Here is a 127,164-nt window from a genome sequence, read left to right as displayed (position 1 = left end):
AATGCAATTAGCGTGGCACCGAAATATTAATTGATTTGGTTTTACTAAAAATTGCAAGGGTGACATTTTTTTTCATTTACTATAGAACTACACAGCTAAACAATGTAAGGAAATTGCTCATTCCATTACATAAATGGAAATATGACAAGTCTCAATTACTCATTATTTTGCGATCATCCGAGGTCAATCTTCATTGTAAGTTTGTGGTTACTCAGAACTTGTAGAATATCTAACTGTTTGATTGTAAACAAACAATTAATTATTAACTCACCTGTCTCTCAAATGCCTTCAAGGTATTCTTTACATAAAGCCCTAATTATTTAATAGAACTAAAATTAAAGATCTGATGGTTTTCCATAATCTTGTAAGATAATATATGTAGGTCTTTCTACAATTCTTTCTTTATATTATTATTCTTTATTTCTGCCTTCTTCTTCGTTTAATCCATAATGGTCTGTTTCACTTATTCTGAAACAAAAGAGCAACATTTCGATCAAGAAATTGAAGGTACTACGATTTAACCAATTTGAGGTTTTCTATCGTACCTTTTACTTAGTAAGTGGAATTTATTTATATGTATATGTCAAGAACCTTTTTAAATGTTTCACCTTTATTTGATGAAAAATACAACAATAGATAATGAATCATGAAAACTATATTCATTCACCCTGACTCATTTTAATACTGAAAAACTATATTGAAGGAATTCCGAAAATTACACGCACGTAATTATACTTATCAGCTTGTGTTATGGGTGCTTGTATAATCAATAAACTACATACTTATAATTTAAATATAATATACTTATTAATACATATTAATAGCAAACAGACGTTTATATATCGTCGGTGAACTTGTACCCAAACATAACAATAGTCGGAGCTCGCGACAACTGTCGGGTTTATCGCACGATCGACAAAACAGTCGCATAGTTATTGTAATTACGTGAACGTACGACATGTTGCGATGTTATTAACTTCGTTTTGTCGCACGAGTCGGAACTTTGTGTTATTCGTTATTATTGTGAGATCAAAGATATGATGAAAGATGTTTATTGTTAGGACATTATTGTAATTGTAGGAAAACTACGCTTAAATGGACACAAATATAATAATATGAGAAACAGCCGAAATTGTTATTGTATGGAAAGATAAATGTTTCGGTTTCAGTCACTTCTTCAAGGAACTAAATTAAACACCAGGATAAAGATCAACTTATAACTATCAGTGCCCAGTGTCTAGAGCCTAGTTTCGCCCTGTGACCACCCAAAACGGTATTTGTATTCCACGAAAACTGTCCCAATACATTTTCATTTTAAAGTTTACTAAATCCGAAAAAAACTCAGCAGAACAAACCAATGATGCAACGAAAATCCGCAAACCAATAAAACATAATACTTAATAGGTTTTACCTAACACACAAAGTTATGATAGCTATTGCTTATGTTCCGCGAATATATGAAACTAAACTTTTACTCATAGCCATAACTCATAGTATGAGGAAAAGCTATTTCGCGGTCAGGTCACTGACCTCAAGTCATGAAGAATTTCAGACTAATGTTTGTAAATCTGAAAGTATAATACAAACAAATTAATAACAACTTAAGTGGAATACGATGTAGCCCGCGGCGGGGCAATGAGTAGATGAATAATAAAAAATATGACCTGTGTCACTTGTAAGAAATACGTATTCATTTTATAAAATATTAGTCGGTTTCCCGCGATTTTACCTGCGTCCTGTAGGAACCACTGCCTGTACTGGGATTAAAACAGAAACATAGCCTATGTTACTCTACTAAGAAAGTGTGCCTTTCCAACCACGAAATGATTTTTCAAATCAATTCAGAGGTTTTGGAGCCTTCAGAGTACAAACAAACATGTAAACGCTGTTCATTATATTAGTTTAGATGACCTGTCTCACTTGTGAAATAGTAATAATCTTATAAAAGTATTTTTCCATCGTTTGAATATATTACAAGTTCATAGCTACTAATCTTAATTTGCATATCAAAAGATTGCAAAATTGCGGAGATTTTTGCGAAACCCTCGCGGGGGATTGAAGGCTTTATTAAATTCCGTAACAGAACTATGCATCGGGTATAATATGCAATTAATAAAATCATAACCAATATTAAGGTTGTTTGTTTGTAAAGGTTTCGTGATATAACTGCTGAAATTAATTACATATAGTTTTTGTACGAAAACAGATGGGTTCTAAGTGACTCGTCACTAAAGGAAAACTGGGAGCAGAATCTGGTATGTCCTAATATATAAAGCTAAGACATCATTAGAAACATGTGTATTGATTAATTAACGACTACCTATAATTAGAAATCCCTCAACTGTACACTTTACGTAGATATCCAGGAAGGAAAACTTTCCACCCACGATAACAGATCTATCTATAAACTTGTTAATATAATCAGGTGCTTAAGAACATTTTACTAAGACTTACTCTGGAGGTACACAATTATCTCAAACTAAGGGTGGGTTGCACCATTCAACTTTAACAATAACCAAACCATAACCAGTTGTCAAATCGCTAATTTGACCAACCAACGGGTGGCATTTTCACGGCTGGTTATAGTTGTGTAACAAAATGGTGTAACCGACCCAAAGTGACGCATTTGACGATGTTTAATGAAAAGACCAAAATGTTCACTTCAAGTATTTTTGTGTAAACGCAAGCAAAACCAAATACTTGCGGTATCTTTGTTCAAAGGAAAATAGCAGGCGCCCACGCAATATAATTTTGGATACTTGATGACAAGAATTCCGGCGTTGGTTCACAATGTGGCTTGCTCGTTAAGTACGACACCACATCGTCTTGGTGAGATTCCATAGCATTACACATTTTAGAAAGGTATTTTTTTCGTAATTAAATACTGTAAAATATTGCTTCATAAGGGACACAATTTTACTAAAAAAGACGCTGGATGCAGGTCGCCTCCAACAGGTATCTGCGGAGATCTAAAGGGAAGGCCTACGTTCAGCAGTGGACGTCCTATGGCTGAGATGATGATGATGAGTAGATTTGTAAGGCCTGTATATCCTGTTTTGGTTGGTACTTATAGGACAAAAGACCATGGTCCTTGCATTATGTAAAAGTATAAATCGGTCCTTTCCGTGAGTAACCTTAATATAAAAGCATTTACCGTTTTTCATGTATGTATGTACAAATATTGACACAGGACCCTTTTCGCTTATGTTGGTGTCCATTTATTTCTATGATAAAATGAACAGCGAAATATGTTATCAATTTATTGTACTTTTATGAAAAATGTGTAATCAGCAAATTGCATACAGCAGCCATTTTGTTTTTATCAAGTGCAACGTTATGTGGACAATAATTTATTTATACGAATTTATCATGTTTTGAACCACAGCTATACCAAAGACCATTGTTATGTATGAATCAGAAAAATTGTAGTTTTATTGTATTGTTTACTACCATTCATGTAAATAGTTGTACCTATGTGTAATACTTGTACGTATGTCTGGTGACATAATTTTTGTACACATTGTACGTAAGGGAGTTTCCCTGCACAACAGATTCATCATTCATCTTTTTTTCTGGAACTTAAATAGTTTTCTACAAAAGTGATGCCTTTTATTTTATCAAAAATCTCAAATAGTAAGCTTTTTCTTCCTTTCAAACACTTCATTTTGTTTATTTCAAAAGTATTGCTGAACCAATAAATATATTCAAGGTTCACAATTCTTTTCAATCCTCAAGGAGAAATACGCTTTAAGTGCTATGAATAAATACCTATATAAGTCTTCAGTAGCCTTCGAGATTACGTTGGCCCCTAGGGTCAAGTCTCCACAAGTCGGTCAAGGACCGGGGTCCCCCAAGGACCTAAGCCAGTTGTGATACTTATCAGTCTCCGAAACAGTCCTTAAAGCTCGCGTTTATTAAGGTGTGAGGTATTCTCAAGGTGACAAAAGGACTTTTGTAAAGGTGTTAAGTACATACGATTTAAAGCTAAGGATTTGTGAGACTGAGACTAGACAAGCTTTTATAGAGGTACTTTACGAAAGGCTTGATTTATAGATTGACTATCTTCGCGATTTACTTACTAGTTTTTCAAGCAATTTTTTGAAAGAACTTTCTCTTCGATTTTCGTGATATTTTTTGAGAGGTACGTGCCCTATAAATGGGTGAAAGATTCGCAAACTACTGTGATCTGGCGGCGGCATGTGTGATCTACGATCTATTGAAGTATTTTACCTTCACTTTGGTTAGAATGGCCATCGATGAGATGAGATGAGATTCCTCCATGGAAACTTATACCAAAATAGAAAGAGTTGGCCCCGTGTGATTTTTTACCTAATAATATTTTACATAAACTTTACTTTATAAGGGTGGACTAAAAGCGCGTTCACACTAGCGGATTTTGTCGCCCTCGTCTAACATACGCACGGTGAAACAACGCGGATTTGAAAGGACTTAAGAAATGTTATACTACTTAGTAGGCTCTACTAGTTTTAATCTTTTAAACTTTAAACTCTTTACTTTTATGTAAATCCCATTCACGTCAATAGCCTACAAACCCTTATTCGTTTTATTTCCAAGAAAGATCTGTAAAGGTTTTTATTAAATATTTCCTCGTATCTCATGGAAGCGAGTGAAGGGAAAACCCATCCACCACAAGCGTGGGTCATTTATTCACAAATACGTCATACGCACAAACACTAGACTGTTCCGCGAGTTTTCCTGCAGTGTGGTCACTGTGGGTGAGTACGGTATGTTGTGTTACATTGTAATCATGGGAAACTTTCACCATATTCCTGTTTTAGTTTTAAATAGGTTAATTTGGTCATTCATTGTTTACAATGCCATAATAGTGAATGGAATTTATATTCACATTTTTCCCTGCTTTTATTTGAAATAACTATTGACTTATTCTATTTTATCTATACAAGGTAATTTTATATCGCTGAAGGGTTTATTTTGCTTGTGGATTAAAAAAATATACTTTCTTGTTAGAAAACCCATACCTATATCGAGAAAACTATAGCTATTAACATAGGCTAGTTTTTCTTGATGCAACAATTTCTTTACTGTTTCTCGATGAAAAATATATAAGTAACTATTATATAATCTGTGATACGATGCTGGAGAAACTCATAAATTTGTTCTCGTTCCAGAAAAAAAAATCATCGCAATTTGATTGAGTTAGATACCTAACTAGATTTTTATTCTAATTTTGACACTCGCCACCTCCGGTTCGAAGGCATCTGAAGAATATATTACTAGGATCTAAAAGGAGCGCCATAATGGATTCTGCGAGAGTTCGCCCTTATACAACCTTTCATTTCTGAGTTCTTCATTGATTTTCACACGACAAGCAAGGAAAACTTTTACTAGTACCTATTATTACTTGAATCTGCACTAATATTATATGGAAGAACAATTGGTATGTTTGTTTGTAAAGATTTTAAACATCATTTCACTGTTGGAAACCTAGTCTCTTCTCTTCCCGACATTACTTTCTTTTAAACATAGGCTACAGGTATTTTATCTTGGTACGGGCAGTAGTTCCCACGGGACGCAGGTGGAACCGCGGGAAAACGGCTAATAAGCAATACATTTGGTGGTAAATAGTGGTGTTGTATAGTCTATACGGGTGACTGAAAATATATTGTATTTATAGAACGTTACAAATTAACAGAGGTTAGGCTCCTTTGGGACTTAATACCGTCATTATTCGTAATTAAATAGTTGTACATAATTAGAGTTCAACGGCTAGGTACGAACAAAGTAGTTCTATATTTAGCTACAAAATCAGACTTAGTTTTTGATGAAACTTCGTCTGTAAAATAAATTGTGGAGATTTGGGAGAATTTTGCGTTTCAACTATCCTCACTTTTGTTATATTAGATGTTTTATTAACGTTATTTCTAGAAGATATATTGCTATGATATTAAATTCCAGTAAACGATACAATGTCTATAATTTATTGTTTATTGTTCAGAATACTGTATAATCTCTTAAACCACAACAATTTTAATTAGTTTACTTATAGTATTATGTAATTTTCCTGCTTTTATTTCCTTATACATCTTACCTATTCATAAAGCAAGTTTTTTCTGTGACAACAATCTTTCGAGAGATCCAATATCAACTTTCTGTGCACATTGTTTTTTTAGAAGAAAGAAGAAAGAATGAGGAAAGAAAAATAAATTAATTTAATAAAGTCGCAAGATTTATTGACAAACCTAATGTTAAGTATGTCTCAAGCCAAAATCCACTTCTTCTTCCCAGCAAAAACACATAGTAAGTGGTGAAGGGCGGGCGTTTTGGTGGGTGTCTTTTATAGAATTGACGTTCAAAAAGTGCTGATTTTCAGCCTATTTTGAATAAATGACTTTTGATTTTGATTTTGAAATATTAAACCATAATTACGTAACAAAAATTGAGCATATACCTGAACATAATTTTAGATAACATGATCTTCAGATCTTCACCTCACTTCACGTTCTAACTACAAAGACATAAAAGGTCTGACTCCAGGCAACCAGGTCTGTTGGCGACGGCTGTCAGGTAGCATGAATACCTACACTTGAAGTAAGGGGTTATTATGAAGGATAAACAATTAGATGTCAGCGGCCAAAGACCTACAGGACTAACGCACGGGTTGAGGTAAAAATAAAATAATGTGAAGTTAGAAATTATATGGCTGGGTTTGAACATATAGAAATAGGCTGAAAAGGTATAGTAATGACGTAAGGATGCAAACATGATGCTCTGAATTTTGAGTTCCCTCCAAAATTACAAGAATTTTTCAGAAATGTAATACCTAATGTTAAAATTAGCAAGGAGCGACTGCCTACAAGTACTCTGAATAAAATGTGTGTCTTTTTAAAAATCTTGTTATTGTGAGCTTGATAATTTATATTTTATTGTTGCTGTTTTAATAATTATATAACCCTCACACCAAGTATTTCAAGGATATGAATATGAACATAGTCTACAAGCAAAATAGACCTCATTATAACAAACCAAGAACAAGGCACAAATCTTGCAAACTTGTAATTTTCATAAAGTTACTGATAAACCTTCAGATAAGGCTACAGATAACACTGAATTTCGCGAAATTTTATGAGAAATACCACTTTCTTCTTGTAAGTCCGAAGTTTAGTAAAGTTATGGGGTTTACAATCTATCTAAGGGAGCAATGGATGGAGATGCTCAAACCGAAAATAAACTTTTTAATAATTCAAATTCAAATAAACTTCTTGTGTTAGAACTCCATTAGAAATTGAATTGTTTGTAAGTATTTACCAGGGATTCTAGCTCTCTTAAAATAATTATACAAAAATACAAGCAAAGCCAATGACGTGCAAATGATATAATCAACAAATCAACATTAGTAACCTCGAAACAAACACAAAATTCACTCACCCACAGAATCCCTGCAAATATTATCTCAAACGCGGAAGATATAAAACTTAATAGTGACTATTACATCGAGAGGAAATCTCTACGAAATTATAGAGAAAACTTCTTCCTTGTGAAACGTCACCAAAGACCTTCATACGTACGTCATCAGAAAAGTCATAATTTTTTTATCATAGATCGGTATGTAACCTTCTTTCGGGAATTAAAAACTTAAACCGCAATAATTTGGCCGTTTATGTACGAATCACTAGCTGTTTCTTCACTCACTTACGTCCCGGGGGAATTTCTTCCCATACCAAGCATTGTGCGAATTAAACGTGTACCATACCAGCTAGACCCGAAGGAATTTCTGCCCGTACCAAGCATAGTTCGAAGCTCCAAAGTTAGAAAGTTTGAGCGTTAATCAAATCTCTAGAGTGAAGGTGACTTTCCCTTTATTAAAACTTTCCGCCTCATAATAACAGCTACGATCATCTGCCTAGCCTTTTCTCGACTTTGTTGGGATAGGCTTCCAGTATAACCAGATACAGCTTCATATGGATATACCCGTGCTTTATATGGAGCGCCAGCCCGTCTAACTTCCTCAAACCACATACCTGGACAACCCGATACACCTTAGTAAGACTGGTGGTTAGACTTCCCAGCTTCTGAGTACTCGCAACTACTACCAAATACGTGCCTATCCAAACAACGAGGATCAGATCACCCATCCCCGGCCGGGAGCAATACGCCTAGCGTTACTTAACCTTATTATCGAACCGTGCTGTCTACGTATAAACAAAGCAAATGTTTTCTCAGCAAGAACGCATTCCAAGTCAAACACGAATGCTATCATAATGATATCACTCATATTAAACTTAGAAACTAGGACATTCCAAATAGCGTCGGTTTAATTAAAAACGATAAGATTACAAGCGTTAGCAACTTGCAGTCTGATTACAAAAGCAAATAATTGTTACTTACGTAATGCAGTCATTGTTAGAGTTAACGTCATTGTAATCAATACATTATTATGCAAGATAGGATTTATTTGAACTGTTTGTCACAGTTTAACTGTGCAACTGTGAATGATGTTAGCTTGGGCAATTACGTGTATGTGATAGTGGTGTTGACAATATAAATAAGATTTTTGAATCACATCCCTCTTATATACTATGAATAGATTAGTTTAATATGTAATTAATAGGTTTAAAGGTGAATCGACCCTATGTCATAATTTTGCGATTATAGATCATTCAACATGTTAAGTATGTGTCCATTATTGTGTGCAATAGCCAAATTGTTATGAATCAGTATATTTGAAAATGTACGTATCTGGTTGTTTTAATTTTTAATTAACTACTTAGTGAGTTTGTCAGAACCAATATTTAATGGATTATGCAACACTATCACCAAAATAATTACAGATAATCACAGATAGAGTTAATACGAAATATACAAAAGCCTGAAACATTTCAAAACTGAAAGCTTTTACCTGACCGGCATACGATATTAATGTATTGACATAACAGCATTAAATCGGTCAAGGCGACGCAGCCCTCGTCCACCACAGCTGTTGATGTACATTATACATACATACTGATGTACATACAATTTGTATATAGATATAGTGCTATCAGGCAGGTCAGTAGCGGCAGCCATTTTGGAAATATAGTGCGTATGACGTTGCATAAATTGAATGTTTTGTAATGTGCAGTGCTTGAAATTAAAGTAGGTATTTGTTACGTTAAACTTATGTTTATGGTTAAAAATTCAACAGGCCTGCCAGTCGAGCTCACAACTTTTAAGACAATCTTCAAAATAAGAGCGAGTCCTGACCTATCCTTTTACATTGATTGCAAAAAAAAAGAAATAATTATTACAGTTACAATACATAATACCATGCAAAACAATATATATTTTTACCTCACCATGTCTCTAGGGAGATTCATTGTTTTATTTAGCGTGTTGTTTTAGTACGTGTGTATGCATACATTGAATTAATTATTCGACATTAAAATTACATAACAAATATTAAAACAATTTACGCATTTGGTTGTTTATTAAAACAGGAGTAGGTACATATAAACACAGTTATGTTACATTATATTGCAAATTGCTGCATGGTAGGAATCTGACTTAACCATTTTTTACGCTTCATATAAACAACACTGTGACAAAAATCAATCTGACCTCAAAAACGATGACATAACTTTAAACCATTTTGCCCTCAAAAACCTGTTAAAAGAATACCAATTTATTTAAGTAGAGGTCACATAAATTGTTAATGAAGCCTGCACGATACGTTCCGTCCAAGGTTCAGTCCCGGGTCGCTAACTACTGTGACAACGTAAATATAGGTCACAGTTTTTCAGATAGGAAATCATCAATTGTGTTCCTCCCACTGGATGGAGTGGAAGGGAGTATCAGATTTCTTCTTGTCTTGCCCCAATTTTATTTGGGGTCGGTGTCAATATTTTTTATTCACGGTTTTATTTATCTTGCCTTAGTCACATTAAAATGAGCTGACTTCTCGTTCCAATGTTTTTCACTTAATCTATCCACCTTATTTTGGGCTTTTGACTAAAACCTAGCTCTTTTCCTTTTCTGGGGCTGCGGGGTTGTTCGCGCGATTATCGCGGCCCTGGTACATAAAGAGCTTAAGAAGGAACATGATGGGTTTCAGTCAGTAAGAGTCTGACACATACACAGGTAGTCCATCAAGCTAACCCACAGGAGGAGAGAAGTCACCTGATGATTTCTCATAAGAAAAAAGCTCTGTTCTTTTTGGAGCCCTTTATGTTCCAGGGCCCAGAAAAATCTTGAAAACAATTCTGTAGCCGCATACAATGTAGGTCACCTGATTTTGCCTGGGTCTTTCGAATGATTGTGTGGTGAATACGGTCAGGTGATGGAAATCTTAATTATTCGGTTCACTGGGTTTGGGATACGTTAATATAAGACGCATCATTTAGTTTTGTGGCGAATGGTAGATTTGATTTCTATACTGAATAATGAAGGGGTTTTCAGCAGTGGGTTAATCAAGCGTGTATTTTTTATGTAATATAAGTATGTAATTGTAACTGTTTAATAAGCAAAATGGTTTTATTTTAGCTTTTAATTAAAGTGTAATGTAAAGCCATTAAGTGTGTATGACCGACAAAAAGGTTACCGTTTAACCTAATGGGTTGTGAAGGTCAAATAAATATCATGTCTCTACGTGTGTGTTTTCAATATATGTTTTTACAAATTCTACAGTTTTCAGCACGAATCACGATGACTAATAATATTTTAGGGAGTCACCATTTATACCCTTTGTTTTTTCCCCTTAGATGACCTTGAAATAGTCACAAATATTTCACACTAAACCGTACTACATACACCAAAAACTAAATAGATATGTAAACTGATAACCAGTTTTCATAACAAAGAATGTTCAGCTGTCAGAAGCGCCGTAGCATTGTCATGCCGCCTCGCACGTGCCGTAGTACGTAGCCGCGTAGTCGACTACGCGCTACGTCACGCTACGCGGAAATATTAGTTGCCACACGTTATCAGTCTGACGTAATTATGAACTTTATAATGGAGTTTGGTATTAATTGATGACTATCTTTCGCCAGTGGGTTCACTCACGGGAACTACTCCGAGCAACAGTTTTTTTAATGATAAAAACCCTTTAGTCTACTTTGATAAACGGGCCATTTACTACTGTTTTTTTTTAAGCAGTAGTTCCTGAGATAACTACGTACAAATAAAAAATCTCTTCATCTTTCTTTACAATGAACTGATGACGTCAAAAGTTATCAACAATATAATTATATTTTCATTCTATCGAAAATCAAATATATGTCTTCATATGGTTGTTTTTCACCGAACTGGCTTATTTTAGTGACATCATTTGAAAAGGTTTCTTGAACTTCGTCGCACCTTTTTACGAAGTCAATCTATCATTGTCATATGTGAAAAAAGTAAAACACGAAAGGGTAAGGCGTATGGGTATATGCATGTATTTCAGTAAAGTTGTTTGCGTTGGGAATATACGTACTTTGATGATTCATACTTTTGTAAATGCGAAGGCAGTTTGAGGCATTGACTGACTCCTGAAAAGTACTCAATCTCAATTTAAACCAAAAAATAAAAGAAAAGGGTATTTTTAACATGCACCTGTCTACACGAAACATTAGACATAATATAAAAAGTTTGCAGGTTCATTTATTTACATAAATCTGAGTTCTTACTTTGGGATAGAAACTTATAAAAGTGTATCTTTTCACTAAGCGCAACTTTTATTTACAATCAATATAAGACGAAATTACAAATTACTATTATCGTCCTAAAGCTGACACTTGACATATGCTACCTACATATTTGACCTCTTGGCCTATGAGTGTATTTACCCATGAGTTCGATAATATTCATTTCGACTAAAACCTAGATGTCATTATTAGGTATCATTGCGCTTTGGTGTCTTTGTAAAAAAAATATTTTTGCATGCCCAAAATTTGAGTGAAATATGTGATGTGTTTTATCTACAAAATTATAACATCTTTTGTACCAAATAAACGATTTATTATTATTTATTCATGGAAAAAAGTCGTCCACGTTCAATACGCATAGTCCTAGCACTCTCCTTAAGCACTCTTTCACTTGAAGAGCTTACAAATAAAGGTCCTAAGTTCCAAGCCGTTGACGGTTCGTAACCGGACCGCAGCCGGGCGCGTCCGGCGCACGTGCTCGACACAAGACACGATAACCGGAGACGGCACGCTGACGGCCACGGGGGTAGTGGCCACGTAGATAGTGAGATAATGGAAGAGATTAAGAAAGTTTGGAGTGTGAAGATTTGGTAATTTTTTTAGGTCTGATGCAAAAACAGGGATTTACAACTTTTAACGCTACGTGTGTCTGCTTATGCAGTGTCAATGGCGCTGTTCGTAACTATCGGATGTTTCGGAAAACTTGTAACGGAGGATTTGGAAAAACATATTTTAATTTTAATTTTATGTTGAAAACAATTGAAAAGAATTTTTTAAAATGTCGTTGAAGCTCGTCTTTAACTAAAAGTTTATCAATGAATCAAAACAATCTTTCTTAATACCTACCTAAAGTTACACGTGCATCAAAATCCATAAATACAACTCAAAACGAAGAAACGTGTATAAATGCAAGTTTACAAAATAACCGATCGCTCTCAAGTCTCGTGCACTCGCAGTTTAAAGTTTGAACTCGTAAAGTAACTCGTGACAAGCTACCCGTTGCAACTAAACTTAATTGCCTGGAACTTGGAAATTCTATTAATTGGACGTAGTTATGCAGAAACGTTCCAACCCACTGTATGCGTAAATGCTTATATCTCAAATTCAACTTGAATTTGAGATATAAGCATTTATGCGTTTCAGTTGTATTCTTTTTTATTCTAACTAGTAAAGGTACTAGAGGTTTTATTGTTGAATTATATTGAGTTTAGATAACCAATGCTAAATTTTAGGCTGTTCAATCACAATAACTCGATTTCGGGTGACTTGTGGGTTGGAACGTTTCTGCATAACTACGTCCAATTGCTGCAGCGCTTTCGTGACTAATAATTGAGCTTTTTGACAGAGTGGCAAGTTTTGTTAGTTATTAAAAACACATTAGAAAATATCCTTTCTGATGTTATAAATTCGAAAGTAACTATCTGGCTGTCGGGCTCTCACAATAAAACTTCTAAACCAATTTGAATGTTTGGTACAACGATAGTCCAGAGCCTAAAAGGACACACTTACTACGATGTAGTTGCTGCGAGACGTGGGTGAAAAAGCTGGGAACAGCTGGCATTTCTAAAAATTACGGAATACACGATTATATTTCATACTTGAGAAACTACTCATACCGGTTTTACAAAAAAAAGCAAACAATCTTAAACTAAAAACAATTAATCTGAACGATATCATCCTGTGACGATATCTCAAAAGCATATCCCCAAAACCCAGTAACCGCGGAACTGCAGTTTTAACGTTACAGCAATAAAAAATAACCATCTTTAATAATCTCTAGGTCACCCAAACTCTAGGGCAACAAACACAAACGTAACATTTTCATATTCAACACACAAATATTGTCTCAAGCAAGCCTACCTTATCAATCGTTATCAGGGCTCATCTAGTGCTCTATGAGAAGGGGAATTTCCATAAGGTTGTACTCCGGCTGCGCTTGTCAGCGAGGGTCGATGTAATCAGGTCATTCAGATACAGAAATGCAACTAAAATGTAGTGAGCTATTAATGTTAATAGCTATTGAAAATCGGATAGAGTAGCTAGGTACTGAAATGATCAGTTGTATTGACAAAATGCGAATTATGTGTTATTTTGTACTTTATTTTGTGTTAATATTCTATAGGTATACATATTATATTTTTTCTTGTAGTTTCATTTGAATTAGGTAATAGAAGGTTTTTTGATAACACTCGAATCCGCCTACTATCTCGAGTATACTTAACCTAACCACCTACAATAGTTTAACCTGACATAGAATCAAGTTTATAAAATTAGTCAGCATAATCCATCATTAAAACAAACTTACCCCACACAAACGGCTGAATATTTCATGTGAAATTAGCTAGCTTTGGTAGAATTTACTTTACCCCGTTACCCAGCTAACCCGGTCTAACCCGGGCCAACCCGGGTTACCAGGGGTTAAAGGGCACAGGTCGGAGTTCAGTTCGTTAGCTAGCCAAACACTATGTATCAGTGTTGTGTTGCGTTATGTAAGATAGACTAATGGCTGTTAGTTTCACGGATGTTTATGCGAAACTATTTACATTGTGATGGTTAATTTCAGCTTCAGATGAATATATGTTAAATTAGTAACTGTGGTAATGTAATTCGATAAACTATTACGTACATAATATAATAGACGAACGAATTTATTGTTTAAAGAGAGTTCTGTGTGTGTGTGTTTAAGTTTTAAATGAGTCACTTCTGTAAAAAGGTTTTAAATGATTTTAATGAGCCTGGAATTGGGCGTAAATTAAGATTAAACTTATATATTCACAATCAGAAAGTTTCTGATCACACCAAAATTCCCGCAGAACGGTATTTCTTGAAAGTGAACTTCTGTTTGATTTAAAGGTCACTTTTACTCTAATTTACCGGCCAACTTAATCCGGTATCAACCTTGGGTTCGTGCCCTTTGCGAATGTCAATGGTACATATAATATTCATTCAAAGAAAGAAGTAGCCTTACAATTTGAAACTCCCATAAATAATACTTTATTTACTATCATGAATTATGCATAAAAACTCTAGTACCTACAATTTATATTAGCTGAATATAACGTACCCAAAATAATACATCGGCAACTTTCCTAACGATTTCTACTAATACACCTTCATCAAATAATATCCTTCCACGACCTCATATTATGGGTACTTATGGCGTTATTATCTTCCAATGAAAGGTTTCCTTCCATTTGAATTGTGGCGAAACAAAAGCAATCAGACAAAACATCTGGCTCACGACATCAAAACAACTCGTCAATCATACTGACCTGAGCGTTTACCCTCCATATCTAACAGATATAGTTCATGTAGGTAGATTAGGAAGACCTACATAGGGATTGCCAAATAGATATATGGCTGCTTATTATTTGAAAAAGGTTATAAAGACTACGATGTTTTGCACTTTGATTCTTCTTCTTCTTCTGCTTATCAAGTGAGATGCAGGTTTAATTACCGAATAAGCCCCAGTGTCAGAGTTTTAGAAATCCGCCTGACGGACTCTGACGTGGAATTGTAACGACTGCTGCAACTGAGTAGGTGCTTTGAATTCTTGTCAATGATAAGCTTAAGTATAACAACTACAAAAATGTGTAGTGTTATAATTTTATGAGAATAGTGAGTTTTAATTGATTGTGTTGAGCCTTTCGATGACACCGGAACATTAAAAGAAAGATTGGCTAGATATTGAACAATGATTTTGCAAATGATCAATCTAACCGCACACAATCCACGTTAGGTTCACAAAGTCATGCATTCAACAAGAGCAACCATAGTATCAGGATTACTTGCAACCATAACGGTTCCAATTATCCGAATCGGTTGCAGCGTTACCAGTTCAGCGGGATTACCCTCCCACCACCCCCCCCTTTCAACCGGGATACGGGATGAAATTGGATCGTCTAGATTTGCACAACCCTGAATTGAGGATGACGGTTGACTGAAATTCGTTATTCTGCCGAAGTTTTGCTGCAAAGTCAATTTTGCCGATTTCAAAATATCTTCGTAAATGCGTTGGCGTATTTCATTTGATTGATGGAATTACGTTTTAATTTAGGGACAAAGGTAAAACAGTAATCCTATTATTCGAATGTCAAGTAATGAAATGATGATAAATCTGTAGGTATGTACCTACATTTTTGGGGCTTATTCATCTTGAGAATTAAAGACCGAATAAAAAGATTGTATCTGTTCTTTATAGATATTAAGTTATAATTAAGTCATGTGGCTATCGTGCTCTTTACGAGGAATGAAATCTATCTATTGCGAAGTGGTAGTAACGTCTTACTACGTGAGTGTGAGGGTGTGGGTTCGATTCCAGGGTCAGGCAAGTACCAATGCAACTTTTCTAAGTTTGTATGTACTTTCTAAGTATACTTAGACACCAATGGCTGATAAAAAGGTGAAGGAAAACATCTTGAGGAAACCTGGATTATAAAGTCTGAAATCACCAACCCGCATTGAGCAAGCGTGGTGATTAATGCTCAATCCTTCTCCATGTGAGAGGAGGCCTGTGCCCAGCAGTGGGACGATAAAAAGGCTGTAACAGTAACAGTAACGTCTTAAAGGCGCATTAAAGATCGAATAAAAGGTAGATAGATGAGTAAATTCAAAATTCGTGCATTTGATAATATTCGAAAACCACAGCCAACGCCACAAGCAAGAGCCTGTTAAATAATACTAAAATAATAATATATTTTATTCCACCCTTCTTGTCTTTAACCGTGACAGTTGACATTTAAATAAATACCTCTCGATTAAAGATCGTAATCTACTATCAATATTCCTGCAGACAGCTTATTAGGGCTCTTTTAAAATGGGTGGAGGGGGTGAACCATCCTCTACCTCCCCCCTTCTTAGTACGGAGACGGGTACTTAATTACAATAGACATTTTTAATATACATTTACCTGTTCACGTCAAATGGAGAATCACAAATTAGATTTCCATTGAAATCGTTGAGAATACAAGGTTTTGAATTGAATTTCAGTTGCGTAAGATTTCAAATTGAATTTTGTCTATCGTACTTTGTGGAAGGTTACTTTGATTATCATATTTATTGAGAGACCAGACATTTTATATTGAAAACTGAGTGCCCATCCTTTGTCATAACGAATGTCTCTGTATGTCGGAAAACGTTTTAACTGGATATGCTAGGTAGATGATAAGCATTTATGTAGAGAACAGCAGATATCAAATGGATAGGTACCCATCTCGACTAGGCTAAAAAACAAACTTGCTAATATTCCTAGTAAAAAGAAGAACAAACTTGCTGATATTCCTAGTATCGACCAGAACCTATCTCAACAAATTTTAGCAAGGGCTAGGCACAAAACTATATTTAGAACATATCTACACTTTAATTTTCTCATATTATAACCGAATAGACATTTTTCGTTCCGCCTCATCCGATATAGGTGAAGTTAATGTATTAGCGCGAAAGGTCACAATATCAGCATGCAATGATAGATGACCTGCCGGTATTATGGACCCAATTGCCTTCACTTCCTGCCTAGGTTACCTAGAGGGAAGAATCGTCACTTTATTGCCGTTACTAGGTGGACTTGCATCTACATATAATAAATACATACTAGCGTTCGCTAGTGGACGATCCGCTTCCCGCTTCACGGACCAGATAAAGGTAGCATATAAATAATTCTGAATATAAGCTACATTACTTCCAAGTTAAGTTACATGAAATAAGAACAGAGTTATGATTCTAATAGGCCTAGGTATATTATACAATTTAAATTATATTGACTGCGTATTCTATAAATACAAAATGATTTAAGAAGCTAAAACGCCTAGAGCTCTGTCTAACCTACAATACCTAAGTAATTGGAAACAAGCCTGGATATAATATGTTGTAAAGATAAAAATCTTTGTTTTCCTTATCCAATATATTGTGTAATAAATTCTCCTTGAACTCTGACATACGATATTATCGTTTATACTATAAATGTGTGGAAATCCGGAGCGCTCAAGTTGCCAAGTATCCGATTCTCTTCAGCCGTGAAATTAAACATCATGTTTTGTTATTGTTTTGTTTTTCATTGCGATTTATTGAGGCAGTTAGCGAATTGGGGAATTATTGGACCGATTGAAAATTAGGAGGATTATTTTATGTCACAACTCATCCCAATATACCTTCCTTTTTCCTTCTTTCTTTGTCTTATTGTATTAGAAACAATTTAAAAATGTATACCGCAACGTAATTCTCCAAGCGGTTACTTACGTATTACAAAACCATTACTTGAAGAGTAAACAAAGAAAACTTTCCCTTATTCTTGTGTTTTCGCCAACAACCCTTTAGGCGGGAGGTACATTATACCTTGAGGTTCACAGGAAGCCTTTGGCCTTTCACAAAGGGACACGAAAGGGCTTTGAACGCAACACTGAATGCACTGTTCTAGCCAAGTCTTGTGAGATGCAGAGTTTATAATACTTAGGTACTCTCTATGAAAATAACAGTTTGATATTCAAAAAGATATTATTATAAATTAAAAGGATCTGACGTAAAGTCTGAAAGTATTTAAGAATATGAAATATCAATAGTGCAATGCTCTCATTCGTGGAAATAGAGAAGTTAACAGAATAATTCAATTAACAAGACAGGTTGCTTAAGCTTTCAGTCTAGGTAGTAATACTTTGATTTATAGGAGAAGTTAGGTACAACACAGTATTAAAATGTCGAATTGAAAATACGTTTCATTAAAACGTTTTAAGGCTAATCATTTGATTTATCAATTGCGTATCTTATGTGTCATAGGCATATTGTTAGCCATAAAATGAATATCTTTGTCCAGGAATCGCCTCACATTTGCAGTGTAGGCGTAGAAGCATAGACATGACTACCGTCGGTAGCCGAACATCGTGACCATCACGTGGCAATACGCGTTTTATTGAAGGGGTAGGGGGGGAGACAGTTTACTGAATGAAGTACAGAGAAAAACGTGTTTTAGTTGCTACTGTAAAAAGTTCATCGATCACGACAAGTTAACAAACTATATAGTTCAGAAATAATGTTGCTGGTGCTTTGTTTCTCTTCAAAAGTTTCTGTCAGGTACTAGAAAGGTTAATCATCGCTCTTGAGAGCATTATGATTTACAGTAATTGAAAATACAAATTAGGTATTGTTCTATAATATCCTTCCGGTAACCGACTAATGCAGGTACATAGTAAAAACGCGCTGTTGATGTTAATAAATAGAAACTCAGTTGCCTTATATAAACATTCCTTTCACTAATATCAATGCATATCCTAAAACCACACGTCCATACAAGAGCCGGTCAACACGAATTTCGCATTAAATCCGTCAGATAAACTGCAACCAGCCTGTAGCTCTGTGTACAAATACTGCGGGCCACAGATAACATAGCACCCTCACATGCATCACCCCTGTGTACTCTGTGTATGTTTGTATATCTGTGTACGTGAGTGTGTGTGTGAGTGTGTGGTCGGCAAACATTGTACGGAATGATTAAAGCTTCTGAAGTTTGGGCGCAATTTTCGTTGTGTAAACATGTAGGGTCAAGTAAGCCACAAGCAAAGTGCAAGTTGATGTTTACTTGCAGTTGGTTATAAAATAACAATAACTGTGTCACTGGAGTTGGTTTTGATACGTTCTTTATGCATTTACTTTTATTTCAGATTTTGTCAAGCTCTACTTTTATCCGACTCCGAAGAAGGAATATTTGAATTATCAAACAAAATACGATATTTAGTATATCGTTTTTTTTTTTAATGTAGAAACTATGTATTTTGTAATTTGTAAGTTACCTATGTATTTTGTAATTTGTAACAGAAACGGAGTAATTATATGGTATACAGTAAGTTGTAGGCAGGTACCTACCACCAATATAATGCATTATCAAATCCCATAATCAACACCTTACACCACAAAACAATTCACTCTTTACAAGAACAATACCGCACAATAAAAATCCATTTGACAATATTTACCCTGGCTTAGGGGAAAAATGACAATTTTCCCCGCAACGACGTGGGAACGACTGCGCACGAGTCTCCCACGGGGGTGGGTGGCGCGTGCGACTCGCCTAATCACTATACTGCAAGTATTATTCACCCCTATATTATTTTAATCATTGCTTATCAAAATTCAAACTTATCTCTTTGTACTAAGGTGCATTGTTGTTTGTTAGTTGAGGTGCTGTCGTGCTGTGCGAAAATGAGTCTTGTGTATAAGGAGATAAGGTGGGGTTTTAAGTGGATGTGAATGAGTGTTTTGGAAATCAAAATCTTATCGATGACTGAATAAATGATTGAAATTGGAATACATGACAATGGTAAGTATTTATGGTAGTGCATGTGATCGGTATTATATTATGTGGATTATTTTATCGGTGAATACATTTCAGTATACATATATAGTACACCTAGGTAAGTTTAAATACTATAGTTAGGCATAGACACAAGACACAATATATTTTCTTTTATATTAAGACATAATATAGACTTTCCTGGCCAAACTTTTCCCTAAACACAGGGTAAAGTTAATCCAAGTATAAATCTACGCAAAAGTATGGTTATTTCATTTGTTTCTCCGGATCCAGGACTCTTTATTTCGTCCGTGTTTACGAAATACAACTATCAACATTCTTTACTCTGTAGTTCTACAATGTTTTATTGCAACGAATCACATCAACTTACATTCAGTTTTTCCCAAGCACATTTTCACCTACCTGTCTCCCTACGATTCTCATTCGCCAACGACAGGCCGGGAGCTTATACCTCTCGATATCAATAGGCACTAGGCACGTCACTATTTGCAGTGTTGTCGATATTATGCAACGTAGTGACGTAGTGAACACGTGACTTATCTGCTGTCAGCATCTGATACAATGCTGCGAGATATTTATTGTTCCCTTTTTGTCGAAGAAAGGCACCCTTTGAGAGTCTGCACTTTTGAGAATTTGACAAGCTTTGAATCTGAAACTATTGATAGTAAGTACGTAGGTGAGAAAGTTGTTACGATCAAAATTAGAAAAGCACACGATGTAGTATATAAGTTACTTACTTGCTATTTATTTTGGTGCTTCAGAACGAATAAATAGTCGGTAAGAAACCTACGTCGGTACTATGTCTAAAACTCAACGTCTACCTACTTACTAATTATTTAATTCTACAGCTTTTCGCACAAATCATTGTGTACATTTCAGTGACTGTTTATTACCGCTTCAGCTACCCAACCTTCACACAATTAACAAAATATTTTCAACATTTTTCAATGTCAGCATTTATTAACACGTTCACGCTACGTTTTGAGACAACCTTTTAAAGAGGTTTGTACCCTAAACCCGACCTCTAAGAAGGTTTTTGGTCCGTGGGCCGTGAAAGTTTATTTCTAATAGCAATCGGAAAGCGTGGGTGACCGATGACTGTTCAAAATGTATTTAAAATACTTATATGTGTCTACACCATAAAATTATTTTCAAATCGGTGTTTCAACTATCTAGAACTCCCTTCCGCTGTTTCTTTGTAATATTATTTATAGATTTCTTTTCCCTCAACTTGCATTGCTTACTATCTTTTTCATTATCTGTGTGACGTCACTAAGATGTTTTTTATTTGATATTAAAAAAAATTGAAGTGTTTTAATCTACAATACTTACTTCCTAAATAATTATAATCGCTGTCATTAATTGCATGATCTTTCATTACGTCGCCAACTATGTATAAAGAAGCCAGAAGTTGACAACCGATAAAAAGTAGGTATTTTCAGCATACAACCGTTTCAAATACACACAGTGTACATAAGTAAGTACTTGTACATACAAACAAGAAGTTATTTTAAAGCACTTACATTTTAAAATGTTTGAGCACAGACAACGTCAATATTCATCCCGGTTAACAAGCACTCTAGGAGATTACGAGTTTCAGGGCACAATGGCTTCAAAGAGCAATTAAATATTTTTGCTCATTAAACAAAAAATAAATAAGCGCGCGCTCGCCGGTCGCGTGCCGCCGCTCGCACGTGCACGACGCGCGTACGACGCGCGCTCACAGATGAATCATCGTACATGCTTTTATGGATTATGGATATTTTAAAAATGGAATTAGTAAATGGGCGTTTCAAATTACGGAATAAGAAAATAATAGATTTTGTCAAAAAAAGCTCTCATAAAAAATAAACACATATTTATGAAATTTAAAATTTTATAAATAATCTAGATATAAAATAAAATCGCAAAATTAAACGATTTTAAAACAAAAATTTCAGTAATAAAAGAAGCAAAACTAATAAAAAGCCGTGTACACGCACAAAAAGAACAGGTTCCACCGAGATTTGAACTCGGATCGCTGGATTCAGAGTCCAGAGTGCTAACCATTACACCATGGAACCGTTGAGAACGAGCTTCAAATTGTGAATCGTCTTCTAGTTTAAAAGTTGTTAATAATTTATATCATCTGTTTTATGTTATGTATTGGATGTAATTGTACGAAAAAAGATGAACACATTTCTCGTAAAAACACAAAAACTTTTTATAAAAGTAAAATAAAACTTATTTAGGTAAAATGTACCCAGAAGCTAACATAAAGCTTGCTTTGGTATCTACCACATAAATAAATGATTTTATTAGCAGTCAAAAAAGTTTTATCCCAATACTTTAAATTAGTACATGAGTGATGATGACACATTATTGAATTATAGCAATAAAATCGATTATGACAATCGGTTACAATCGATCATCCCTTTTGACAGACAATCGAATAGGAAGAGTTGAACATGTGCTGATTGCTGTGTTGTCATTTTTAGTTCGATTACTCAGCACTTTACTGTAAAATAATAATACCATAATCACCGGACGAACTTACATTGAGTCTAATCAAAATCTTATTTACCGTTTCTGTTTTAACCAAAAATAAGCTAACTACCAATTTTCTAATCTAATAAAATAATTACGACAGTATGTAACACCTTAATTAGGTATTTCACTGTTATGTTACTCTAGCGAAAATAACACAAAAAATATTACAAACACGAGTGCGTAATGTTAATCAAATTATTGACATTTCGCCGTCCGCACGCCACATTGACCGTATGAATTATGTGCGCAAACATTACGAACACAACACAGGCTATGGAGCTTTCATATTATAATATTATTCATCGCATATTGACATATCTGTGTGGATGACCGACGCTCTTCGAATAATATAGAGCGACCGAATGCACTTGGTAGTAGGATTGTACTGTCATTTGCATGCCAACTCGCATAATTGTGTCTGACGTTTGGTCTAAGAAATGTTACGAATTCTATAGTTTGGAAAAAGGCTAGGCATACGATTTATAACATAATATTTCTTTTAGAATCTTGGAAAATTCATTGAGGTACCTATATTACAAAATATTGCGAATGATTTCAAAAACTTGCTACTTTATCCACTTTTAAAGCATCATAATGTGACACACAATTGGCATAACGCCCAGAATCAAAACTATTCAAACCTGTTACAATGAAACAATCATTATTATTTAATAAAGAAGATTGCATCAAACGTTCCCCTGTCATGTGATACACTCCCGACTGACCATACCGTTTTATTGCTTAACAATTAGTTATCGGGATGGGGCGCAAGCTCTATTGTCACATCCGAATTTATGTGACCCTTATTGCAGAGGTATAAAGTTCAATTTCATTCCCATTAATGTAGATATTTGTGTGAGAGGTTACAAAAGAACTGACCACACTGACCATTCACTTAGACAAGTGGTCAGAGAAAACAATAACGATACAGTTGTAAAGTGTTGTTATCATAGACTTATATGCGCAATATACACTCGTATAAATTCAATTACTCGCAGGCAATTTCAGTGGTCAGCCTTAAACAAATATTAATCAAAAAAGGAATTTTGAACTTGTTATTCTATCGTACAACATTATTAATTGGGCTTACAATATAATTACATATTTATACAGGTACCCGTTGGGGAACAAAAGATAAATTAATATTTTTAAAATAAAACTGTGTAAGCAGTTTACTTATTTGCCTCTAAAATCTCGTTACAGATGGACCTGCTTGATACATTTAAATAAGAGCGATTTATAACAATCAATGGAACATGCATTATCATAACTGTAATCGTAAATATACCAGTTGGTAACCAAATAGTAAATCAGTAAGTAATAAAAATATGCATTATTGGAATCAACTAAATTTATAACAGGCAACAAGTCGTAAATTTATAATCCGATTATTTGGAGGAGAATCTATTTAATCGAATCGGACTGTTATTCGATGAATGGGATCTAATGATGAACGCGCGCCGTGCATTATGCGAAACGCCCCATCACTAAACTCGTTCTCATTTTATCTATTCTGTAAGTAGGATTACGTAAAGTGTACTTAAGAATTGTTTACTTCTTAATTTTATCTAGCTAGAGATTTGAGAAAAAGACGATTCCTGTAATTTATTTATTATATCTACTAAACTCATAACAATTATTTAGATAAAAATCTCTATTCATATGAAATTAAGAAAACAACGTGGGGTCGTTGATCTTTTCGGGAATCATTACACTAGTTTACAGTACATCTGTTGCCGGGATTTTTTAAGCTGTTGTTGACTACTCATATTTAACCATATTTAAAACTATTAGTAGTTTTTTTTTTATCAGCTCTAGTTTTTGAGATTCAGCTAAGTGCGGTTTAAAGAGTAAAAACGAGTATTTACCTTAAAGAATTTTTGTTTAAAAATTATATTAATTGTTAAGTTCCAAAAAACTTGGCTTTAAAGCTCTTCTCTTATGTGTAGGCTTTGGGAAATGGCGTATCAGAGACCAGCAATAGTCAGACATCATATATTTACATCCCAGAAACCCTGATAACGTTCTTCCATGACACGTTAATCTTGATACCTACGTTCTCCCTGCTCTTCGCTCATATCTCCTAAATTTTCCGGAAATCTGTCCAGGTGACTGAAGAGGAAGTGAGTTTATGCTCAAATTGCATCCCATATCTCTCAATTGTAAAAGCAGGTCTTCGACAAGTTCAACATAATTTTCATTATAATTTTTCAAAATTCAATATAATTTTTATTTTCTGAAAGTTCAGGTGAATGCTGCACTGGACGCTGAACACATGTACTACTTCGGTTTTGCCATTTAGCTGGATTTTTGGTGTTTAAGCTGTTTATGTTCACGCTACAAAAGTAAGAGTCGGCGAGATGATTTTTCGATTCTTTCCAAATAGTTGGAGTTTTAAGTTTAAAAGTACTTCTTTTACCACTTTTCCATAATCTTAAGTATTCAACGCACGATTTGCAAACAGAATCAGGAGCCCAAGATTTGCCATTTTTATGTAACAACATTCCAAAATATAAAAAATAAGTATTTTTAAGCGTCTCTGATGACATTTCTTCTCTTCTCAAACACATATTCTCCACATAAGTAACAAACATGGTTTGGATTGTTCAAACAACGCCTCCTTGAACTACTCGTGTTGTAAAAACTTCACATATTTGTATAATTACAATAAAATACGTACTTTAGCGACTGAAAAAGGTTCAGAAAAGAGAAAGTCAATAATAAGTAAAGTCGAGCTACAAAAAATTTTTTGCGGGTGTAATTAATAAAAACTAAACATAAGTGAATGTTACCAGCCATTAAATCCACGGCAACAGGCAAAAAGTTTGATTTTGTAAACTAGTGATTATTAAGTATTACTTTTTACTCAGTATTCATATTACCTATACAAAGATCTATTGTTTGTTTGAACAACAATAAGGCTGTAGGTATCCTCTGCTTCAGAAATAGTATTTTGGTCTACTAGGCACTAGGCATTGACCTATGTATGATACTTTCTGGTGGGTTAATGACTTGAGCGTCTCACAGATTTTAGGTAAGTACCGAATTAAACAACAAAACATTAGGAATTTAACAAATTTGTAAGTTTAATTTATTCTAATTATGTATAAAGCATGAAATTCATTAATGTTCATTTTGCGTGTAATATAAAGCTAAATAAAAAGTTACCCTATGCAAATGTGGGTGCGTCATACGATTGTTGACAACCGTAGAAAAGTTTACAAATAATTTTAATTGCACTTGCATTTATTCGATTGTCCCGATGACGAGTGCTGACATCTCTAGCTAATCGAAATTAATAATGGGTGTCACCTCGTGTTTTGAAGATATGGTTTAAATATAATGTATGAACAAATCTACATTCTTTACTATGTGTTTAATGAAAAATAATGCCTATGAAAAATAAACAGAATATTTATTAAATTATAATAAGTTTCGTAGGTATCATGTAATTTCATTGCAGTCTTAATTTCACATCTCTTATTCTACCCTTTCTTACTATTAACCCGAATCAAAGGATCTGAATATAACTCTTCTATCTTCATAACAGCTTCTCATCTCAGTTTTAAAGATTACTTTTCCGACAAATTATTTACTCACTGCTAGTGCCATCTGTATTAAAATCAGGAAGCAGGAACATCACAAATATTTAATAACAGCCACGCAAGATGGCGTTAGAATGTTATAAATAAATTATATTTACTTTACAGGATATCAATTTTATCAGATGTTTTAATATTTAATGTTTTCTTTACGATTTTCAATTATCACTTGTCTTAGAATAAGGATTTTTAGTTAAAACTTATCTATAGAAATGCGTTTAATTGTTAGTAACTGTTGTTTGTAGCGTCAGGAAGTTTGCTGAGCTGACTTTGTTTTGACAGCAATTATGTCAATTTCCTAACAATTGTCATTTTCATTGATAAAATTGATCGTGTTGCAGGCAGGCAGCGAGCGCGTAAATACGGACAACGTAAATAGAATTATCGATTTTCGCAGGATATCTCATTTGTTTCACTAATCAATGCGGTGAAAGTTGTTGCGAATTAGTGTAACTTAGTGTCTCGATGTCCACACAGTCTAAAACCATGCCGATGTTAGACCTTAAAATGTATGTGAGGGTGGTCGCTGCCGTGTTTTCTGTGAGTAAATATTGTTTATATACCTAAAATACACCTTAATATTCTGTAAACAAATCACTTTCTACGTTACATAACGATGACAGCTATTGCTTGCACGAAATCGGTGATTGGAACATCCAATGATTTTATTACCCTCATGTTTATATAAAAAATCCATATTTACATTCTTATTAGACGTTAGATGAAAGGTTATTAGTAAATCTACAATTAATTAAGCCTTATTTAGAGTATACACAAATGTGCGACAGGAAACAGTGATTCTCAGTAGTGCTGTTAATTGTGTTTATGATATTTGTTCATATTGTTTGTATCTCACTGTATTAACAGTGGCTTCTTTATTAACTTATCAGCAGACAGTTCACATTGTGTATCATTAGTTTATGAGTTGTTAGTCTAGCAATTACACAGCAAACATTAATTTTATCATGTTACTGATCATATAATGATGATAATACAGGGATATAGGCCTATATTCCTTGTTGTAATATGAAAGAGATCTATGTTCCTTCCTTTATAACTGGAAGTAAAAATTTTCATTGTTACTACTTCAACAAAACAGAGAAAGTCAAGGAGAAATGAAGTAACTACAGTTGGAAAGTATTATAGACATGGAAATTTTTTCCACGAGACCATGTACCCTAGGATGTACTACTACTTATATATTAAAGTAGATTTATCTAGAAGTCAAATATAATTGTTTTGATTTGTGCTACTAACATTATGTAGCTGTGAGCAAAGTCATTCATCATCATTCACAAAATGACCATCCTAAAATATTAAATCTATGATCCTTTAATATCATAGTTTACTAACGGCTAATCCTATAACTGCACAGCAATATTATTACCATAATACCCACTCATTTACTAATACTTTTTCAGATATCATCAGCAACAGCATTTGTGCTGGCACTAATACGCCTCCTCAACCCGGATCTATTTTACCTAGATCCTTTAGTAGGAAATGAAATAGGTAATGCGTTAGGTATACTATAATCCTCTACTTAGATTGCTAATGCATGCCAAGCAATGTTACAAAATCAGCAATAGTCAAGATATTTATTGCTGGGTGCCATTTGAATAATAAATCAGAAAAACATTTTAATGGACAATAGTCATAAAAAATGGAACTTGGTACTTAATATTAGAAAACTTCAGGAACTTTCTAGCCTCATGATAATATAATCCAAAACTAACTGTCATGCTAAAAAATCCTGCTTTAGCCACTGCCTTTCGCCTGAAAATCTAACCGCATACACCAACTTCAATATAGCTATGTCCTCAACAGGTATCCACTACTTCATATCAGGTCTGATGATCGTGACAAGCGGCATAGGTTTCCTGAACAGCTGTGTGGTGATGAACCGCAGTGCAAGCCACAACACAGGTCGGAACATCACCACCTGGCTACTGCTGGACTCATTGTTCGAGACCACGAGGGTTGTGTATGTGTTTGTATGTGAAATACTGCTGAAAGGAAAGGGTCCTATGCAGTTATATGAGCTGTTGATCAGTGCCGCGCAGTATCGTGAGTATGAATTTATTACCTATTGTTCAAACTGAATTTCAACATTTTTAACCCAAGTAACCATTCAGATATGTATGTGTATCAACTGTATCTCTCATAGTTCTCAATGAGTGCCATAAGTTGCCTTGCCAAATAAATCATCCTTACAATTAACTTTAAATACCATATTGACGCAAAATGACTCGGCATAAAGTTCCGCCATAGATCTACATAATACTTACTATTCAGTCAGCAACCCTCTGAACGGGTCATGCTCTTTATGGCTGAAAAGATTACAGGCCGTGAAAGGTCGCACCATTTCCAAGTAGGTCAAGGTTTATTGTCAACAACACACCTATGTTGGCTGAAAACATTAGGGTATTAGATAACGAAACTACTATTTTTAATACTTTTGTTTGGGACTTATTTTACGCAGTTACGAATGCCCAAATTCCCCTTCTTAGAATAAGCTGTTAAAGATTATGTACCCACCCACTTATACGACGGGCACATAACAATCACTTCCACATCCATTACAGATATTATAATGTGACAAATGGCTTCACGAGTACTGATTTGTACGCTGGGCGTGTAGGGAGCGAAACTTATTTTTATCTTACGCGTTAGGTAAGGTTTAGCCCAACACATAATACAGGACAGCAATGCTATATTTTACCATCCAGCTTTTCAAGACTTTTAATAATGTTGTGTTACTTCTTTTTTCAGTGCTGGACAGCTTTCTCTACTGTCAAATGATACTCAGACACTAGTACAGGGCGAAAATCTGTAATATAGGCGTTTGTATAGTTGCCATCCATAGGATGAACTCGTCCGCCATAGAGGCTGAGCAAGCGTTCGTTTATTTTACAAGACTTTATAGTAATCTTGTAAAAAGGTTAAATGCATTTAAAAGGGGAAGATGTCTTCTCCTTGTGTTAAACGATAGTTTTTGTTATTTTTTTAATTTAATGCGAAAGTCGGCACTGCTTGGATTCTAGCAACAATTTATGAGGCAATCTATTTTTTGTAAATAATGTCGTTCCACTCTATTTGCTTATCGAGATAGTAAGTTTCCAAGAATTGCTGGCCGAGGACAATGTCCAAACAAGTATTATAAAATGTACCTATGATCATTCCGTTTTATCTGTGATTTTTGAATGTAACGAATTGAATCGGTATGAATCAAAGATTGATCTGATTTTGGGTCATTATGGCCTGTTTTTCTCTTAGGAAACCAAACATTGAAATCTCATTTTATAAATAATGTAACACAGTATTAATTTGATCTCACTTGCTGCTTTCCTCACGCTTCACGCTCTTCAAGCGCGTTTTTTTGTATCAGAGACAATAAACTATAACTATCTACTGTATTATATGAACATTCTGTACCTCTCACACTCCTTGCCAATATGTAAATTCCTGAGTAGCATCTCCCTAAGAAACTAGACATAAGTTATTAGAACATTACTAGGTTTAAGAGTTAGATAAATGCTGTTTATCAGGCGCAGTCCGAAGATCCAAATATTAAGTGAAATGCCCTTATTAATTTACTAAAATGTTTAACCAATCAAACGCCTATCGTGGCGTATACTCATTTACACATTCAAAGATATGAAGGCAGGGTAGGTGTTTCGATATCTTCCAATAATCGTAAGAAAAGCCTTTTGTATTAGAACCCGTGTTTTAAATTCCTGTATAAGTTTGTGAATCTATTTTATCTGTGATTTATCGGTTGTAAGATTATGTTTCGATTTTATTAAAAAGAAGAACCGCTGCAAAAAACGTTTTATAAAGTTATTGTGGATTGATTTCTAGAAATCTAAAGTACTAGTCAAACCTAAGAGATTAAAATTGTTGAATTTTATTTTTGAGATTTAAAAACTGAAAGTTAGTGAATTTTCATTGATCATGTTGTAAAGATGTGTATACTTGTATAGATGCAGTCTTGACCGATTTGTAACTTCGTTGAACGAGAAATGAAATAAAGTTTTTTTATAATGAATTAATCTTTTTATTTCAGTGAGTTGTCTGTCCAAAAATATAATGCGTACGCAGCTATTCAACACTTGTCAACAGGCTACAGAATTACAAAGTGCACTTCCTTCGTACTCTAACAAACTATAATACAAGGCTTTAGGCTGGCTGCACACCTCGCGATACACACACTACCTATAACAAAATGTAGAATTGTCAAATTCCTGAATTGTGCTATCGTCATTTCCATACTACACCAAAGTCCATATTTCTCAATCAGTTGTAAAATAAAATTGGGATAAATATAAATGCTTCAGAAAATGAATACACTTGCAAACTTAAACATACGCATTCCCTTAATTAATTTATACTTTCCTTGGTTAAAATCTAGCTAAGACGGCACCGTCGACGTGTACTTCTTATTTCTAAAGCATTTAGATTTATCCCCAAGTCATATAGTAGTTTCTAGTTCATCGCTTAGTGTGCAGGCAGTCGTACATCACACAAAACACACGCTGAATATTTAAAGCGGCGTTGTACTCGTCCAACAACAAACTTACTAAACGAACGCTCAACGAAACTCGTCAACAACACTATACTGTTTTGTTCGATAATCAACCTTGTTGCTAATGTCATAGCGCACATTATTGTTTGTCCATGTCACTTACAAAAATACTCTATAGATAAGTTATTCTTCTTACAGCCAGTTTCTTCATCAAAAGTTAAAGTCAAAGTAATGTCTAAAGTAAAAGTAACGGTTAAATTCAATTTTTCTATGAATTTTGCTGTCACTTTAGCCTTGAAAAAACGAATTTGACCGTAACTTTAACTTTAGACATAACTTTAACTTTAACTTTTGATGAAGAAACTGGCCGTTAGCTGTTTTTCCACAAGTTAGTCATTCAGCGAGACTGCAGATACAGTGCATTGCAAAACATTTCCAACAAGGTATCATTTACACTCGAATGCCAATAAATAGCAAATTGTATCAACAACACTAGTAGGTATTGCTATTAGTCGTCCATAATCAGCCTATTTATATCCTAGATTTGTAGTTACAGTACCTAAAATTAAATATATAACTCCTTCAAAAATTAGATCGATTACAATATTAATTTCGCAAAATTTTAGTAAAAATTGAGTGAATACAACGAAATGAAAGTACCAAGCATGTGACCGCGATCAAGCGAATTTCGTAATTAAAATTATTGATTAATATAATGTTTACCCTGTACATTTTACAAAGACGAATGTTTTATTCCAATCATTTGATTTATAGGCCGGTTGAATTGAGCCAACAGGTTTCTGACTATCACTATTTCATAATCCAGGTGTAGTCACCGTTCACATATATTAATTGGTAGTCAACTATACGATTTGAGCCTTCCCATGTTACCTGCTGACTCGCAAAATTTTCGATTACTTGCAAAATATAATTTAAGTTATGCCATTTCCAAAACACGAAAAGACATTAAAAGCACAAAATATGCTTGAGTAATTATTAAATTTGACAAAAAGTTATAATACTGGTAATACAATAGATTTGTTCGAATAATTAGTCCATAAAATGTCACAAAACAGCTTGCCTGCTTCCAGATATGTAGCAAAATATTAATCTTATAAGTAATTAATTGCATAAGATGTAGCCTTTACCTGAAAGCAGACGGCACGCAATTCATATTCACTTTACCAAAACACTACAGATTTCTTTCAACTTCAATGGCACAAAAATATATCGCCGATCTTTAAAAATTCATTGACAAAAGATATATTTCTAATTTACAACTATTGCTTGTAGTACGAAAATACTATGTTTTATTTATATTTAATGGCACTTCTAAAACTTTTGTATCATTTAATTTCAATCGATGAAGTTGAACACTAATTTGCAAAGAGACAATTTACACGAAAACAGCTATCTATGTCCAGCTCAAATAGTCACTCGTTATCGCTAATATTTCATAATATTTGCTAATTATTTTACATTATTACAATGTAGAAATGCATAAAATCTCGTGAGAATAGATTAAATACCCTTAGAGGGTATCGCTATGTTGTGTACTATGAGAATCAGACGGCACACGAAAATATACGGGAGTGGAACCCGACACCGAGCAGCACCCGGTGCCCACTCCCGAGTATGGGGACGAAGCAGGCGATGTTATACACTCTAATTCCACTTCGATACCGAGGCTAACCACATTTACAACGTCCCCATACTCAGGCGGCCCACTTGAAAATCATGAATTCAAAATGTAACTTGTATTATAATTATCTTTCAATAAATTCATCTCACAACCCACTACAAAGTCGTAAACAATGTACAAATTGAGTGAATAATATTATCTAATTACAATATATACGTGTATATAATATGTTTGCGAGATACATCTGAGATCTAAAACATAAGGAACTTAATAATAACTGTTCGAACGCAATACACCAAACAAACGAAACAGTTCACGTTCAAATTATTTGTTACATTACTAGTAATATCTACAAATAATATTGTCATGAATTTGATACAGTATTCTACAAGGCGGAGGTGTATTTTGTTTTCGTTAAACAGTGTTCATGTTTTGAACGAGAAAAAAATACACTTGGCGGCCATCTTGTCTCTGATGCCCAGTGGCGCCACCTACTCCGCGTGGGATATGTGTCGGCGTTACGTGTCCTTATGCTAGGCTACTTACACTAGTATAACAATCTACATTAACAAGCTACGCTATGCTAAGAGGACCTACCTCGGTTTGTGACACGCACATTGACGCATTTTACTGAACTGACCTTTATTCGCGTATTCGGAGATACGATATCTTCAATTGGCAAAGATGTAAGTATTAAACTACAGTAGCTAGCACATACGGAATCAAATATTTGACACAGTGTAATTTTTACCCTATCAAAAACGCAAAAATATCAATCAGTTTTGTATTTTTTACTATAATAGCGATTTTTTTTTAAATTTGGGTCGAATTTCATAAGGCCTATCACAAGTGGCACGTTATTTGGCCAGAAGCGAGACGCAAGACGCGAAAAATTTCAAAAATATTAGGCCGAATCGATTCCTAGTCAAGAGAACTTTTAGGAACATCGTATGTCAAATTTTGGCACCTAATCAAAAGCACCTAATTGAATGTGGATGAGGGCGATGTTGAGATGAATGCTGGTGTCCATAGTTTAGGCGGCGCGGTGCGCTAGAAGTTCTGCTGGCGCTTGCGCTTGAGGTGTATGGCGTCGAGGATGGGCTGGCGCTTGCGCGTGTAGCGCGCGCGGAGCTGCTCGATCTCCGCCTCCATCTCCGCGTCCAGCCGCGACACCAGCGCCTCCAGCTCGCGCTCGCCCAGGTAGCCCAGCTGGGGAGGGAACACCAGTCAGTATCGGTTCAAAGGGCTACCACACAAGCAAGCTTCCCCAAAGTGTTAACTAGCGCAAACCGGTTTTAACCTGTGCAACCTGTGGACTATGTTCAGGCTTGTGCAAGCTAAACTGTGGGAAAGCTTGCCCATGTGGCAGGTATATAACACACGCCAACGCAAGCGCGGCCCTCCTTATAGTAGAGTATGAAAGAAATAACTTGAACTGTGGGAAGTTATATTATGTACATACAATTGTGAAACTTGAACTTATTGTGAGTCTTTCACACTTCAAATTCAAATTTCAAACTTATTTATTTTGCGAATATGGGTAGGTACATACATTCACTTCACTTCACTATGTGAAGTGTACAGTGTGGAGGGAGGTGAGCTTCATCAAGAGGGCCAAGCTTACAGTGGCTACAAATAGCATTTTCAAACAAACAAGATTATTTTTATGGACGAAAACATTGCAAAATCCGGTTAAAATTTGTAATTATTATTTTAACACAAAATATTTATGTATGCCTCAAAAACTTCAATAAACTGACCATCACAAGATTTTAGTTAGATATACGAAGCTGTTAGTAACGCATACGTCCGTTAATCACACGATTGATTATTACATATTTTTTTATAAAAAATTACATCACACTGTTATTTAACCTTATCAAAACGAAAAAGTGATATTTAATTTGCGAGCTTGTTACGCCGAACTGTCGAATAAAACACGGTTACTCTTCATTTTCCAATAGTTTATTTAGGTTAGGCCACACATTATACCGTACTTACTGTAAAAGTGTTTGTGATATAAAAAATGCCTTAATGAATACCGAAAGAAAATGCATCGCTGCGGGAAAGTTGCGTTGCCGTAGAATGGCAAGATAGGACAGTATGGCGCAAGGCTCTGATTGTGGGAGGTAAACCGTAACTCAGTGCTTCGCCATGGGAGAGATTAAGGCTTTGAGTAGTAACGGTAACACGTAAATGTGCGGCAGTGGGACACACGTGCAGTTAGTAACAGTAACAGTAACACGTATAGTATAATGTGCGGTGGCGGCACGGTCCGCTTACGTCGCTCGGGAGGAGCGGCAGTGGGACACACGTGCAGTTAGTAACAGTAACAGTAACAGTAACACGTATAGTATAATGTGCGGTGGCGGCACGGTCCGCTTACGTCGCTCGGGAGGAGCGGCAGTGGGACACGATGCAGTTAGTAACAGTAACAGTAACACGTATAGTATAATGTGCGGTGGCGGCACGGTCCGCTTACGTCGCTCGGGAGGAGCGGCAGTGGGACACATGCAGTTAGTAACAGTAACAGTAACAGTAACACGTATAGTATAATGTGCGGTGGCGGCACGGTCCGCTTACGTCGCTCGGGAGGAGCGGCAGTGGGACACACGTGCAGTTAGTAACAGTAACAGTAACACGTATAGTATAATGTGCGGTGGCGGCACGGTCCGCTTACGTCGCTCGGGAGGAGCGGCAGTGGGACACGTGCAGTTAGTAACAGTAACAGTAACAGTAACACGTATAGTATAATGTGCGGTGGCGGCACGGTCCGCTTACGTCGCTCGGGAGGAGCGGCAGTGGGACACGTGCAGTTAGTAACAGTAACAGTAACACGTATAGTATAATGTGCGGTGGCGGCACGGTCCGCTTACGTCGCTCGGGAGGAGCGGCAGTGGGACACGTGCAGTTAGTAACAGTAACAGTAACAGTAACACGTATAGTATAATGTGCGGTGGCGGCACGGTCCGCTTACGTCGCTCGGGAGGAGCGGCAGTGGGACACACGTGCAGTTAGTAACAGTAACAGTAACAGTAACACGTATAGTATAATGTGCGGTGGCGGCACGGTCCGCTTACGTCGCTCGGGAGGAGCGGCAGTGGGACACACGTGCAGTTAGTAACAGTAACAGTAACACGTATAGTATAATGTGCGGTGGCGGCACGGTCCGCTTACGTCGCTCGGCGAGGAGCGGCAGGAGAGAGACGACGTGCAGTTGACTTACGAATTCGAAGTTGCCCTCCTCTACAAAGGCGCGTTGGAAGGCTAGCGCGGGGTTCGGTTCCGATTCCGCTTCGCCTTCCACACTGAAAACAAAAGATAAGTTGAAAAACGAATATTTAAAAAAGTGTACAAGAAAATTAGCACTAAGACATTTTATGCTGCATATACGTTGATGCACGAATACGTGCACTACACTCGCCGCGGCGCAATTGGGCGCGAGCATTCCGCACGTGTGTCCGCGCCCGCGTCCGCCGCGCGACTGGCCTCACAGACTCACAGCTAGCCCTACTGCCCTGCGCCCGTGCGTACCTGTCGTGAGTGTCGGCGGCGGCGCGGGGCCGCGTGAGGGTGCCGTTGGCGGCGACGTGGTTGACCTCCTTCTTCTCGAAGTGCTCCAGGAACAGCGGCCGGTACTTCGGCCGGTTCGTGTCCATCGGGTCTGTGTCGTGACCTGCGAAACAAGCGAATTAAATTAAATAAAAAGCATCTATAATATGAATACCTACTATTTATTGCTGCTGAACAAATTACATCAAATACAAATTCTCAGTAACATCTTTAACCCAAAACCAGCAAGTAAATACCAAATAGTAAATACATATTATGTATAATATAATAATAATAAGTACTAACGCTTCATAGTAGCGAGATCAGCATCAGGCTCGTTGATGACCATAGTGCCGAGGTCTGCAGCCAGGTCAGCTGTTGCGTCTCTCGAAGGTACGAGAGTACCGTCCCCTCGCTGCTTCATTGTTGCGTCTTCATAACCCTCGCCCTGGAATAAATTAATTCAATATGAAATGTGGAATGAACTTGTCACTATTGTTCCCCTAATTTACCCTCAAGTTTATCAGGTTTCATTTACGGACGCAAACTGGCGTATAAAAACCAAACAGAAATTGACAGAAGTTTATCTAAATAACATAAAAGTTCTTTTTGTTTATTTTCATTAAATAATAAATAAGCAACTCACCGCAGAAAAAGTCTTAGCATTATTGGTGTGATGCTGTGCGTTCCTGAAGACCTGACTCTCCCTGATCTCCCGCGCCTCCGCTATCATCGTGCTGAGGATGCTCGGGTGCTTCGCGTTGCCTGCGTCAGACGCTACGGTCACATAACGCCAGAACGTCAGAAACAAAAAAAAATAACAAGAAAAGAAAACCTCCTTTTTAAGACGGTTAACAAGGAGTAACATAAGCCAAATTAAAACACAGTCCGAAAAAAGTAAATTCATAAAAAAAAACAATTAAAAATACTTATAATAAAAGGGAGTCCTAAAAAGTAACTGCTTTTACTAAAACAAGATTTTTTTAAGACCACATTTTTAAGAATAAGTTAGTATGACAGTGACAGGAAATTGAACCTTGTACCGTTGTACCATTAAACGTATAGTAGTTATTGACATACCTATAAACTCATGTGTTAACAGGTACTCGGCGGTGGCTCGCTCCTCCGGGTTCTTCACTAAGCACTGACTCACGAAGTCTATGAACTCCGGAGACCATTGGTCTGGCTCTCTGCAAGTTCACAATATGAATTCATTACTAGGTTACTCTCTGGTGTAATTTTATGGAAATTCACAAGTAAGAAGAACAATACAAGGAAGGAGAGAAAAATAGGGGACAATATTCAACTTTATTCGCAGCACAAATAGAAGAAAAGATACAGATCGCCAGTTTTCTCTCCTAAACGTTTGGTTTGGATAAGTGAGACCGTTTTTGAGTTACAAAATTACAATGAAAAGTGGCATAAATTTTTATATTTAAAGACTTTTAGCTAATTAACTAACTCACCTAAACGAAGGCGGAGGTTTAGTAGGTATCATGAATATCGCTCGCATGGGGTGTATATCCCCATACGGGGGTTTGCCCTCTGCCATCTCCAGCGCCGTGATGCCGAGAGACCAGATATCCGCCACGCAGTCGTACCCGATCTCCTGGATCACTTCGGGAGCCATCCAGAACGGAGTTCCTATTACTGTGTTGCGTTTCGCCATTGTGTCCTGGAATTTAGATGAAATAGAAGCTATGTAGAGAAAATTTATGGAAGACCTCAATGCCTCATTCAATAATATTTTGCTCCAACGTTTCGTTCTGAATGAGTCTTAAGGCTCGAGCAGACCGGATGCGTATGCGTAACCACGTCGTAGTCACGCGCGTAGTTACGGCGTAACCATGAGTTGTAATGTATGTCATCCGGTCTGCTGGAGCCTTTAATATGAGGTGTTTTTGCCACCACTCTCTGATAAGCTAGCACTTTGTAAGCCTTAAAAATATTGACTACTCGAGCCTTGAAGAACAATAAAAACATTCATCTCACCGTCAACTGTCCTGCTACACCGAAATCCGCTAACTTCGCGTGTCCTTCCGTATTCAGCAGTATATTCCCAGCCTTGATGTCCCTGTGTATCTTCCGCCGCCTGTGCAAGTACTCCAGCCCCTTCAGTGTGTCACACAGGATCGTGGCTATCTCGTCTTCCGACAACGTCTTCTTACGAAGCCTCATTATGTCTGATACGGAACCAGCGCCGCAGTATTCCATTACGATCTGGAATTTTATGGGAGGTTATGGGGTGATGTTTTGGAGATGGCAAAAATGTGTGGTGAAATGAAAATGCGTGAGAAATAATAATAAAGAGCACATCAATAATTATCTTAGTCTGCAAAGTGAGCTGGAAACTTTTTGACCATCATTTCTGGTTGCAAAAATACCACACAAGAAAGCTGCAAAAATAAACTAAAAAATGCTCCTGATTACTAAACAAAAACTTAGGTACGGTAACGGATGCTATGTCTACCCCAAGCTAGCTACAGCCTTGAAATTTTGCAAATTAAAAGTCTGTCTGACGCTTGTCCGCCGTCCAATTAACGGTGACACTTGATGAATAGTGTTCGTTAATAGAAGCCACGACAGTTTTCCCAAGTATAAGGCAATAAGGTTAATGAATGTCCCGCTAGGTATTTTATTAATATGGTTTGCCTGAGGGTATGAATGTGGAGATGGTAGGATGAAATTCACTTACAAGTTACTAAGTTGGAAATAGTATTATATTGGATATATAAAAGACTTAATTTCTTAAAGTAAAGGCAATCTTATGATTCAGAAAACTTAACGGACGTTATAGACCTGACCAGCTTATTTACAAGCATGGAAACCCTTGAGGTTTAAGGCCAGTCTTTCACAAAATTCCCTTATCAATCAACCAAAACAGGACTGTTCTAGACAAGATATCGCAAATAAAAAGAAAAACAAACAAACATACAATGTAGAAACGTCCGTTGTGTCCACTTACTAAACAAATTGTGACCTCTGATTGCCTCACCCATAGGTCTGTGTTCTTGAAGTAACTGCCGTAATACTTGACGACGTAGGGGCTGTCGCATTGCTGCATGATGGATATCTCCTTGATGATCTCCTGAAGGTCTGTGTCCACGGGCACCTGCTTTATCGCCAGGACCTGCCCGCTTTCTTTGTGTAACGCCTGGAACGAGATTTAGAGAAGTTTATAAAGTGTTTTTCGAAAATGGGCAGGAGTTTTTTCTGATTTTGTGGATAAGATCCAGAAACATAGCGCAATCACAAAATAAATAAACTACTGATCTAAAAGAAGATCTCTAAAAGAAATCTATCTAAAAGAAGTTTCTGTTAGTCTATTTCGTAATTTTTCGGGCATGGGTACTTTACTTTGGCGAGGGGATTCCGGCGTAGTCCTGAGACACTTTGTGGTTACTAATGAGCGTTCCACTAATTTTGTTAAAGGTCCTTTACCTATAAGACGTCGTTAAAAAAGGCCGGGAAGACAACACAATGTAATAGATTAGCATTTACTAACTTTACTTAGTTGTAAATAAAAACCCAGACAATGAAATCAATTTTACGGGTTCTTCTTATTTATCACAATTGTTTTCTTTCTAATTTTTTATCACATTGCCCATATTAATCCTTAAAAGTGTAAGATGGATGTAAAATAAAGAATGTTTCAAGCTTGGGTTAATTTTCGTGGCTTCGTTCATTGTTGCATCCACATAGAAAGTGCATTGCTACGGTTTCTTCAACACTTGACATGTCCTTATTATAACTACTTAGTAATAGGATTACTTGAATGATCTCTTACTTTATACAGACAACTATATACTTCTTTATAATTCTTATATATATAATTCCTAGTGTATGTACGTACTTGGCTAGAAGACTAACTGTCTTCTTGTAATTAACTTTGAACAGTTTAACAGTAACTACTCTGTAATTAGTGTAGTTCCCAACCTATTTCAGGAAACTTTTATAAGTTTCTGGGCTACTTAGTTCTTTGTCAGAACCTCTTTTAAGTTTAATTAAATCTTTTTCCAAGAAGGGGAATATTTTTTAAATAATAGAGGTCACCTTATAGACGCTGCCATATGAGCCTTCTCCGAGCTTGCATATGATGTCGAACACCTCCTCCGGCTGCCGCGTCAAGCTCTCCTCCGAGAGCTTCTTTAGCTCGCTGCAACAAACAGACATATCATGTGTTATCTTGATCATATTTATATTAATGGGAGATATGATCTTTGACTCAATACGAAGATTTTTTGCGCAGACAATGTTTTACGAAAGGATTATCCCCTTAATTTTGCAGCATAGATAATAGATATTATTATTTTATGAGCCAAATAGATACAAGCTACAATAATGTCGCTAGCTTCAAACATAACAGTCTAAATTAAAATCTTCTTAGTCATCATACATTATATGTATTTAGGTCATAAAGTAAATAACCACTAGAGAGCGCACTCGCCAATTTCTTCTAAGAACACGACTCACCACTCTGCGGGCGGGGGGACGCGGCATAATCCGCGGCTACTATTGGTCAGTTCAAGGTCGCTACTAAAGGATCGTACTGATCGTAGCCTTATAGTACGCGCAAAATCACTAACTTTTGGCGAGCGTCGGGGCACTGTATGCGCAGTCAAGTGGTTTTATAGTCTTTGATTTAGGTACACAAATATATTCAGGACAATCTGAGGCCAAAGTTCAAAAACATCAGAGCGAGCATCGACAAATTATTACTAGATTCATTACTCATATCTTTATTGAGTTACCCACTTATCAATACGTGTCCCACAAGTTAATAACTAAATAAAAACTATTGTGGCGACACAATCGACGCGGAGTTAACGAACTTTTATCAAATATGGGTGTGACCCCTCCCACACTGATGAGTTGCCCCTAAAACTATTACGTAGAATATTTCATGAGTTACACTTCATACAAGGGCATTCACTACCACATGGTTTGTTTTTTTCAAAATAGCCCAATATCGGTGGTGTTCGCTTAGAAGGAAATAGGTAACTTCCTAAATCAGAGGCACGAATGACTCATCAAAATAGAATGAGGAGAACCACAATAAACAAAGGAAGGAAGGAAACCAAAATATTACTGAAAGCGTGCCATTAAAGCGTGAAATACAAATATAAAGACTAATATTTCAGCTTTGACGGCTCATAAACAAGAAGAAACGCTTGAAAACCTAAAATATCACGGAGAAGAAATAGTAAAACAAGATGTTCAGACGGAAATAGCCAGTTTATTCAATATTTAAAGGTCAACAGACCGTCATAGACATTTTGCCCTGTAATACTCGGCCGAGAATAGGTTTCCCGAGAATTCCGTTTCGCGTCCAAGTGGGCTCTAGGTAATTCCAGGGACCTGAATATGAATGCTAGAACATAATATAACATTACTATAGACCAGAAGTTGTATTTAATTGCTTAGAAGTACTACTTATAACGTACAGGTTTTATTCTACAGTTTCCGTAACCCCATCAAGAGGATACTTAATGATTTCATTAAAATCATAGTTAGCTTGTATACTATCTGAACCGTGACTGTACAAGCGGACACGTTACTATAAATATTTTTACATACATGACATCATGTTTATTATATGATCATTTAGAAAATCATCAGTGTAATGACAAGATTGTACACAAATGGTTTATTTAGTTTATAATTATTTATGAGACATATTACGAATTCTAAATACTCAGTGGTGATAAGGAAGAATCTAAATCCACGAAATTCAATATTGTAAACTCTAATTGGTAAATTGTGGAGAATCAGGAGAATTGTCTTTTTCTTCTTTCTACTTTGACATCAAATTAACAAAAGATAGTAGACGTGAATGCCCGCATGTCAGCAATTAACTTATAAACCGCAGGGTTTTCAAGAAGGTTAATAAGTCACGATTTATTTTCCTGGAAAAGACAATCGATATAATACACCTTCCACCCGAAAACGACCCAAAGTCATTAAAATAAAACCCGCGACATGCAACCCACGCTAATTATAATGCATTGTGAAGATTTATGGGTGCATTCCGACTTTATGACGCGACTGAATACTGCCAACACCTGGAGGAACGGCGTACAAAAAATATAAGCAAACCAACTTGGTCATAAGAATAAAGAGCAAAATGTAGATGATTAGGTACACTACTTCCTAAAACCCTTTCATTGCCTTTACAATGGGCGGATCATCAGTTCTGTCGCAAAGCATGAATGGTTTCCCACAAGGATCCTACGATTTATTGAAGGTGAATAATACATGTTCAATAGTGGACTTCATCTTCGTGAAGATCATCACCATACCCCAAAGGTGAAAGTACCAGTTATTGCTGTTCCACATTGCAAATAGCAATGCAAGATAGTTTTCAACTTTGTAGAACGCGTGCATTCGGATCAAGGCGTTGTTAATTCAATTAGTTCATTGATATGAGGTATGTTTACGGATCTTCAAATAGCAGTAGTGGGAAGGACTGTTTTAATAAAAATCAGTAGGGTTAACCTGCCGACTGTAGATGAAGATAATAAAAAATGACAATATCCCGGATTCCTAAATACCTTTTGTAATCAGCCCTTCATACTCAATATTGCAGTAACGGTAAATTATTATGCCCTATCCCGTAACATATTTTCTTGCAACCAGGATATCGTATAACAACAAACACGGGAAGTGCCACGACGTAACATGAATAAGTATGCCAAGCATTTACTACGGTGAGTAAGTAACACCTGATTAACTATATCCGCCTACCCCATATGCGAATACAATCGATGCGGTTCTTACTACTGCCTGTTTTGCATATCCTAAGATATTCCGTTTAGCTACGCCTATAACACGACCTTTACAGTCGTAGTTACATTAAACTTAGCTCGAAGTCGAGCGCTGATAAGACTTGTTCCGTTGTAGCCTAAATCAAGGGAGATTATTGGAGTTTTGATCATTCTGGGAACTCCGTAGTAACACTGGAATGGAATCACTGCTACGGGCCTAATGACCTCTGATACAAATAAAAGATCGTTAGTCGGTAAGTGACATGAAAGGCTATGTTTACCAATATTTCCTTGTCAACAACACAAGTCACTGGTCCTACATAAAAATTAAAGATAGCTAATAAATTCCGTATAATTATGCGTGTGCGCATGCTAACATTAGAATTGAGGAAAGTATTGAAACATGGATACCGGCCAAATACCTGAGTTCAGTGACGAAACGAGGGTAAGCCCTGTTACACTGGTATGTTCATTTCTTCCTACATTTCGTGTTCATTCCATTTGCTATTCGAAAACATTTCTTCCTACTTTATTCTCTCTTCTTCTTGGGTACGTTGTATCTGTAATACTATTGTGGTCTTTGGTTTTGGTCACAAATCATGATTTTCATTACAACATCAACAATCACTTCCTAGCTTAAATCACAGTCTAAATTATGAGCCCATGTATTTCTGCCATCATCGAGAAATGTTGTTTCCGAATATTGTCAATATAATGAGAACGTAACTCTATCTGCAGTTAATTTACACAATCCGAATCAACAGCACTCAATCACACTCACGCCACTCACAATATTTACACAGATGTACAAATAATGAATGTAAATAAATTCCTGGCAATGATTGATTACGACTTATCAGAACGAATAGACCCATTGAATGGAACAAGAATTACAACAGACTAAGAAATCATAGTAGGTAAGTAACATTTCACAACTCTGTTTTGGTAGAAAAGCCTGATATTGTAGTTCATTATGTCATTCTCGTATGTTATAGAAGGCTTTTACAAAAACTTGTCACATCAACAACTGGCAAGGCATTCACAATAATCAATTTATACATTCCTTATAATATCAAGCCGTTTTCTTTTATGGGCCGAACGGAGATAAAATGGTAATAACATGAAAATTCATGCAAAATAAGCACGCAAAACGGAGGTGACACTAATCTGGATAAAGGAAGGTAGGTAGACATGTTTGCTTTCTCCTCCAAACTATAGGATGTTGGTTTAAGATAGAAACCAGTTTGTAGCAATTCATAAAAGAATTAAATCAACCCAAAACCGTTAGAAATCCTTGGGATATATTTGGTTACATAAAACAAAGGATATCATGAGAATGACCATCTAATCAGGACTGTTAGAAAGAAGGTCAACTCTTACCTAACTTAGCAATGACAAAACAAAAGGAGATGAATCAACGATTACTCTTTGTTCCATTGTTCTCAATTAACAATATTGAACCAGCAGTAAGTTCAGGCATCCGTATCGTACGTGTGATATTAAAAATTGACCGCAGTCCGCTTAAGGAAAACAGGTTCCGAACCGAAGCCCGGACCTATTCGCAAGGGAGCGGTGATTCATGCAAATATTATTTTCTCTTGTATGCAACAAGGCGAAAATAAGTACACAATGCTGAGAATTTGATCAAAATAACGATCTATTTACGTACAAACAGTGTGCAGACTTAGTATTCCGAGTATCTCACTTAATTGTCAGAGTAATCTCGAGGGTCTTCATTTTCGAGTACGGACAATCTTTCGAAAATAAAACCTGGTCTTTGCAAACAGTGCCTATAAACAAGAATAATCTGTAATGGCAGGTGACATAAGGAGAGCATTCAAGGTAGATAGCACGCTATGCATCCTACACAATACACCTGCGCCAGCTTTTATTACAACATTTTGAAATATAGCGAACAATGGCTGTGTCTTTCAATCTTATACTGTGCCTGCAAGTAAGTAGAGAAACTTTGAGACTATTACGGATAAGTTGACTAAATCTGTAGGAACTCGCAAGCCAAGTCAAGGAATGTTATTGTACGGGGACGTAGAATGTTTGCAATGTTTATTTTTGATTCCAATAATAAGCTTGAAAGGAGCAAACCGTGTAGACTGTGTGGTGCTTGCCGATCTGATGTGCACACAATTGTTCGGTCATACATAATGAGTTTTAAACAATAAGAACAGCGTTTGTACGATTTTAAAATTATACAGCAGTCAAAATCTATGACGGAAACTGTCGATAGCTTGTAGATTTTATAAAATTCCATATGAAAAAAAAACGTTGGCACCGCTTTTGTGTTTTTCATAGTAGTAGGTATTGCTATAGTTAGTATACACGTAATTCATGTTTCTGGACAGCAACAGGTACTTTCCGGGTGATATAGTGCGTGTAATTTGTGCATTTGTAACAGCCTTCACGCAAGGTAGCATAGATTTCAGCGTGAAGTATTCATTCTTTACTTAATTTTTCGTTGGTTGCTACCCAGATACTCACCCCTGGGGGCGTTGCGTGTCGTTGGCACTCATTCTGTCGGCGCGTCGTTTCTTACAGGTGTTGCAGTTTAGAGTGGGGGCTCCCCCCTCCCATACACCGCTCTTCCAAAACACCAGTCTACCCTCACTATCCATGAGGGGCTTGCATCTTTACCGCAACCGAAGCATGCTTGCAGGCTCTATAATACCTCTGCCACGACACTTTTTGTTCACTATCACACTTGCTAAACACCAGCAGCAATGGAATCCATAAATTTTAATGCATTTGTTATATCATCGTGTTTACGGAACCCAGATGCACACACTTTTCTCTTCGTAAAACACATCGATACAAAAACAAAACCGAAACTTTGTTTATCGTGTAAACAGTCACCACGTTTCTATCTATAAAATGGGGTTACGGCACATGTGGTGTACACTAGATAGAGTTATCTTTCGAAATTGATCGCTGTTTAGACTTGGAACATCGGGAGTAACTAAAACTTTAGTCCATTAAACTTGAGCTTTCAACGATGAATCTCGAGCCAAGTACACTCACTTCCCACAATTTACGTAACCATCCAAGTCCACGGCAATCATCCAAAAGCGATCAACAAGATTTACTCCCGAAATAAACACACGTATCCTTTTCAGGCTAAAACCGGCAAGAGGCGGGCGACAGCGCGTCTGTCCTCTGCGACAGCTTTTATGTGACTGCTTTTGATGTTCCACAACAAGCCAGCGCTCCAAGTTCAACTGATCCCGCACCAAGCGGTCAGGCGGGACTTCACGCAGTAATCTGGATTTTGCAAGAATCCGACCCGCTAAGACCTTCTGTTAAGGTAAAAATACACAAACAGACAGAGGCCTTATTTGTTTACAGTTTAACACGAAACGTTTAATTAGCAGTTTGTAACGATCGGGTAAACGAACGGGGCAAAGACTCGCTAATTTGGAACGGACCATTCAGACATTAATGCGGGAATGATTCAGCTATCTTACAAAATGCCAAATAGAAGCATAGAATGTTCTTGAAATATGTGCGCTTGTTAAAACATTAAGAGAACACATAAATCACATCGCAACATAAAGTTTTTTAAGGTGATGTCGCATTTGGTGGACGGGCCGGAGTCGGCCGGGTGGGCGGCTCTAGATAAATAAAACCGCGTGTTGGTCTGTCTATAAATAATACGCAGATCCTGCTCGTTACATCGACACTGTGACCTTTTTATTGGTATACAGTTAACGTTCATTAGTCAGAATTACTGTAACATGTACTCTTGTTATTATTACTGTAATTCTCTCATCCGTCTTCCTCCTTCGCTCTACATAATAATAGGATTCCTCGTTGGTTTGTTGCTCTATAACGAACGGTGTAAGTTATTAAAACTTTGTTTATCCTCTTGATATTCTGTTACTTCTTGTACAACATATATGCATCTTTGGCTAAGGGTCAATTCACACTGAAAGAGCAGCGGCCGGCAGCGGCCGGCAGCGGCCGTAATTGCAAGGGATTGAGCGTGAGCGCGGCGGGCCGCGCGGCGCCGCGCGTCGCCGCATCGCGCCGCGCTCTTACATTTTCCGTGCTCTTACGGCCGCTGCCGGCCGCTGCTCTTTCAGTGTGAATTGACCCTAAATGCATCTTGAAACTTTTAAAAAGAAGTCATTATTTTGCTAGACTTGGATGCCGTACTCATGTAGAGAATGTCATTCCAGATTCTTTTGAAACATAGAAGCGAAACTCCTCAAAAATAGCACAAAATAATTTTTTTGTTCTAATTGGAATTTGAAGAGGCTCTGCATGTAGAGTTTATATTTATTCCAAGAAGTCATCGCGTACCGCTTCATGTTTGACACATTTTAGTTTCCGTTTGTGTTATTTTTGCGTTCGCAATTCATCGTGCATTGAACTGGGTGAAGACAGACTGTCTACCGATACAGCGCCTATTACAAGCAATCGTGCTGTGACCATGAGCTTTTTATTAATTTAATTGCCTTCACATCTATGGCATTGCGATGTTTATTGCAGTTAACTGACACAATAAAACGGCAGCTGTTATTGTGGCCAAGGTACTCATAGTGCGATATCCGACAAGATATGGGTTGCATGTAAAAAGAGCACTCACTTTCTCGTTGAAACGAGACAGGTCAGCCAAGATCGACGACCCAGAAACTGAACAAATAAAGCCGTTCATAATCCCGCTTTTCGATATACCCCCACGCGATCCGCCAGCTATTCGCACGTGAACCAGTTAAATAAACGATTTAATGCATTTGATGAATGCTTCGTTCAGTACTGTTAAGCTGAAATAGATTATAATTTCTAAAATAAACTTAAAGTAATAATTCCTAGATCTAATTACTGCACTAGGTACTGAATTTAACTTTTCGGCTGTGGGAATGTAGCGGTAAACTAATACCTGTCTCATTTTCTGCAACTGTTTGCGTTCGTCATCTGGGTGTTTTCCTTTGACCGTGTTACTACATTTTTCTCAGCAGAATCATCTTCACAGTAAATATTCGTTTCCGATGACACCAAAATTATGAGTAAGCCCTAAGGAAGTTAGACTGTCTTTTGGACCTTTGACCCAAAAAACTTGGTTCGCTAACGAATCGAAAGAACCTCGTAACAATGGCGAGCAATGTAGGCTATGCAGATGCCAATGGCCGGTGACTCAGTGCAACAGCCTGCCCAATAACAATACGCGGCTTCATTAATAATGCAGATACCTGTGCGTAATAGCTCAACTATCGGACATAAAAACAAGGGTTTCAATTTACCCTCAATCGATATTCAGTCATATGGAGTTCTACTAGTTTTGTCGCACACTGATAATAATGTATTGAATCAGAAATGCAAGTCTGGCGCTTATGATAAGGGCTATTTATCAGCCAGTGCAAATAAAATACTCATGTATTTATCAGTGACAGTTTGCCTTGGCATTGGAAATATACAATTTCGATACTACAAGTAGGGTAGGACCCAAAAGGTTACATTGCACGTAATACTGTTCAGGGAAAAAATGTTGAAGTCACCATTTACCGGTTGGGAAAATTACAGTGCTCAACGAACTCAGCAGTATGTTGAGGAAATAACTTAATTAAAACAATGTTTAAAATTAGAGACTCATTTCAACTGAGATCTAAAAAATACGTAGGTTGATATTTCTCGCACAAAAACTGAAGACAATGGCGATGACACGCAGGTTCCCGCGGCGGAATTCTCAAGCCTTATTCCGCAACACTGTTCAACATTCAGAAATTAAACAAGAAATTCGGTACACACAGCTCAGCCAGCCCTGCAGTATGGCATAAACTTTAAACTACATTCTGCCAGTTAGTTGAAACGATCTGCAAAACTCACGGCAGCGTGTAATGTCATTACTTCAATTACCACTCGTTTGCCTGATTTCCAACCGTTTCAATTTGTTCATTCGATAAAGTTTTCGACATTTTGCGATCTCGCTAGGATTTAAAGTTTCTCTCTTTAAATCTCTCTAATTTTTTAAAGGATTCCAACAAGGGCTTTCGTCATTAACTTAATTTGTTTCAATTTGCTACTTCCTGCATACTCTTTGATAAAACTATACAAAAGAACTATTGATGCCCCCTATTCTGTCTGCACTGATTCATTAACTAAAGTACGTACACTAGCTACAAATGCTTTCAATGGGGCCTGCATACTTTCAAATGAGTATTTCATACGGCAGAATAGTCCTGTCAGCAGCCGGTGGGTTTAGCGACCCCAAACCGAGCAAAATCGAAGCGGAGCCTTTCCAACTCATTCATTGCACAAAATAAAAACAAAACGCACAACCAGGGTATTAAACTCCATATTTATTGTTATTGCAAAAACTGGTCCCGAGTGTAAGCAGAGAAAGTATCTCATTAGCAATACCTGCATACCTTACTTAGGTGCAGTTGCATTAATGCCGTATGGTAAGCTATTTATATGAGTTTTATATTCATTGAAGAAATATTTTCGTAATATTGCAAGGATGTGTTCGCCTACTGGAATGACGGCGTCGGAGTCTAATCGGCGCGATTGTGTCCTCCTCTCCTTTTATAGCCGCTCGCACGCATTCCGCCACTTACGACTCAATCGGGGAAGTTAAAACGGGCCAAGATCGACTGCAGGTAATAAAAAATATTGTAAAATAATATTTTATGATATTCCCAAAAGATAGGTTTTCGTCGGCAAATCACGAAGTAATATGGAATGAGTGAGCTTATTATTTTCATGCCAAAACTACGTGGTATATCACTGCCCGTCCCTTTAGGGAACGGCGCGATGTTCATTTTGAAGGACTTCGCCATCTGTCCGTATCGACGGAAACGCGTCTGTCGGTATGTGCTGATAAAACCCATGGCCTGGGCTTTTCCTCGTAATGCATTAATTATAATCATTTCATTTAAATGGGTTGATTCTAAAAATCTGTAATGAGGAAAATGAAATTACATATTTATATCCTTCATTATAGATAAAAATCACTTATATTGTGTCATACAATAGGAAAAAAAATTAAAAAATTAAAATTAATAGGTAAGTAGGCCGTGTAGCGACGGCTTAAGAATACATATGTCGCTACCCCTTCTTCCAGTGGGTGTCGTAGAAGTCGACTAATGGAGAAAATTGCACCGAACACCAGTGCGAGAGAAGGAAAACTCGAAAAAAAACCCTCTATCAACCCGTCTGGCCAGCGTGATAGCAGTAGGCTATATTCCTCTAATGTGCAGAACAAAAAAGCCACGGCCCCTAGTTCCCGGCAGTCCCGCTATTCCCGGTCACGGTGGCGACCGTGGTTACGGTGGGACAGGGGGTGCGAAGAATCTCCGGGTTACGGGAGGCCACCAAACTAATCTGACTCTTGCGACGTACAACGGCCGCACGCTACGGCTTGACTCGCATCTGGCGCAACTCGAGGTGGAACTTGGGAAGATTAGGTGGCACATATTAGGGTTATGTGAAGTTCGAAGAGAGGGGGAGGACACCATAACCCTCGAATCAGGTCACCTAATGTACTTCCGAGAGGGAGACCAACAATCCCAAGGTGGCGTTGGGTTTCTGGTTAATAAGTCCCTAGCTGATAACGTTGTGGAGGTGTCTAGTGTGTCGAACAGGGTAGCGTACCTTATCTTAAAGCTCACCGACAGGTATAGCCTCAAGGTAGTGCAAGTGTACGCACCGACCTCGACACATTCAGACGATGAAGTGGAGGATATGTTTGATGATATATCAAGGGCCCTCCACTTCACTACAAAGACCCATTACACCGTTGTCATGGGGGACTTTAACGCTAAAGTGGGAGTACAGATTTGCGGCGAATCGGCAGTAGGATCCCATGGATTTGGAAGCAGGAATCATAGGGGGCAAATGCTCGTCAACTTCCTCGAAAGCGAGGGGCTCTTTTTTAAGAACTCTTTTTTCAAAAAGCAGCCCCAAAGGAAGTGGACGTGGCAAAGCCCCGACACTATGACTAAAAATGAGATTGACTTCATCATGACGAACAAGAAGCACATATTCAGAGATGTCTCCGTGATCAATAGGTTTAATACCGGTAGCGATCACCGACTTGTCCGAGGCTCTCTGAATATCAACTTCAAGGCCGAACGTTTCCGTCTGATGAAGGCCAGGCTCCGACCAACACTGCTCCAAACCATGACAGGATCTGAAACGTTCCAGTCAAATTTGGAGAACCGATTTGCCGCCGTGGAAACCACAACAGACGTTAACCAGAACCACGAATATGTGGTTCGGATCCTCAGGGAGGAAGGTTCGAGATTCTGTAACATGCAGCGTAAGGGCAAGAAATCAAAGCTTTCGGAAGAGACATTAGGGCTTATGAAGAAACGACGTGAAAACCCGCCTGTCACTTCGTCAGCTAAGCGGGCTCTAAACCAAGAGATCAACAAGCACGTACGACGCGACCTCCGGTGCTCCAATACTCTTGACATTGAAAGAGCAATTGAGCTAAATCGGGGGTCAAAGGTGTTCGTACAATCTCTTGGAAGAAGCCACTTGACGAAGCTGACCACAACAAGTGGAGAAGTCGTTTCTTCGGTGCCGGCAGTCCTTTCGGAAGTGGAAAATTTCTATGGCCGGTTATACGCATCGCATGCATCTCGACCTGATCCCGGAAATGAGGATTCTAGAGCCACATTAACACGCCATTTCACCGAAGACCTGCCAGAAGTCAGCAGTGGCGAAATCGAGATCGCTCTGAGACAGCTCAAAAATGGAAAAGCCCCTGGCGAGGATGGCATTACAACAGAGCTTTTAAAAGCAGGAGGAAAGCCCGTACTGGGGGAGCTCCAGAAGCTTTTTAATGCCGTCCTGTTTGAAGGAGAACTCCAGAGGCGTGGAGTAGGAGTGTTGTCGTCCTGTTCTTCAAAAAGGGAGACAAAACCCAGCTGAAGAACTATCGACCCATTTCCCTCCTAAGCCACGTCTATAAGCTGTTCTCAAGAGTGATCACGAACCGACTTGCGCGGAGACTCGACGAATTCCAACCACCGGAGCAGGCTGGGTTTCGGAGCGGATACGGCACCATAGACCACATCCACACAGTGCGGCAGATTATACAGAAGACCGAAGAGTATAATCAGCCCCTGTGTCTAGCATTTGTGGACTATGAGAAGGCCTTTGACTCGGTTGAAATCTGGTCTGTTCTGGAGTCCCTGCAGCGTTGTCAAGTAGATTGGCGATACATCCAAGTGATGAGATGTCTCTACGAAGCCGCTACAATGTCCGTCCAAGTACAGAATCAGCAAACAAGGCCCATACCGTTGCATCGAGGAGTGAGACAAGGGGATGTTATTTCCCCGAAACTGTTCACTAATGCAATGGAGGATATGTTCAAGACGCTGAACTGGAAAGGACGAGGCATCAACATCAATGGCGAACACATCTCTCACTTGCGATTTGCTGACGATATCGTCATCATGGCGGAAACGCTGCAGGACCTACAACAGATGCTGAACGACCTGGCTGAATCTTCTCTACGCATCGGCCTACGGATGAACTTGGACAAAACCAAGGTCATGTTCAATGAACATGTTCTACCGGAACCGATTGCGATACACGGCGCCGTTCTCGAAGTTGTTCGGAAATATGTATACCTCGGGCAGACATTGCAGTTAGGTAGAAACAACTTTGAGGACGAGGTGAATAGGAGAATTCAGTTGGGTTGGGCTGCATTTGGGAAGCTGCGTCGAGTCCTAACATCGTCGATCCCACAGTGCCTAAAGACAAAAGTCTTCAATCAGTGCGTCCTACCTGTCATGACTTACGGAGCCGAAACGTGGACACTGACGGTACGGCTGGTCCACAAGTTTAAAGTCGCTCAGCGGGCTATGGAAAGGGCTATGCTCGGCATTTCTCTGAGGGATCGCATCAGAAATTAGGTAATCCGTCAGAGAACCAAGGTCATCGACATAGCCCACCGAATCAGCAAGTGGCAGTGGGCTGGCCATATTAGCCGAAGAACCGATAACCGTTGGGGTAAACGAGTTCTAGAGTGGAGACCGCGCCTCGGCAAACGTAGTGTAGGACGTCCTCAGGCACGGTGGAGTGATGACTTGCGCAAGACGGCTGGCAGGAGCTGGATGCGAGAAGCCGAAAATCGATCTCAGTGGCGTGCACTTGGAGAGGCCTATGTCCAGCAGTGGACTGCGATAGGCTGATGATGATGAGGTAAGTAGGATTTCTACAAACGTTTTACTTGTTGTAAGAACAGCCAATGATATACTTCACATTGCATATCCAAGAAGGCCCAATATGTACAAGTTATGGGCCACCACACCATTGTTTGACAGTCCCTTTATAATATGAATCAATTTCAAAGTAATTCTGATGAAGTCACTGCTATTGATATTGCTCAACCATTCAACTGTTACGAAGTAATGTAACTCCTAGAGTTACTTCACGGCTTAAATTACATTAAGAAATAATGTATAGAGTCGATGTATAATACCTCAGTTCAAATTATGGCATACAAACTTTTTGGTACCAAAGAGTATTGACATCTTTTGTTAATGGTAACAATTTATTGACAATATCTGACGTGACTAAATGTCACACAAATATTTTCAAATAATGAGATTCTTCATTTTATCAAAATTGAATCTCACATGTTAGGCAGTAAATTATGTTTTGTTTTGATATCCTTATTAATGAAACAATACTTTGTGTTTAGTCCAGGAGTTAATCATTCAAGTGGAATAAGGAGACAGTGGTTTATACTCAATACTGTAGAGTAACAGTAAAAGCCTGGCTTCCTGAAAGAATCCAATGATTAACGAAGGTGTGCATGAAGAATTTAAAATGTATAACAATCCTCTCTTGTCTAAAAGTAACATAGAATTAGCTTGCTTCTTTAGACCTGTGATATTTGTAAACAATAACAGTTTACATACAAAAGCACAGATTAAATGATCGGATTACATTTTTTTATGAGTGAATGTAGATAGCAAGTTACTGATATTTCTGTAGTTCCCATCAACACACTGGCAAATTATTGATTATTTTGCAGTGGCATTAATAGTTCCTATTCCATCCAGTATTCAGGGTTATTACCCTGGATTTTTAAAAACAATTAAGATATTATACATCATAAACGTGACTTTAGCCCAAAAATAATAGGTCTTGAAAATTACAGAAAATTATTTTTATTATGCCCATAATTAATATACTCACTGGCCGAAAGGCCGAAAAAAATCAAAAATCATCAAGATATTTAAATTACACTTTGTGTTTTACTAAATACAAAATTAGGAATATTATTTAAATGCATTACCGGGATAAGCCTGCATCCTATTATTTATTTTACCAATTTTCAAGTGTGATAAAGAAAGGATATTGCTGTAGGGAAAGCCAACGCGGCATTTCTTTAGCAGTTACATAATTTCTATAAAACTATTCAGATAAATACACAAATCAGTATAAATGAATCAATAGCAAACATTCCTACTGCTAAGAAAGAAGTAATCTTACCTCTTCGACGACATTTCCGTCATTTTGCTATATCACTTATTGAAATCAACAACAGGATACACAAAGAAAAACGTTCATTATACTTGTATTAACACTCGGCGGTATTGTTTCGGTACATTTTCTACAGAATGGTGAAATATTGCTCTAAATATTGTATTTTTGAACAGAAATAAATACGCAAGCACTGCACATGCACCGCTTGAATTTTTTTACTGCGACGGGCATAGATAAAAAAATAGTTGCTGTCAATTTAATTGAAAACATTCCAGCCTACGCTACAAACATATTAACTCTGTGTCCGAGAATGAAATATTAAAATTGTTTTTCAAAACTATTACGCTAAAATCTAAACTTAAGTTTTTTATTCATCATTAATGGAAAATATTTAAAGTTTTCTTTTAAATCAAGAAATAAAATAAGTTTTACAAATACTTTTGAACAGAAAAGGTGCTTTGAAACTAAATTTCTGAAATAGCTGCGTGTATAGAAATAATGTCGTCTCGTATCGTTGCTATGGTAATCCAGTTGATAACAAACCCATGGCCAATCCATGGCTGTTTTCAAAATTCCTGTGTGTTTACTGTCAAACTGTCAAGGTGTAATGCAACCGTAAATGTGGGCTATTTATTGATCAAACCTTTGTTGTTAATCGTCTGATAAATGTAAGAGTACACTGTGTGTTGCGGGCAAGCTCGAGCGAAATGTTCAAAAACACATTTCAGTCCGGTTTCCTTTCCATTCTTTACAGTATAGGGAGCAAACCTTTACAAATTTGGGACAAAAAGGTGCGAAATGGGCACATAAAGAGGATCACGGACAACGACATTCAGAGTCTAGTGCTAGAAATAGTTGGCACCAATGTTAGCACCACGTACATTACGTGTCCTGCTGATCCTAAAAAAACGCTTGGTATCAAGCTGCCTTTTCTGGTTATGATAATAAAGAACCTGAAGAAGTACTTCACCTTCGAAGTCCAGGTGAGCATATTGTTACTTTTCCGGCTTATTACCATTTGTATTTTTCTATCAAATCAAGAGAGTAAAACTTAACCTAGTTATATGATTTATTTATAACCTCAAACACGTCTTTTTACAGGTTTTGGATGACAAGAATGTACGTCGAAGGTTCAGAGCAAGCAATTATCAGTCTACGACTCGGGTGAAGCCCTTCATTTGTACCATGCCAATGCGGCTTGATGAAGGTTGGAATCAAATCCAGTTCAATCTGGCAGATTTTACTCGAAGAGCCTATGGAACAAATTATGTAGAAACTCTCAGAGTACAAATACATGCAAACTGCAGAATTAGAAGAGTTTACTTCTCAGATAGGCTGTATTCAGAAGACGAACTTCCAGCTGAGTTTAAGTTATTCCTACCAATACAAAATAAGACCAAAACCGCTGCAACAACATAAAATTTCATCAGTGTAAAACAAACTTGTAATGTCTTTAACTTAGTAAATGTATTTATAAGTCTATTTCTTATTTGTTTTATAATAATATATTTAATGTACAATCTACAACCCCACTGTTTTTATAATGTAATATTCTGTTGTATATCATTAATAAAAGCGCACAAAGTTGCATAATGTTTTTATATCATGATCATAGGGTTTTACACAATTGAATCGTAAGTGAAAACACTCAGAGAATTAAAACATCCTCATTGTATCAGTAGTTCTGGGGATTACATGTTTCATACAAACATTCTACTTTTGTTAAACTTTAGAAGAGTACCCACATAAGTTTTACTGATAAGTTACAATCTAACCCGAAAATCAATAAGCGGCTAACGATTGTATGTTAGATAACATTCTGTTGCATAGGAGTGAATTTGGGTCACATGAAAAGTACCAATCAATAACTTTCAGCTTAGTTTCAAGGGACATGGACTGTATAGTATAAGTATCTTGAGATAACGATTTAGGAACTCTGATCACGTTGTGAGGAAGGATGAGCTTAAATGTGGATGAATAAAATTAGTGGAAGTGGACAACCAAAGAAACTACGGATGGATGCGCGACCCCAAATAGAATCGGGATAAGAGCATTAGAATGATGAACAGGCATCACGTTCCTTGTTCAGACAGGTATAGTGGAGAAAGTCAGGGAGAGCGTCTCATCAGCATACTACTACTTGCAGAGATATTAGTACAAAATTGTACTGTTTGTATAGTTGTTCTTATCCTCTAAATATTCTTTGTAGTTTAGTCAACGGTGACTACACAGCGAAATACCAATAGTCGTTTTCAAGCAATGAAGCAAGTTATTGGCAACCCGTCTTTCCTTTCAATGAAATAAATAAATGAATCTAGGAGGCTTTTTTGAAACATTTGTAAAGTTATTGTATTGCAATAATCAACTATTATTTTTAGTCGAAAAATGTACATCACTAGATGATATTTTGTTATCGTTTTATATGACAGCGTTGTCCGTTGTTATCAGTGAGCAGCACGTCACTATTTGAAAATGGCGTTGATTGGTGACATCGGTAGATTATTTTTACCAATAATTTTACTTTTATTAAGTACAAAATGTAGTGCAAATGATATTCTAGGATGCGGCGGATTTGTAAAAAGTCATGTTCCATTGGATTTCTCTAAAATAGAAATAGGATTGTAAGTTAACCTAACATTTTAACTAATTAAAATTTCCACTAATTCTTTAGTGTTTGGCTTGAGAATCTTATTGGAACTATAATTTAATTACTTTATTGTCTTACTCTTCGTGTAGATGTATACGTTTCATTCATAAATCGTTTGTATATAGGTATACCAAAGAAGGCAGTTTGAAGGAGAAGACTGAATGTGCCCCTACTAATGGCTATTACTTCCTGCCTCTGTACGAGAAAGGGGAATATGTGTTGAAAGTCCATCCACCAGCTGGGTGGAGCTTTGAGCCGTCTGAGGTGAACTTATCAGTAGATGGAGTCACCGACCAGTGCTCCTCTGGTCAGGATGTTAACTTCGCGTTCAATGGGTTCGGCATAGCGGGGCGAGTGATCACCGCGGGACAGAAGCAAGGGCCCAGCGGTATAGCCATCCAACTGGTGGATGATAAAGGACAAGTTCGTAACACTGTCACTACAGTTGGTGGTGACTTTCATTTTACACCTGTCATCCCTGGAAAGTATACTGTGAAAGCTTCTCATCCTAAGTAAGTACATACATTTAACATGTTAAAATTTTGCTTATTAAGCCATGTCTTTGATGTTTTAATTTATGAAGCCTCTCAATGAAGCCAAATAATCTCTAAGTATTAGAGATGGTCTTGACCTACTTTATTCAAGTCTTTAACTGAGAAGCGTGCAGTAACATTGACTTAATTTTTTATCTAAGCAACTACTGCTTTAAACCAGCGTACATTATTTTCAGGTGGAAGTTAGACCCTGCTCAGGCTGTGGTACAAGTGAAGGAGGGCAACACTGCACTGCCAGTGGGTGTGATTGCAGTGAAGGGGTATGATGTGTCAGGATCAGTCACATCGTTCGGCAGTCCCATCGGAGGAGTTTATGTGCTGTTATATTCAAAGGAGGTATGTATTGCTAGCATAAAACCACTATATTACTTTGACATACAGTTCTGAGTATTGAGAAAATTTAATTGGAACCATTTTATGTTATTATCCTCAGGAAAGTCCTAAATTCCGAGTGGAAGGCTGTAATACAGCTCTCCTGCAAGGAGTACCAGATGCACCTATTTGCCATTCCATTACCAATGCTAATGGAGAGTTTAACTTTGGCCTGGTGCCGGCCGGGGAGTACAAACTCATGGCTCTGCCAACACCGCCCGGACAGGTGACAGTCAGCTACAATGTGAGGCCGGAAGCCGTTCCCTTCACTGTTAGACATGACAGTCTGTTCATTAAACATGCTTTTGAGGTGAGTCTAATTATTTATTTTCCTTGTTTAATCAAAGGGAATGTCATTGATTTAACAGAACACCAGAAACTATTCCTACATCTTTTTGTATATAAAACCCTTAGATACCTCATATTGTCTTAATTAACTTAATAATAAGGCCAAATCTATTCTTTTATTTTTTATCAGGTAACTGGGTTCACAGTAGTGGGAACAGTGGTAAAGTCAGTAGGAGGGCCAGGCTTGGCCGGTGCTCAGGTCTTGTTGGACGGCACACCCATTGGCAAGTCTGATGCAGCTGGTAAATTCACTCTGCCCAACCTGCAGCCTTCTACTTACACTATTGGATTCCAACATGGTAAGAAAATCTAGTATTCTTTTAACATATTTTTATTGTCCTGAAAATATTGTATTTATTTAGTGTCAATATTAATCAATGAACAGACTAGTGAAATCATTTAGTATCAATGAGAATAATTGTTCTAAAGATACAAGAATAGACAATAGTTATACTTGATTTGATCAGAGAACTTTTGTAGGTCTAATATTTATTTTGCTGGGGAGTTTTTTTCACTACTCCTTTTTCCCAGCAAAAACACAGGAAGTGGTGAAGAGTGGATGTTTTGTTGATTTTCAGCCTACTTCGCGTAATTGATTTTTTATCTTTGTCCTTTAGAACAATGTGAACTGGACGACATCCAACTGGTAGTATCCCCGACGGGTCCGCGCAGCGCCCCGTCAGGCCGCGCGGCTCGCTGGCGCGTGTGCGGCGGCGTGAGCCCGGGCGCCGGCCGACACGTGCTGCTGGCGCAGGCGGCGGCCACGGCCAGAGTGCACGCGGGCGCTGATGGTAGCTGGTGCACGTACCTCGCGCCTGGCGTTTATAATGCTAAGGTTGATGTGTCGGAGCAAGAGCAGAGAGAGGGATTGCAGTAAGTAAAGAACTATTACATTATTTTATGATAGGATCTCATGATGTCGCGCTTTTGTACATAATAATAATAGGCCCAAGAATTTAGGTGTTATGCTATACCAGTCATAATAACAGAAAGTATTAAAAGAGGAGCATTTTTGGGGGGACTGTCTTTTTGTACATTGACATGAAAAAGTAGTATGGACGTTTTATCTGCAATATATTCACTTAAATACTTTTCTTGAGTATTAATTGTTGGATCAGGGTTCAATAAAATCTTCATTGTCCATTCCACAGATACTACCCTCTAACTCAGAAAGTATCAGTAGGCAACGCTCCCGTAGAAGGCATAACATTCTCCCAGCTGAAGAGTCGCGTGAGCGGTCGCGTGCAGTGCCTGCTGCCGGCCGCCTGCGCCGCCGTGCCCGTCACGCTGCGACCGCTGTCGCCTGACGGCGGGTACGTGGGGCAGCCCATGACTACTGTGGCTAAAGGTAACAATGAATTATATGAATATTTTTAATATGAAGTGACTGTCTACCAGATCTTCACGAAACAGCCTGTAATAATAATAGTTAAACAATTTTGGTTATTGTAAAGTACATCATAATGAAAGTCAATGAATGAGAACTGAGGTCAATGTAATAATGACATTACTTTTACCTAGCCGCTAATAATACCTTATACCTACAATACTTATTCTTGTATGTGAAGAACTAATGAAACAGAAATCATCGAATGCCTCTCCCGCTGTGGGTAGCAGCGTGAGTGTCAGACTCTTGCTGACTAACTCTTTTGAACAATCCCGCAGCCCATGTAACATAGACCTGCAATATTATTAACAATTCTCTTCTTTCAGATGGTAAATACACATTCGAGGAAGTCCTGCCTGGCAGCGTGGAGATATCAGTGGAGAGTGACGCGCTGTGCTGGGCAGAGGCGCGGCACAACGTGGCGGTGACGCAGGACCACGCCACTGTGCCCACCTTCGAGCACACCGGCTATGTGCTCAAAGTACACTCCTCACATGAAGTTGACGTAAGTGATACATGCAAATAGTGGTTGTTTTGTCAGTACTATCTTGGGATATGCCTAAATTTATTTGGATACGTAGTATGTTTTTATAATCTCCCTAGCCTTTTTCCCATTATTGTGGTTGGCTGCTAGTCGAACTAGACGCAGCTGAATATCTGATCCCCTCTACCTAGTTATCCGGGCAACCCCTGAATACCCCTAGGTTAAACTGGTTGTCAGACTTACTGCCTTCTGACTGCCCGCAATGACTGCAAAAAATGTTCAATGATAGCCGGGACCTATCGTTCAACGTGCTCTCTGAAGCAGTCATTGATGTCTAAGGCTGGCAATACTTCGACCGCTTGAAGCAATCAGGGGAAACAGCTTCAAGCCGTCGACCGCCCGAGTCAATTGCAATAGCTCGAGTGGTACGTGAATGTGCGTCCATAGAACTCTGCAATTCACTGTGCAATCGACAACTTGAAGCTGCTGCCCCTGACACATTCAAGCGGTCCGCGTTTTGTCGGCCTAAGATATACTTAGAAAGCACATACAAACTTTAGTAGGTTTTAGAAGCTTAGGTATGATATTATTTCCGCAGATTGAATACAGCAGCGCTTCGTCCAAGGGAGTGTTAACTGTGCCGGCGGGTGCGAGCCAGCAGTGCGTGCCGGCGGCCGAGCGCTACACGCTGACGCCGCGCGGCTGCCACCGCTTCACACCGCATCAGGCCGAGGCTGACACTTCCACCCTTGTGCCTACTGTGAGTCTTCACTATACTCTATCTTGTTGTACACAGTGTTTAAAATATATTTTGCCAAATACGGATCTTAGCCCAGAGCGTCCTAAAGTCTAAGTGGTCAAAGCCAGGTTCGTAAAGGTTAAAGAAATGTCAAAAGCTAGGTTCACGATTATAAGGAGTGAGTGTTATGGAGAAGAACCGGCAAAAAACTTAATTTACAATCTACAAAAAAAAAAAGCAGTGGAGACAGTTTACAGTAACAAAAGCTGCGCTCTAAGCTTTGCTATAATAGATTCATTTTGGTGTTGTTTCTGAAAATATAAACTTTCAACGGCAAATGCATACATGCGAGTTTCAAAAGTTAAAACAGCATTGGAACAAAAATATCCGGACACAAGCGACGATAGTTCTACAAACTTTCAAGTGTCGACATCCTGACTAATGCAATTTTCTATCACATTCGTCTCCTCTTGCTGCAAAAAACCTTTCTATCAATCACGTTTCAACATTTCATTTAATTCCAGACGGTATACTTCGTGGCCACAGCTCACGCGGTAGTCATCAAGGTGACGTCACCAGAGCCAGTTGAAGATCTGCTTCTCCACATCAGTACAGATGAGCACTCCTCGAAGGCTGTGGGACCTCTGGTTCCTTTGAAGCAGCCGGGAGGGGGCTATGGTTTTGAACACACCTTGTATATGGCTGATGTAAGTATTATTTATTTTGTTTGTGAGTGAAAATTTTGGTTTCTATTAAACTTTTTTGAGTGTTGTTAGGTATTTTAGGGTTATTCCATTTTTGACGAAGATGGAATTTGATTTCATGTTTCTGTTGAATGCAGATGTTGAAGAAAGGGTTAATTTTTATATTTTGTTATGGAGTATAGTTATTTCTGGTATGTAATAGACACGTGGGTTGGAATTTCTCTTTTATGATTTGTTTTACATATTAGGAAAAAATATAAATTGGTTGATAAGGCCTGTATAAATTGTTTATAAGGCATATATTTAGTACTCTAGATTTAGAGTGTAAAGAATAGAAATTGTATTTTGTGTGCTGGTTGTGATTTTGTGACCTCAAAGTAAACGAACTTGACTCACACACATTTTTTTTAGGGAAATCATTCATGATCCTTTCCGTTGTGGGTGCAGCGTGATGGAATGTAGAGATTCTTAATGACTTAATCCCACCATGTTCCTTCTTAAGCTCTTTACGTACCAGGACCGCGGTCACTTTTGAACAATCAAGTGGTCGCTACTGACACAGGCACCTAACATGTTTTTCCTCGTTCCTAGGGCGAAGTAGCAGTAGTATCAGCGTCATCGTCGTCGCTGCTGATGTCGCCGGCGTCCCCGCAGCAGGTGGTGGGTCGTGCTCGCTGCCAGTCGCATGCACTAACTATTCGTGCCCGCGCCGCGCTTACATTACGCGGACGTCTGGTGCCGCCCGTGCCGCAAGTCACGCTCACACTCACCTCTGGTAATGTATACCCAGTCATATACAATATGTAGTATAGGTAGTGACTTTAGTATAGTGTTATAAAATGACCTATACAATAAACGCCATGTCTATATACGGTGACAATAAAACGTGTGAGCAAGAAGCCTGCCCTTACGTTATCACTTTATCAGATTAACTGTAACAGCAGTACCGACGTGTTTTCTTCAAAGATCCCCAACTTCAATTTTAAATACTCTCTTTCAACAACTTCAGTATGGAATTCATGTAATGATTTCCCATTAATATCGTCTGTCTAACTTTTTCCAAATTATATTCTAATCTACGAACCGAATACCAATATTTTACATAAATCACCACCAATTTTTAACATAAGTCCATAAACCATTTAATTCACAAACAAGTCATCAAATCTAACAACATTTAATTCTTCAACAGACGACGTAAAACAGACTCAAGTGACCACAGAAGACGGCACGTACCGCTTCGGTCCGCTCGACGCGTCCAAACATTACAAGATCACCGCCGAGAAGGAGTCCTACGTGTTCAGTGCTCCTGACGATAACGGAGATATTATCGCACATAAACTCGCTGAGATTACTGTGGAGCTGCTTGATGATGCTGACAGTACTCCATTACAGGTAACAAACTGAGACATAGAAGTACAGATATTGAGAACATTTGAAAGATTAGTTAAACTTTGATCAATTTATATCATTTTAACAATGTAAATAATATCAATGTTTTGTTAAAACATTAATTATGTCGTAATTTATCAGAGGATATGTATTCCATTCCATCATATAATAGTAGGACTAGCTTTGGCCTTACATTCAATCGTTATGGTTTGAACCGGTTGTCAATTAGTTATTTAGTCTTTATTGTAAACTCTGAGATAGACCAACAGTTAAACTTCGTTGGTTATTAGGCTTCATACGAATTCTTTTCTCATGTTGAATGCTTATCAATACAAAGTCGAATCATTTTATTTCATTTAAGCTTTCACAAGCACTTATGAATGTAAAATATATAAATAATTTTGATTCTAGTTGTCCATTCTAAACGTTCTATGGGGAAGAACACATTCTCTGGATTCGCAAAAAAAATCTTGAAAGAAATTATTGTAGACTTGCCGTTTTATTTTAACATTGGTGTTTTACATCCCAGGGCGCATTAGTATCAGTGAGCGGCGGCTCGTACCGGCGCAACGTGGCGTCGGGCGCTGCGGGCCGCCTGCGCTTCGCGTCGCTGGCGCCCGCGCAGTACTACGTCAAGCCCAACATGAAGGAGTACCGCTTCACGCCGCCGCACCACCTCGTGGACCTGCCCGAGGGACAGGCGCATCATATCACGCTCAGGTATTATATTATATCACCAGCAATTGTTTTAAAATGAAGTCAATGTATAATTATTCGACCTGAATATATTGCCATATAATGCCAAATTCAAGTAACAGAACTCGTGGCGAACATGACACGAACTATTTGAAACAATTTCTGGCCTTTAAACTCAAAATCTACTTCACATAAACATATCAAAATTTCTAACAAATTAAATAATTTATTTAATACACTATGAAGGACTTACAGCTAAGCAAAAACTAAACAATAGAAGAAAGTCGTAGTCGACATTAATGTGAATAACGTGCTAATTAAAAATGCATGTATTGTTTGGATAATATTAAGTATAATATTTCGGGATATTAGGTTGCTTGGGTAACTTGAGTAGAAGAGGTCACATAGGCAGTCACTCGCATGTAAAGCACTGGGTTTAGCTGCATTTGATGAGACGGGAAGCTGATCTGGCTACGCTAATGATTATGTGCTCTCGCTGTGGCGGCATATTGAGCTGACAAAGTGTAATCGACACCAAAGAAGAAGAAGAATGATTGTGTGGATAGTGTTAATATTTATTTTCCTGTTGTCCAGAGGTGTCCGCGTAGCATGGTCGTGTTCCGGAGCACTGGTGTCGCTAGGAGGAGTGGGCATAGCTGGTGCTGCAGTGCTGGCGACGCCGCTGCCGCAGCAGCCCACGCACTGCGCCACCGAGGAGGCCAGCACTGAAGCTAATGGCGCTTTCAGGTAACTGACATATAGTGTGACGTCACTATAGTCTACGTAACATTGTGATTAGCCCTCACCAGTAACAGTGTCGAAAATTCCTCTAAGAACAACTGGGCATCATTTGCAAACATGCCATTGACAATGGCGTCTTTGGAGAATCTTAGAGACTTTCTTTACATACATAGCTTTGTGGAATATATTGCCTTACAACTTGAGATATAACCTTTCTGTACCAATTCAATTTGGAATTATTTCTCGATTAACGTATTAACTTGGCAACAAAGCTCTCCTGCTATCTTAAATATATAAAACTCAAAGGTGACTGACTGACTGACTGACTGACTGACATAGTGATCTATCAACGCACAGCTGAAACCACTGGACGGATCGGGCTGAAATTTGGCATGCAGGTAGATGTTATGACGTAGGCATCCGCTAAGAAAGGATTTTGATCAATTCTACCCCCAAGGGGATAAAATAGGGGATGAAAGTTTGTATGAAACTTTGTCAATTTTAAACCGATCGGACTGAGACTTTGCATGCATAAAGCTACTATGGCGTAGGCAACTCTTAAGAAAGGATTTTGATAAATTCCATCCCTAAGGGGATAAAATACGGGATGAAAGTTTGTATACATCTTCTTAGATTTGTACACGCTAATCTTCCGAACTACTGAACGGATTTCAATGATTTTTTCTTTGTTGTATCAGTATTAAGCCTGGTCAACATATAGGCTATAATTTATCTTCAAAACTTGAAGACCTGATGCAGAACTCCAACAGACCAACAAAACTATAAGAGATACAAAAATGGTGCCATGGCAAAAATTGTTTCATGTCATGAGCATTTTCAGCTGAGATAATAAATTTTAAGATCTGGAACACCTGATGTGGAACCCCAAGAGCCCAGCTTCTCTATACCATATACATGTATGACGTTTTAGCAAAAGTTGTTCAATTTGATAAGCACTTTCTATTGACTTACACAAATTGAAGATCTAAAACACCTGATGTGGAACTCCAGGGGCCCAGCTAGACTATAGCATATAGAGGTATGACGTTTTAGAAAAAGTTGTTCAACCTGATAAGCACTCTCTGTTGACTTATAAAAATTGAACCACACCTACACCTGATGTGGAACTCCAGGAGCCCAGCTAGAACCATGACGGGGGTAGGTCTCACGCCTCTGGCTTGGCTTGGCCGTCCAGAGTGGAGTCGCTAGAGCAGGATTAGTAGCCCTGCTCGGAGGGTAGGTGCCTCATGGTAAGCACAGGGAGCGCGTAATCTGCGTTTAAAGTCCACCGAGGTATCCTCACCCTTCAGCTCATACTTGAGAGATTGGTTCTCTACCCACTAAACCACCACGACTTCCACTAAGTCACCACGACTTTGTCATCTATTTAATGTTTTTTTACGTAATAATACTTGTGTAATATTTTTGCCACACACAAATGCGGACTAATTAGAATCACTACTTTTATCCCTATGGTCACGTCTATTGCGGTTCAGTTCTCAGCGTTTTGTTTAGTCTGCTGTGCTTTTGCTGTTAAAGTACAAAAATTAAGTATATAGAACGTTTCTCTTCGGTCCCTTAAAATTCAATATCAGACTATTCAGATCTTTGATTTTGCTGACCCCGTAGTCGCTGGCATAAGGGACAGGATCCGCGTACGAAGTCGCGGGCAGAAGCTAGTTTCAAATAAAAAAATAACAGTAAATACAGTGTAATCTAATCTTTGTTCTGTTATATTTTACAGAATTCGAGGACTTTTACCGAACTGCTTGTACAACATTCAGCTGAAGGAATCTACTTCCGCAGAGCTGGCTGGACTCAAGCTGGCCAAAGCTCCTCCAGTTTTAGAGGTACTATGACTTTCGTTTTATATACCACCGCAATTTAGACAGTATATAATGTCCAATGTAAATAAATTCAATATGACGTAATAAATAAATATACTTTATTATATGTGATAAATAAATAACTAACTTACTTCCTTCCTAGGTGAAAAACAACAAAGACATCGAGAATGTTCGCCTGATCGCCATTCAGCCGATACAGATCACGGACACGAACGTCCTAGTGTACACTCCTAACGTGGAACACTACAAGTCTCTCCGCCTGTCCCTGGCGCTGGAGACCAGTTCCCAGTCCCCAGTGTACTCCGCCAAGTTAGACGCGGCCGGTCTGACCGCCCACCACAACCCCGGCCTGATGTATGTTCTGCCCCGGCTACCGGCAGACAATAATACCTATATATTGCAATTGGAGTCCTCTTTGTCGAAGGCAACACATTCCTATAGTGATGAAGTACATTATTTCAACTCGGATGGACGATTCAAGCATTTTACGATTGAGTTTTTGCCTAAGGTGAGTTTTGGTGTTTACTGTTTTTTTTAATTTTTGAGATAATTCCAATGACAACATGTGTGGTTGAAGAGGAGTAAATTTTGTCTATTTTCTATAGCAAAAGTTTGTGTAATATGGAAACTTGAAATAATTATCTGGGTGCAGCTGTGTAATTTATTCATGTAAACAGATTAAATATAAAAAGGCATTTATTTAAAGTAGACTGAAAATCATCACGTTTTGAAGGTCAAATTTACAAAAGACAGTCCAAAACGTCCCTTCACCACTTCCTATGTGTTTTTGCTGGGAAGAAGAAGTGGTGGAACAAACTCCCCAGCAAAACTTCTTGTCTTGAGATTGCTTTTTAAGTATAGCTTCTTGAGGAAACTTAATGATAATCTTAAGAACATTTTCCCTCTTCTAGGTGAAATCCAGTGAGCAAGAAGTTCGTCAAACATCTCTTCTCGTCATTCCCTTGCTGGCTGCACTGGGCATGGCGTACGTCATGCGGGACCGCATCCTGCAAGCGATCACCACAGCACTGGCCACTAGGGCTGCCAGGTATGTCATACTTATAACTAGCTGTTTCTTATCTCATCTGCGTCCCAAGGAAACTATGTCCAACGTCCATAAAAAGTATGCGACAATAAATTATTCTAATGTATAAAAGCAAAATAGGGGCTGTAAAGATTTTCTTTAAAGCCCATTGAGTAGTTCTTGCATGGAAAAGTATACAACGTCCACTCATTTATCCAAACTTTCGCATTTTTTATGTGTGATTTGTGTAACTCTCATTTTTTTATAAATGTATGTCTCTACCTGACCACGGGACTATAGAGTCCCGGATTTTTGGAAGGCGAACGTGGGGTCGAAGCCAACACGCTGAAGCCCTTTTGAGACAACTTTAATGGTGACACAAAACCGACGATGACGACCCAAGGACAATCCCCGGTTCTGTGCTAAACTATTGCTAACTATGGATGAAAACTACTTGGGCTATTGTGATGGGATGCTAATGGGCTAGGAATGGGGAAACTACGGGAACTATGGCACCTGCCGATGACAATGTATTAAATACATGTAAAAATGGCAGGTGGAGACTCGCCACCTCACTTATTATTAATATATATTTTATCTTCTAGGATTCGAGCAACTAATCCCATTTCATATTTCCATTGTATTCTGTTCCAAAATAAACTTATTATTGTTTATTGCGTAGGCCTCGTCCGGGCCGCGCGGAGCGTCCGGACGCGTTGGACCGCGCCAGCATCGACCAGATCGTGTCCGCGCTCAACCCGCCCAGCAAGAAAGCCAAGAAAAAACAAATATAAATGTACTACAACTTCATGACTTTAGTGAAAGTGAGAAGAATATGTGAAGTTTTATATGAGAAAGTGAGAAGTGGAAATGTGAAAAATCCGAGGTATTCATTGTTTATTATTGTAATGTTTATGTAGACGCCATTGTTGTATCAACTCCAAGCCGAATTTCAACACACAATGATTGTGTACTTATCTCAATCTCATTATCATTTCACGTCACAAAAGCAATGCCTATTATAAAAAACGTGCAAAAGCAATAAGTCAACGTAAAGATTTTTAAAAGAAGCAATAAGCAGTGTTAATTTAACTTAAATATATATTTTTTAAACACAAATAGTTTGGGTAAACTTCTAAGAAATAAGAATAGCCACATTATTTACTTCATGGACATTCGAACAAATTCTTCAAGTACACAGGATGTGTGCTGTATTAGTTAACATTTAAAAAAAATATATTATCAAGTGATAAACATTTATACTTCGTCATTTTATCGAAAAAAAAAATAATAAAGCGAATTAAGAAAATTGGGCAATTTTGTCCTTAAATATTATTAAGATTGCTAAGATCATAAGAAACACTGAATTTTATACACATTTCAATCATTATTCTTTGGTCTTTTTGATATTTTATTCAACTCATCCCTATAAATACCTGCAAAAAGACTGCAGTATAACAAAACCAAGTCATTTTCAATAAGGAGATCAAACAACGAAATACTGAGAGCAGAATCAAGAACAATCTCGTTTATATCAGATAAAAATTTTGATCAGTATTTAAAATTAGAAAAATGATCAGTGCCTTTATTAGCAGGGGTGGCAGGGGCTCTCAGTAATATGAATTATTCATAATTTATTTATTAATTTTCGCTCATCTTTTAAAAACATTTCCTGATGAGTGACGTATTCCAATTGATATCATTAATTAATATAATAAAATAAGTTATCTTCGTTAAGCTACAAGTGAGTGAATTTATTTATATTTTGTTGTGCATTGTTTTAAACTTTCAAATGCATTTATGTGATGTACTGGGAAAATAAAATGGATTGTTTGTTTATAAGCGCATTATTATTTTTGACTGTATCTTTCCAAATTAATATATTTCTTTTACTTTTTCTATGCATGAAAATAACATTGCAATTTTTTTTGCACTGGCAATACACATTGTTCTTAGTATTTTTGCATTTATAAATGTTGTTTCAAGACATAAATTTCTTCTGATAAATATAAATTAATTTATAACATGAAACGTTACAACATTATAAAACAATTAAAGCTTCTACCAATAGCAGTAATCTAACAATAATTTCGTATAATTATTCGTAACAACCGTAGCGTGCTTCGCAGTCGGCAGCCGATCTCGCTTGGTGGTCCCATAGTCTGGCATTCTCTTTGCTGAAAGTTAAAAAAAAAACAATATTTACACACTCTTTATATGTAAATCGTAGTTCATTAAGTAAAAAGAAGTATCACGTAGCCCGGGCATCTGGGTTGGGGAGGTCAGATAGGCAGTCGCTTCTTATAAAACACTGGTACTCAGCTGCATCCAGTTAGACTGAATTCTAGTCAGATGATGAGTTAAGCAAAAACACAGGAACGCTGACTTTAATCAGTCTTTCAGTGTCGTCCTTCAAAGGAGCTGATTTTCAAAGTATATTTGCTTACGTGGCGCACATTTAGAAGTATACTATATCTTTCTTCCTTTTATGCTTGCTTTAAGATGGACGAAATAACTTACTTGACGAAGTAGAGCTGGAAAGCGGCAAAGAAGCTGTGTTGTGATCTAGCGTGAAGTTTACATAGCGACAGTTTCTCACACTCTTCGGCTCTGTAACAGAAACATATTTTTGTAAAACGCTTATCGATAATCATGCCATCTTAATTTAACCCACTTCCCGCTCTTTGATGAGGATTACATTTTGCGCATGCTCTAAGTTCTGATGACAATACATGACTAGCTAAGAAAGGTCATTAAAAATTCAAAAATTGTGCGTGCTAAAGCGTGTTCTTTTAGTTTTTTAAAACTATCTTTTTTAGGAAAAACATGTAGACTTTAGTTGAAGGTACTGACTGTCGCTTGGTCCTCATTTTGCTGACTCCGCTGTCTCCCCCTCCTCCCAGCGCGAACATTGGATTGATGAACCTCTTGCTCAGGTGATGATGAACCTCCTTAGAGCCATCTTCTGAAACAAAAATTCAATTGTTACCGTATCTGTTTTGTTTGTTACCTATTTAGTGGAGTAACAATGGATGTTACATGAACGTATAAGTAAGCATATTCGCCCCAGTCGTTAGAAGCGACGGTCGTTATTCTTTCAGAACCTTCCTTTTTGTTTTTTTTAGGTAAAACGTAACCGAGTAGGAATGAAGTGGAGCCTCCAAACAGTTAAAAAAACATAAGAACACTTACCATTTATTTCTAAATCCAAAGGTTGACACAAAACTGTGCAAATTAGAGCTACAACAATCACTACTACAATGTTTTGCATTTTCAATATATTTTTTATTTTTCTGTTTCTCTGCCAAATTCAAAATCAAAATGATATCTTTTGGGAACTCCAGTCACATTATATACGGAGCCTGAATGCTGACGAACGAACTGACGCGTATCGCGAGTTTAATGGAAATTATAAATAATACGGCATAATGTGTTGTTAACGAGAACAAACTACTTGTCTAAATAGATCGTGAAGGGTTCTGCGCAACGGTAACCCGGAAGGGTTTACCTATATCAATAAATCGTTTCACCGGAAATTAGATTTATCCTCACAATTTTTTTTTGAGGTGAGGTATCATTAGATGATACATTTTTGCAGTGGGAAGGAGTTTCAGAGTGTTACGGACTGAAAGTCACTTATATTTCTGTTCTAGCAGGGCAGCGGTACCTACCTAACACTTTCAAATAATCCCGCAGCCCAACTTGCAGCTGGTATGCTTTTGTTTCTCCGATCAGAGTTGAGGAATGAGACGAAATAAAAATCCCAACTGATCAAAATCTGGATCTGATTTATAAAAAAAAACATCTGTAAAGGCGCGGCTCCACCGCGGTGCACGGAGAGGCTACGCACGTGTATTAAGCTTCGCTTTGTAAGAAAATGTATATGGTTGTGTCCACTGCAACCCACGGAGAGGCTACGCATGAATTGACGTCATTGATACACGCGTGGCTTGCTCGAATAGGCGGTTACATAGCTCAACGCTGTCAACGTGGGTCTACGTTTTCACTGGAGTACACGAATAAGACCCACGACTATGTACAGCTCGGTTATCGCAGAGCAGTTGTTGTAAGCGGTTACGTAGCTCAACGCTGTCAGCGTGGGTCTACCCGTGCGCCGTGCCACGCTATACATAGTCGTGGGTCATATTCGTGTACTTCAGTGGAAACGTAGACCCACATTGTCAAACAAATGAATACACGCAGCGAAAATGCGCCGCGTGTCCGTGCACAGCGTGCACTGCGGTGGAGCCGCGCCTTTAAAGAGTAACAAGAAAAACTTTACTGAAAACCTAAAAATAAAAAACTTATTCTGTCCAGGAGATCTTGTCTCGGGTTAGATACAGCTGTGTTAGTTCTGCCGCCGATTTTTTTTTGGAATTTGGAGTTTTATTTTCATATTTTGCTTTTCACTGTTATGTTGAACAAATAAGTCGAAAACCGAGGTAGCTGCTATCAATCACTGAGTTCTAAAATCCAAGTTGCCTCCATTATCAATAATGATCGCTACGACGTATTTTAGTTTAAAGTTCTCGTTACTAACTGAGCTTAAAAATTAGAAAACTGCTAAGTAAACCTTGAGGAGTTATCTCGATGCTGTCACTCTTTGTCTGTTTAGCTCCCTATTGGTACAAAGGAACTATCTCGCAAGCATTTTTGGAAGTGGGTTATTAACCTTAGGTACAACTTGTCTATTCTCTCAATCACAACGATATCCTGCCGTTACTCAAACTAACTAAAAACTACAGTTGTAGGTAGAGTAGTTAACTAAAGATAATTAAGTTTTTTTCCTAATAAAGGTATTTTATGGAATGGACATTCTGGGAGAAAAATTAAATTATTGAGACTAGGACGAAAAAATATCAAAAATATCAAAAATATGTCTTAAAAATAATTTTGGTACGGACCTTGCTACATCCAGTTAGACTGGAAGCCGACCCCAACATAGTTGGGAAAAAGGCTCGGAGGATGATGATGATGATGGTACGGACCTTGCTCTTCCCTACTTTAACTATTAGGATGTAAAATGTTTGACATATCCCGCATAAATTGCCAATAGCCAAAGAGATTTAAGACCTGGCAAAACACACTGTTTTTGAAAACCGTTAAAGCTGCCCGTCCAGCTACAAGGTCGAGTCCCTCGATATAAAAATCGAATTATTAGTACAGAACCACAGCTTTTCAAGCTCTTTTATCCATTAGAATTTTTTATAGCTCAAACACAGATTACTAAATACATAGTTACTGTCTACGTAAGCTCAAGTCCTATGTACGGAACCTAAAGTTAAGTGACGTTAGCGGTATATTTATATTTAATGAAGGAATAGTAAGCCAGTAACTAGGGAGTCACGAGGATCCGTGGAACATGATCCGTAGACTTTCTTACGCCACTTGCACCAGACTAATTTACTTAGATACCTTAGGTGTATTAGTTTATACGAGTACCTATTATTTTTAACCCCCGACGCAAAAACGACGGGGTGTTATAAGTTTGACGTGTCTGTGTGTGTGTGTGTGTGTGTGTGTGTGTGTGTGTGTGTGTATGTGGCATCGTAGCTCCCAAACGGATGATCCGATTGTAATGCGGTTTTTTTTGTTTAAAAGGTATGTCAGTCGGGAGTGTTCTTAGCTATGTTTGGTGGAAATCGGTTCAGGTCTTCAAGGTCATCAGCTCGTTTGCTAGATGTGATAGGAATGTTACACGCTCTGTTTACTTACAAGTATATGTGGGATCTGAAATTTGAAACACTAATGTCTTTTGGAACCACTGAGCTGGTCTGCTGTTAGGGCACGAAGGTAGGAGACGTACCGTAACCCTGAACTGCCTTTTAGTAAACCCATCGAGTTTGGGCTCGTTGAATTTGTCTTGACGAGTTCTCTTCATGTTTCTGATTGACGAGAACCTGATGCTGGAAATGGGATATAGCGGATGAAACCCTGAAATGCCGAAATGAAACGGATAAACCGATTTATATTTTTGCTGAAAATCTAGAATGTCCAAAGGTTAATCTTTATTGTTTTTCAGTTTGTGCAATTCTCCCAGAGCCAGTTTGTCATGAGGATTGTTAAACAGCTTCCTTTGGCCGAGATCGCATATAGCGACCCCATCTTAAGATGAAATAAATTAAATGAAAGAAGGAAAAATTAAGGAGCTCCTTTAAAAAGCATGAAATAAAATTAAATTATAAATTTAAAAAAACCCCCGACCCAAAAAAAGTATGCAATAATTATGACAAAAGGTTAAAACGCTAAACCCTATAAAAGCAAAAATAACTTTTAACACTACGTAAACTAAATTTTGACGTGTCGGGGGACCGCTTTTTACCTTCATAAATACTTACATAAATAAAATGATATTACAACATTCGTTTAAAAAAAAAACACGTATCTAAAGTAATGAATTAGAGCGGTCCCCCGACACGACAAAATTTAGTTTACGTAGTGTTAAAAGTTATTTTTTGCTTTTTATAGGGTTTAGCGTTTTTAACCTTTTGTCATAATTATTGCATACTTTTTTTGGGTCGGGGGTTTTTTTTTATTGTAGGTTATATTATGTATGTAGCTTCAGCATACTTTCTATATTCTTACACATTATTTCGATATGATTGATTTCCAGATTCTGGCCAATAATTACCTAATAAGTGAATACACACGCTAAGTTAATTTTTACATCTTTGGCTTATACCTATAGCTATAGCTAGGCACATATGCAGGTATAGTTACGTTACTCAGTTCTTGCACAGAAAATAATTTAAAGGTGCATCTACCTAAGGGAACAGTAGACCAGTATGGAATCTGGAACTTTACCTTCTAAATATTTTGAAGGGACTGTATTTCTACATATTAGATTTTGATTATAACATTTATGCTGAAAGGGTCCTAATATTTGACCCATTATGACAGGATATGCTTGACGTCAGCATTCCGCCGTGTCATGATTTAATAATAGATATTCGGAGTGCAAAAACGTGCGCATGCGTCAATTGTTACCAGATCCTTTCGGTTGTGTTTGTTGAAGAAATCATCAAGTTGTATATTCTGTGTGATTCAGGCAAACTGAGCAAATTACTTGTGCTATCAGAGCGGTTCTTTGCACAGCTCGAGTTACGAACTGAAATGTCACAAAGAGTTACATTTGTTTGCTTTTTGCTTTAGTTTCATATGTACCTATCTTGTGATTTGTTATTTGCAAATGATGCAGCGATTTCCGGAGGGTTGAATGATTAGTTTTGACTTGCATTGTGCCAGTGGTTTCGGCGGTGAGCGGACTATCCGCTTCGTAAGCAACGTATAGTTATGGGATTAAAATGGGTTTCCATTCCTGTTAAAGGAGAGGACTGGACGAGTCCCTCATGGTTCTAACCTGCATTGCCCGGGATGGATGGATGGACCAGCTTTCAGCAAGACTTTTGTGACTGGTTGACAGGACAACTGCGTTACTCACTACTTATTTAGTGAGTAGGTAGCGCAGTTGTCCTTAGCTTAGAACCTAAAATTCATTTGTTCCTAACCAACATTCTTCATACCGAGGGAACTAAGTACTTAGGTTCTGCAGTAGCTTTAGCGTGAATGTGCTAAAATATTAGTAGGTACCTGTGAAAGTATGGTTGAGACTGAAAAAATATAAAACTGTAAGCTCAACACAACAAATTGCATCTCCAGAAAACGATTGTATTTGCATTCCGGACCTTGCGCTATGCAAAGTTCAAATCATTAGAAACACCTTTTGGCTCAAAATATGTTTCAAATGATTTTAACTTTAGCCAGATTTCATCATCTGCGATTGCACAATAGTTAATTGTATTGGTACCATATTTCACAGAGGACTATATTTTAAAATAATGGGTACGAATAACAGACGGTAACATTTATTGATACCTATGGTGATACGAATTACGGTTTGTTTGTTATTCAGAAAAGTCTATTTTTATTTAAACTTGAACTTTCTAGTTCTATTTTCATGCTATTACTACTCGCTAATAGATGGTGCTACCTGACCAGCAGAACTAGTGACATCTTGTAGTGAATAGCAAAACTACAATAACTGCGCTCATATAAATAATAATTATATTTTTATAATGTCCATTACCGAATACCCTAAAATGGAACTGATACGATAATAAATTTGCTTATTGAAACATTGAATTGCAATAATTGAACCATTTATCAGAATAAAGTCGTCAAGTTTTGCTTGTGACAGAAGTCTGCGAGGTTTTACCACTCACCACCAGATGGCACCAAATTAAGTTTTAACGTTTTACTCGAATCTTCTCTAGCATTCTCGTATTTTCTTGCATCCTCTCGACGATAGATTGCGTTGTCCACAGACGTATATAAATAGCGGTGCGCGGGAACTGCGCAGTATTCAAAGTTTGACAACGAACGAGATACAAGCAAAAGCGAAGTAAACAATACAAAATGTCACTCGCGCCGTATTGGTTTCGCCATCTGAGGAATCTGGCGGCCAGCCGGGACCCTTTCGCCAGAGTTTTTGAGGATCCCTTCTCAGTGTTCGGGAGGGATCCATTCTTCAGCAGAGACCCGGTGAAGTTCATCAAGGCAGTGACAGCGCCGGTCGAGCACGTCGAAGGCGTGTACTCCGATCACGAAGTAAAAATCGACGGGAAGAAGGTGGAAGTGCATTTGGACGTGCAGAATTTTACTCCGGACCAGATCCAAGTGAAAACAGTGGGCAATGAAATCATGGTGGAAGGAAAGAAGGAGATTAAGAAGGAGGATGGTTGGACGAGGAGTCACTTCGAGAGGAGATTCCTGCTGCCCGAAGGTTTCCCCCCGGAGCGCGTGGAGTGTCATCTCGATAAAGGCAAACTGAAGCTGGTGGCGTTTAGAGCTGAACCCCTGACGGAGCGAACCATACCCATACAGGATAAGTCCAGTGGCAGTGGCGAAAAGTCTTGAATAATAGTACCTATTAACATTTAACGTTTAATTAGGTACCCATATAGACTGAGTAGTTTAGTACGAGTATTACTTTCAAGTTGCAACTAGTGTCTACTTCTTTTGTAATGTTTATTGATTAAAGATTTTGATTTAATAAATTTAAGTTTCAATTTATCACGTTGTTTATGTCTTTTATTCACATACTTATGTACCTACCTACCTAAAAGGTGAATTTTTTAAATAAAAACTGCTATTTAATTGCACGCAGTATGCACTGCTGCACTATAGGAACAACTATATTATACATGATTTTTTACCCGTTATACATAACAACTAATACATAATGTGTAAAACATGACATACAGCTACAATATCCCCGTGTAACATAGTAAAACCAGGTAAACGGGTAAAAATGAAATACTAGTCACTGACTAATTACGAAATTTCAGAAACTATGAACTCCTCCAAACTTGAAGGGAGGTAATTTATAGAGTGAAGACATGCGTCATGGAGAGATTTTACGAAAATCTATTGAACGCGGACGAAGTCGCGGGCAACCGCTAGTGTATAAATACGTTATGTCTTACCTTAGTACGAGAACATAGTTGCCTGTGACGTTTGGTTAGGTACTCGGAGTTCGGACCGGACCACAAATGACTAAATATTGCTTCAATAGAAAGATGCTGGTAGCTTCTCTCAAGTTTGTCAATTATCAACAATCCTGTGTCCTCTTATGAACAGTCGACAGCAAATCAAGCTACTCCAATGTTTTATCATTTGTTGTGGTTTTTGTTAGATCGAGCTATCAGAAGATATTTAACGATCGCCTACTATGACTGAAAAGGAGTGGAGGGAGCTCGATTTCATCAAGTCGGTCGATGACAATATCCGGGAGTTCCCCGGATTCTCTATCATTCTCGAATGACCTGCGGAGGTCAGCAAATTTTAAATATGTTTAATTGTATACACGTACATACAATGTAAGTTGTTGTAGTTACTAACTATGTAGTTGACAGGAAGTTGGGATAAGGATACAAATATGTACCTAGTTGCATATACAGCTAGTAACCAAATGCCATTCGGAGGTCTTCTGGAGTGCTAGTGCTAGTGTGTGTTCAATCAGGTTTAGGAACAATGGCAACCTCTGCAACTCCTCAAGATATGCTCGTCGCTGATAATACTGGTAAGTATGAAGCAAACAAATATTTAAAGGTTTATTGGAGATTATTTTTGCGGTGTTTAATCAACACTCGTATTTTGAAGAAGAAGGTACTTCTTCTACCCATAGGTGCAGTAGAACGCCGATCATCCGAATTTTGATTCGGATACTCAGATATTGACTGGTTATAAAGACAAAAGAACTACCACACATAGAATAAACTTGGTAAAGTATTTGATTTTTTTTATTAGAAAAGTTGCAGCACATCATGCCTTAAAAATAACAGGTTCAGTGTCAAAAGCATAACGGCCCTTTCACACGGCAGTCCAGTTTTTTGCAGGATACCGTTTTTTGCAGGATCCCGTTTGATCGCAAAAGATATTAAGATGGAAACAGCATTTTGCAGGATCCTGCATGCGGTTTGCTCGTGTGAACACTAGCATATAATATCTTTTGCGATGAAACGGGATCCTGCAAAAAACGGTATCCTGCAAAAAACTGGACTGCCGTGTGAAAGGGCCGTTTGGCATAAGACCATCTAATTAACATCCTCCCACTATGTTCATTAGTTATAAATGAGGAAAAAGGATCAATTCCTATTGATTAGGAATAAATTCATGAATCTGTTGACGCTGATTGTTAGATTTTATTAACAGGTTTTTAATATTATGTTAATTTTTCCTACACATAGGTACCGTGAATTACTAAATTATATTGTTTATCAATCATCTAAATGATTAACTTCCTTAATTGTACCTAATAAGAATATTTTACAGTTCAATTATATATTAAAATAATTCAGTTTTGTTCATATGATTTGAATCAAAGCTTAAGTTCTCGTTTTGTACGAGAAATAAAAACCTGTATAAAGAATGTATTTTGTTAAATCATTCATCAAGAAAATAAATCAGTGTAGCGAAAAAATCACCATCTTTCTTTACTCCATGGTCTGTTTTGTTTTTCCGTAGGTGGTGAGTGTGATACTGGTTCAGCATCAGTCCCAAGTGTGCAGCGGCTCATCGGCCTGGATACGGTCAACGTGCACCAGAAGAGCTCATCCTTCAGCGGCAACTAGTACACTGTGCTCTCTGGCGGTGACGTGCTGCTCTCCTTGAAGGAGGATGGCCACGCCTTCACCTTCCTCTCCAAAGCCAAGAGCAGGCAGTTCAGAATGGATGGACTGGACAACATGGGCAGAAAGGTGCTGATATTATTATTATATCATATGAAAATTTTGCTTTCTATTACAATTCTTGGAGGCCTGTGTTCAGTTCACAACTGACATCCTTTGCTGTAATGATGTCATTTCAGCTTCAATAATGAAACATTTCCTAGAATCTTGAATATTTATCCTTAATATCAAAAGCTTCGTTCATATTGCATTTTGGGCTTAATATGAATGATGAAATGAGTTCATACGATCAGTACCTACCTTATCCTTGAAGGAGCTAATGTACTTAAATCTGTACTATTTCCAGGTGTTAGTTCTTCATCGACCTGCCGTTCTTTTTTGTTCAGATAGTAAGCTGATGCTGTACATGGACGGAAACCTGGTCAGCATTATTCACGAGGAAATAACTTTCATGAAAGCGGTGTTCTTGATCCAAGATCCTAACGGCTCCACGGTACTCAGGGTTAAGGGTGATTTTACTCATCATAACTTTCAGGTAACTACATCTATGTGTCTTTGCATTGTTTTAAGATCAGTTATGTAGAACAAAGCACGTCTAACCAGAGCTATTCGTACTATATAGAATAATATGTAATACCATGTTTGTAAATAATGTAGTTTTTAAAGGGAACAAATATAATGACCACCATAATAAAATGCTTTGATACCCTAAGTTTTGTAACCAGAAATATCTACTGAACACCAGAAAAATAAAGTCTAAAAATGTAATAGTACCAGCTATTTTAGTCACGACTTCACTTTAAATTGTATTCGACCACCAAATTTAGTAAATGATCACCAACTCTTGACGACCAAATTAATGTATTATTTTTGCCTAAATAAGTCACTGTGATTGCCATAAAATGTAGGCTTATTACCAAATAAAGTATTATGATGCCATATTAAGTTATGTGTCCGGCTTGCAATGCATGCGTGAGTGTCAGTATGACGAGTGACAGGGGAAAATGGAAGAAAATGACATATTGCGCCGACGCCAAGTAAAATTGGGAACAAGGCAGGAGAAAGAAGAAGAAGAATGTGTTTCTCAATACACTCCCTCAAAAACACACTCTTATCGCACTGTTTAGAGGCATGCAATAGACAATTTTCCACGCTAGTGCAGGAAAAGGGTCCCCATAATGTTATTACATTTATTTTATCAGGCCGAACTTATTTTTTTGGAGTCAGTTTACTTAAACAGGATAGCAAGATTTAAAAACTTTTTTGATGATCATTTACTACTTTTGGTGATCATTTACTACTTTTGGGATAACAATGATTTATTTGGACTCATTTTGCTTAAGTAGGATAGCAGAATTTAAAAACTTTGGTTATAATCTTACTTTAAAATGGTGGTTTAATTTTGGTGATCATTTACTATTTTTGGCTTACGCATGATTTATTTTGAAGTAATTTCACTTAAATAGAATAGCAAAGTGTTAAAACTTTGGTGATAGTTTTACATTAAAATGCGAGTTTCATTTTGGTGATCATTTACTATTTTTGTCTGCTGTTTGTTACTATATCTGGTGATCAGTTAAACATAAGCCGTTTTTAAATACAGTAAAGTTCCTAGCCGTCGTATTAGAATAAGGCTTATTATTTTCCGGGTGACTAATAACTTAAAAGTCGACAAATGTTTGCAACAAATAAAATAACTTGGCAGCGATTAAATATTTTCGCGACTATTATAATATGTAAGGTTCAAAATTAAGGGTGTTATAAAAACTAAAAATTAAGGGTGTTATAAAAACTAAAAACTAGCAGCTGCATTTGGGTAGCAAATAAACTACACCAGTCAATTGAAATATTAGGTGAGGAGCTATTTATAATGACTTGGCGACTAATAATGTTAGTTGGGTGGAAAAGATAATTTATTACCAACTATTTCGTGCCGACTAAAAACCCAGTTTCAGGCTTCGTTTTGTGGTTAGCACTAAATATTTAAAGGAGTAGGTACAATAAAAAGGAATAAGAGTTAATTATTAATATTTTGTTATCATAATTTCATGAAAATGGCGGCAGGTGCGGTGGTATTATCTCACTTGGCGCTCTATGAAGATGGTAGAATTTAATTTGGATTCATTTTATTTAGCACTAGCTTCTGCCCGCGACTTCGTACGCGGATCCTGTCCCTTATGCCAGCGACTACGGGGTCAGCAAAATCAAAGATCTGAATAGTCTGATATTGAATTTTAAGGGACCGAAGAGAAACGTTCTATATACTTAATTTTTGTACTTTAACAGCAAAAGCACAGCAGACTAAACAAAACGCTGAGAACTGAACCGCAATAGACGTGACCATAGGGATAAAAGTAGTGATTCTAATTAGTCCGCATTTGTGTGTGGCAAAAATATTACACAAGTATTATTACGTAAAAAAACATTAAATAGATGACAAAGTCGTGGTGACTTAGTGGAAGTCGTGGTGGTTTAGTGGGTAGAGAACCAATCTCTCAAGTATGAGCTGAAGGGTGAGGATACCTCGGTGGACTTTAAACGCAGATTACGCGCTCCCTGTGCTTACCATGAGGCACCTACCCTCCGAGCAGGGCTACTAATCCTGCTCTAGCGACTCCACTCTGGACGGCCAAGCCAAACCAGAGGCGTGAGACCTACCCCCGTCATGGTTCTAGCTGGGCTCCTGGAGTTCCACATCAGGTGTAGGTGTGGTTCAATTTTTATAAGTCAACAGAGAGTGCTTATCAGATTGAACAACTTTTTCTAAAACGTCATACCTCTATATGCTATAGTCTAGCTGGGCCCCTGGAGTTCCACATCAGGTGTTTTAGATCTTCAATTTGTGTAAGTCAATAGAAAGTGCTTATCAAATTGAACAACTTTTGCTAAAACGTCATACCTGTATATGGTATAGAGAAGCTGGGCTCTTGGGGTTCCACATCAGGTGTTCCAGATCTTAAAATTTATTATCTCAGCTGGAAATGCTCATCACATGAAACAATTTTTGCCATGGCACCATTTTTGTATCTCTTATAGTTTTGTTGGTCTGTTGGAGTTCTGCATCAGGTCTTCAAGTTTCGAAGATCTAGACACACGGCAGTGTGTCCGCCAAGTTCGAGCAGAAAAAAGCGACACACCGGCCGTGGGTTATATTACACGAACCATTTCGGGCCAAATAGATTTTGAGTTATAGGGGTATAACTCAAAATCTATTTTATTTACGCATATCAAATTTCTAGTATCTGTTGAGACCCCCTCACTTATATAAAATACAAAATTTCATTAATATACCTATTGTAGGTCTTGAGATATTGACGTCAGAAAATCGCTATTTTTACTATACACTCACTGACTGACTCACTCATCAAAAACCTAGACCACTTCCAATGGTCGTATTGACTTGAAATTTGGCATGGAGGTAGGTCTTTATGTCAAGGTAAAGGGAAAAATCTGAAAATGGCCAAGTGTGAGTCGGTTTCAAAATTATTCAGATTATACCCCTAAGGAACTAAAACGAACTAAAATCTATATTTATATAATATATCTTCGAATGGTCGTACCGATCTAAAATTCGTTACAAAAGTTTGTATTTAGTCAAATTAAAGTAAAAATCTGAAAACGGCCAAGTGTGAGTCACTTTCGAAAATAAAGAATGTGTAACTTTGATCCACGAACATAATATATGATATGCATGTCATGTCGTTTAGTTGGTAAATCTAGTCCATTTAGTTAATCTAGTTAATTTCTTTGTAACAAGCATAGTGCATATTCAAAAATCTGAAAGATAGTATAAATGAGACATTTCTTTACTTAACTTAATCATAAGAAAAAAATAAAATAAACAACCTTACAAAAATAAATGAAATCCCACCCAAAACAAAAATGTGAAAGGCTGCCAAGTTCGATAATATGGGAATGCTTCGCCTATAAAAGAAGTGAGATCTGAATAAGTACCAAGTTCCATACACATACCTCAGTTAAAAATAGTTTCTTTTTGATAATGTTACTTGGCAAGTTTTAATAGAAAATTAAATACTTGATTCATTGCGTTTAGTAGGTTTATAACAAGGTGTGTGAAAACTTGCCAAGTAACATCATCAAAAAGAAACTATTTTTAACTGAGGTATGTGTATGGAACTTGGTACTTATTCAGATCTCACTTCTTTTATAGGCGAAGCATTCCCATATTATCGAACTTGGCAGCCTTTCACATTTTTGTTTTGGGTGGGTAAATTATAGCCTTTATGTTGACCAGGCTTAATACTGATACAACAAAGAAAAAATCATTGAAATCCGTTCAGTAGTTCGGAAGATTAGCGTGTACAAATCTAAGAAGATGTATACAAACTTTCATCCTCTATTTTATCCCCTTAGGGATGGAATTTATCAAAATCCTTTCTTAAGAGTTGCCTACGCCATAGTAGCTTTATGCATGCAAAGTCTCAGTCCGATCGGTTTAAAATTGACAAAGTTTCATACAAACTTTCATCCCCTATTTTATCCCCTTGGGGGTAGAATTGATCAAAATCCTTTCTTAGCGGATGCCTACGTCATAACATCTACCTGCATGCCAAATTTCAGCCCGATCCGTCTAGTGGTTTCAGCTGTGCGTTGATAGATCACTATGTCAGTCAGTCAGTCAGTCAGTCACCTTTGAGTTTTATATATTTAGATTTAGATTAAAGATGGCAATTTTTTGTTTTTATTTAACGAAAACTAGGATTTTTCTCTAAAGTTGACGTAGATATGTAGTAGTAAATTGTAAGTATATAAGGGAGTACATAAGCCAGTTGCAGGATGTACCCCAAGTACTTATGGATCAAAAGAAACATGGACAACTTTTTGCCAACTTCTTAACTTACAAATGTAGGTAAAAGAAATTGGTTACGGGTCATCAATTATTATGACTAATTAATAACAATATCCAATTTTTCTACGTATACTATTCAACGTATTCAAGGTAGGTAAATTGTTATGATTCATTTAGTGTATCTTTATTTAGATGCTTTTTCTAAAACTATTATATTGGTTACCAAAAATATAAATTACTAGTAGCCCGGTACGTGCTTCACTAGGAAAATAAATGAAGAACCACATGATTAAATATGTAGATTGAACAAAGCCCGTTCTTGAGTTATAAAATTATAACTAAAAGAGGTTTTTTTTATATACAATACAGATTAGGAAAGTGCAAATGTCGTTCATATAATGTACCCAAACAGGCATTTTTACGTCTTAGTGCAAGCTACAGCTGCAGATTTGTCTTCAATTAGTAATGCGATAAGGGGACACAATCAAACTGTACCGAAGTGTTTACGTTGTACATACTATGGAAGTGTACGTGTATACTATGTATAGTGTATGTATAGTGCCAGACGCCAGTCAAGTGTCTGGCGCGCTATAGTACAGTCGCGCACAGACAGAATATTAACCAGTCCATAAATAATATAAACTTGTTTCCGTATCGCGTGCTCTTGAATTATACATACTACTCGTGTTTATAATCTTACTTAGCACATGTCTTATTTCATTGTAAATGAACTGCTTACTCAAATAACACAATAATACAAAATAAACAGTTGATGAAAGTAAGCGGCATATCGAGTGTTTTTGCAAACGGCATATCCAGAGTTTTTGCAAACCGCGTGTTCTTGTGACGTCAACAATTAATTAAGGTGTTTAGTGTTTGTGTTTACGCATCGGAACCATATTTAGAGGACGATTCAGGTCAACTCGTCACTTAGCATTGTCTTTTGACTGGTTTGTTTGTCAACAATGGCCACCGCCAAAGATACTGGTACGTAGTTCAAATCTATTATTCTATGATAAATCATTACCAAAATACTATTATCCCCCCTACGGGTATCCCCAGATTCTAATCTGTCTTTATAGCTATCTGTTGGTTCAATCTTATTACCGAAAGTGTCTTGTATCATAAGCACCTTTGCTTTTAAAATATTTGCTAAATTAGCAAAGATTTGCTATGGAGCCACAGACACTATTTAAAATCAGGAATTACTTGAAGTACGAGCGTCATAAAGAAGCTGAGCAGTATATTATTTCGACGACAGTTCCAGGGCTGGAGCGGCTGATCAGGCTAGACTCGGTGAACGTCAACCAGAAGGGGTCTGGCTTCAAGGGCAACAAGTACATCGTGCACTCGGGAGGCGAGCAGCTCTTCCACTTGAAGGAGGATGGTCACGCCCTCACCTTCCTCGCGCACGGCAGCAGCAGGGGCTTCCACATGGACGGCGTGGACAACTTGGGACACCATGTAAGTATATCATAGAGTTTATCTTTTAGAGAGGTACAGGCGTATTGTCTGCGTGCCCATACAGCACCAACTAGTCTCAGCACAGTCAGTATTTTCATCATCATCATCATCATCAGCCTATCGCAGTCCACTGCTGGACATAGGCCTCTCCAAGTGCACGCCACTGAGATCGATTTTCGGCTTCTCGCATCCAGCTTCTTAGTATTTTATTCCACTTTATTATAAAACGTGGTTTTAAGAAGTACCCGCTTCAAAGTTAGTAGGCTAAACCTATAATAGGTTCGTAACTTTCTTCGGGACGTGGATTAAACCTTTTACAAAAGCTGGTACTTTTTAAACCCATGTTTTATAATGCGGTGGATTATGTTTTGTATTATGCGAGAAAAACAATTATATTTAGGCGTAGGTATACGAATAGGATGTATGGGATGACTCAAATCGCCTGCATTACATGCGAGTTTTTAGATAGTGATAATAATCTCGTTATTAACCATAGAAATGAAAATGGAATGTGAGTAATCATCAGCTAATTAAAAAGTTAAGTATCATTGTCATGTGAGTACTCGTTAATCAGAAAACTTTGCTCTTTTACCGTCTTATCTTCCATGAGTATGATAGTGAATAGGTAATAGGAATTCTTCAATGGTGCTCTTGAGAAATTGTTCTATTAAACGATAGATATAATACAGTATTGTTGAGTTATTATAATTATTATATTTCAATCTAATAGCTATATATCTATCGTTTAATAGAACAATTTATCTCGTTGAGTTATTATAATTATTTATATAACAGCTATTAGATTGAAATATAATATAATAACTCAACAATACTGTATTATATCTATCGTTTAATAGAACAATTTCTTATAGGTTCACACAATGACCATGCAATGCGCCACAACTATTATTATCATATTATAAACCTATTTAGCCCTGGAATCGAGATAATAATGCACTTCTATTATCTCCCTATTGATATTGAGTGCAATTTAAACTGGTTCAGGATCAATTCATCGAAGGTACAATTAATTGCACATAAACGGTTATTTCTGTTGTCACCCAAGTGGGGTCAACAACCCAATGACATCCCCGACCGCGGGGAGTGGCATGGCGTCATGACCGTAAATGGCAATCCTAAATTAAAGGGCAACAGTTAGTGCTTGTTCAGTAACGTTATACGTGTGCATTGCCTAAATGATTGGACCTAATGGGTTTTTGTGTGGGCAGAACAGGACCTTTATGTAGGGGAAACGCCCCTTTTATGTGAGTCTAATTATGGTAACAATACAACAAGTATATTTTTTGATTGATTGACTCTTTATGGGGTGTTGATGATGGAAGTAGTAGAGTTTATAACCCTGAGGATCGGTCAATTTGGTGTACAAATTACTCAAAGTAATTAAGAACGGTATAAGCGGTATATTATCCTGAATCCGCTTAAAAGTAAGTCAAAATGTTGAGATAAGCAATCGTTCAAAAGCTTTCAATTAAAACTGCATGTTTGAAAATCATTAAAATTTACCGATTATTTGCCCTCTAAGCAGCATTGTTCTCTAATTAACTACAGGATGTAATGTATATTTACGATGATACTACTTATCAGTAGTCACAATGCAAGCTTTATAATTCAAATAATCCGAAATGAGACACTGTTGCTGATTGATATTATTGTATGCGCATGAATATTATAACAATGAGTTAGCCTGTTGTATCAACTGAGAAATACACACATGATTACAAATTAAGCTGCCGTCCATTGTATAAACTACTTATTGAAGTATTCTTAGAAAACATTGTTGTATCAACTGAGAAATACACACATGATTACAAATTAAACTGGCATCCATTGTATAAATTAAATAGTATTCTTCGAAAACATTGTTGTTTGTGATTGTACTTTTGACGAAAGCGGTACAAATTCCAGGTGTTCTCCCTGCGACGGCCTGCCGTGTTCATCAAGGACAAGGTGGAGGTCTACCTTAACAAGACCCTGGTCAGCATCATCCGCAAGGAGGCGACCTTTGTGACCCCTGTGTTCAGCATTAATGATGGTCAGGACGCCCCCATGCTGAGGATCAAAGGAGACATGTCGGATTATGACTTTCAGGTAACATGAGTACCAAGACAGGTTTTGCTACATATCTAGATAACTACTGTTTATGCTACATCTAGGTACTCTAAAGAAGAATTGAAGTGACATATGGTGGTAAAATGAATTCTGTTACTCATTACTAAGATAAGATGATAGGGAAAATCGAAAGATACATTTCTGCGTGCATAAGATGTGCTTTAATCATCTCCAAACATGAGATATGCTTCAACTTTGCATGCATTATGAACATTATCGGTAAACAGACCAATAAATACCAGATGCAAATTCCTAGTAATCTTCAACGTTCTTGCTGGAGTAATTTTTTATCGAGGATGACGTGTCGCGGTCAAACTCGTGACCTATGTATCGTCACGCCTTATCGATAGGGCTATAACAATAGTAACTAATCTTTGTTTTGCCTACTTAGCTGTATTAAAGGTCCCTATTTATCGCTCCAGGTGCAGACAGCCAAAAAGGTGACCATCGGTAAAATTAAGAAGAAGTTTCGTGGTCTACTGAATGAGATGTTTACATACAAGGATGATTACGTGGTCACCTTCCCGACGGATCTCGACGTGCGTTTCAAGATAGCTGTCATATCTGCTTGCATACTTATCGTAAGTGTTTCATAGGAATAATATAAGGAGCTGTTTACTTTGAACTGTGATTTGTTTGTCACAGCACTTGAAAAGTAATTGAGCTATAGATCGTAACCTCATTTTTGTTGGCTAAGTTTAAAGCAGTAGTTTGTGCCAACGGTACTTCTTCATGTCTCTAAATAGTCCTCAGTCTGATACTGAATTTTTTATATTACGAAGTTCTTTTACAGCCTTTTAATTTATTCAGATTTTAATTCAATTTGTTTTCTTATTTCAGGATTACAGATACCACGAAAGTTAGTAAAGGAGCTGCTGTATTTAGGCTTTTAGTATTAGATAAACTTGATGATGACTGTGTACCTTTTAAGTGTTGTCTTATGAGCTATGTAGAGGTCAAGAAATAGGATCAGATGGCCTTGTGCAATGTTCCATTTCGTTAAATGAAATACCGCCATCTACCAGTGTGAATATTAAGTATCTAGCTTAAGTGTTTCGTTCCATAGACGTGTGTGCCTTGATTAATGCGTGGCTGGAAAACTAGATGTCGCACGAGTAGTTTTAAATGTGAAAATGAGCCTATTTGTTTAATATTTTTTTGTGTATTAGCGTTTCTATGAAAGTTCAACAGGTGAATGTTTTGATATAAAATGCCATTAAAATTTAATTAATGAGTATTGGTTTTTGTTGCCTGTTGATCTATAAATCCATATGATTAACCTTAACTGATACATCAGTACAGCAGAAAAGATAGCCAGCCTTCAATAGTCTGACATGATGACACAAACCGAGTGCAGTTAGATATCACCATGTGCTTAGTCTTTCCCCAGCCCTGTCTGGTTCAGTTTTAACTCGGATTCAACAAGGTGACCTCCTGCAGTGACTGCCTATCTGACCTCCTCTACCCAGTAACCCGAGCACCCAATTGCATTCGGTAAGACAACCAGTCTTACCCATGCATAAGTTCAGTAGTGGACGGCAATTGGCTGATATGATATGATGATGATGGTTTTTAATTAGGTACAAGATTGAGATCCTCATTTAAGTGTGTATATTCTAAGTATAATAAATTCAACTAAGTGAACACGTAAGTAACAAGAGGTTAAGTTACAGCGGCAGCCTAGTGAAGTTCTTTCGTGCAAGAAGCGAATTAGCGTGAAACCCTCGTTAAGCGACACTATTAGTATAATTGTTCGTAAGACAATATGCTAAGCGACACTGGCGGTTACGATCTAAGTTGGGCCAAGTTATTCTACACGTCATTCATTAAGATACACTTGGGTATGTGTGATTTATATCGGTCTTAAGTTAGGTAGGTAAGTGGAAGTGGAACATGTTTCAGTAAGATGTTAGTGTGTGATATGATCCAGATTTTGTTTTGATGTTAGGTTCATAAACACAGGTACAAAATAGAGAAAGTAAATAAACACACAATGTAATATTCATTGAATTTCCCTTTACGCTTCTGTGAACAACAAAACTGAAATACCCGTGTTCCGAAGTGAAAAATTCATGATTTGTTATTCGGTATTTTTGCAACCTTATCATGGTTATAAATAAATATATTTTACTTGGGCGAGATCGGGCGACAAGGCTAGTAGGGACTATCATTACTTGGTTAAACTATGGAGCCGATAACTATTTCATCGCAGTCTTCATGAATTAAATGTTAAAGCTCGTGTAATCAGCGCAGAAGCCTCTCGGCCGATGAGATCGGCCGCCTCGTCTGCTTACAGGCAATCATAAAATGGCGGCTCTATGAAATTGTTGAGAAACCTGCACTTTAATGCACCGAAGCAGCCAACTTTATTTAGGAGGGGTTTCACAAGTTTTTTTATAAAGAGGCCAAGAACTAGGTCATTTGCAACGAACTAGGTTATTTAGATTATTTGGAGCTACACGATCAATAACTTGTTGATGTAAACTTATACAGAGGTATTTTGCACTGCTAATTATTTCAGCATAAATATCATCGGAGCCTCGTAAATACAAAAAAATATTTGCAGATAAAACTTGTTGCTATAAAACAAAATAAAAAACGTTAACCCCATTCAGGTCGAATAATTAAGCCGGGCCCGCAATAATAACTGGTGAAATAGCCCGCATACTATAAATTCATGGGAATTAGGCGAGCTTGTCAGATAACCGGGCGTTTTTGCCTAAAATACACGATTCAGCTGTAATTTTTACCGACCGCTCCTGAAAAAGCTGAGCTATGAAAGTGTTAAATAGATTTCAACAACTTTGTGGCCTCTTCCGTTTTACGATTGTATTTTTGGCTTAATTTTTGTGCGAAGTGTTCGCAATCGTTCTTCTATTTGAAACACTGATTGGATGGTTCTTTAAATTCTGATTGTTGAATTAAAATGTATTTTGGGGCAGCCTTAACTTACTTACAATTCGAGGTGGAGGATTAATGAAATATAAAATATAAACAAATCGAACATGAGAGTTAATATTGACGTGAATTGGGATGGCTACACTGTAGGCATACATGGGTGTATGTATTTACTGATGAACTGTTTTAGCTTGTTACGCGTAGTTTTTCAACGACTTTGTTAATTATACCTTCAACAATATCAGTAATCGCCATTTTATAATAGCAGTAGTGCATAAACTGTACAAACCGATTGTAATTATAAGGGTGCGAGCTCACGTGCGTGTGAGCCGCGCTATGCAAGCCGAATCAGTGTTTTATATTGTACGGCACGGAAAGCGTATAAAAGTGATTTTTATTTAGATGCCGTTATTATTTATGAGAGCCGAGGGTCGGCCTGATTTTAATATCTGATGGCGATATTCAGACCCTACCTCCATGTACAATGAGGAAAAGATGCGGTATCTTTTTTGTTTGTTTTTCATTTAGAATAGATGTTTTTGTTGATACAGTTTTTTGCGTGACATTTCCTTGGTTACAGCCCTGGGGGGAGGTGAAAATGTGACGAAATTTAGTTAAAGTATCATCTTCCTGGAGTTTATCTTTTGGACTTAAGTCTTTGTTTTAGTTTAGAAAGATACCTGTTGTTTTAGAGTAGGTAAGTATAAATTAATCTATTCATTAGAATATTAAAACAAAAAAAGGAGCAACTAAATCAATCTCAAATTCTTTTACAAGGTACGTAGTTTATTGTCACATCCACTCTTCGTACAGCCTCCCCTACATTTTCCAGTCTGCATGCACCGGCCATGTGTGTGTACACACCTACACGTGTGTGCACACTACACATGTGTGCGTGCTCGCTACTAACACGAATGCCATGTGTACAATCAGCCTTAGACCGTTTTGTTTTTTGTAATTTTGCATAGTTGCTGTGAGTTATGGTTTATGTCGGTTCCCTGAATTACTAACTTTTATCTAAGAATGTCTTTGAAACTATTAAGTTTTTTAAGACTACTGAGAAATATTGCAAGATGGTTTGCATTCGATATTACATATTAGCAAACCAAGATATTTTAGTTGTAAAATTATTACTTAACTTTCCCAAGCATTAAGATACAATGATATAGAGTACCTATACCTAAATGAAAATACCAGTTTTTGCGAATCAATAAAATTCAGTAGAATAGCTAGTACAATATTATTCCAGTATATCCAAAACTACCTCTGAAAGTATATTGGTCTATGGTAGTAGGTATGTCTTTTTATAACCTGGCAATACTTTCCCAATAATATAGCTGCCAGTAGTTACATAGAGGGCAGCAGAGACGAGCGACCATAGACACCTCGCCGTTCAGCCGTGCATCTTTGCTTGGAGGATTCTTTTTTCGAACGTCATTGTGACAAGACATGTTATAGTTTGACAGAATAAGATTTTGCCGCGTTTCTGATTAATCTTAGTTGGTTTTCATGTTAAAACTATTTCTTGTAATTTCTATTCTTTGATATTCAGATATCAAATGAGCGCACAAACCGATTTTATCCTCTAGAGCGGCAAAGTGATTTGAATTTAGAACATCGTGTGCAATACTCCATTTGTGACAATCTTGATAAGACTTTTCAAACAAATACATATTAAACAAATAAAATACTGCTTAATATAATTATTAAATTGATTAAGTAATTTTTATTATTGTTTTTACATAGATTTTTACCCTCGTTTCATTTTTAAACTGAGTTTTCAAATAAATTAACTTTAATAGGTACTTCTTTTTAATTTGATACTCATGCGCGCCATTTTCTTTTATTGAGTTTAGAAACCTCGATAAGGTGACATGAGAAGTTACGTGTTGCACTCTTGTATAACAAATAACTATTGTGGACAGTTAAAAAATATTTAGTGCCTTCAATGACGGTAAAACATAAAATATAATGTGAAATACGACTACAAGTGATATGGTGTGGTGATCCTCTGGTTCCCGGCGTCCAGTGAGTACTTAACAATTAACTATTTCATCTCTGGAGTAAAATCAAAACAGAAACTCGAATCATATTCGTACCGATATGTTCTAGCTATGTTATACCCGCAAAGATTTTGACTATCAGAATGCTAGTTGCTGACTTACCTACCGAGTCACGAATATACTCCCATAGATGGTCACCCATCCACGACCCGACTGCGATGAGCAATATCATTCATTTATTAGTTATTTATTTTGTGTTGTTGTGAAGGTAATAAACGACGACGGTGTAATTATAGCTGAAGAGTCCATACCGTAATCAATATGATATTGCATGTCAGAAAATAATCACAATACCCTAATAAAACATGTTACTAAAAATACGCGCACTCGAATCTCCTAATGGCACAATATTACATCCATATTCGTCTGAAAAACTAGTCATACGCAACACTCATTCCTCACAGCAGCAAATTAAATTAGGTATGTAATCAGCTGCCTCTTGTATACCCCACGGTAATTGACGGAGTTGGGGGAGCTGGGCTCCTCCCCTGGGGGATTAAGTGGTATTTGACCTTCAGATGTGATCTGCTGGTTAGCGTAGTCTATGTAGGTACCTAGGTTTTCGTACCCCTAGCGGATGTTCGAGGCTTTAACCAACTAACATAATATAGTACCCTGTATCTAGAATTCTGTACTGTATAGTATTAAAACGTGTACTAGTGTTATTATTGTAGAACTAAGTTTAGATTTCTCATGTAGCTCGGATATGTTATGTTATATTCATGTACTCGGAATAATTAATTGAAGTTTATACAAGCGTTTGTTACTCGCGGGAATAGGAACCACAAAACGAAGTACAGAAAGAATCCTGTGTGTATTCAATTATGTTATTCTACAAAATAAACAGGATGAGTGTTTTCAAGTTAACCTTATGAAAAATGTGCGAGTAAGTACCTATGTAGAAAACTTATGTTGTAATATACATATAAGAAGATCTTTCCTTGATCTTTCATGTACTAAATGCCAAAAATCTTCAGCCGCACAAAATGTCTTTAGCGACATGAACGAACTACGAAATAGGTTCATGTAGGTAAATAGTTAACAAAATTGTTGTAGAAGCCGACGTTTCTCTCGCAGTTACCTAGGCAGAGGCACTAATCTTATTCGGGTGTAAAGTGTTTGCGTAAAATTTTATGTTAATGCCCTCGTTATTATTATGTAGGTTCGGGAATAGGGCTTACGCCTACAAGATAGGCACTGTAATAACATCACTTTCAATTTTATTATGAAGTGATTTACTTACTCTTACTAGTTACTAAAGTGCTGCTAAAAGTGAAGTCTGCGTGATTTATTATTTGCGTTTTGACTTTTGAAAGTAGAAGTGGGTTATAGATTGGATGTTTTCGTTTTGGTCTCGCGCTTGCGAAAATCGTGACACTATTTAAACTTATATGTTATTCGTGATTATCAAAGCTGCTTGTTCATTATTGTTACAGAACAAAATCTTATAGGTACGTATATTGCAACGTTATAAGAAGTTCGAGTGAACCTATTGAGATTAAGTAAATATGAAAATCTAACTATGAAATTCTAACCGATGTTGAAGCAACGTTGAGAACAGTAACATCCACTCTCCAGAGACGTGCTCTGTAGTAATTTCACGTGATACTTCAGGGAAAATCTGTAGGCATTACGTAACACCATGATTGACTTACAGTTCGCTAAACAAGGAGATCATGGTAGATATTTTATTTACATGCTAAGCCAGGGGCTCCAAACTTTAGGGTCCTTTTCACACGTGGGAGCCTGCACAGTTAATATCATTAATCTTCGTTGGAAATTCATAACCAACTAAACTCACGCCGGTCCCTGCGGGGTAGGCAGGGATGTATTAAAGTGGTGCCTTCAAATAAATATGTAATGAATTTGTCCGTCCGGCCGTGTCGCCCTGGGGACAACGATTTGTTGTGACTAATCACTGAATTGTTCGATGTTATGTTACCTGTAATGTGTAATGCCATGGTGTGCGGTAACTGCCGCATAACTATGAGGGTGTCCCCTTTTGTTGGAAATGGTCTCGTACATAAGAGATACGTAATTTATAGTTAGGTTATTTTGTGACGAAACCAAAATTGTCCTGGTTTTTAGCAATTACTATCTTACTCATACAGTTATTCTAACACATGGGATATGTAACGTCTACGTTCCTTATAAATTCAGTAGTTTTTGCGTGACGTTACTTTCAAACTTACGCGTTTAAATATTAAGTATTATTAGGTAATACCTGTAAACTCTTGACTAGCTACAATATAGACAGTGGAGCTTGTTTACCGACAGGTCAGGAACTAAGTGGTATGTCTTGTACCGTCGGCTAGACCAAACACTGCTAATCACCTTCCCTAGTTTATTACTGTAAACACTTATAAGTATGTATGTACTAAATTGTTGCCTTGTTGGTTTATTGGCAGTAAGCATCGATTGTTCGTGAGTGAGGTCTTGGATTCGATTCCATGTCGGGTAAAGTGTTTTTTCTGAGGTTCCTGTCAGCAATTTTAGTTCCAATTCGTTGTGAACGTGTTAAATGACAATTTTGTTTTTTAGGGTTCCGTACCTCGAAAGGAAAAAAACGGAACCCTTATAGGATCACTTTGTTGTCCGTCTGTCTGTCTGTCTGTCTGTCTGTCTGTCTGTCTGTCTGTCTGTCTGTCTGTCTGTCTGTCTGTCTGTCAAGACCCTTTATCTCAAGAACACGTGGACGCATCAAGCTGAAATTCACATGAAATACTCAGGTCTGTTGTCCCTTTAAGCTGTGAAAATATCAAACTTCTAAGCCAAGCCAATCAAAAGATACAGCCGATTATGTCGATATTTTCAGCAAATTTTCGACACTCGCAAAGGAATCAAAACCTACAGGATACTTCCCGTAAACTCAGAGCCTTGAAATTTGGCATGAAGCATTGTCATATAATGCAAATATAGGAAAAATTTCGAAAATCTCATTTTTTAATATAAAAAAAAATATTTTAATAAAATGTAACTTACTACCTTATTTCTCACGAACGAATAAAGGTATCAAATTGAAATTTATACCAAATACCTAAGTCTATTGTCTCTTTAGGCAGTGAAAAAATCAAACTTCTAAGTTAACGCGATCAAAAGATACAGCGGTTATACCGACACCTTAGACGAATTTCCGTCACACGCTAGGGAATCAAAACCTACAAGGTACTTCCCGTGAACTCAGAATCTTGAAATTCGCCAAGAAGCAACGTTATATAGTACAGATAAAGGAAAAATTGCGAAAATGATAAATTTGAAGTTACATAAAATATTACAAACTCTAAACTGTGAAAAATTTTAAATCATTCAAAGGTCATTGGGCACCTTAGTATGGAAACCATACCCACGGCGGATACGAACGAAATATAGCGCAGTGTCGTGATAAAGGCTCTGATTTACTATGGCATTAGTCGCATCAATGTGAACCATGGGAATCTAGAGAAAATCAGGTGTAAACATCAAATATTTTCCTCATTTCAATGGGGAATTTAAACAACCAAGTTTGACGGATTTGAGAAATCATTTCTTTGTAGTGAAAGAGTATACTCGCCGTTTATTTCCATTGTTATCAGGTCAGGATCTGATGACGGAAATCCTGAGAAATCGAGGGCAACTATCAGAAATTGTAGGCCCATAGGATTAAAACTTGATTCTCAGATGTATGTCTGGTGACTATCAAAGAGTGAAGGTTAGGAAGTTAGAGCTTACCTGATGATGGAGACGTGAGAAAGTCGAGAGAACTCCTCAACGGTATGTTTTAGTTACGTCGTGTTTGGGCTTATATTATTCGTATTGACGAGGACTTTTCACAAAAGTTAAAAATAAAAACTTTTTACAAAAAAAAAAAAACAACTTCTAAAAACAACAAGAAAACTGTTTATATGCATCGGTCTAGATCTCGGTGGTTAAATAAATATAGATGCATCCTCTAGACACCGACTTCTAGACCGATGCACCTAACATCTTTTTAATTTTTTTCTTGCTTTTGTTTTCTTGTTGCTTTTTTAAACGGTTTTATTTAGCTTACCCTGTTTGTTTTATTATTTATTCTTGGGTCAAATTTAGTAATTCAAATTTAAGTACCTTGCTGTTGTCAGATTGATCTGAAATTTGGTACACACCTTTAATTCCGATGACAATACAATATACTAATATCAATAACATTGTAAATCCAAGATGGCCGCCGGTACAAAATGGTGGATTATATATTTTTCCACAACCCCCTCAATATGGGTATCAAATGAAAGGGCTACTCAAGTAGAATACTGTCAGCAACCCCAGCGGGGCCCAACAGGGCCAAGGCCTGCCTGGGCTGCGGGATTGTCCTGGTACATAAAAGGCCTACGACGAAATACAACGGTTTTTAGTCAGTAAGAGTCTGGCACTCCCTCATCGCTGCTGACCCATATATAGAATGAGGAATATTCGGTAGGCATTTTCATTAAATACTAAAAACTAGAAAATAAAAAATCGGTAAAAAAACTTTTAAGTTAAACGGTTTTATCTTATGTGCACTGAAAACTAGAAAATAAAAAAAACTGTTACTTGCCTATAAACCTACATAGGTGGTCCCGGTCATATTAGACTAAAATAAAAACGTGGGGCCCTCTGAAATCCTACCTATGGCAAAGCATATCTTTATACTTTGGTAGATCGTGAGCTCGGCGTTCGCTGGAGAAGCCGCTACGGCTGATTATTGATTGTCAAAATGTCCAGTTACGATTATAGTAAGTAGAAATCCACACCAATTATACCTCTAGAAGAAAGTATTACAGCAATAGTTAGGTAATGGGCCCCACGTTTTTATTTTAGTCTAATATGACCAGGACCACCTATGTAGGTTTATAGGCAAGTAACAGTTTTTTTTATTTTCTAGTTTTCAGTGCACATAAGATAAAACCGTTTAACTTAAAAGTTTTTTTACCGATTTTTTTTATATGTTTGAAGTTGGATTTGTTTGTAAAATGCTACAAAATAAAATAAAGCCGACTTTATAAAACAAAGAAAGGGACAGAATTACACTTTTGTCAAGGCTCCAGAAACGTAAAGCCAGCAGCCCTGAATCCTACTCTCTAGCAGTCGTAGTTACAATTCGACAGTTATAAGTCGTCAGGCAGTTTCGAAAAAAACCTGAAACTGATGCTCGTTAGGTGATTAAAGGACGTGGCACATTACAGCAGCACCGCAACAGCACGGCTCCACACCAGCATTTAAGTTGTCATTCAATTTAGAACATTAAATCGTGTATATTATAATATACTAGCTTCCGCCAGCGGCTTCGCCCGCGTGGTGTGTTGATAAAAAGTAGCCTATGTGTTAATCCAGGGTATCACCTATCTACGTACCAAATTTCAATCAAATCGGTCCAGCCGTTTTTGCGTGATTGAATAGCCGCGTACCCACCTAGCGCACAGGCTCGCGCGGCAGCCTCGCGAGCCAAATGCCTCGGCTGGTGTGGACGTGCCTCGGCCTGCCTCGGGCGCGCGTTTGCTCGACCGAGCACGGCTCGGCCCCGAGCCATCTGTTGTCGGTAAACTTGACGCGCTCAAAGGTGCCTCAGTGAGCGCTGTGCGTTAGGTGGGGACGGATGTGTTTTGGCACTTATGATGGCTCAGCCTGCCTCGCGAGGCGGCCTCGTGTAAATTGAACAAAACTACTGAGGCTGCCGAGGGAGCCATCGCTCGCGATCCGGACACCGAGGCTGCCGCGCGAGCCTGTGCGCTAGGTGGGTACGCGGCTAATAACAAACATACATCCATACATTCTCACAAACTTTCACATTTATAATATAAGTAGGATTTCGTAATGTCAATATGAAAAAGCCAACGGCGAGCAGTCAGCGTGCTTGCCGCTTCCACACAACTCGACTCGCCGCCCGCGTGCTGCAAGCGAGCGGTCCTCATGCGTACAGCGCGCCGACGGCGTGCTAATTGCGCGCCGACTCCGAGCCGGCAGCGAAACAACGTCATTACGTCGTGTTCAATCATAACATCAATCATAATCGTCTTAAAATAATATTGAATTTGCGGTGACAGCAAGCTTACACCTCGCGGCCGGCGCGCCGACGGCGAGCGGACGGCGCGCCGACGGCGAGCGGACGGCGCGCCGACGGCGAGCGAAAATTCTAGGCGACGCCGTGCTGCAGCCGTGCTGTTGCCGTGCTGCTATAATGTGCCACAAGCTTAATCCCTCAAAAATAAAAGATCCCACTAGTAGTGAATTCTCATCACCTTAAATAAAATAAGCTCCAACACAAGGTTACGTTATAAATTGTAAAGGAATTCCCGTAATTATATCTGATCTTTGCTATCGATCCCACAATGGCAGTCAAACCTGTCTATGTGGAAAGTCTTCGCCAATACGAATAAAATAAGCCCAAACACGTGGTAGTTGCAACATACCGTTCAGGAGTTCCCTCGACTATCTGTAGTCTCCCTAATCAAATCAGCTCCAAACCTTCACTGTTTACCAGTACCCTCAAAAATACACTCACATGTCTGGTTTTGACTCGATGCGTGACTACAATATTCAAGAGTTGCCCTCGATTTCTCAGGGTTTCCAGATCCTCATCAGATCCTGGTCATCCGAATTAGCATCTTCCTTCTTTATGAAAAGTCTTTAACAAAAAAAACTAGCATTGCAACCTGTACAATCCTCTGAAACTGCTTTTTTATATTTTTCAAACGATCCTGGACATTCGTCTCCATGGAATTTTAATTTGGATGCATGGATTTGTACGGAACCCTCGGTGCGCGAGTCCGACTCGCACTTGGCCGGTTTATTTAATAAGTAAAGGGTGAGCATAAAAGCAATAACGTGAAATATTTCTACTTAATCATTGCTTCGGATTTCAATAATCTATTTATCTCTGTATTTGCCCATTAGACATAGAATTTTGACACACGAGTAAAGTGAAATTCATAAACACCGCATACGATTAAAGTCAAATTCCACTGTTAGTGAATAATAAAATTGTTGTTAGCGTATTTAATTAGCATATTTTTTTAAGAATATCACAAGTGTCCCTACCTCATCTGCTTTGTTATCTTACTACTTGACTAGACACGATACTGAGTTCGGGTTGAAACTTGAGTCAAGAGTAGAAAAGTTGCAGAAGGTGAACTTATGCTTTTTACTAAAATGGACTATACTTGTTATTCTGGATTTTATATAGAACGCTTTGGAGTTCATCTTTGTCGTGATGACGGAAATTTTAGGCATTAATTAGTAGACAGCGAATAGCAAATATCCATACTCACTGGAAAAAGGCTGTCCTGTTTATCTCAGGTCAATTTCAATTTATTAAGACACCTTATTTCTTTAAAAAAATGTTGGCTATGACTATCATATCAGATTTACGGTCAGAGATATTATTGTGTTTCTGATTAAGCCTTCTTTACGTACTTGCACTATGTACTAGTGGCGAGTACTCGCCGCCAGCTGACTCGACATTTTCCTTCAATTCAATTTCGCTCTACTTGTGTTAATTACTGGGCAGAGATGCTTAAGGCTCGTATTTTGTGTTTACATCAAAATATCAAGCGATTTTCTTTTAAAAACTTTAATTATTATTTTTAAATTCAAATCAGTTTTTCTTTTTACGGGTTTGGTGCTTTAAATAGGACTTTTGAGATGGCTGAACAGGTTCGTAAGTGGATTTAAAAAATATTTATGTGGAATTTCATAAAAGTCGCGGTGGCCTAGTGGGTAAAGAACCAACCTCTCGAGTATGAGGGTGTGGGTTTGATTCCAGGTCAGGCAAGTACCAATGCAACTTTTCTAAGTTTAAAATCACCAACCCGCATTGAGCAAGCGTTGTGATTAATGCTCAATCCTTCTACGTGTGAGAGGAGGCCTGTGCCCAGCAGTGGGACGATAACGATAGTGGGCTGTAACAGTGGAATTTCATTAAATTACAAAAATGTATAAATAATAAAAAAGATGATCGACTGTCATACAATATAGACTATATCATATTATATTGCATGATATGATATCGATTCTAAATTGAACAGGCCAGTGTAAATATGCTTAAACAATACAGTGGCTGAAACAATTATCCATAAACTTTGGTTTACCAATACTGCAATATTAATTTCACTTACATGTTTGATAATTCGCGTTATAGTATAACAATTAGGTTACGTTTATGACGAAAATTGCCAATTTTCAAAGATTGAAGTTGATTTCTATAGAATTTGGTTGTAGTAGTAGTGTGGACTTAGTTGTAGTATATACTTATGTACTTACGTACCGCGAAATCAAATTGTAAATTATAAACTTTTCACTTCAGATTTTTTTTTCCTGGAAATCCTGCGTACAAACTAGAGTGGTTTATTTTAATTTTTAAAGATGGCAAAAAGTCGTGATTATTTGTGCCTGATCGCATACGGAATAAGATGTAGTCGACAAATTGAGGGCACTCCGGTCCACTTTCTTTCAAAGCATTAAAAAAAAAATTGCTCTAACGAAAAGATACACTGTTCTAAATATATTAAAGTTATCAGATAAACATTAATGGACCTCTCGCGTCCATCTTACCTTCCCGGGCTCCTGCACCTTAACTCGAGAAAAATCTCATTTGCTTTAATATAAAATTAAAAACTTATCTGTTTTCCACCGTCTCTCGTCTCGCACTCTTAATTATTCGACTTGGAGTAAACGTTTTCAATAGTTTTATTTTATTACTCCTACAAGAAAAGTTTATTGAAATACTTATTTGTTTGAACTTCCTCTTTATTCTAGTTTTATTTTAGTGTCATTGTTTCTTTCTTTCTTTCTTTTATTATTGTTTCGCGTTTTATTTGGCTTCGTTGGAGCTTTTATTTCAGTTTTGTATTATTATGTATTTGTATATAAGTCCAATGACTATTACTATAAGTAGATATGTATGTGATACTTTATATGTCATGTAAATAGCGTTTATTACGTGTTCGTATATAACACATGAAAGGTAAATATGAAGCAAATTGTTCTGGTAAATCAGAATAACCCACTTTATGAAATGTTCTATTAATAGCGTGAAGATGACAACCAAGTAATATGCGAAATAATTCAATTAACTCATTTAATTTAGTCAACAGCTGCAGTAATTGGTATCTATTCATCGTATTACCTGCTAAACATATACATACACACATACCTGAGTACAATAAGTACACTCTACTATGTTTCCCGGTATTCCTAGAATTGATAATTATGGAACTTGAGTTATCAACGCTTCGATTGAATATTATTGTATGTTCATAGCAAATTGTAATCAGTTAAGAGGATTTCTTGTTAATTGATGATTAATTTATATTCAACTATTCTCTAGTTGTCATTTATTCATTAGTTTCCTCTAACTGTGTTAAGTTTTGTTGTGTAACTGACCACAAAATAATTTAAAGAGCTTGAATGACCAGACCTGAGGACTCAGCTAAACTCAGCTTTAGGGTTGATTTATATTAGTGCGGGGCGGGCCGTGTACGTGGCTCCAGTAATCCACCTATTTAGAAAATCATCAGTATTGAATGAATTCAGCAATCAGTTTATAACGTTTCAGTGTGTATGTGCGTCTGTCAGCAGTAATTAAGTGTTGTGTAAGGTGGTGGGGAAACAAGCCGGAACTTTAATTTCCCGCGCAAACGCCGCCATTGACTGGCCCAATTACCTGCTAACAATATAGTTTCATGTTAGTTCAATGCGATGGTTTTGGTTATTTTATTGCTAACTAGAAATATTCAGCTTTTGTTTGGGAAACATGTTTTCATTTTGTTCGCGATCTCAGAGTGATCCGTTTACCTACTATATTAAACTGTAGGTGCCAACTTGTGTGTGTGCGTAACATACATACGTGCACTTCTTTATGCGCAACCGGGTAAAGAATGTTGATGAAACTTAGCAGTAATTCTAAGCGTGGTGTATACCTCAGAATAACATACAGGCTAACTTTTATCCGAGTGCGGACAGATCTTTTCTCAATAAGCGGGTGAAACCGTAGAAAACCGTAGCTAGTCATTTCATAAGAACTAAATCATAAAAGTGAAATAAGATAATTTTATGACTAACTTGAATTATGGTTCTCCTCAAGATTAGTCTATGCCGCGTTTATTTCCATAGAGTTGCGCGTCAGTGCGACCTTCACGACGAGACGTCTAGTGGTAGGCAGCGCTCCAGCCACGAGCCACTCTAATTAGGTCACGGTTAAGACTTCTCACAACAAGAAGATGATCAGCAGAAGATCAACTAATTCTTCTTTAAGTTTTGAGTTTTTTAGTTTAGGTTAATAATATACTTTTATACCTAAATCACAGCCTGAACTATGCGGTATAGTCGCTGGTTAAAATTAATAATTTTGAAACGTTATATTTTTCCTATGAAACTCCAAAACTTTTTTTTTAAGTCGATACTATTTTTTATATATGTCGGTTTCATTTTAAAACAATTTCATATACATTTTTGAATTCCTTGAAATCGGTTAGCGATCCCCACTGACAATATAAATGTGAAATTGAGATTGTTACTTAACCGACATGAAATGCGGGGAGATAAGTTATACCATAGAGACGGAGATACCTACTTTTTATCCAGGGACAAGAAAACTTGTTAACCACACGATACTAGCTGTTTTCCCGCGGTTTCACCCGCTTTCCGGGGGAACTTCTGCCCGTACACAGATAAAACATAACCTATGTTGCTAGGGAATAGTAGTTTCAAAGCCTCTAAGGTACAAAAAAGTTCCCTTTTTATTATATTAGTATAGATAATAGTGCCTACACCTTCTGTGTGTGCTGTTTTGTGACGACAAGTAAGATAAAAAGTCTCAGCCAGTTAGAAACACGTTCAGACAGGTGTGCGTTCGCGCAGCGGAATGTTGTTGAATTTAAAGATTTTAATTATGCAGATAATTAGTGTAAGACGTCCTATAATTGTGTATGGTAAATAAAAATTTGTGTATGCAGCCATTGTGGAGAAATTCACCAAAAACAGATTCCGCTGGGCGAACGTTGGCGAACGTTGTCCTGGCGGAACTTTTTTTAATCCATAGACTTTAGAAGAAAAGAGATGTGTCCGAAAATTAGTGTGTATTTGTGTATAATTGATTATGTATGAATGAAATCAGTGCATGCATAAACTTCGGAGAAATTCAAGTTTCCGCTACGCGAACGTTTGGCCATTAGCTAGTTTTCATATAAAGCGCTTACGTAGAGAGCTGTAGATTTTTACATACGTTGTTTTGAATTTGTTTATATTTGTTTAAAAAACAGATTTAGAAAAAGTCCTAGGGTTTAAAAGATAAAAATATAAACGTAAAATACACTTATTAGGTCTTAGTTCTTAAAGTATGCAGTTTGGGGTCTAGATTTTCACGTTTACACAAACCTTGTAAGTGTCTCCAACATGTTGCCAAGTATCAATGATGTTCCGTTAGTAATTAAAAAGTTAAAGGATATTTTACCATGAACAGATCACTGTTTACAAAGCAGTCGAATATCACGACGTTCTAAAGTAATTGCATGGTAAAATGTATGCCAATAATTAGTTTAATCATTCAACTATTCACTTGCAAAATTTCATGTCATTAAATTCAGTAATTAAAGAAAGACAATTATAATACTGACGGAGCATCGAAACCCTACATAATCCGACCAAGTTCGGATAGCTACAAAAAAGCGGCCGTGCCATATGTCTAAGCAACGTTCTTAACTTGGAAGGTTAGTATATTTATTAATATGGTACAGTTGCGTACACAAGCGTTAGGAAAAAATAAAACAATTGCATTTCTTGAATGAAAATATTTTTAATAATAACGCCACTATCTACGACATTTTAGTTAAAATACGTAACGTTTATTAACGTTATTTTTAATCACGTAGTTAAGTAATTTATGTAAGTAATAATAATAAAAATATTTTTGTACACTTATATTTAAATAGAGAGTACTTGTTAATTGAAGATTTATTTTTATCGTAGATAGTGGCATTATTATTTAAAAAATATTTATCAATCAAGACATACAATTGTTTTATTTTTCTAACGCTTTGTACGCAACTGTGCCATATTAATAAAACTAACCTCCAAGTTAAGAACGTTGCTTAGACATATGGCACGGCTTTTTGTAGCTATCCGAACTTGGTCGGATTATGTAGGGTTTCGATGCTCCGTCAGTATATATTGTCTTTCTTTAATTACTGAATTTAATGACATGAAATTTTGCAAGTGAATAGTTGAACGATTAAACTAATTATTGGCATACATTTTACCATGCAATTTTAAGAACGTCGTGATATTCGCTTTGTAAACAGTGATCTGTTCATGGTAAAATATCCTATAACTTTTAATTACTAACGGAACATCATTGATACTGGCAACATGTTGGACACTTACAAGGTTTGTGTAAACGTGAAAATCTAGACCCCTGCATACTTTAAGAACTAAGACCTAATAAGTGTATTTTACGTTTATATTTTTATCTTTTAAACCCTAGGACTTTTTCTAAATCTGTTTTTTAAACAAATATAAACAAATTCAAAACAACGTATGTAAAAATCTACAGCTCTCTACGTAAGCGCTTTATATGAAAACTAGCTAATGGCCAAACGTTCGCGTAGCGGAAACTTGAATTTCTCCGAAGTTTATGCATGCACTGATTTTTCATACACAAATACAAATACACACTAATTTTCGGATCTCTTTCTTCTAAAGTCTATGGATTAAAAAAAGTTCCGCCAGGACAACGTTCGCCAACGTTCGCCCAGCGGAATCTGTTTTTGGTGAATTTCTCCACAATGGCTGCATACACAAATTTTTATTTACCATACACAATTATAGGAAGTCTTACACTAATTATCTGCATAATTAAAATCTTTAAATTCAACAACATTCCGCTGCGCGAACGCACACCACGTTCAGACAGTATATACATAGGTATTTTGCATATACTAAATACCTATGTGGTTAGTTTAAGTTTTCTTGAAGAGATGGAAAAACACTGTCTCAAGGTTAGGCTAGATTATTATTCTTTTAACCGAATGAATAAAAAGTGGTAAGCCGTTTTGCTAGTAAATTGTCTTTAGAATTTTTAAGTTTTATGTTTTCTTGAATGGATTTGTGAAACTTCAGGACTTTTTAAACAAGTTGAAAAAAGATGACATAACATTTTTAAGGAAAGTAAATATAATATGTATAAAAACAAGTATTATATTATTAATTTTAGTGTGCCTATAACTGCATGAAATATGTTAGCAAATATCGAACTACCCGCATATCAAAATAATGTTAGAATTTTTAAATAACCAGCTACCGTAAATATTTGTGTGAATACACAACTAACGTAATTTACGTGTAAATAACTCTCGATATGAAATGCTTGCTATTTCTAATATTTCATGAGTTTGAACACGAAAACATACATACTCGTCGGGTTAAACATTGTTTTATTACAGTGTGTTGAATCAAGGATATGTTCAATACTATTTTATTTATCTATTCTATATATATATATATAAATGAAACCCGCTTTCCGTTGTCACGACATAACATGAAAACGGCTTGACCGATTTGGTTGAAAATTAGAGGAGAGGTAACTTAGACCCGGGAGAAGGGTTTAGGATTTTTGTCACCATCCGGCTACGGGACGCGGGTGAAACCGCGGGCGAAAGATAGTTTTTATATAAACCTCCTACGCGTCCTTCTATTGATGTATTGTCTATCAAACACTGCAGGCGGGAATTCGTACAAAAACAAAAAAAAAACAACGTACCAAAATGAGTATATATGTATATTATATACTAGCTTTCGCCCGCGGTTTCACCCGCGTCGCGTAAATATATGATTACTTTACCATTAAAAATAATCCCGAAAATGGAATAAAAAGAATCATCTTCACAAAATCGTCGTCCCAAACACACAAGCTAGCTAAGTTAGCATTTTACAAGCGCAGCTTAACGTTCTCAAGTTACACACGCTGAAGCACTAGACAAACTTAGATCGAACCAATCCGCTAAGTAACCGCTTTCAGATCCACTCCAGTCAACGAAAACATACCCTAAATTACATTTTCTTCACTAATTACATTAAAATAAATTGTATGGTCTTGTAGTAAAAAGAGGAAACATTTTTCTGTTAGTTTGTTTGTTTGTGTATACCCTTAAAACTCCGAAAGTACTGAACCGATTTGAAAAATTCTGTCACAGTTAGAAAATTACACTCTTCTCGAGTAATAAGGGCTATACTTTATTACGGTATGGTCAGTATGTCCCACAGGGAACGGGTGAAACCGAAAAACAGCTATAATATTGATCTTCAAATGCCTTAATTCCTCTGAAAGTTAAAAAATAGACAAGTTTTAATTCATTTAGCATTTGTATTGTTTTGTGCATATAATAGTAAATTAAACAAAGCTAAACTTATATGATTTTGAATATAAATTATTGTAATTTCAATTATGCGTAATTTAATTTTACGGCTAATTAGTTACTAGTTCAACTATTGATCTTATTTAACCGCACAATTCATTTTAAAACAACCACAATAATTGATATTACTATAACAGTATTAGTATTATTCCAATTAATTGTGATTATTTTTCCGACCCAAATATCGACCAATAGAATTGCACCATTCGACGTCACGTGGTACAACCTACATGGTATTATACTGATAATTTTTTTTGAATATTTTCTCTGGTCGTTGCTACGTCAAACTGACAGGTTGTGGCCGACATTTGGGACGGAAAAATAATCCCCCGAATACCACACGAGCTTCAAAATTATCTGGCATTTCCCTCAAGGTTCCCTGCAAACAAATAAAGTCGTCAAGTTTTTCAGGAAAAATCACTCGCGCTTCGCGCTCGTGATTTTTTAACCTCAAAAACTTGACTCCTTCATTTGTTTGCAACGAACCTATCGGGAAATACCCGATAATTTTGAAGCTCTTGTGGTATTATAAGTGAAAATATATTAGAAAATTGCTTGCAATTCGTGCTACGCGCAGTAGTTTCGTAGCATATTCGTAGCGGTCGTAGTCCCGGGATAATACCGCGTAGCACTCCCGTAGCGTTCAGTCTTTACGTAGCGCTGTTGTGTTAAAATTTCCTTTGTCTTTAAAACTTATGTTAAAGTGATTGTAATACGTATTGGGTATGTTCAGAAATATATCGATAGGTAGTTAACCAGTAAATAAGAAGAAAAGTTTTTCAACCTTTGAACCATGCTTTTTGCCTATACGTAATTTAATTTAAAGTTCTCATGCTAAAAGATCTCTCAAATGCATTTTCAAGCGACTTGTCCAAGCCGGTTATCAAAAAACCTAGCTGCTTAAAAATGTAAGTACAAAAGCAAACACTTTAACATTGCCATAGCGGGAATGTAGGACAGTTGTGCATAATGCAATCCGCCAATAGCAGCACTCGCCAAGTCTCCCGTCTCCGCCTGTAAAGGCGACCGTTCGTCATTCACGTGTCCCATATATTTCGGGTGCATTTCTGGCAAAATTCATTATTTCTAACGTTTACTTTCCGGGGGTTTCTCGAGAGCTCTTTTATGTTAAGTGTACGCTGAAGTATGAAGGAAATGCATAGAGAAGCACTTGTGATGCGATGCACTGCTCCCGGCGCCTGTTTGTGTTCAGATTGCCTCGCAAATATTGTATTAATGTGTAGCTTTCATAAAACTCGAATGTGTGCTGAATTTTGGTGGAATAATAACGTTATAATTAAATTATACTTTTGGGTCATTCCAGTAAGTTTTGATACCAATTCAATGTTACACTCATTTAGTAAAAAGAAATACGATTCGCGTTAGATAGTACCCTAACTAAGCCATAAATATTAATAAAAAATATTCCGAATAATTGAAATATCTTATACGAGTACCTGTTCTCACGCCAAAAACTTGGCGAGTAAAAATAATAAATCACAAGAAAAAGTTTTCCATACTAAACCGGGCATAAGCTCGACGAACTAAAACTTAGCTTTTACACTCTGATTAACGAGCAGGGGAATCTAATTTAAAGAGTAACGCTTTCAACGTTGGTTTAGCTGCAAAGAGACGTGAAACAATAAAGGCCTGGGTATCTGGTATCAGGGCATCAGGGGCGCGGCTGATGCCCGATACGCGCACTGTACCCAGCATTTACCATTACTGGGGGCGGGCCGCCACGCTACAACTTACCCGCTATCTCTCTGTCTACAAGTTTTCTTTTCAAAAGGTTACTTTGTGAACTCGAAGGGGAAATTTTTAATTAGATCACGTACCTACTCGCTTTTGTTAGTTTTTAAGTAATACGATAGTAGACTTAACCTTGAGGCTTTTGTTTGCAATGGTTTGTCATTACGGGCTACGGTGAGGGTTCGCTCGATCAGGGTTTCCCATACGATGGGATTATTTTTAGATTCTTTTATAAGAAAAACCTTTCAGGAAGCATTCGAGAACATTTTTGCTTGTCAGCTCTATTTGTTACGCCAGTGTGGGTTTGTTTGTGGCTGGGAGACAATTCTATCAGTATTTTTGGGACTGGCGATTGGTTACTTAACAGTGACTGAACTGTGTTATGAACTATCGTCTAGTGCATTACATCTACTTAAATAACCCTCTTCAGAACATTTATTCGTAGCTATAGCAAGTTCTAGTTTAATCTAAAACCTATGTCAGCCACAGACACAGCAACTCATACGTAGATAGGTAACAAAATATTGACGCAGCGTATCCAGGAATGCGGGTAGACTCAAGAGGTCATGGAGAATGCTCGGCGGAGGCTCGGAGGCACTCGGAGGCTCACGGCTGCATAGTTGGCACTCTGCCTGCATTCCTCCCAGCCGAGCCGATATTGTTGCCTCATTTTATGAACTCCTGGTACTTTTCGCTCATTCACTTGAAAGGATTGAGAGTTATCGTCACGGTACGTTTGACCATTTTATTACTCGGTTTAAAAAATGAGGTTGTGCTCTTGCACGCTAGATAGAGGTAGGTAGACGGTAGGTAGAGCTTAGACCCATATAGTGTGACGTATAGAAAAATAGGCAGTACGGTTGTCAAAGCTTCGGAAATATAATTGTTTAAAAAACATGCGACATCCAACTTAACTTAGATATTTTAAATCAAAATCAAACAAAACAACCAAGCAAGAGCAAACAGCTTTTAAATTAATTGAATTAAAAAAAGTTAAACGTTTTGTGATGAAATAAATCCTTAGCTAAGTTTCTGTAAGGAGCAGATAATACCGGTGCTGTGAAAAATGTACGAGTATGCAAATGTCGGAGTGAACACAACTTGGAAACTTCAGATAACTTGATAAGGACAGTCTTCGTTCTTTGTTTTGTTTACACAAATATATTTCTAAAGGTCAACGGTATGCGAATAAAGTAAATATTCAAAGTAAATAAGCGTAGGTTCTGTTTGTAGAAAGAAAATAATAGCCAAATCCAACTTAAGAATACCTTTTTTGGACGTCCATACCAACTAGATAAATAGCGAATAACTATTCAAAAATATCTGTTTTCAAAGAGTAGGTAGGTATACTAGGATTGCAGTATATTACAGAGGTATATTTTCAGCATATATAAAATATCGTCAAAGGAAATATTACCAAAACTAATAAGCATAAGCAATTAAAGTTTTAATTATCTGTTTGTTAATTTGAAAGCGATTAATTGGGAATACTCCGGTATGATTAATTGAGAGCACCACGTCTGTGTTGCTTCACATTGCTGTTTCAGGCGTTTTGACTGATATTTGCTTTTGATTACACGCCGTCCAGTTTTGATTACGAGACGTCTGCAATATTGCAAAATTACTATCTATTGAGCTACTCGTCAGTTTGTGTACCAAACTAGGTACTTGTTGAATATTCAGTATTTGATACAAGTCGTTTTAATCATTGAGATTGTTTTATAGGTAAATTGAGCGTGAATAGGCTCGGAAAACATGTTGCAATTTACGTCTGAGGTAGTCTAAAATAACTGGGTTAGCAAAATTTTTATTGAATAACACCCTTTAAATTAGTTAAAATTTTGTTGGAATTTTCAACATTTCTTTTATGGAAAATCTCAACAACAAAACATTTCACAACAACGATGAGGAATAAAGAGTAAAACCAACAGTTAGTAATTATGTGCGCACGTAAAGCGTCAACTTTTGAATATATACGGTTATTCTTTGTAACTGTTATTCCAATTTAACTTCACTGAAAGAACTGTTCATCTACCTGGGTACAGTCGGCGCGAGAAATAAGTGCACACTTGTTTTTTATTTATATTTCTTATTTACTATTCGAGTTATATCATTTCTTGTCAATTGTGGTTTCGTGTAATACCGTTTTATTTATAGGTTTAAGTAAATTGTTTAAATAATCACACTAGAATCGAGAGCTTCTAAAGATACCTCACCTTACCACACATTCCAAATTCCAAACTGCTGTTTAACGGAGAAATTCCACGAGGAATATTTTATTCGACACGATACTTCAACATAATGACTTAGTAGTGCTAGACTAGCGACACATTCTAACTATGCGTGAGAAAGATTAGTATAGAAATAGACACAGCTTTTTTTAATGACTCGCTGTGGGTTAGCAGCGTGAGGAAGTATCAGACTCTTACTGACTAAAACCTAATGGGTGTTTCCTTCTTAAGCCCTTTATGTACCAGGGCAGCGGTAATTCTTTCGAACATCCCACAGCAGAATAGACACACCTGACCACAAAATTGTGTCCCCGACAGTACATACTTGTTGACTGTAAGTTGAAGTAAAATAAACATGATTTAATTAAAATTGGTGATCGCTCGCTTCGCTCGACGTGCTCGCTTTGTGCTGATGTATTGTGATAAATCGCTCTGTCTGTGTGTCGACTGTTTTTTGTAGGGAATTCATTTCGCCTGGTTGATTTGCAATTGATGGTGTTTGCTGGCAATGGATGCTTACCATCATTACCGGGACTGATGGATGCTGCGTTATTTACCGTCTTTTTAACCAGATTGAGGAGGTTGATTTAAATTCTTGTGGTTTATTTGATAAATCTTTGGTTCATCTAACGCACTGAAAGAACACACGAATTATAAATAAAACAATTCTGAATACATAGTTGGAAATGAATGCTTGTAGCAATTTGCGTCTGTGCCATAACACCTTTAACAATTCTGAGGCCCCTTTTGTCAAAAACGTATTGAAAAACGTCCTCAGAGAATGTATCTCTAAAAGGCTAAATACTGAATAGTAGCCCTGTCTTCCTTCAACCAATTCAAACTGCGCAATCCCTCAAACTCGATACACACGTGTATCATTAGCATAAAATACACATAACTCATAGACATTTATAATAGAGAAGAGAACGCGACGAGTATCAGTTTAAGAGGACGAATTGGAATTTTTGGCGCCAAGGATGTCAATTTTTCTCAGTAAATACAAAACGGATCAAAATACAACTTGGTTACCTGAAAGTTCATGATATAAGCCTTATTTTGTTAGTTGTAGAAACATGATTAGGTAACTTTTATAACAGAGAAAAATATATCAAACATACCTCTTTTTAAAAAGAGATTCACATATTATGGGCAAACGGGACCGATTTAAGCCTCTTAACTTTTTTAGTAGTTGAGTATATACATACTCTTTAAAATGGTAGTAGGAATTTTTATTAAATTATCATTTCTAAATATTAAAATTACAAAACCATTTTGTCGCTTACGACTTTTAGTTATAAGCTAGCGCGCGTATTGTTATCCTCGCCCCGCTCAGACGCTCCGACCCCTTTTGGCGCCTTAGATGCGCGTGCCGGTTATGGAATTATTGTTGACCACTTCCTCGCCTTAACAATTACGGCTAACGAGTTAGGGCCACGTCACACTTGCACGCGGCTCACGTCGCGGCGACGCGCGGCGACGCGTGTTGTAATTACTTCGCCCTACTGAAATCATAACGACAGCGTAAACGACTTTCTGTATTCCAACACTGTTGGAACTGTTGGAAGTCGCGGCTTAACTTCTAATTACTGTACTTAATAATTTCTTATTGTGTTTTAAATTGGTTTTGGCATGAAAAGTGTTAGGCTGCCTTTCAATGGGTTGACAATAATGGTAACAGATTACCATACATATAATTTCGTATTAAGAGTACTTGAATACAACAAAAATAAAGAAGATACATATTTATACTGCAGGTATACGTAAAATTTTATGATTTTTTAATTCTGTAGGATAAACTTTTACCTGCTGATGACAGCCAATGTTACATTCACTTGCAAGCAACCATAAATAAATAGCCTATTACGTGAGATATGCGTGAGAAGTACCTAATCCTTATAAACAGGTTTCAGTGTATTCTTAATTTATAACAAGTCCAATATAGCTTGAGCTATGTTTACAAGCCTACACTATCCCATGTACATGAATAGTGAGAACTAATTGAAGTGATTACGGGCAACCATGTCGCGTCATTGTTCGCCAGTGATCAATCAGTCGCAGGTGCACTAATTAGCACTTATTAATATTTGCTGGTAGCAATTAACTTGCCCTTTGATTAGATACGAATCTTGTGTGTCTAGAGTTGTGCATTATGTAGTCAAGTGCAGCTTCTGGGCAAATTCTCAACGCGGAACATGTTTTTTTATTATCTGTATACTTGTGTTAAATGGTTTTCAAGATTTGAATGAATGCTTTAAGCAAAGCTGTTAATAAACTGCGATAAATTCAATAAGAATGTGGATTAGGATAAGAAAGTGCAGTAAGTAGGATATTTATTAATATTTAACGTCTACAAAAGCAAAGCTCACAAATTATCCTGACAGCAAAAATACCACTACGACACTACATTTCATCTGACGTCCATATGTACGTCGAATTCAAAATGGCGTCGAGTACAAAGGCTTCCTACCTTTTATGAACAAAGCTGCAAGACTGGTGTAACTACCAACCAGGCTCCAATAGGTACAACTTTTTGCCGCGGCCCGGCCCGGGTAATGCCGGATACCCGGAGCCGCCGAGTGCTCCTGTGATGCGCTTCTATTACAACCGGGTCTAAGCTCGCACGGCTTTGTGCGGAATTAAAAACTCTATACATTTTTAAAGATTCCTGTAATTCCTTTGTCGTGTTACTTATTTATGTTCTGTGTTACACGTTGCTAGTATCATAATATATTACGTGGGGAAAGTTTTTTAGTTCACGCTTTTTATAATTGACGGCATTTGAGCGTTTATCGAGCTACGCTGAATAGGCTGTATTTTAAAACAGCATGAATTTTTACTATTGTTAGGTGTATATTTTAAATACAGGATGAAAAAATAGGCGTAGCGTTCCAGAATAATTTTACATATCAATTCTAAATAAAATTCACAGAAGGCATTTAACAAAAAAATATAGTTTGATCTACCTAACTGAATTCAGGCTAACATTTGTCTGTTCTGGATATAAATAATGCACGTTCTATAATGATATAATTCCTCTGTGGTGGTGACCACGACAGTTAATGCGATTCAAGCTGCACTAATGGATTGGTGATGCATCTGGTCTGCACGTCACCAGCCTCGCATGATCTATCGACATTGTTTTGTGCTCTATTTTTCTAAAACTATCCATTCATTATAATATTTTAAAACATCTATTATGCCTATTTTCTTTGAAGAATGCACCGTTATGATAATGCACTTACAGTAATTGTATCATATCGTTGTTAAATCACGTTTAAAGTGAATCTATCAGGCATTTAGTCATAAAGATTTTATGTGTTTATTAACAACACTTAGCAGTCTACGCGGGAATTGAAACTACATCCCAATATACAGCAGTTGCATTCTGCACGTGTAGAAGCAACGAGGCATCTCATGGAACTTATCTATAACTTGTAATAATATGAAGTGGAGGAACATCAGTTATCCATTTTGACGGCTTATTAACCCAAAGTTTGTCGTACTTAGTGAAATTCTCAAATTCTCAGACGTTGGTAAAACCTCGGGACTAGGAATTTCCGAGAGCTTTGCTTGTGCTAGTCTACTATGTTTAACGGGTATGGGAATTCGCGCTACTTCTTGCAAATTGTATGAGAGGATTTTAGATACGTTCTTGTAACTAACTGTACGTGTATAAGAGATGGTTTCTAACTCTTGCAAAAATCTCGTTTAAAAGCTTCAGTTTCTCGGAGAAAATATGGGACTCTCAGTTCAGTGGATTCCACTATTTTAAATCAAGCATTTGCTTTACGATTTGTATGCACCTACTACTTATTAAAAAATCAATTTCAATCATCCAGTAATTCATAAACCAAAAATGACACCCAAATATTTCCGTAACTCGAACCTGTAATACATCTCACAACGACCATCAGAACCGGCATTAGGTAGCAGTATTGATCAATGACGTCAGACCCGTCAGACCGTCAGACCGTGCACTCTGATTCATCGCCCGAGGATATCACCGTCATTGCCAACGTTCCACCGTTGATAGTGTAACGTCCGATAATGTGTGAAGGGTATCCAGTGATGGATCCCAACAGATTTCCACCCACGTAAAGTATTCGAATCCCGATTTATTTTGGCGTGGACTCAATTCAATACGGAAGGCTGTTTTTAGAATGTTGTAAATGTCAAGTGGCGTTCGTCATTACGAAGTTTTGGGTATGATATTATTTGTTAAAAAGGTCATTTTTAAGAATGAGGGCAACAAGAAAGAACATTATAGATATTACAGAACAGAAACTCTCGAAAGCGCGTCAGAAATACAGTGAAACAAATAATCGACTTTATTCCTACGAACCACACAACTAGCCACTCCATCGGTCTAGCAAAAGGTTGTACCTACTATTAACGTTGTTCACTCACGCCTGCGTACCGTACCGTGCCGTGCCGTGTCGTACTGCACCGTACCGTTTGTCACCGAACGCTTTGATTTCAGTAAAAGCCTTTTTGTGGTGTTTGGTTTCTGACGCGAGATACAAGCACAAATATATTGAGTGCGCGTCTGTTTGTGACCTAAAGTTATAGCAGAAACGTGGCCAAATAAACTCGAGTGTTGTATGATATAGTGAGGAGCTTCTATCGATACTTATTCGTGATTTAATAGCGGCTGCGTGTTCGATATTTTGTTTGGAACTTTGTGCAATTTTGATCGCGTTATTATTGGTAGTGATCATTATTATGAATTTTCGTGTATATTGTGACTGGCTTTTGCCAACGGTTTCTTTCCTATCCCGTGGTAAAAATTAGTCGCGCACCATGATAAAAAGATTCTTTCAATTTGGTTCCTAAGTTATAAGCGCGATCTAACAAATGACATGTTGCTTATCTAGATATAATATTACCTATGGGTTCTAACTCAAAATTTTGTACTTTGTATTTCGAATTATCAAAACGAAAAAGCTTTTCTAAATTCATGATTTCTGAATATGTTGATATCTGAATGTTCATTCATGTTGTGAAAGCAAAAATGATTTTAAAAAGTAAAGCTGTGCAGGTTTCAGTGACATGGCTGAACATCGTTGCGCTTCAGGCCATGACAAATATAATCTAACCTGTCGATCAAACCGAAATGCCATTTATTTTTCAGTAAATATACAGCTATTGGCTATTTCTTGGGAATTCATATGTATGTTACATTAGTATCGTTAAAGCCCTGTACAGAAAACTGTCATATAATTATGAAAAAAAAAACTACTGTAGACTTGCACCTGGTCTTCTAATAACTCCTCGCGGTCGGATAAGAGTTAGCCTTCTCAGATAAATGGGCTATCTAACACTGTTCTTGATTAACACTGTCAAACAATCAAACTTAATAACTTTATAACACTAGTTTAGATAAGGGGGTCCTTTTATCTTAATTATCCATTACATTACTCAGTTTCATATCGTTACTCTAGCACGATACTTATTCAAATCAAATTGATTTCATTGAAGATCACTGCTCTTCCTAATTCTCTCAAATGTGGGGTTTAACGTCCGTGATTCTAAAGTCAAACTTAATGACCTGAAATACTGAAACCAATCAAACTAGTCTGGCAGTTCTCAAACATAAAGCTCTGCAATAGTAGGTATTTCGATTTTATCGATCGTGAATAAAGATTGAATACTCCTAAAACAATCACTGGATACATTTGGAACTTAAGATCATTGTCTCAACTTTTACGTTTCTTCGTCAAAATAAAAATAATATTCCAATTGATATATTTTAAGTGAAGTTTTTGGTTCGATCTGCAATCGTCAACCGCACTCGAGTGGAATTTAATCTGATTATTTTAGTGGAATCCATTTAAATTCAGACCTTCTTATTTTCTTTCAACTATTGGAGGACTCTCAGTTTGTCCAATAAGAGTTTTACTTATAATTTTATTTTAGTTCTATCTGTTAATTTGAAGAGTGATTGATCAATTTTGATTGTCCGTTTTGCTTTAAATGGGTTTAATATTATTTGAAACCTCACTAAATATGCTAGTTATTGAGTGACTTATTAAATAAGTATAGTAAAGTTTGGATATTTTAATAGACTTGATTTTCAGATCACTTTAGATAAACAAAATATTAAACCGATTATCTAATTAAATAGTCCTCTATAAAAATATTCATAAAAACAAGTAATGAACTCATTAGCTAAGTCAAAGATTAATAAAAAGTTGACGAAACCTAATAACTTTACATCTACCCAATAAAAACTATTAACTAGAAATTAAAGAGTAATTTTAGTAACTAAATATGTATCAAACTAACTTTCGGAATTAATTGACAGACTTTTAAGAAATTAAAAAAAATCCTAATGACATAATACGATATAATAAGTTCATAAAAGATAAATATAATTAATTCGTTTTTGTGTCCGTCATTGTTAAGAATATAATCGTGTAATAAATGGACTTTATAATGAACTTCACAAATTATTATCAAATTAATTTAGCTGCGTCTGAGTTGCTCAAAAGGTTATGTGTAATTATTCCACTTGTCTCCTGTAAGCCTAGAACTACAAACTGATTGCTATTAAAACACTAAAATTGTTTGTACAGTGTTTTCATAGCTTGAAGCGTGCCTGCATACTGCAGACTAAACAGTTGACCGACAGTTGACCCGATGGTTGTCAATTTTTTTTTCTTAAAGAAAATCTTGATTCTAATTTAAGTATGCAGTCGCTTTCATTCGGCTTTCATTCACCTGATCTTTGTAATTTACTGATATACATCTTCATTCATGAGCCCAAACAAACTATCGGCAGACTAAAAGTTTGTAGTGTGCGGGAGCTCTCACTAAATATGTTAAAATTCATTAACACTAATCTAAATATTTAATTGCGTTTAGAAATTTCTCAGTAGCGGCTTGTTATACAGATTTGTTTAGTTCTGTGGGCATCTAATAATAGCGTAAAATAAGCGACACAATAGCTATAATATTTAGTTTTTTCATTAATTTGGTAGTTACTCAGGAAAAATTATCATAGTTACCTATATTAAATACATTTCTATCCTGTAAAGGTAACGCCTTGCTCTCTGCAATTAAAGATAACTCTCATTTAGAAATAAAGCAAATTAATTATTATTTTATAAGCGTGCATCAGTTTATTTACTTGCAGCAGTTTTGGGCTGAGGTTTCATTGTTAGTCTTCTCAGATAAAGTTCAAGCCACAGTTCTGTTTGCTGAGAATAAGTTGCGGTTAATTATATTTTCGCTGCCAAATTTTATATTTCAAAATTGCATCATTTTTAGAAAAATACTGATTTGAATTATTATTTTTTTTACTTAAAAGTGTAATGAAAAGAAATACTTGTTTCATATTCAGTGAGCAGTATTGCAAGAATACACTGGTAACCCTACCTTGAAATACAATAACAATACCACTGACTATACCTACTTAGCTAAAGGTAACTAAATAAACTGCAGAATTAAGGAAGAATTCACGAAAATTTCCAACAAAGTAACTGGTTGAAAAGTTGTCGCATCCTTGAGGGGTATGCAGATGAGCAGCTTATCCGACGATAGGGCGACCTTGCCCGTCGTCGGATTTATCCTCAGAATTCATTCTTAATGAGTTGCGCTTACATCTTGCCCTCTGCGCAGGGTTGCCAGCTTTCTATGGAATTTTTATTGCTGGAAATACTTTGTTACGCTTTATGGCTCGAGTTGGGAATGGTTAACAGTTAAAAATGTAATTTTAATGCCGTTATGTTTAGTTAGATTCGTAAAAAGATTTATATATTAAATATGTATGCAAAAAGAAGGTACAGTATTCTAATAATGAATCTCTACGTCTTAATACAAACAAATAATACATAAATGATGAAGTCTATAGTTATCTACGAAGTGTTATCACTGTCCCTAACTTTTGTCGTGAAAAAAATAAACAAAATTCAACTAAATTTCAAAGTCCGTCGCAAAATACTAATAAACAGCCTGTACTTTCAAAGTTGCTTAAAACCTGTTGTGTTAAAAACTCGTCAAGTTTTCTTTACTTTACACAAGTACTAGAAGTTTATCTGACAGCCCTACTTAGTGTCCTTCGCACCTCGGCTTTACAAAAGAATATGTGGGCTTGTGCGACTTTTATTTACCCTTTTACACATACGCTGTAATAACAATGTAATTATGAATTACCTACTTATGTTTTATTGCGAAATATCTCGCAAAGAAAAGTCTAGACTCTAGAAATTATCTTCAACGCCAACCGTGTTTTAGTCACTTATCTACTGTGAAAAACTCAAACATTTATCCTTTTGATTTTAGATAATATACGTCAAAATCTTACCTAAATATTTAATCTTTATTCCAGTTATTGAGACTCAGTACAAATTCCACGCGTTTGTAACTGCGATGATACTTCCAAGAAATACTTGTAACCTAGATTCCCAGTGTTGCCTAGGTAACAAAGCATAAATTACCAATCTAGCCGGACTTGACTGTTGGAGTTTGTGAATCACTCGCTAGTGCTAAGTTTTGTCCAACAAGTTTGTGCCGAGTGTCCACTGCTCAACGTAAAGTGTACATAGACCGCTAAAGACTTATGTATACACTCGATAAGATATAATATTGTGCGGTGTTAAACAAGATATTGGCAAAATACTTCATTGAATAGAAACAATATTGAATTTTCTCTCACTTGAACCCCAGCGTACTCGGCTAGATTGAGATACGCCTAAAATACTTTTCTTTAAATATAGCTCAATATTCCCAATATTATTAAACCAGACTAAAACTATATTTATTCAGCCTGAGGTCACCAGACCTTTGTTATTTAGAATATTTTTGTAACTAATGGACGTTCGAAAAATACACCAATATCACTTTTTATCAAGAAAAAATAATTGAAACAGGAGATCCAATTTGTCCAATTATTGCGAACGTTTAGTTGGTGAAACAATTCGAAAGTGATATTGTGAAAAATAACTGTGATATTTTGTCATTTTTATATTTACGTTGTTAGAACTGAGAGGAGGCACGTGTAAAGTCATCGACCCTTATGAGGCTCTTAAAAGAATTTTGTAGCCTTACGCTGTTCACATAACTACTACATATTTTATCATGATAATATTTTTAAAGCTCCTGCGAAGGTATGGGAGAGAAGCTCAAAATTAAATTAAAATGAAGCCTTACTTATCTTTTCAGCAAGTAAAATGATTCCATATTTTATAAATCTTCATATAAGAAAGGATTTATTTGACTATATGGCATTATTTTAAGCTTTCAAAATTACAAAAAAAGTGAACAAGATTAGACTTGCGTTTTTGCGAAGAAAACTTTTGTAGATGTTTGCTAGAAGATCAATGACTTGTCATTTAGTACAAGAAAGGAATATTTTAAAAATGTAAATAAGGCGATAGTGTCTGTGAAGTTTAGTGAGGGGAATTTTTATTGTGAGACAAAGCGTGAACGTTGAAGGTTGAATGTTTGAAGGTCTGAATAGTAACGTTACAGGGAGCTTAGAAATAGCACGGCTAGTACAATAGGTTTAGTAGCAGCCACTAACAAACGGGTGAAGTTGAGTCTGCCACGTTGTATGGTTGAGTAAATGATAAATGAGCGAGGTTTGAGTGTGGCGACGCTCAGCTTAGCACTGAACTAAGAGTAACAACCGTTGTACAACCGTCGTTGAAAATTTTATCAAAAATAATCTAGGACCTTGCAGTCTTTATCATTGAAAAAGTGCCAGTCAATTACTACATTTATTTTAAAGAAAAAGATGTTAAAAGATACAAAAAAGGTGTTATTTTAAATAACTTTCACTTAAATATAAAGGCGTCTAACAATGTAGCAATTAGAAATTCACTTATTTCACAAAGTAAAACGAAATTAAACGTAGGCGACTAATAATAAAATTAGTCGCAAACCTGATGAATGCCTCGTAAAGGTTCAAATTAACTACAAAACAATAAAATTATTGTTTGAGATTAACACGCGGGTCCTTAAATCTAATTTATTTGATGTCAGGGCTAGTGGCCGGCGTACATTGTTCACTAAATTATATACGAGTGAAGAGAAATCAGGTGTTTGGAGGTCCAAGCACATTTATAATTGAGGGTTTTATAACACTCTTTGTTATAATAAAAATGCATTTAATTTAGTTTAGATAAAAATTTCTATGTATTTGTTTAGGACACATACTTACACTACATATTTTTTACATTTGACAGCTCTGTGTTGCACTATTTTCATGAACAGTTTTTCGAGGAATTGTCACACAGAACACGAGTTTTCACAATACCAGATTGGAGTGCAACATTAAACCTCTTTTTGCCAGTATCATGTTTTTAAAATTACAAAGCAACTGCAATAGTGAGTCGCAGTTACACGATAGCGCCACAAAACCACGGGTGTCGACAATAATTAGCCTCTTCATGAATACCAAACTACTTTGTAGTCGCGGCTGTGCCCGTTATGATGCTCCTCATTACTAAATTATAGACGTGTTTGTAACGAGATATATTCCCAACAAGCAATGGATAGATTTTTAAGTGTTCATTTTCGGCTGTAATTTCCCAATGGGCTTAGCATTAATGTTCGCCGGATTTAGAATTTAATCTAGGTATTTTGTATAATAGAGTTCATTTTAGTAGTCAAAATACTACTGGCTGCGTAATCCTACATAGTACTAGAAACCTGTACATATTTCAATTTGTATTCTGATTTATTTCCACTGCTTCATATTGAGTTGCAAAATTGACAGTATTACTTAAAATCAGACCTATAACGCGTAAATATAAAGTCTCCCTTTAAACTTTAAACGAGTTCCGCACAGGATTTAATGGTTGTGTTCAGACTTCTTGGTCATCTCCTCATTTCTATCTTTTTTATTTTTCCTGCCATGACGGGTTTCCCTTTTGTTTTTTTTTTTTCACTTCGGTCTGTCAAAATATTGGTATCGTCCGCGGTTCGTCGCGCGATCAAAACCGATCGAAAAATTATGAAAAATCTTGCTAGAAGTGCTGACCGTTAGTGCCCGTATCACCCGGACTCGTGGAAAGACATTACCGAAGCAAGTGCGGAGGAAGTGTCCCGCTGGCCGGCCGGCATCGAGTGCCCCGTCGCGTCGTTGGCAGATTCTTTCCCGTCCACTTCCCTGTTTCCCAGGTAAGTTTGTCTTTTCCAATCATACTGAGAGTCACGGGGTTTCAACGGGGATTTAAACAGAGATTGCAGTAACGCCAAAAAACATACAAACACTTGTGTACTTCCTTATCTACTTCCCTTATGAATTACCTTTATGTACTTCCCTTATGTACTCCCCTTATGTTCTCTCCTTATGTACTCCCCTTATGTTCTCCCATTATATGCTCCCCTTATGTACTTTCTTATATACCTCCTTAAATACTACCTTATATACTTTCTTATATACTTCCTTATGTACTCCACACATGAACTTACTTATGTACACCTCTTTTGCACTCTTTTACGTACTTTTCTATGTACCTTCTTATATGTATAGGTACTTTATTATACCCTTCCTTATATACTCAATTTATGTACTCCACATATGGACTTCCTTATGTACTCCCCTTATGTACTCCCCTTATGTACTCAACTTATTTACTTCCGTTATGTACTCCACAGTAATGCTTGAGTAGGTACTTAGTCTTTTTAGGTGTAGATCTGTGTGGTAGCGTACTTGTGTTAAGTTTGTTTGTTTTCTTTTAATTGTATATACCTACTGGTTATCTTGTGATTTTATATGACTTCACCAGACAGACATGTGTTGCTGGAGAGTTTGTTACGCCACTTCTTCTTCCCAGCAATAACACATAGGAAGTGGTGAAGGGCGGGCGTTTTGGGAGCTGTCTTTTGTTTTTAACGTTCGAAAATTGCTGATCTATCAGCCTAATTTGAATAAACGTTTTTGAGTTTGCCATTTGTCAACACCATTTGTTCATCCGTCGCACATAATTACCAGATCACCCGCAGCTTAATTAAAATTATTTCAAATGTAATCAAGTGTTAAATCAACCCATTGAAAATCATTACTTTCAGTACCTACAATGGGATTACTTTTGTGTTTGTGTAGTGTTAGAGTATTTTTTTAAAGTCTGGATTTCATTCAATGTTTTCAGTCGGTCGGACTGATACGAGCCGAATACCAGATTTTAATAATGTTCCTAGTGTACTACCATTCATCTTCAAACTGATTTATGAGCCCAAACAAACTATCGGCCGACTTAAAGTTGGCAGTATTCTCTTAGACTCAGTCGTGTTATCGGCATTAAGAGTATTTTTGTTTTAATACTTAATTAGGTACTAGGTGCTGGATATTGGTCTTACCTAACTGATCGAGTGGCTTGTTCAAATTAATGAATTATAAGCCAAGTGTCTGAAAGGGAAATTACACGTGGGAATATTGTAAGGACTGAAATTGAGGATCTATTTTGTTAGGTTGTTGTGATAATTATGAAGAGATTCTTACCACAACTATAAGACAATTAAAGATAAACTTGACCTTTCCTTATCAAGCTCCAATTACCATTTTTGCAGAAGACAAATCGAAGAAAATACGTTAAATTACGTGAGTACTGTGGGCAAATATCTTCATTCTTAGCCAAGACTAAAGTCTAATGATATTAATTCCCGGTACATTCCAGAGCATTCAATACTACTGTTGGCTAGCAGTGCATTTAACCCGATACCGCCTGCGTTACGTAATACAGCAGCACACAGATCGCCACTGTTTAATATTTGAGTGGCGCGAATGACTTCGCATAAACGGGCACATACCCCGCACCCCCCACCCGTCTGGGCCCCTCTAGGACCCCGTAACTGAGCAAGTTATGGAGCCCAAACTTATCCCAAAGTTACAGTTCATGTGGAAAACGATTATATTTTATTAGTTCCGGCCTTTGAAAGTATTATGCAAGGTTCGGTTGTACGAAATAGATTAAAGGTAATTTTGGGATGGTCGAACAACTTTTGGACAGGGTTTTTGTAGACAATAGTGGCTGCGAACAGCATGTCTGCTTGTAGAACTTGACTACACTAAATAGTCGCCAGTTGAGCGAGACTTATTATTTTAGCACTTTGAATGTTAACTATACAGCTCTAGAAAAATAATAAAAAATCTCTCATCTGAGTCAGCGAACTGTACCTATCATTCTGAGATATTTTACAATCACTAAAATATTATAGCGTTCTCCGTAGACAAAGCTTACTTATAATTTATTCATTAATCAACATAAAACTTCAAGTTGGAACCGTTCCGCGAACTGAATTATAAAAAAATAAGCGGAATATTTTACCCGGCGCCGGCGCGCGGACGAACGAACAATATTTTTTAAACTTTTATGTTTATTTGATGAACTTTAAATTTCCGTTTAGAATTCCGCAGACGAAATAACTTCGAGCAAACCTTATAGTTTTACTGTCTTCGCATCGTAACCGTTTTATCCTTGGTGATAGAATTTGATATGAAAAACCAATTTTAATGTGTAAAGATATTTGAAAACCTGCGGGCTACGTTACTACTGCATGCAGAGCTAATTCTGGTTTATTCGTAGGTTTCTGTTCTTTTTGTATTATAGACGTGTTTTGTTTGTTTGACAGAAAAGATAACTGTTTCCCAAGTATTCAAATAAATCTCGTTCTTGGAATCATGTCGTAAACCCTTAGAATTTCTCTACACCCCGTTACCAAAACACAGTGTAGAATAACTAATTCAAGATGAACTCAAAACTTTTGTAGTTATGCAAAATTACCCACCTTGGAAGTTGTCGGCAAACTTCTAACTACGCACTTACAAGTGCTTGTACAGATGACGTCACGGCCGCCATGACACATCACGCCTGTCATTCCAGTTAAATTAGCAAATTGTCGAAATTACTGATTTGTTGCCGTTACGCTTCTATGTTCAAACTTGTTGGCTTTAACTTACTTCAGAATGGTGGAACGCAGGAGGTTTTATAGCTAAGCCAGAAACAGTGAAATGTGGATGCTAGTTTATAGCTCTGCATATTTTAGAGAAAAATGGCGTGAGAGCAAAATCTGGGTTTTATATTTTTATGCTCGTATTCATAACCTACTGTCGGGATTCTAGGTTTTTTATTCCAAGTGCAGGTATACATTATTGCTTATTGACACATTTAATAATTCTCTTCTATTCTATTTATATGATAGCATTCCCCAGTGAGTTAATTAAAATGAGCTTGTAAATACGGCTTGTTGCCGTATATATAAAAACAAGCCAACATTTAATAAATACAGGAAAATCTAAATGTAAAAGCTAAATACTTACTGATTATACCTCGCGAGCCATAATAAAATTATAAAAACAAAAAATTTGCATCTAAATTAAATGTTGATAGAATTTGGACGGCAATCTGGATTTATTAATATTCATCCTTCTTAAGTATAAAAGAAAAAGGTAATCCAAATTAATTAAAGTTCCAGTAAACAAGGAAATCCCGGAGGTGTGGAAACACCGGTTGCCATGGCAACCAAGACGGTCCTAAGGTGGTTTTATGTTTCAGAGGAATTAACTATGATTACTTAAGTAAGACGTTCTAGTGGCGCGGAGGTTACCGAGCTCGATTTTTCACGAAATTGTACGCTGGTTCGAAAAAATATTTTTAACCTCGAACATAATTGCCTATCTCAGTTCATCTTGTACTTGATTACCTTTAATCCAGTCTTAGTGAATAAAGTTCAATGGTCTAGGTGTAAGTGCAATAACGAGTAACCTTGTAAAAACCTAATATAGTTCCATAAGAAGTACCTTCACGCCTGGCGAGGCAGACAATCTCGTGGCCGATGTTTTTCCAGCAGATCAGCACAGCCTCCTAATTGGATCACGTAAGATGAGAACTAAATTATTGCTCTCATCTACGTGTTTGTACAAAATGTTGAGCTGACTTTTTGTACAGGGGACTTCATAAACCCAGGTTTTATAACAAAGGTTTCTTTAACTTATAATTTTGAAGATGTTTTACTTATGTAGTTCTTCTGTCCTCACAGTTTTTAATAACTATCAGGCATGACGTGAAAACTATGGTTGAATTGTAAAGCGATAGTCCCCATTACAATATGGATGTCTTAATTAAAAGTTCTTAAAACCTCACCAGCTCACGTTGTTTGTGATTAAACTTTTGGATGTTAAAAGTTTTTCTCATTTTTTACAGTTTATTTTAAAGAAGTCATATTTTGTGAAACTTTCTATCCTAGCCTACGATGTCTGTGCTAAGTATGGCTCGGAAAGTATGCCCTGTTGTCTTATAATCCTTTGAGTATTTATTTGTAAAATTGATCTGAAAAGTTTATAACAGGCTTCATATTTCGATTCATTATGCTGAGAATTGATTACCTTTTTACAATCATTTGCTACTTATCGATAACGAGCGAATGATTCCACTTGAAACATTGGGAGTAACGTTCAAAGCCGCGCTTAGTTTAATTACTTTCCGATTTAAATCGATGATTGATTACGATTTCGTCTCGATACCGAGTATCGGATGGTTAAACTGTTGTAGGGTTGTCAGGGGGGTAATGACAGACAGACAGACGTGGTTGTTTTGCGTGTGGTTGGGTCTGAATGTTGGTTGCTGTTATTGTGGGCACAAAGGCAGCTTGAGGTTGTGTCTGTCTGGATGTGTGCGATACCAGTCTCAGCTATTAATTCTGCGCTTGTTCTCGAATCCTGTTTCGATGTTTCTGGTTTACGACACTGGCTTCAATGCGGTTTGGAGCTGGGATTGAGAAATGCTATATTCGTGAATGTTGCTTATCCTTGTACTAACAATACGTATAGGTAGTTAAGATAAACTTATTAGGTACTGTTGATAGTTGATCACGTTGTAGGTCCGATCGAAAACCAGTTTGCTTATTTGTTTTTGGTACAATTGTGACTTCACGCTTTTATGTAACCACCCAATTTACTATATCGTATTATTGTAACATTAAACTAGCTTTATTTCTCGTCAAAAAGTCCAAAATTGCTAAAAAAATACGGTTCATCTCCTCGCCAACCCTTTCGAAATTCAAAACCCATTTTCCGTTCATCTAAAAATAACAATCGTCAAGGCATCCCTTAACATCCAATTAGTGGATGAATGGATGACGACATTGTCCTCTGTCCACTGGATAATCATCCTCTCTTTGAACTTATATTGACATCTTTTTATAAGCATATACTTCTAAATATATAGATGTGTACCAATACTTATCCTACCCTTACACTGCAAACTAAACAGTCGGCCGATAGTTTTCTCGACAAAGGAAAATATTAAAAAAAAACAAAGTTTTTAGTTGTTCTGATATGGGCTTAATACCAGATCTTTGCAATGTGAGTACTACCATTCATTTTAATACTCATTTATAAGCCCAAACACGCTAACGGCCTACTACAAGTTTGTAGTGTATGCGTAGGTACTCTTAAAGGTACCTACACTAATATAGTACCAATAATTATACAGCACTCAGCTATATTTAGAAAAATAAACACTTATTTACTGCTGTGTTTTTTCCTTGTTTAATTTCAAGGAATGTCTGCGAATTATTTACGCCAATTAAAGTATTTTTCTCTAATTAATGATACAAATAGTCGAGTCGGAAAATTGTTTGAGTACCTACGAGTGAAACCAATCGATATATGGGTTTCTGTCTGTCTTGTATATGAATGAGGTATATTGAAGTTTAAAAATATCTCTTTTAGAAAGGAATAAACGACGCTTCTTATTATAATAATGTTAATCTAACGTTAATAGTTAAAAAGATTGCCCTATTTATTCCATCTATGTTTATAAATTAAATGAAATGTCAAAATTTGCTTTATCGTTAGTCCTTCTATTCCAATACATTTACATATTTTGCAAATTAAGGTATGAATTTTTATGAATGGCATTCATAAAAAAACTACCTTCTAAATAAAAATATTACCTAAGCTACTAACGCTCAAATCCCAGAGCAAATCTATTCTACACCTACACATAAAAACAGATTTAAAACTGACATTAAATCCGAAACTGTAGTTTCCTTAATTATATGTACGGCCGTAAGTTTGTTCGTACAATTTATGTTGCGTGGGGCATACATGCTTACTGGCGCCCGCGTGGGACCAGCCGGCAGTTGAGCCAACTTGGGGAATCACTTACGGGACGCTGCCGAAGGTCCCAGGCTGAGGGTTTTACATTTGTTATGCGGAAAGGAAAAGGGAAAGCGTATTAGAAACTGTTTGATATACAACACATCATCTAAAATATTTTTTTTCCTTTCCTTCGAGGTCACTCTGAGATTGATCTCGTGTCTTTTGCAGACT

At 37.0% G+C, this 127,164-nt stretch overlaps 7 protein-coding genes and 2 non-coding genes across 18 annotated transcripts; 6 read left to right on the top strand and 3 right to left on the bottom strand.

Moving 5' to 3' along the window:
* Positions 1 to 21,929: 21,929 nt before the first annotated feature.
* Positions 21,930 to 22,001, bottom strand: Trnaq-cug (transfer RNA glutamine (anticodon CUG)). The gene has a single exon. It is a non-coding gene; the product is annotated as a tRNA-Gln (tRNA).
* A 4,340-nt stretch (positions 22,002 to 26,341) lies between these two features.
* On the top strand, positions 26,342 to 30,117 carry LOC110381236 (uncharacterized). Of its 2 annotated transcripts, none has more exons than XM_021341496.3 (4): positions 26,342 to 26,609; positions 27,491 to 27,593; positions 27,897 to 28,136; positions 28,842 to 30,117. In XM_021341496.3, exons 1-4 carry the CDS (start codon positions 26,535 to 26,537, stop codon positions 28,883 to 28,885), a joined length of 462 nt encoding a protein of 153 aa, XP_021197171.1. In that variant the 5' UTR covers positions 26,342 to 26,534; the 3' UTR covers positions 28,886 to 30,117. The 2 variants fall into 2 exon arrangements, with proteins under 2 accessions (XP_021197171.1, XP_021197172.1); XM_021341497.3 differs by having other exon boundaries at positions 26,348 to 26,609; positions 27,491 to 27,581.
* Hpo (hippo) lies at positions 30,103 to 54,255 on the bottom strand. 8 transcript variants are annotated; one of them, XM_021341492.3, is made up of 11 exons: positions 54,019 to 54,255; positions 39,842 to 39,944; positions 38,754 to 38,942; positions 37,781 to 38,008; positions 37,255 to 37,463; positions 36,869 to 36,978; positions 36,435 to 36,565; positions 36,095 to 36,236; positions 35,771 to 35,912; positions 35,414 to 35,544; positions 30,103 to 33,445 (listed from the first exon to the last, which is right to left on the bottom strand). In XM_021341492.3, exons 1-11 carry the CDS (start codon positions 54,039 to 54,041, stop codon positions 33,270 to 33,272), a joined length of 1,584 nt encoding a protein of 527 aa, XP_021197167.3. In that variant the 5' UTR covers positions 54,042 to 54,255; the 3' UTR covers positions 30,103 to 33,269. The 8 variants fall into 8 exon arrangements, with proteins under 8 accessions (XP_021197167.3, XP_021197161.3, XP_021197160.3 ...); XM_021341486.3 differs by lacking the exon at positions 54,019 to 54,255 and adding an exon at positions 45,049 to 45,756 and having other exon boundaries at positions 36,435 to 36,553; XM_021341485.3 differs by lacking the exon at positions 54,019 to 54,255 and adding an exon at positions 45,049 to 45,755.
* A 265-nt stretch (positions 54,256 to 54,520) lies between these two features.
* LOC110381234 (cilia- and flagella-associated protein 20) lies at positions 54,521 to 55,494 on the top strand. The gene is made up of 2 exons (XM_021341494.3): positions 54,521 to 54,995; positions 55,114 to 55,494. Exons 1-2 carry the CDS (start codon positions 54,720 to 54,722, stop codon positions 55,429 to 55,431), a joined length of 594 nt encoding a protein of 197 aa, XP_021197169.1. The 5' UTR covers positions 54,521 to 54,719; the 3' UTR covers positions 55,432 to 55,494.
* A 964-nt stretch (positions 55,495 to 56,458) lies between these two features.
* LOC110381226 (BOS complex subunit NOMO1) lies at positions 56,459 to 68,789 on the top strand. Its single transcript, XM_049836390.2, has 18 exons — positions 56,459 to 56,633; positions 56,785 to 57,171; positions 57,390 to 57,549; positions 57,647 to 57,895; positions 58,064 to 58,232; positions 58,551 to 58,806; positions 59,085 to 59,281; positions 59,647 to 59,825; positions 60,403 to 60,564; positions 61,068 to 61,250; positions 61,839 to 62,022; positions 62,440 to 62,642; positions 63,169 to 63,359; positions 63,930 to 64,082; positions 65,821 to 65,926; positions 66,066 to 66,431; positions 66,835 to 66,971; positions 67,630 to 68,789. The coding sequence occupies exons 1-18, from the start codon at positions 56,485 to 56,487 to the stop codon at positions 67,739 to 67,741; spliced, it is 3,543 nt and encodes a 1,180-aa protein (XP_049692347.2). The 5' UTR covers positions 56,459 to 56,484; the 3' UTR covers positions 67,742 to 68,789.
* Positions 68,611 to 70,279, bottom strand: LOC110381232 (uncharacterized). 2 transcript variants are annotated; one of them, XM_021341482.3, is made up of 4 exons: positions 70,140 to 70,279; positions 69,801 to 69,912; positions 69,468 to 69,557; positions 68,611 to 69,124 (listed from the first exon to the last, which is right to left on the bottom strand). In XM_021341482.3, the coding sequence occupies exons 1-4, from the start codon at positions 70,216 to 70,218 to the stop codon at positions 69,046 to 69,048; spliced, it is 360 nt and encodes a 119-aa protein (XP_021197157.3). In that variant the 5' UTR covers positions 70,219 to 70,279; the 3' UTR covers positions 68,611 to 69,045. The 2 variants fall into 2 exon arrangements, with proteins under 2 accessions (XP_021197157.3, XP_049692366.2); XM_049836409.2 differs by having other exon boundaries at positions 69,801 to 69,909; positions 70,140 to 70,257.
* A 5,014-nt stretch (positions 70,280 to 75,293) lies between these two features.
* LOC110381228 (heat shock protein Hsp-12.2) lies at positions 75,294 to 76,019 on the top strand. The gene has a single exon (XM_021341479.3). The coding sequence runs from the start codon at positions 75,363 to 75,365 to the stop codon at positions 75,861 to 75,863; it is 501 nt and encodes a 166-aa protein (XP_021197154.1). The 5' UTR covers positions 75,294 to 75,362; the 3' UTR covers positions 75,864 to 76,019.
* An 859-nt stretch (positions 76,020 to 76,878) lies between these two features.
* Positions 76,879 to 78,698, top strand: LOC110381230 (uncharacterized). Its single transcript, XR_010278107.1, has 3 exons — positions 76,879 to 77,028; positions 77,973 to 78,205; positions 78,483 to 78,698. It is a non-coding gene; the product is annotated as an uncharacterized LOC110381230 (transcript).
* Positions 78,699 to 83,495: 4,797 nt separating this feature from the next.
* Positions 83,496 to 87,774, top strand: LOC110381231 (phospholipid scramblase 2). Its single transcript, XM_021341481.3, has 5 exons — positions 83,496 to 83,933; positions 84,208 to 84,410; positions 86,337 to 86,519; positions 86,963 to 87,121; positions 87,381 to 87,774. Exons 1-5 carry the CDS (start codon positions 83,912 to 83,914, stop codon positions 87,402 to 87,404), a joined length of 591 nt encoding a protein of 196 aa, XP_021197156.1. The 5' UTR covers positions 83,496 to 83,911; the 3' UTR covers positions 87,405 to 87,774.
* Positions 87,775 to 127,164: the final 39,390 nt, after the last annotated feature.

The sequence above is a fragment of the Helicoverpa armigera genome, chromosome 3 (assembly GCF_030705265.1).
Source record: "Helicoverpa armigera isolate CAAS_96S chromosome 3, ASM3070526v1, whole genome shotgun sequence".
Taxonomy (NCBI): Eukaryota; Metazoa; Arthropoda; class Insecta; order Lepidoptera; family Noctuidae; genus Helicoverpa; species Helicoverpa armigera.
The sequence above is the reverse complement of the archived record's forward strand: the minus strand, read 5'-3'. Positions and strand labels throughout refer to the sequence as shown.

What these genes read in the sequence shown, in the direction of transcription:
- LOC110381234 (XM_021341494.3), top strand. Translation starts at nt 54,720, where the DNA reads ATGTTCAAAAACACATTTCAGTCCGGTTTCCTTTCCATTCTTTACAGT. An exon ending in ACTTCACCTTCGAAGTCCAG is followed by an intron (nt 54,996 to 55,113) that starts GTGAGCATATTG and finishes GTCTTTTTACAG; the next exon opens with GTTTTGGATGACAAGAATGT.
- Hpo (XM_021341485.3), bottom strand. Translation starts at nt 45,182, where the DNA reads ATGGATAGTGAGGGTAGACTGGTGTTTTGGAAGAGCGGTGTATGGGAG. An exon ending in AAACCTCCGCCTTCGTTTAG is followed by an intron (nt 36,979 to 37,254) that starts GTGAGTTAGTTA and finishes GTGAACTTGCAG; the next exon opens with AGAGCCAGACCAATGGTCTC. An exon ending in GCCGCTCCTCGCCGAGCGAC is followed by an intron (nt 33,446 to 35,413) that starts GTAAGCGGACCG and finishes TTCCCTCCCCAG; the next exon opens with CTGGGCTACCTGGGCGAGCG.
- LOC110381231 (XM_021341481.3), top strand. Translation starts at nt 83,912, where the DNA reads ATGGCCACCGCCAAAGATACTG. An exon ending in TGGACAACTTGGGACACCAT is followed by an intron (nt 84,411 to 86,336) that starts GTAAGTATATCA and finishes TACAAATTCCAG; the next exon opens with GTGTTCTCCCTGCGACGGCC. An exon ending in TGTCGGATTATGACTTTCAG is followed by an intron (nt 86,520 to 86,962) that starts GTAACATGAGTA and finishes TTATCGCTCCAG; the next exon opens with GTGCAGACAGCCAAAAAGGT.
- LOC110381232 (XM_021341482.3), bottom strand. Translation starts at nt 70,218, where the DNA reads ATGCAAAACATTGTAGTAGTGATTGTTGTAGCTCTAATTTGCACAGTT. An exon ending in AAAATGAGGACCAAGCGACA is followed by an intron (nt 69,558 to 69,800) that starts GTCAGTACCTTC and finishes TTTCTGTTACAG; the next exon opens with AGCCGAAGAGTGTGAGAAAC. An exon ending in TTCCAGCTCTACTTCGTCAA is followed by an intron (nt 69,125 to 69,467) that starts GTAAGTTATTTC and finishes TTTAACTTTCAG; the next exon opens with CAAAGAGAATGCCAGACTAT.
- LOC110381236 (XM_021341496.3), top strand. Translation starts at nt 26,535, where the DNA reads ATGTCCACACAGTCTAAAACCATGCCGATGTTAGACCTTAAAATGTAT. An exon ending in TGGTCGCTGCCGTGTTTTCT is followed by an intron (nt 26,610 to 27,490) that starts GTGAGTAAATAT and finishes ATACTTTTTCAG; the next exon opens with ATATCATCAGCAACAGCATT. An exon ending in TGAAATAGGTAATGCGTTAG is followed by an intron (nt 27,594 to 27,896) that starts GTATACTATAAT and finishes TGTCCTCAACAG; the next exon opens with GTATCCACTACTTCATATCA.
- LOC110381228 (XM_021341479.3), top strand. Translation starts at nt 75,363, where the DNA reads ATGTCACTCGCGCCGTATTGGTTTCGCCATCTGAGGAATCTGGCGGCC.
- LOC110381226 (XM_049836390.2), top strand. Translation starts at nt 56,485, where the DNA reads ATGGCGTTGATTGGTGACATCGGTAGATTATTTTTACCAATAATTTTA. An exon ending in CACTATTGGATTCCAACATG is followed by an intron (nt 58,233 to 58,550) that starts GTAAGAAAATCT and finishes TTTGTCCTTTAG; the next exon opens with AACAATGTGAACTGGACGAC. An exon ending in ACTCCTCACATGAAGTTGAC is followed by an intron (nt 59,826 to 60,402) that starts GTAAGTGATACA and finishes TTATTTCCGCAG; the next exon opens with ATTGAATACAGCAGCGCTTC.